This window comes from Triticum aestivum, chromosome 2A (assembly GCF_018294505.1).
Source record: "Triticum aestivum cultivar Chinese Spring chromosome 2A, IWGSC CS RefSeq v2.1, whole genome shotgun sequence".
NCBI lineage: Eukaryota > Viridiplantae > Streptophyta > Magnoliopsida > Poales > Poaceae > Triticum > Triticum aestivum.
Genome location: NC_057797.1, coordinates 420,539,221 through 420,683,399, shown reverse-complemented (window position 1 = coordinate 420,683,399; position 144,179 = coordinate 420,539,221).

The window sequence follows — 144,179 nt, the reverse complement described above, 5'->3', positions numbered from 1 at the left end:
GTTTTCATCATGTTCATATGATTCGCGTTCGGTACTTTGATAATTTCGTATGTGGGTGGACCGGTGCTTGGGTACTGTCCTTACTTGGACAAGCATCCCACTTATGATTAACCTCTATTGCAAGCATCCGCAACTACAACAAAAGTATTAAGGTAAACCTAACCATAGCATGAAACATATGGATCCAAATCAGCCCCTTACGAAGCAACGCATAAACTAGGGTTTAAGCTTCTATCACTGTAGCAACCCATCATCTACTTATTACTTCCCAATGCCTTCCTCTAGGCCCAAATAATGGTGAAGTATCATGTAGTCGACGTTCACATCAGACCACTAGAGGAGAGATAACATACATCTCATCAAAATATCGAACGAATACCAAATTCACATGACTACTAATAGCAAGACTTCTCCCATGTCCTCAGGAACAAACGTAACTACTCACAAAGCATAAACATGATCATAATCAGAGGGGTATTAATATGCATATAGGATCTGAACATATGATCTTCCACCAAATAAACCAACTAGCATCAACTACAAGGAGTAATTAACACTACTAGCAGCCTACTAGCACCAATCCCGGACTTCGAGACAAGAATTGGATACAAGAGATGAACTAGGGTTTTGAGAGGAGATGGTGCTGATGAAGATGTTGATGGAGATTTCCCTCTCCCGATGAGAGGAGCGTTGGTGATGACGATGACGATGATTTCCCCCTCCCGGAGGGAAGTTTCCCCGGCAGAACAGCTCCGCCAGAGCCCTAGATTGGTCCCGCCAAGGTTCCGCCTCGTGGCGGTTGAGTTTTGTCCGAGAAGATGGCTTATGATTTTTTTCTCATCGAAAGACCTCATATAGCAGAAGATGGACATCGGAGGGCCACCAGGGGGCCCATGAGGTAGGGGGGCGCGCCCAGGGGGATAGGGCGCCCCCCCCACCCTCGTGGGCAGTGTGTGGCACCCTGGTGAACTTCTTCCGCTGAGTATTTTTTATATATTCTGAAAACATCTTCCATGAAGTTTCAGGACTTTTGGAGCTGTGCAGAATAGGTCTCTAATATTTGCTCCTTTTCTAGCCCAGAATCCCAGCTGCCGGCATTCTCCCTCTTTATGTAAACCTTGTAAAATAAGAGAGAATAGGCATAAGTATTGTGACATAATGTGTAATAACATCCCATAATGCAATAAATATCGATATAACAGCATGATGCAAAATGGACGTATCAGAATGCCAAGCTGAAAACTGCTGTTGATGAAGTGAAGAAATAAGTCATGTAGCTGAAGGATGAGAAGGTGGCCTTGGCTGACAAAGTTGATGTTCTCAATCGGAAGAGAGACGAGCTAGAAACTTATCTGGGAGGTTTTGCCAAGAAGATGTTCGTCATGCTTGAAGGTATTTCTCTTTATCCGACTGACTGCAAAAAACTTCTTCACCATGCAACTGCCAATTCATTACTTTTCTATGCGTGCAAAATTCTATCAGAACTTCAAGGAAGAAACTGGGCGGATGGAGACAAGTCTGGATCCTTTCAACTCCCCCGTCAAGGATGAAGCTGCGATGAACGTGCTGCGACTGGAATCTCGCCTTGCCAGTGTCTTGGATTACACCGCTCGACTAAAGGTTGCGCTGTCTCGGATCGACAAGTAGTTATGGCCAGAGGATGTGCTCATGAATGATCTCGAGTCACTGATGACTCGACTCAACAGCATCCCAAAGCGAGTGCAGGTGTGGAAGAAGTCAGCTACCCGTTGCGGTGCTGACGTGGCTTTATCACTCATCTGCGTGCATTGCAAGGAAGTCAAAGAAGAGATGCTGGCAGCTATTAAGGTTGCCAACACTAAGAAGCATCAATTCCAATCTTTCATGGAGACCTTCATCGACGCAGCCACTCGCATCACAGATGGCATCGACTTGGATAGTTTTGTCGAGCCAGCAAGTCCTCCTCCTGCCGAGTGAAAAACTTGATAACTTGATTTTATTTGCCTCAGAATGCCGAGTGATTCTATAATTGTTAAACTCTTTCAGGCTTGGTGCTCGAGTACTTCTGCTGGTGATTCCGAACCTTGCCAGATTTATCTGAACTTGGTTGCTTCTTTTGAATGTAGTTGTTTTGCGTTTATTATCTTCAGATTTCTTGACTCGGGCGAATTTAGAATTGCAGTTGAATCTCTGAGTGAGAGGATGGCTCTTCACTTGGAATAGACGTTGTACTTGTGGCGCAGCTCAAAGTGCAACCATATGTTGTACTTGTGGCGCGGCTCAGATTGAAACCATATGCTGTCCTTGTGGCGCAGCTCAGAGTGCAACCAGATGTTGTACTTGTGGCGTAGCTCAGGGTGAAACCATACATTGTACTTGTGGCGCATCTCAGAGTGCATGGCCGAGCCTCCGAGCGTTAGGGTTTCTCTTCACACGGAGTATGTTTTGTAACTTAGGCGAGTGTAGGATCGCAGCTAAGCCCCCCGAGTGAGAGGGTTGCTCTCTGCTCGGAGTATATTTTGTAACATAGGCGAGTGCGGGATCGCAACTAAGCCCTCGAGTGAGAGGGTTGCTCTTCGCTCGGAGTATGCTTTGAAACTTAGGTGAATCAGGGTCGCTGCTAAGCCCTGGAGTGAGAGGGTTGCTCTTCACTCCTTTTTTTGAAACTTAGGAGAGTACGAGATCGCTGCTAAGCCCCTGAGTGAGAGGGTTGCTCTTCACTCGAAGTGTTTTTTTGAAACTTAGGCGAGTACGGGATCGTAGCTAAGCCCCCGAGTTAGAGGGTCGCTCTTCACTAAGAGTGTTTTTTGAAACTTAGGCGAGCACGGGATCGCAGCTAAGCCACCGAGTGAGAGGGTTGCTCTTCACTCAGAGTGTTTTTTGAAACTTAGGCGCGTACGGGATCGCAGCTAAGCCGTTGAGTGAGAGGGTTGCTCTTCACTCAAAGTGTTTTTTGAAACTTAGGCGAGTAAGGGATCGCATTTAAGCCCCCGAGTGAGAGGGTTGCTCTTCACTCGGAGTGTTTTTTTGAAACTTAGGTGAACCGGGTTCACAGCTAAGCTACCCACTGGGGGATTTGAACACACAAGGTTATGCTGAAACAATCATTGATATACTGCAAAAATCATGTCTTTGATAAACAATCTGAAAGACTCTTATTACAACTTGACGATCCGAGTGTTTAAGTATAAAAGTGGCAAAGCAGATCCGCGTTCCACGAGCGTGGATCGTCTTCTTTCTTGGCTACGTTGTAAAGGTGATACGCCCCATTGTGGAGCACCTTGGTGATGATGAAGGGCCCTTCCCAGGCTGGAGCGAGCTTGTGAGATCATTTCTGGTGCACTCGGAGCACAAGGTCTCCTTCCTGAAATGCTCGACCTCTAACATTTCGGGCATGGAATCTACGCAGGTCTTGTTGATAAATGATCGACCGGATCAGAGCCATCTCTCATTCCTCCTCTAGGAGATCAATAGTGTCCTGGCGTGCCTGCTCTGCTTCAGCTTCTGAGAAGAGTTCCACTCGAGGGGCATTGTGCAGCAAATCACTCGAAAGCACAGCTTCAACGCCATATACCATGAAGAAAGGGGTTCGATCAGTCAACCGATTAGGAGTCATTCTCAATCCCCACAAGACAGATGGCAACTCAGTCACCCAAGCTCCAGCTGCATGCTTGAGGTCGCGCATCAATCGGGGTTTCAGCCCTTGTAGGATCAAGCCATTCACTCTTTCAGCCTGTCCATTCGACTGCAGGTGCTCAACGGATACGTAATCGACCTGAGTGTCTTGGGAAGCATAGAATGCTCTGAATTCATCGAAATTGTAACATCCCAAAATTCTAAATTTTGGAATGTTATAATAATTAAAATATATGATTGTTTGATTGATTGATTGATTGAGTAAAATTGATTGGAATTTTAAAACTTTTGAAGCTTTGAATGAGAGGGAATAAAAGGACTTTCCAAAAAAATGTTTCTGTTTGAAAATATTTGAATTTGGAAATATTTCAAACTTCATGCCACTCAATGATCTTCATGATTTCTTCAATGAAAGAGGGTGGGAAGTAAAGAAATATTTCATTTGAATTTGTCATTTAAATTTTGTTTTTAACTCAAAGTGGCATTTGAATTTTATTTAGAAAACACTTTTCTGACAAAGAACACTTAAACAAAAGTGTTGAGAGGGAGTAACATGACACCCCAAAATGTTGGAATATTTTTTTCATAGGGTTTTGAAAGTCATTTGGATTTTTGTTTGAATTTAAAAAATGATTTTTTCAAGAAGTATTTTATTTGCCCCTGGAAATTATCCCATTAAATTACTCCTATATTTTATTTTTTTTAAATGATTTTTATTCGCGGAATCTTTTTAAAAAGGAAAGGTATTTTTTGTTTTGGGCCAAATCCGGCCCGATCGCGCCAGATCATCTCCTTCCTCACGAACGGGATTTCGTTCCCGAGCACAGCCGCGTCGGCCATCGCCGTAGATCGCGGGATTCGTTAAATCCCTTGCCCCCTCCTCCAAACCGACCTCCCCCCTATAAAAAGGCCACCTCCCGCACCCATTCCCGCCCCTAGAGTCTCCTCTCCTTCCCCCACACTACGGCGCCACCTCGCTGGAGTTTGCCGGACCACCGCCACCATTGCCGCCCCGCCCCACCACCTCCGGCCATCCCCGCCTCCCACGGACCCCACCAATCGCTCCGCACCGCTCTGCTGCCCCCGACCGTCCCTTCCCCGACGTCATAGAGCCACCGGAGGACGTCGCTGGAGCTCCACCAGGACCCCATCACCGGAAAAGCTACAGTAAATCCTGACCTACTGTTCATTTTTTCGTTCTGTTTTTAAAACGAAATAGTTTCAATCTTGTAAAATCCATAGTTAATTATCTATGAGGTATTTTTGAGTGATTCCAACTGCCTTGGATCACAGATTTTATGAAGTTTCTGTTAGTTCAATTTTATTTCAAATTTGAGTAGTTTAAATTTGTGTTTGTATGAATTTGCTCAAATCACTAGATTTGAGATATTTTGAGTTAGGAATATTATTTTTGACCGATTCTTTTTGCTCCTGGTCTCTAGGACCTTTGTTTATCCAGTAGTATTTAGTATTTTAGTTCTAGGTTAATTTAAATGAGGTTTTTAGAAAAACAGTACTGTTTTACTTATAGTTCTGTTTTAGCCATTTCTTTATTGTTTTTATTAGTTTTAAATTATTTCTTTTTGTCACTTTTGACAAAATTAGTTGTGTTTCTGTTAGATAACAGGAAAAAAATTATTTTTTATTTCAAAATTTATTTTTCCTTAGTTTTGTATGAAAACTTCTATAGGTCATAGTTAGAGTTTTATAAAAGCTTTTTATTTGTTTCTTTTTGCAAATAAAATTTTATGAAAAATACTTTCTGTTAACTTAGTTGTTTTACTTTTTATTTTCTGTTAAATTATTAGTTTAGTGTTTTAATTGCTGTTATGTTTTTTTACTTAGGGCAAAACTATGTTAGATGCTTGTAGCAAAGTCATAGATTTTTGTTGGTAGTTTCTCTTTCTAGTTTTATTTGAAGCTTCTTTGGAATTTGTTTGAGTTTTTTTATTGAGTTTCTTTGTTGTTTTGATTATTATTTTGAGTGGTAGAATGATTGCTTATGTGAATGCCATGTTTATTATTATAGATTTCATCGGAGAGTTGTGTATAGTCTTATCAAGTTTCTGAGAGCGTTATTATTCTTCATCAACTTACCAGGCACGTTCACTTTGACCATGTTTTCCATACCTATGTTTATTTGCATGTAGTATCACCCTTTTAACAATCTCTCCAGTAGTGTTATTGAATCTTGTAGTTGAGTAGAATGCATGAGGTAGAAACCCATCATCCCTGTTATCAAACGCGGGACGTTATATAGTTTTAATGCTACGCTATAGTAGATGGGGTTTGGTATGAGTGCATGAGAGTGGTGTGAAGAAGGAGGACTTGACGTCAATGGCGACAACTTCATGATGGAACCGGCAAGGACTGCATCTTTAGGACTCCTTAAGATTTTGAGACTCGAGACAAGAATTCAATACACACTACTGGGTGAAGGACGGTTGATGGGCACCCTGGAGAAACCAGTGGTTGGCCGGGATGCATGGAGAAGAGCAATGACATCTTGCGGAAAGCTTCACCCAGACTCAAAGAGACGGAAGGATACTTCATGCCCGGAAGCTTACCTGTACAACCGCGAGTCACTATAGGCTCTGGCTTGGTTGACCTTAGTGGTGACTCTGGCTAGGACGATGCTAGCAGATGTAGAACTACGGTAGGATTGGATGAGCACCGGACAATGGTTAGAGGAACTCTTCGGAAGACCATGTTTCGGTCATCTTGTTCTCAAACACCCTGAAGTGCGGGAACATAAAAGAGGGATCGAATCTTGCGGGTAAAGTGTACAAACCTCTGCAGAGGGTTAAAACCTAATCAATTAGCCGTGTCCCCGGTTACGGACAATTTGAGCCTCTAGACTTGGTTCTATCTCGGAACTCTCAACACCGGACTGATAACTTAATTGTGGGCAACTTATGATGATTTGGGCTATGAGACATCGGTTGGCGGAACCATGTCATGATAACAAACTCCATAGTACAGACTCCGGTTAATTCCTTTGATGTAGGGAAAATAAAACAAGCTTTTATGCAAACAAAACTCAGATACAGAGCCACAAAGCCAAATTGCATATAGTATAGTTTATCATTTGTTTTCTCTTATTGTGATCTTGCCGGTACATTCAATGTACTGACCTACACAGCTGCAACGTATCATGTTGCAGATATTTCTTCGATGAGTATGAGTTACGATACAGGGTTACGGTCTACACTCAACTTGCCGATGGCGTTGATGGGACTCCACACCCGATTGTTTGTTTCCACTGAGACTTATGAGGTATATATCAGTTTTATTACGTTATTTATACATGTGATTGCACTTTGATATATACATTGATGTATTGTGTGTGCCAGCATATCGATCCAGCGATGGCACAGATGCACAGAGGCTTGACCGTCTGAGGTCGGGTCGCTACAGAAATCAAAGTTGGAACCGTTATCCATGATAATGTTGTGAGGGACTCCATATCTGAATATCAGCTCTCTGATGAAACTAATGGCAGTGCTGGAGTCAAGATTCTTGGTAGGCTTGGCCTTGATCCACTTGGTGAACTTGTCGACTGCTATGAGCAAATGAGTGAAGCCGCTTCTGCCAGTCTTGAAAGGTCCAACCATGTCCAACCCCCAAACTACAAATGGCCAGACGAGTGGAATAGTCTTCAAGGCAGATGCAGGCTTGTGAGACATGTTTGAGTAAAACTGGCAGCCTTCGCACTTGTCGACTATATCTTTAGCCATCTCACTCGCTCGTGGACAGTAGAATCTCGCTCGGTATGCTTTGGCCACGATGGTCTGAGAGGACGCGTGGTCCCATAGGTCCCCGAGTGGATCTCATTTAAGATCAGTCACCCTTCTTCTGGGGAGATGCAATGCTGAGCTAGTCCGGTAACACTTTCTTTGTAAAGTTGTCCACTTATCACCGTGAAGGCTTTGGATCTGCGGACGATCTGGCGGGCCTCATCTTCATCCTCTGGGAGCTCCTGCCTTAGCAGATATGCAATATATGGCACGGTCTAGTCGGGCGTGATCACTAAAACTTCCATTATCAAGTCGACTACTACTGGAACTTCAATCTCAGTTAGATTGGTTGAACTTATCGGTTGTGGGGGCTCCTCTGTAAAAGGATTTTCTTGCATTGACGAGGTGTGAAGATGCTCCAAGAACACATTACTGGGGATAGGCTTCTGAGTGGAACTAAACTTCGCCAGATCATTAGCTGCTTGATTCTTGAGTCGAGGTATATGGTGGAGCTCCAACCCTTGAAACTTCTTCTCTAATTTTCTCACTGCATTGCAGTAACCAGTCATGGCAGGGCTCCTAATATCCTATTCCTTCATTACCTGATTGACCACCAAATCTGAGTCGCCATAGATCATCAGACGACGAACACCGAGTGAGATGGCCATATGCAACCCATATAGAAGTTTTCGTATTCAGCTTCATTGTTGGAGGAATCAAAGTGAATATGGAGGACATAACCGAGCTTGTCACCCCTTGAGGATACCAGGACCACTCCAGCACCAGAACCATTCAACATCTTAGACCCATAAAAGAACATAGTCCAATCTTCTGAGTGAACTTCAGTCAGCTACTGTTGCTCAATCCACTCGGCCAAGAAATCTGCAATTTCCTGGGACTTAATTGCCTTTTTTGCTTCAAACTTGATATCAAGAGGGAGAAGTTCAATTTCGCACTTCGCCACTCGACCAGTTGCATCTCGATTGTTCAAAATTTCAGACAATGGAGCATCGCTGACGGCTGAAATTGAGTGGTCTTGGAAGTAATGTGCAACTTTCTTTGGAGTCAAGTAGATTCCATAGACAAGCTTTTGGTAATGTGGGTACCTTTGCTTGGACGGAGTCAAGACTTCAGAAATGTAATACACTAGGCGTTACACTTTGTAGGCCTTGCCTTCTTCTTCTCGCTCGACTGTGAGCACTATGCTGACAACCTGTATAGTGTATGCGATATATAACAATAGAGGCTCTTTGATGACCGGAGCAGCAAGCACCGGCAGGGTGGAAAGCAGGGCTTTAGCTCTACAAACGCTGCTTCAGCTTCGGAAGTCCACTCGAATGTATCAGACTTTTTCATCAGTCGGTAAAGAGGCAATGCCTTTTCACCGAGACGAGAGATGAATCAACTCAATGCAGCCAAACAACCTGTAAGCTTCTAAACATCATGCACACGCACAAGGCGTTTCATTCGGAGAATTGCTCCAATCTTTTTTGGGTTTGCATCGATCCCTCATTCATAAACCAGAAAACCGAGTAACTTTCCTCCCGAGACTCCGAATGTACACTTGGATGGATTGAGTTTGATGTCATATCTTCTTAGATTTGCGAAGGTTTCAATGAGGTTAGTTGGCAGGTCGGAACTTGTAACACCCACAATGCGGCTATATCTCCCACGTGTCGGGGCACGACTTAGAGGCATAGCCGCATGGTAGGTTTGTTGCAAGAGGGGTAATCTTCACACAATCCCATGTACTGAATAAGAAAGGGACAAAGAGTTGGCTTACAATCTCCACTTCACACAATACATGAATAATCCATACATCATTCAAAATACAATCAAGGTCCGACTACGGAACCAAAATAAAAGAAGAAAACCCCAAATGCTAGGTCCCCGATCGTCCCAACCGGGCTCCACTACTGATCAATAGGAAACGAAACAACACAACAAACAAGATCTTCATCGAGCTCCCACTTGAGCTGGATTGCGTCACCTGCACTGGTATCATCGACACCTGCAACTGTTTGGAAGTATCTGTGAGTCACGAGGACACAACAATCTCACACCTGAGAGATCAAGACTATTTAACCTTATGGGTAGGAAAGGGTAGTGAGGTAGAGCTGCAGCAAGCACTAAGCATATATGGTGGTTAACATACGCAAATAAGAGCGAGAAAGAGAAGCAACGCAACGGTCGTGAATTGGAAGTGATCAAGAAGTGATCCTGAAATTACTTACGTTCAAACATAACTCCAAAACCGTGTTCACTTCCCGGACTCCGCCGGAAAGAGAACATCACGGCTACACATGTGGTTGGTTCATTTTAATTAAGTTAAGTGTCAAGTTCTCTACAACCGGATATTAACAAATTCCCATCTGCCCATAACCGCGGGCACGGCTTTCGAAAGTTCAAACCCTGGAGGGGTGTCCCAACTTAGCCCATCACAAGTGCTACCTCTTGAGCACTTGCGTTGGTTTTCCCTTGAAGAGGAAAGGGTGATGCAGCAGAGTAGCGTAAGTATTTCCCTCAGTTTTTGAGAACCAAGGTATCAATCTAGTAGGAGGCCACGCACGAATCCCTCGTACCTACACAAACAAATAAATCCTCGCAACCAACGCGATAAGGGGTTGTCAATCCCTACACGGTCACTTACAAGAGTGAGATCTGATAGATATGATAAGATAATATTTTTGGTATCTTTATGATAAAGATGCAAAGTAAAATAAAAGGCAAAGGAAATAACTAAGTATTGGAAGATTAATATGATGGAAGATAGACCCGGGGGCCATAGGTTTCACTAGTGGCTTCTCTCGAGAGCATAAGTATTCACGACGGGTAAACAAATTACTGTTGAGCAATTGACAGAATTGAGCATAGTTATGAGAATATCTAGGTATGATCATGTATATAGGAATCACGTCCGAAACAAGTAGACCGACTCCTGCCTGCATCTACTACTATTACTCCACACATCGACCGCTATCCAGCATGCATCTAGAGTATTAAGTTCAAGAGAACAGAGTAACACTTTAAGCAAGATGACATGATGTAGAGGGATAAACTCATGCAATATGAAATAAACCCCATCTTGTTATCCTCGATGGCAACAATACAATACGTGCCTTGCTGCCCCTACTGTCACTGGGAAAGGACACCGTAAGATTGAACCCAAAGCTAAGCACTTATACCATTGCAAGAAAGATCAATCTAGTAGGCCAAACCAAACTGATAATTCGAAGAGACTTGCAAAGATAACCAATCATTCATAAAAGAATTCAGAGAAGATTCAAATATTGTTCATAGATAAACTTGATCATAAACCCACAATTCATCGGTCTCAACAAACACACCGCAAAAGAATATTACATCGAATAGATCTCCACAAGAGAGGGGAAGAACTTTGTATTGAGATCCAAAAAGAGAGAAGAAGCCATCTAGCTAATAATTATGGACCCGTAGGTCTGAGGTAAGCTACTCACACTTCATCGGAAGGGCTATGGTGTTGATGTAGAAGCACTCCATGATCGATGCCCCCTTCGGCGGAGCTCTGGAACAGGCCACAAGATGGGATCTCGTGGATACAAAAATTTACGGCAATGGAATTAGGGTTTTGGCTCCATATCTGGTAGTTTGGGGGTACATAGGTATATATAGGAGGAAGGAGTACGTCGGTGGAGCAACAGGGGGCCCACGAGGGTGGAGGGCGCGCCTAGGGGGGTAGGCGCGCCCCCTACCTCGTGGCCTCCTTGTTGATGTCTTGACGTAGGGTCCAAGTCCTCTGGATCATGTTCGTTCCGAAAATCACGTTCCCAAAGGTTTCATTCCGTTTGGACTCCGTTTGATATTCTTTTTCTGCGAGACCCTAAAATAGGCAAAAACAACAATTCTAGGCTGGGCCTCCGGTTAATAGGTTAGTCCCAAAAATAATATAAAAGTGTATAATAAAGCCCAATAATGTCCGAAAAAATATAATATAGCATGGAACAATCAAAAATTATAGATACATTGGAGACGTATCAAGCATCCCCAAGCTTAATTCTTGCTCATCCTCGAGTAGGTAAATGATAAAAACAGAATTTTTGACGTGGAATGCTACTTGGCATAATTTCAATGTAATTCTCTTAATTGTGGTATGAATATTCAGATCCGAAAGATTCAAGACAAAAGTTTAATATTGACATAGAAATAATAATACTTCAAGCATACTAACTAAGCAATTACTTCTCTTCAAAATAACATGGCCAAAGAAATTTATCCCTACAAAATCATATAGTCTGGCTATGCTCCATCTTCACCACACAAAGTATTCAAATCATGTGCAACCCCGATGACAAGCCAAGCAATTGTTTCATACTTTTAATGTTCTCAAACTTTTTCAATCTCCACGCAATACATGAGCGTGAGCCAAGGACTAGAATGGTGGTTGTGGAGGAGACAAAAAGGGAGAAGATAGTCTCACATCAACTAGGCGTATCAACGGGCTATGGAGATGCCCATCAATAGATATCAATGTGAGTGAGTAGGGATTGCCATGTAATGGATGCACTAGAGCTATAAATGTATGAAAGCTCAAAAAGAAACTAAGTGGGTGTGCATCCAACTTGCTTGATCACGAAGACCTAGGGCATTTTGAGGAAGCCCATCATTGGAATATACAAGCCAAGTTCTATAATGAAAAATTCCCACTAGTATATGAAAGTGATAACATAGGAGACTCTCTATTATGAAGATCATGGTGCTACTTTGAAGCACAAGTGTGTAAAAAAGGATAGTAGTATTGCCCTTTTTATTTATAGTTTTTGGGGGCCTTCTTTTTTTCTTTGGCCTTTCTCTTTTTTTGGGACAATACTCTATGAATGATGATAATCACACTTCTTTTTATTTACAACTCAATGATTACAACTCGATACTAGAACAAAGTATGACTTTATATGAATGCCTCCGGCGGTGTACCAGGATAGCAATGATGGAAGGGTGAGAGTGCGTATAATCTATTAGTCATCGAAGCAAAGTACTATGCGCATGCTCCTAGGGGGATAGATTGGTAGGAAAAAACCATCGCTCGTCCCCGACCGCCACTCATAAGGAGGACAATCAATAAATACATCATGCTCCGACTTCTTAACATAACGGTTCACCATACGTGCATGCTACGGGAATCACAAACTTCAACACAAGCATGTCTCAAATTCACAATTACTCAACTAGCACAACTCTAATATCACCATATCCATATCTCAAAACAGTTATCAAGTTTCAAACTTCTCATAGTATTCAACACACTCATAAGAAAATTTTATTTATTTAATCTTGAATGCCTCAAATAATTAAAGCAAATTACCATGCTGATTTGTAGAACTCTCAAAATAATCTAAGTGAAGCATGAGAGAACAATGGTTTCTATAAAACAAATCCACCGATGTGCTCTAAAAGATATAAGTGAAGCACTAGAGCAAAAACTATATAACTCAAAAGATATAAGTGAAGCACATAGAGTATTCTAATAATTTCCGAATCATGTGTGTCTCTCTAAAAAGGGGTGTGCAGCAAGGATGATTGTGGAAAAATAACAAATAAAGACTCAAGTAATACAAGACGCTCCAAGCAAAACACATCTCATGTGGTAAATAAAAATATAGCTCCAAGTAAAGTTACCGATAGAAGTAGACGAAAGAGGGGATGCCTTCCTGGGCATCCCCAAGCTTTGGCTTTTAGGTGCCCTTAGGTTATCTTGGGGGTGCCATGGGCATCCCCAAGCTTAGGCTCTTGCCACTCCTTGTTCCATAATCCATCAAATCTTTACCCAAAACTTGAAAACTTCACAACACAAAACTTAAAGTAGAAAATCTCGCGAGCTCCGTTAGCGAAAGAAAACAAAATACCACTTCAAGGTACTGTAACGAACTCATTCTTTATTTATATTGGTGTTAAACCTACTGTATTCCAACTTCTCTATGGTTTATAAACTATTTTACTAGCCATAGATTCATCAAAATAAGAAAACAACACACGAAAAATAGAATTTGTGAAAAACAGAACAGTCTGTAGTAATCTGTAGCTAACGCAAAATATGGAACCCCAAAAATTCTAAAATAAATTTATGGACGTGATGAAGTTATCTATTAATCATCTTCAAAAAGAATTAACTAAATATCACTTTCCAAATAAAAATGGTAGCAGTTCTCGTGAGCGCTAATGTTTTTGTTTTTTACAGCAAGATTAACAAGACTTTCCCCCAGTCTTCCCAACGGTTCTACTTGGCAAAAACACTAATTAAACACAAAAAACAAAACCAAAACAGAGGCTAGATAAATTATTTATTACTAAACAGGAGCAAAAAGCAAGGAATAAAAATAAAATTGGGTTGCCTCCCAACAAGCGCTGTCGTTTAACGCCCCTAGCTAGGCATAAAAAGCAAGGATAGATCTAGGTGTTGCCATCTTTGGTAGGCAATCCATAAGTGGCTCTCATAATAGATTCATACTAGGGAAGTGTTCCATGCCTTTCCTTAATGGAAATTGGAATCTAATATTCCCATCCTTCATATCAATAATTGCACCAATCGTTCTAAGGAAAGGTCTACCAAGAATAATAGGACATGAAGGATTGCAATCTATGTCAAGAAAAATAAAATCTACGGGCACATAATTCCTATTTTCAACAATAAGAACATCATTAATTCTTCCCATAGGTTTCTTAATAGTGGAATCCGCAAGGTGCAAGTTTAAAGAGCAATCATCAAAATCACGGAAACCTAACAAATCACACAAGGTCTTTGGAATCGTGGAAATGCTAGCACCCAAATCACACAAAGCATACCATTCATGATCTTTAGTTTTAATTTTAATAGTAGGTTCCAATCATCATAAAGTTTTCTAGGGATAGAAACTTTCAACTCAAGTTTTTCTTCATAAGATTGCATCAAAGCATCAACGATATGTTTAGTAAAAGCTTTATTTTGACTACAAGCATGAGGAGAATTTAGCACGGATTGCAACAAGAAAATACAATATATCAAAGAGAAATTATCATAATTAAATTCCTTGAAATCCAAAATAGTGGGTTCATCAATATTTAAAGTTTTGACTTCTTAAATCCTACTTTTAACAATTTTAGCATCAAGATCTAAAGACTCCGAATTTTTGGAATGCCGTCTAGGTAAAGGTGGATCATATTCAGTCACATTATTATCAAGATTCATATTGCAAAACAAATATTTAATAGGGGACACATCAATAACTTTTAGATCTTCATCTTTATTATCATGGAAACTAGAAGAACACGCTTTTATAAAGCAATCTTTCTTAGCACGCATCCTAGCGGTTCTTTCTTTGCACTCATCAATGGAAATTCTCATGGCTTTGAAAGACTCGTTGATATCATGCTTAGGTGGAATAGATCTAAGTTTCAAAGAATCAACATCAAGAGAAATTCTATCAACGTTCCTAGCCAACTCATCAATCTTAAGCAATTTTTCTTCAATCAAAGCATTGAAATTCTTTTGCGAAGTAATAAATTCTTTAATATTAGATTCAAAATCAGAGGGCATCTTATTATAATTTCCATAAGAATTGTTGTAGGAATTACCATAATTACTAGAGGAATTACTAGGATACAGCCTAGGGTTAAAGTTTCCTCTATATGCGTTGTTACCAAAATTGTTCCTACCAACAAAATTCACACCCATAGATTCGTTATTATTCTCAATCAAAGTAGACAAAGGCATATCATTAGGATCAGAAGAAACACTTTTATTAGCAAATAATTTCATAAGTTCATCCATCTTTCCACTCAAAACATTAATTTCTTCTATCACATGCACTTTCTTAATAGTAGATCTTTCAGTGTGCCATTTAGAATAATTAACCATATCTAGGAGTTTAGTAGCTTCTCCTAAAGTGATTTCCATAAAAGTGCCTCCTGCGGCCCAATCTAGAAGATTTCTAGAAGCAAAATTCAGTCCGACATAATTTTTTTGTATAATCATCCATAAATTCAAGCCATGCGTAGGGCAATTACATATCATTAATTTCATCCTCTCCCAAGCCTGTGCAACATGTTCATGATCAAGTTGCTTAAAATTCATAATATCATTTCTAAGAGAGAAGATCTTAACGAGAGGAAAATACTTAGAGATAAAAGCATCTTTGCACTTATTCCACGAATCAATACTATTTTTAGGCAAAGACGAAAACCAAGCTTTAGCACGATCTCTAAGCGAAAAAGGAAATAGCTTCAATTTAACAATATCATTATCCACATCTTTTTTCTTTTTCATATCACACAAATCAACGAAGCTATTTAGATGGGTAGCGGCATCTTCACTAGGAAGGCCGGAAAACGGATCTTTCATGACAAGATTCAGCAAGGCAGCACTAATTTGACAAGATTCAGCATTGGGAAGAGGAGCAATCGGAGTGCTAATAAATCATTGTTGTTGGTATTGGTGAAGTCACACAATTTAGTGTTATCTTGAGCCATCGTGACAAGCAAGCAATCCAACACACAAGCAAACGAGGAATGGGCAAAAAGAGGCAAATAGAGAAAGAGAGGGAGGATAGAGAGAGAGGGCGGATAAAACGGCAAGGGTAAAGTGGGGGAGAGGAAAACGAGAGGCAAATGGCAAATAATGTACTGCAGGAGATAAGGGTTGTGATGGGTACTTGGTATGTTGACTTTTGCGTAGACAAATTACTGTTGAGCAATTGACAGAATTGGGCATAGTTATGAGAATATCTAGGTATGATCATGTACATCATGTCCGAAACAAGTAGACCGACTCCTGCCTGCATCTACTACTATTACTCCACACATCGACCGCTATCCAGCATGCATCTAGAGTATTAAGTTCAAGAGAACAGAGTAACGCTTTAAGCAAGATGACATGATGTAGAGGGATAAATTCATGCAATATGAAACTAAACCCATCTTGTTATCCTCGATGGCAACAATACAATACGTGCCTTGATGCCCCTACTTTCACTGGGAAAGGACACCGCAAGATTGAACCCAAAGCTAAGCACTTATCCCATTGCAAGAAAGATCAATCTAGTAGGACAAACCAAACTGATAATTCGAAGAGACTTGCAAAGATAACCAATCATATATAAAAAAATTCAGAGAAGATTCAAATATTGTTCATAGATAAACCTGATCATAAACCCACAATTCATCGGTATCAACAAACACACCGCAAAAGAAGATTACATCGAATAGATATCCACAAGAGAGGGGGAGAACTTTGTATCGAGATCCAAAAAGACAGAAGAAGCCATCTAGCTAATAACTATGGACCCGTAGGTCTGACAAAAACTACTCCACTTCATCGGAAGGGCTATAGTGTTGATGTAGAAGCCCTCCGTGATCAATGCCCCCTCCGGCGGAGCTCCGGAACAGGCCCCAAGATGGGATCTCGTGGATAAAGAAAGTTACGGTGGTGGAATTAGGGTTTTCGCTCCGTATCTGGTAGTTTGGGGGTACATAGGTATATATGGGAGGAATGAGTACGTCGGTGGAGCAACAGGGGGGCCACGAGGGTGGAGGGCACGCCCAGGGGGGTAGGCGCGCCCCCTACCTCGTGGCCTCCTGGTTGATGTCTTGACGTAGGGTCCGAGTCATCTAGATCATGTTCGTTCCGAAAATCACGTTCCCGAAGGTTTCATTCCGTTTGGACTCCGTTTGATATTCTTTTTTTGTGAAACCCTAAAATAGGCAAAAAAAAAAACAATTCTGGGCTGGGCCTCCGGTTAATTGGTTAGTCCCAAAAATTAAATATAAAAGTGTATAATAAAGCCCAATAATGTCCAAAACAGAATATAATATAGCATGGAACAATAAAAAATTATAGATATGTTGGAGACGTATCAACAAGCTCTCACGGTCAACGAAGGATATTCCTTCTCCCGGGAAGACCCGATCAGACTCGGAATCCCGGTCACAAGATATTTCGACAATGGTAAAACAAGACCAGCAAAGCCGCCCGGATGTGCCGACAAATCCCGATAGGAGCTGCACATATCTCGTTCTCAGGGCACACCGGATGAGCCAGACGTCGGGTTGACATAGACCCTGGTTTCCCAGGGGGCGCCGGACCTCGCTCAGGTTGGATCAACACTTAGAGAAGCACTGGCCCGGGGGGTGGGTTAAAATAAAGATGACCCTCGGGCTCCAGAAACCCAAGGGAAAAAGGCTAGGTGAGGCAAATGTAAAACCAAGGTTGGGCCTTGCTGGAGGAGTTTTATTCAAAGCGAACTGTCAAGGGGTTCCCATAACAACCAACCACGTAAGGAACGCAAAATCAAGGAACATAACACCGGAATGACGGAAACTAGGGCGGCAAGAGTGGAACAAAACACCAGGCATAAGGCCGAGCCTTCCACTCTTTACCAAGTATATAGATACATTAATTAAATAAGAGATATTGTGATATCCCAACATATCCATGTTCCAACATGGAACACACTTCATCTTCACCTGCAACTAGCAACGCTATAAGAGGGGCTGAGCAAAGCGGTAACATAGGCAAACAACGGTTTGCTAGGAAAAGGTGGGTTAGAGGCTTGACATGGCAATATGGGAGGCATGATATAGCAAGTGGTAGGTATCGTGGCATAGAAATAGAGCGAACAACTAGCAAGCAAAGATAGAAGTGATTTCGAGAGTACGGTCATCTTGCCTGAAATTCCGCAAGGAAGAAGAACGAGTCCATGAAGAAGACAAACGGATGTAGTCGAACAGATCCTCACAAACGCGACGTTACCAGAACTAACAAGAAGAAGCAACACCGGAAAGGAGCAAACAACATGGTAAACAACCATCACATAAACATGGCATGATGCACAACCAAGTATGATGCATGTCCGATTTAATGAGGCATGGCATGGCAAAGTGCACAAGCAAAACTACAAGTTAAGTGGAGCTCAATATGCAACGAGTTGCATATTGATGAAACACCACATTTAATTATTTAGTTCTCTCCCGTTTAAACTACTCAACAAAATTAAATGTTGTTTAAACATGGCAAGAGGTGGAGCATAAGTAAACTAAACATTTAGGAAAGTTTAAATGAGGCCAGAAATAACAAACAACAATTCCGGTAAATCCCCATATGCAATTACAATTTGGTGCAACAACAATTTTAATCATTTAAATGTTATTATCATGATGTGAATGACATGTGCAAGTTTTATGCAGTATTTATGAAAATGTTGACCTGATAAGATATGAGGCATTTGTCATCGTGGCGGAAACGAAAGGGGTGCCACGGCAACGAATCTGAAAAAGATGCCACGGCAACATTCCGATGATCTGGTAGCTCACATGGATACCAGTGCAAAAGGAAGTGTGGCAGGAGCATGCAAAAGATGGTGGGGTGATCCCGGTTACCGGGTTCCCACGACTCGATGGCATGGAAGCGATAGACACTATGGACATGGTGCAGACAAAGGGTGCATCTCATACAACACAAGCAATCATTCTCAGACGGTCGTCCTGGCGGTTATACCTTGGAAGCGTGCGTTTTCGAGGCGGTTCGAGTTTATAGTGGAAGTAGACGTTCTCGCGATGTAGTGGAAGTAGTCGTTCACGGTAGTAGAGGTAGTGGTTCACGCGACGGTAGTTGAACTTGACACTTGCGTTACACGGGTCTTTGGCGACGGCGCCGTACATGCTTCGGAGTGGTACTTGCTTCTTCGGACTTACTGGTCCGGTCTAGCGAAGATGTGCATGGCAAACGTAGTGGTACTATGCGTCGGTCGTCGAGGGTCTTGACGAAATCCACAGAGCCGGTGTGATTGTTCGGGCGTCGGTCTTGCCGATGGGGTACTTGGTTACATCCACGGGATCAGTAGTTGTACATGGTCTTCGCATTGTAGTTTGACTTGGCGATTCCAAAACGTTCATCGGTAGTGGAACTTGGCGGTCTCGACGATCGTCGTGGTACTTGACATAATCCACACAAACGGTGCTTGTCCAACCATCGGCCTTGATGAAGGTGTACTTGATGAGTTACCTGAACGCATTAGTCCTTGGACTTGGGCTCCGGAGATGGTGTGGTGGTGGTCTTGCACCAACAGCCTCCGTAAGGGCGTTGGGGGAAGGAGATGGTCGCGACAGAGGACGAAGCCAAGGAGCAGCAGCGCGAGGAGGGCCATGGAGGGCGTCGGAGTTTAACTATGGCTGCTCGCCCACTCTGGCGCGGGTGGAACCAGTAGCGAGGAGGAGAAGGGAGCAGGCGCACGCGATTGGAGGAGGTCGCTGAGGCAAGGCAGCAGCATCAGCGGGCCCGGTGGCACGATCGTCGGGAGAGAGGCCGGCGGCGGCGCCATGGCTGCCGAACAGGGCGTCGGCTCTCCTGGACGAGGAGGAGGCCGTGGAGGAGATTGGGTGTCGGGTCGACCTCTGGTGGCAGCGGAGCTAGGTCTCACCGGATAAGGGGGGTCGCGGGCGCCATGGGGCGGCGCTCGGGGTAGGAGGCGCGGGCACAGGGACTTGGTGTGGTGGCTCCTCAACGCAGGAAGTAGCTGTGATGCAGGCGTTGGTCGTCGACGGTGAAGGAGCATGGAGAGGCGAGGGTAGGGGAGGATCGAGGAGAGGGGCTGCTGCGAGCGAGAAAGAGAGATCAAGGGAGATGGGGCTCGGGTTGCGTGCGAGGGAGATTGTGGCGGCGCTGGGGATTGAGAGGGAGAGGGGTTCGGTAGGTGCACGCTAGGTTTACAGCGGGGAGCGGCTGGGTCTTAAAGGCCGGTAAGCAAGATGGGCCTTGGAGGCCGGCCCAGGGAGAGGGAAGTGGCCAGAGGCCTGCTGGCTGGATGGGCCTCGCCTAAGCCTAGTTCGGCTGGGCTCTCTCTCTCTACTCTCTTCTCTTAACCAAAAAGAGAAAAGAAAAATAGATAGAAGAAGAAAACTAGAAAGAGAGGGTATGGATGGAATTTGGGCATGGGAGTTATATTCCCGGACTCACAAGAATGTGTATGATCCAAGAAAAATGGAGTAGGCATTTTTCAAAGTTTAAATTCAAACTCATTTGATTTAAATTTAAATGGTTCAAATAGGAAGTGAGGGTTAGGAAGGTCCAAAAATGTTCAGATTTTTTGTGGAGCTCCGGAAAATGGAGAAAGGATATATAGCAAAGTTAGAGGCCAAGAGTTGTGATAACAAAGGCATTGGGATTTTTGCAAGTGTGTTAAGGTGAATTCCAAAATAGTGGAATATTTAATATAGCTCCCTAATATTGGGGTATATGTTGTAAAGAGAATCACCATGTGAATTCCCTCGGTTTAAATGGACCGAAGATCCATATGATTTATTTAGTTGAGTTTAAAGAAGAGGTGCAAGAAGACATGATGCAAAAAAAATGATAGCAATGAACCAAACAAATCACATGACAAATCACGGAAAACATGGAAGGTGTCTGAAGCTCCGGTCTTGGGGCGTCACAACACTCCACCACTACGAAAGGATCTCATCCCGAGATCTAGGATGGCACCGGAGAGAAACGGAAGAGGAAGAGAAAAGGTAAAACTAAGTTACTTCTTGGACAAATGAGTGAAACCAAAGAACCTTGCAAGGTTGAACAAATTGAAAGGAAGAATACAACGGAGATGAACAAGGTTGAAAACACTCCGTTAGAAAAGAGAAACATGGGACACAATGAGAACCAAGAAGTTGAGTGACAGATAGATATGGAAACCACTCCGGTTAAAACAATATATAGAAGGAATACAATTTATATAATTTGGGTAGCACTCCGACTGTAAATGGAAGGAATTGAACATGATCTTGACAAAACAAGATGATGGGTCGAAGAGAGCAACATCACAATGCCTCCGGAAGGAAGAATAGAATATATATATATATCATTGGAATCGTAGAATGGAGAAGAAAAAGGCAACTTCTACCACAATTGAACTTGGAAAGCACCCTTCGAAGAAGGTTAAAACGGAGTTGTTGGAAAACCAACAATAAAATGAAAATGCTTGTAGTGTGCTTATGGAAAACATCTCAAAACTGAGGTGAAATTCTGCCACCGAAAGCAATGATTGATTGGGAACAAAGAAGAGATGAAAAACTTCTTCCACCAAGATGATAGAGAGATAACTTGAATCATCCATAAGCACCACAATAGCAACATTCCTTAGGGAAGGCTTTAGGTGAAATATGACACAAGATAACTCCAACATAGAGATTGGTGGATTGAGAAGAGCTCATGCTCGAAGAAATTGATGGTTTTAACTATCTCATTCTTGACAACTGTTGAATCATGACACATGAAGGGAAATTGTCAAGAGTGACATAACACCATCTCAAAAGATAAGGTAGAACGAATTTCGCTTCGGAATCCAAGATGAAGAATGCTTGAACTCCTCAAAGCAAAGCATGTGCTGAGCACCATGTTTATTTTAGAGTATAGCTTGGTGGAACTTAACTTCAAGATAATGCGGAAAACTTGGAACTCCGGGAAGAAAAGATGAAGCATCTCGAACCGAGAAATGTGACATGATGAACAACTCTGGAACGATGAAACTAGATCACTTGGATGGAACAATAATAAGAATTACGTTATGCGTATCCTTCACCAATTAAATTGATGACAAGCAATGGATTTGGCATAATACTAACTCTCATAGAAAGGATTAAGAGAGATATAGCGCAAACTTACGAAAATCTTCAACGAACCACCAGTAGGATTTGGAAAGAACGAATGAATTGATATGATAACCAAGGAAGAGAACTCTTGAACGAACCATTGTAAGAATTGAAAACGGTTGAAAAAAATGAACGATTCACCGGGAGGAATTAGAAAACAACATTGATACTTGAGGGAATTGATACAAGAGAACGAAGAGATCACGAGATGATTAGAGAATACTTGAACGATGCCCCAGTAAGATTTGGAGAATGAGAGCTGAAAGCTGAAAATGAATACTTCTGAGATGATGGGCTCTGGAGAATCAAACTAAAAAGACTCCTGAATTACTCTGGATGGGTAAGAAAAGAATTACTAACAAATGGAAGAATTTGAGAGGATAGCGTGAAGCTAGACCCATGAATCTTCAATAGAACAGAGAAGCTTTAGGAAAAATTCTTCTTCGTTCTCCAAAAGCTGAGAATGACGATGAGAAAAACCACCATGAATTGTTGAGGCACTCCAGAATAGAAATTAGAAAGGTTGAACCAATGATGAAAATAATTTGAAAGATCTTGGAGAAAGACATGTGACTAATGAAAATTCATTCTTACGTGAACTTTGAAAGATTTGAGAATAGCTCCGGTAAAATTAGAAGAGTCAGGTAAGATCCTGGGAAAAGACCTGTGGGTTAGGGCCCACTCAAAAGATACACCATTTAACGATTTAAAAGAGAGATTGTGCTGGTTGAATTAAATGGATTGAATGAGATAACTTCCTCAAAAGAACTTGAACGAATTGAGAATGGAAACTTGAATCCTCTGAGATATCTCAGTACTCCGGAACAAATGAATAGCGAGAGGTGAATGGTTAGGGGGTGCACCGACATGAGAAAACATTTGAAATAAGGAAAAGAATATGATCAACACCGAAAGCTTGAATTGAATCCACCAGAGAAGAAAAAGAATGAAGAATGATGAACTTGAAGCTCCGTTAGAATCTTCCTGCGAATCACCGGATAAGAACATTGAAAGAAAGGAATGGAGAAAATTCACATGAATAAAATGGATACTTGATTTGAATATCTCTAAGTCCTTGAAGAAAAAGGGGTGGGAGGGCGGGAAAACAAAGGCAACTTCGGACGGATTAAACAAATAATGTTGAGAAGACTTTGAGTTGATCTTGCGGATGGGAAAATGATCGGATCCACTTGACGAGAAGCACACTGGTTGGAAATAGAATTGAGATGACAACCTTGATGATCAAAAAGGATTAATACTATCATAGAAATATGAGAGCATCGCTTAAGGAAGGTATGGAATCAACACTTGACTTTGAAGAAACTCGAATACCACAATCAAAACAAAAACAAAAGATTGGCTTGCAAAATAAGCCCGAACAAACATATAATAGACCCCATATCGTATCATGTGCCTGTTGGAAAGAATTCCTACGTGATACTTGAATTCCCACTTATAAACTCCCGAAACTTTCTAGTTATGCAATCAGGTGCTGGGGATACAGGGGAAGCATAATATCTCACCCAAAACTAGCAAATCCTACATCCAGCTGTATTCATCCTTCAACACATAACCAAGAAACCTTCGGAAATCATTTACCTCAACCTTCGAAAAGCATCTGTTATACAAGTTATGGCAATACTCCTGAACTCCTGCCCCAGTACTAGGTGGCATCGAGGTTATCTCACCAACAACTACATAAAAGAGATTTTCGATGTCGGCGAACTCAGGTATTCCAGAACTAGAATGATCAAATTGTGACGACAACACCTCGGAGCTCAACTCCCCGGGACATTGCCACAACCCCTAAATGTCAGGAGGCACCAAGAACAATGTTCTCGTCATAAAACCATCAGAACGATTCCAAGATACCCGCTTGATCCTAATTTTTTTTCGTGAAATTTGAGGATAGAAGAGTCAAAACTCTATGTCAGGAGGCCTCACCAGAGCGACTAGGGGACTGAGGAGTAAAAAGAATCCTACTCTCCGATATATATATAATCCTAAGACTCAAAACATTTTGTTCTAGACTCAACAACGTCAGCGATCGATCAAGCAGGGGGCTCCTAAGTCGGGGAAGGCTCTGATTACCAACTTGTAACACCCACAATGCGGCTATATCTCCCACGTGTCGGGGCATGACTTAGAGGCATAGTCGCATGGTAGGTTTGTCGCAAGAGGGGTGATATTCACACAATCCCATGTAATGAATAAGAAAGGGATAAAGAGTTGGCTTACAATCGCCACTTCACACAATACATGAATAATCCATACATCATCCAAAATACAATCAAGGTCCGACTACGGAACCAAAATAAAAGAAGAAAACCCCAAATGCTAGATCCCCGATCGTCACAACTGGGCCCCACTACTGATCAATAGGAAATGAAACAACACAACGAACAAGATCTTCATCAAGCTCCCACTTGAGCTGGATTGCGTCACCTGCACTGGTATCATCGGCACCTGCAACTGTTTGGAAGTATCTGTGAGTCACAAGGAATTAGGAATCTCACACCCGCGAGATCAGGACTATTTAAGCTTATGAGTAGGAAAGGGTAGTGAGGTGGAGCTGCAGCAAGCACTAAGCATATATGGTGGCTAACATATGCAAATAAGAGCGAGAAGAGAAGCAACGCAATGGTCGTGAACTAGAAGTGATCAAGAAGTGATCCTGAAACTACTTATGTTCAAACATAACTCCAAAACCGTGTTCACTTCCCGGACTCCGCCGGAAAGAGACCATCACAGCTACACATGCGGTTGATTCATTTTAATTAAGTTAAGTGTCAAGTTCTCTACCACCGGATATTAACAAACTCCCATCTGCCCATAACCATGGGCACGGATTTCAAAAGTTCAAACCCTGCAGGGGTGTCCCAACTTAGCCCATCACAAGCTCTCACGGTCAACGGAGGATATTCCTTCTCCCAGGAAGACCCGATCAGACTCGGAATCCCGGTCACAAGACATTTCGACAATGGTAACAAGACCAGCAAAGCCGCCCGGATGTGCCGACAAATCCCGATAGGAGCTGCACATATCTCGTTCTCAGGGCACACTGGATGAGCTAGACATCGGGTTGGCATAGACCCTGGTTGCCCAGGGAGCACCAAACATCGCTCAGGTTGGACCAATACTTAGAGAAGCACTGGACCGGGGGGGATTTAAAATAAAGATGACCCACAGGCTCCGGAAACCCAAGGGAAAAAGTCTAGGTGAGGCAAATGTAAAACCAAGGTTGGGCCTTGCTGGAGGAGTTTTATTCAAAGCAAACTGTCAAGGGGTTCCCGTAACACCCAACCGCGTAAGGAATGCAAAATCAAGGAACATAACACCGGTATGACGGAAACTAGTGCAGCAAGAGTGGAACAAAATACCAGGCATCAGGACGAGCCTTCCACTCTTTACCAAGTATATAGATGCATTAATTAAATAAGAGATATTGTGATATCCCAACATATCCATGTTCCAACATGGAACAAACTTCATCTTCACCTGCAACTAGCAACGCTATAAGAGGGGCTGAGTAAAGCGGTAACATAGCCAAACAACGGTTTGCTAGGCAAAGGTGGGTTAGAGGCTTGACATGGCAATATGGGAGGCATGATATAGCAAGTGGTAGGTATCGCGACATATCAATAGAGCGAACAACTAGCAAGCAAAGATAGAAGTGATTTCGAGGGTATGGTCATCTTGCCTGAAATCCCGAAAGGAAGAAGAACGAGTCCATGAAGAAGAAAAACGGATGTAGTCGAACGGATCCTCACAAACGCGACGTTACCGGAACTAACAAGAAGAAGCAACACCGGAAAGGATCAAACAACATGGTAAACAACCATCACATAAACATGGCATGATGCGCAACCAAGTATGATGCATGTCCGGTTTAATGAGGCATGGCATGGCAAGGCGCACAAGCAAAACTACAAGTTAAGTGGAGCTCAATATGCAACGAGTTGCATATTGAAGAAACACCACATTTAATTATTTAGTTGTCTCCTGTTTAAACTGCTCAACAAAATTAAATTTTGTTTAAACATGGCAAGAGGTGGAGCATAAGTAAACTAAACATTTAGGCAAGTTTAATGAGGCCGGAAATAACAAACAATAATTCCGGTAAGTCCCCATATGCATTTAGCAATTTGGTGCAATAACAATTTTAAACATTTAAATGTTATTATCATGATGCGAATGACATGTGCAAGTTTTATGCAGTATTTATGAAAATGTTGACATGATAAGATATGAGGCATTTGTCATCGTGGCGGAAACGAAAGGGGTGCGATGGCAACGAATCCGAAAAAGATGCCACGGCAACATTCCGATGATCCGGTAGCTCACAGGGATACCGGTGCAAAAGGAAGTGTGGCGGGAGCGTTCAAAAGATGGTGGGGTGATCCCGGTTACCGGGTTCTCACCAGTCGATGGCATGAAAGCGAGAGACACTACGGACACAGTGCAGACAAAGGGTGCATCTCGTACAACACAAGCAATCGTTCTCGGACGGTCGTCCCGGCGGTTATACCTTTGAAGCGTGCGTTTTCGAGGCGGTTCAAGTTCATAGTTGAAGTAGACGTTCTCGCGATGTAGTGGAAGTAGTGGTTCACACGACGGTAGTTGAACTTGACGCTTGCGTTACACGGGTCTTCGGCGACGGTGCCGTACATGGTTCAGAGTGGTACTTGCTTCTTCGTACTTATCAGTCCGGTCTTGCATAGATGTACATGGAAAACATAGTGGTACTATGCGTCGGTCGTCGAGGGTCTTGCCGAAATCCACAGAGCCGGTGTGATTGTTCGGGCGTCGGTCTTGCCGATGGGGTACTTGGTGACATCCACGGGATCTGTAGTTGTACATGGTCTTCATGTTTTTGTTTGACTTGGTGATTTCAAAACATTCATTGGTAGTGGAACTTGGCGGTTGAGGGAGTCCTGGATTAGGGGGTGTCCGGATGGCCGGACTATACCTTCAGCCAGACTCCTGGACTATGAAGATACAAGATTGAAGACTTCGTCCCGTGTCCGGAAGGGACTTTCCTTGGGGTGGAAGGCAAGCTTGGCGATACGAATATGCAGATCTCCTACCATTGTAACCGACTCTATGTAACCCTAACCCTATCCGGTGTCTATATAAACCGGAGGGTTTTAGTTCGTAGGACAACATACACATCAACAATCATATCATAGGCTAGCTTCTAGGGTTTAGCCTCTCCGATCTCGTGGTAGATCTACTCTTGTACTACCCATATCATCAATATTAATCAAGCAGGACGTAGGGTTTTACCTGCATCGAGAGGGCCCGAACCTGGGTAAAACTTCGTGTCCCTTGCGTCCTGTTACCATCCGGCCTAGACGCATAGTTCGGGACCCCCTACCCGAGATCTGCCGGTTTTGACATCGACAGCGGTCTCGACGGTCGTCGTGGTACTTGACGTAATCCGCGCAAACGGTGCTTGTCCAACCATCGGTCTTGACGAAGGTGTACTTGACGAGTTACCCAAATGCGTTAGTCCTCGGACTTGGGCTCCGTAGATGGTGTCGTGGTGGTCTTGCACCAATAGCCTCTGCAAGGGCGTTGGGGAAGGAGATGGTCGTGACAGAGGACGAAGCCAAGGAGCAGCAGCGCGAGGAAGGCCATGGCGGGCGTCGGGGTTGAACTGTGGCTGCTCGCGTACTCCGTCGCGGGTGGAACTAGCAGCAAGGAGGAGAAGGGAGCAGGGGCGCGTGACTGGAGGAGGTCGCTGAGGCAAGGCAGCAGCCTCAGCGAGTCCGGTGGCACGGTCATTGGGAGAGAGGCCTACGGCGGCGCCATGGCTGCCAAACAGGGCGTCGACTCTCCTGGACGAGGAGGAGGCCGTGGAGGAGATTGGGCGTCGGGTCGACCTCTAGTGGCGGCGGAGCTAGGGCTCACCATTGCAAGGGGGCCGCGGGCGCCATGGGGCGGTGCTCGGGGTAGAAGGCACGGCACAGGGACTTGGCGCGGCGGCTCCTCAACGCAGGATGCAGCGGCGATGCAAGCGTTGGTCGTCGACGGTGAAGGAGCAGGGAGAGGCGAGGGTGGGGGAGGATGGAGGAGAGGGGCTGCTGCGAGCGAGAAAGAGAGATCGAGGTATATAGGGATCGAGATGCGTGCGAGGGAGATGGCGGCGGCGCTGGGGATCGAGAGGGAGAGGGTTCGGTAGGTGCACGCTAGGTTTACAGCGGGGAGCGGCTGGGCCTTAAAGGCCGGGAAGCAAGAAGGGCCTTGGAGGCCGGCCCAGGGAGAGGGAAGTGGCCAGAGGCCTGCTGGCTGGATGGGCCTCGCCTGAGCCCAGTTTGGCTGGGCTCTCTCTCTCTACTCTCTTCTCTTAACCAAAAAGAGAAAAGAAAAATAGATAGAAGAAGAAAAATAGAAAGAGAGGGTATGGATAGTACAATATGTTGATGCTGCTTCCACCATCCATAAGTACCTTTGTGAACTTATAGCCGCCCACTTGAGGGGCAACCACCAGGGCCAGATGACCCGGATCATCAACCCGGGGCGGGTGATCCGCTCAGCTCCACGTTATCGTGTGCTCTGACCATCTAAGACACTGAGGCACTGCTGGCTCAACCGTATTGACCGCCCGCTTATGGACCTTCCGATCATGCTTGCACGTGCTCGTGGTGAAAACATGATATTGGCCAATGTTAAACTGCTCGGGATTACTATGGTTCCCCTAGTCCTCATAACCAGAGTTTGAGCCACCACCGAAGCCGGCTCCCTAGAAACCTCCAGAGCCTAACCTGCTAGGCGGCCCATTATTGTTGCTGCGATGCTGAAAAGACTGATTCCTGTACTCTCGCATCATATAACAATCCTTACAAGCATGACTAGACGGCTTGTTAGGATAACTGTGCTTCAGACACGGCCTATTAAGGGCTTCCTCGTAATTCTTGGGCTACCCCATTATAAGGTTGCTTGCCATTACGACACCGATTTTTGAATCCTGCATTAGTGTTAACCACATAATCTGACCTGCCATTGGGGTGTCTGAGCTTTCCACCATTGCCATGGTTATTGTGATTACCATTTTGTGTTGAGGCATTCTGTTGCTGACCCTTGCCACCATTGTTTTTCTTGACTTTACCCGACTTATCCTCATCAGACCCGGGATCCTTCGTACCATCAGAATCAGCATATCTAGTAAGTATGTCCATTAGATTGCCCATATATGTGCACTTATGCTTAAGCCACCCTAACTTCTGCTTAAGGGGCTCAAAGCGATAGTTATTCTCTAGAATCCGGACGGCTAGAGCCGCCCCTATGTTGTCAGAAGAGTGGATGATGGTGCGACCCGATGAGCCCAATGATGGGCCGACTCATCTTCACGTTTCACAAAATGCTCCAAATCCACAATAGTCGACTCTGCATTGATGTGATCTTGCAACTCGGCTATCTGTGTGTTTTTAGTGTCCATATCCTCTCGGGCCTTGGCCATCTGCTCGCGAATCTTTGCAATCTCGACATTACGCTCCACCTGATTTTTTGCAATGACCTCGGTTTCTAGTAAGGTTGTCAGGGTGTTTATCAGCTCAGATAAAACTTGAGTCGGGGGCCTGGCCAAGCCGGATGCTGATGGATCTGTTATCACTATTGCCCTAGCGGTCACAGTGTTGAGAGTCAATGTCATCCCTACCATGAAGATGGGGGCTTGGCTCGGCGGCTTGTGGGGGTCTAGCATAATGTCGCCATCAGAGCGACCCCAAGGCCGCCGTCTTGAAGTTGGTAGATCGACTCCATCTCATTGGACGAGGATTCATCACCTGAGTAGACAAGAGTCTCTCCTCCAGACACGGAATTCTCCACGAGCTCTACGCCCTGTGTGAACCCAACGAATTTTCGGTCGGCTTGGATCCGGGCGGGTTGCGCGCACCGAGCCAGCTCAACAAGGTCACTACAGATATCCAGCTTAGGCTCAGATCTGCCGATCTTGCCGATGAAGACATGGATTCCACCAAAGGGGACCTGGTACCCGTACTCGATTGAGTCGGCCTCAGGGCTCAGCCGGCATCGCCGCTGTAGAGCTTATCGCGGCGACTCTTGGTTATCCTGCCAATGGCGTATCCCTCGATCCCTGGGAAATAACCCTTCAAGAACTCTAAACCATTATGCGACTGTTTGCAGGTTCCCTAATGCAGAGCCCAATAATCCACAATGGTGCGACTGTTTGCAGGTTCCCTAAAAATTTCTGATAAAAGGCTCCTTCAACTCCGCCCAGGTGTTGATGGAATTGGGGGCAGGTTTTTCAACCAAGTGCGAGCTGGCCCCTCCAACATCATAATGAAATACTTGGCTCATACCGCATCACTGATGCCAACATATCCATGGCCAGCCCATAGCTCTCAATCCAAGCCTCTGGAGGGAGATCCGCCATGTAGTTAGGTACCTTGCAAGGACCCATAAAATCCTTGGGCATGCGCTCATTATGTAAAGCAGACACTAGGCACGGTACTCTGATGGTTCTAATACTGGACTCAGCCCCCATCGAGGCTGAAGGAACTACCGGGGGCGACTGATAAGCCCCCTGGTTTACTGCCTCTGCTTTGCGATGGGCCCTCGCACCGTCCATAATTGCCTGGGCATTTGCCCTCGGGTTAAGGGGCTAGTTGTACTGGGCGGATTACAGTGTCGTTAACTGCTTGAAACCTTTGGCGACTCAGCATGCCATCTATAGCTACATCTCAACAGCGGTGTTGAATGCACGCGATGCCAGCTGTAAGAATAGTTAGCCTGCTGGGCGATCATCATTTTCAACAACTCTATGGTGTTCCGGGTCACAACTACGACCGGTGACGCGCCCGTGATAGGAATCACAGTAAGCCGGGTTGCTGCTGCTACCAAGTTATCCACTAGGTTGGAAAAGTGACCTGGTGGTGTCGGAAAGTGTGGTGGTTGTGTCCGAGCAAGATGAGGGTCCGAGACCGGCTCTTCCCTTCGGGCCGGCTCTAACTGGAGTGGCTGAGCCGCCACTCTTCTCCTTGGTGCATTAGGGGTTAATTGGGGTATAACCAGTGCTCCTGGGGTACTTGGGCCTGCCCCTGGCATATTGAACAAACGTGCAACTCATAACTTCTAGGTAGACGACTCCGGTACCTCCGCTGATGACATGCGTTGGAAGCGTTCTGCTCAAGGTTTAGACGCCAAGCCTGCGTCTTCAGACGCTCCGCCTCTGCATTGATGTGATCTTGCAACTCGGCTATCTGTGTGTTTTTAGTGTCCATATCCTCTCGGGCCTTGGCCATCTGCTCGCGAATCTTTGCAATCTCGACATTACGCTCCACCTGATTTTTTGCAATGACCTCGGTTTCTAGTAAGGTTGTCAGGGTGTTTATCAGCTCAGATAAAACTTGAGTCGGGGGCCTGGCCAAGCCGGATGCTGATGGATCTGTTATCGCTATTGCCCTAGCCGTCGCAGTGTTGAGAGTCAACGTCATCCCTACCATGAAGATGGGGGCTTGGCTCGGCGGCTTGTGGGGGTCTAGCATAATGTCGCCATCAGAGCGACCCCAAGGCCGCCGTCTTGAAGTTGGTAGATCGACTCCATCTCATTGGACGAGGATTCATCACCTGAGTAGACAAGAGTCTCTCCTCCAGACACGGAATTCTCCACGAGCTCTACGCCCTGTGTGAACCCAACGAATTTTCGGCCGGCTTGGATCCGGGCGGGTTGCGCGCACCGAGCCAGCTCAACAAGGTCACTACAGATATCCAGCTTAGGCTCAGATCTGCCGATCTTGCCGATGAAGACATGGATTCCACCAAAGGGGACCTGGTACCCGTACTCGATTGAGTCGGCCTCAGGGCTCAGCCGGCATCGCCGCTGTAGAGCTTATCGCGGCGACTCTTGGTTATCCTGCCAATGGCGTATCCCTCGATCCCTGGGAAATAACCCTTCAAGAACTCTAAACCATTATGCGCTCGCCGCATGGTGGGCGCCAATTGTCGTGGTTTTGTCATGGTTTATGTCCTAGTGTGAGGACTTAGACGTGAGGCCATCAAAAAGGGTGATTAGCTTGTTGGGGTTGAGCGGGTCGAGAGACAAGAGTTACCCAGGTTCGGCCCCTCATGGTGGAGGTAAAGACCTACTCCTGCTTTTCTGCTTAGTGCTTCAGTATCGATTACAAGGGAGCGGATTCGCTTGACAATCTATCGATTGATTGTAACATGTCCTATCTGTCTCGAGGACTCGCCTTTATATACAGTTCGAGGCCCCTAGGTTTACAAGAGTCCGGGTCGTGTTATGACCTGTGACTGAGTCCAACTCTAAGTCGCCTTGCTCCTCTAGCAAGTCATCATGCAACGGCTTATGCTTCTGGGCCGTCACCGCCGCCTTCTGGTTCTGGGCCCTATGTTGGCCCATCTTGTGAGCCACCCTTTCAGCCTTGCGTCTTGATCACTCTAGCCATCTGAGGTTTACCTCCAAGAGTCGCTAGTGATATGACCCATCCTTTATACGGCGGTTTATATCGCGGGGTCATATCCCCAACATATTAGTAAAAGGATATTAAAGCTTAGGCAATAAAATGATGATTTGAGGGAGGAAAATTTCATCTTCAAATGAAAGCTAGAGAAGCTTACCGCCACATCATCAACTTCATCATCACCACCTACAAAGAAGGAGACTTGAGTACACGGGTATGGGTGAGGGAGTCCTGGACTAGGGGGTCCTCGGGCTACCAGCCTATCTCTCATGGTCCAGATAGGTGGGCCGCATTGCAACTGCTGGAAGGCCGAACTACGAGGAGACTCCGTATCTGGACAGGAAGTCTTTGATGCCTTGGTGTGTGCTCTAAGTCAAGATAAGAAGAATCGGCATGTTTATCATTTCCTTGTAACCGACCATTTGTAACCCTAGTATCCATGGTGTCTATATAAACCAGAGGGTTTAGTCCATAGAGGCTAGAACAACAACCATCATCCTACTCGCCTAGGGTTTAGTACATCTGATCTTGTGGTAGATCGACTCTGTAATGATCCTATATACTTCAATATAATCAAGCAGGACGTGGGGTTTTATCTCTTTGAGAGGGGCCCAAACCTGGGTAAACATCGTGTCCCTCGTCCCTTGTTCCCCATTGATCCAAGATCCATAGCTCAGGACCCCCACCCGATATCCATCAGTTTTGACACTGACATTGGTGCTTTCATTGAGATTTCCACTATTGGATCGCCAAAGGATTAATGGCTTGCCTAATCATCAGAGATGGCATCAATACCGAGGACATCTTTGTCCCCAGCCAACTTTTCGCGTTCGGCAGCATCGTTTTGCATGCTAACTTACCCGGTCATCTAGGCCAGGTTGACAGCTTCGCCCCTCAGCATCAGATCAGGTTCGGTAACCTAGAATTTGTCGCCGATGCTCGGGGTGATCTGGTGCTCACCGGGTACTCAGCTTTGACTGAGGCGCCCGAAAACCCTGAAACTTTGACTTTGGGCTCTCTTTCCGACCCAATCCCTGGGCCGACCCTTACCTCGAATCTGGCCTCAATCCTGGAGGCGACTTCGACGTCCAAAAATTAGGAGTCAACCCTGGCCGGACTCGCCTCTCTTACGTCGGATCTGACTTGAAGCCTGTATGCGACTCCGACGTCCGATGACCAGGAGCCAACCCTGGCAAGATTTGTCTCCCTCACTCCTCTTACCTCGGATCTGGCTTTGAGCCTGGATACAAATTCGACGTCCAAAGACCAGGGTTCAACCCTAGCTGGACTCACTCTTAACCCTACCATACCAGAGGTTGATGTCATGGGAGTAAGTATGACAGTAAGGATAGAGGGTAGGAAGGAGGAGGCAAGGCCCTAGCTACGGCGAGGTTGTACACATGAGTTTTACATGTTCAGGCCCCTCTCGGAGGAGGTAACATCCCTACATCTTGGTGCCCTGAGGCTTGTGGACTGGAATATGCATGTGAGTTACAGGGGGTTCGAACCCTTGTGCCAGAGGAGGGGGTGGATTATATAGAGTGCGCCAGACCCCTCCAGCCCTCCATTACACGGGGTTCAATGTAAGTTAAGTCGGGGGTGTTACTGGTAACACCTGCTATAAATGACTATTAATGACCCTTAAGACTACGGAGTGAACGCCTGACCGTTTCCATCTTGGGGTGGCTTTAGATCTTCTGTACTCTGAGTGATTCTTCGTATGGTCAAGTGACTGTATCTTGGTCGAGTGGAATTGGGGTATTCGAGTGGATTGCACTCCAAGGTGATTTCAGTCGGTATCTTCTGTTGTACTTTGAATGCCTTTGACTCTAGGGCAGTGTCCTTGGGTAGGGTGTACAGGTCAGGCCTATGACCCTACCCTAGGTACATTTCATCGTCATCATCCCCCGAATGGATTGAGGTCCGAGTGAAGAAGGGTTCAAGTTGGTTTCAATTCGATTCTATGCTTCGGAGGCATTTCATCGGAGTCTGGAAATCATACTGGAACTTTAACCTTGCATACGTCACCTTGATTGATTCCGAGGTTGTCGAGTGAATTATGCTGGTAATCTTCGAGTGAATCGGAGTGTGAATTCTCTGGCTTGATTGATTGTTGTGCAGTTCTCAGATCTCGCGGGATTCGAAATCTTGGAGAAGCGTGCGAGACGAAGCATAGCACAGTAAACGGAACAGATAGACAGGGGCGCCTCGATCTCTGTGCTGCCTTTTTCGCCACGTATGAGGCAAGCTCCTGCTACGAGATGTGATAGGATTTCCAGGGCGCACGGGTCATCCACTCGGCAGCAGGCCCATAAAAGGCGTCGATGCTGATGCAATGTACAGTGTGCCTCATTCGATCCCTTTCCTCTCCGCCTTTCCACCTCGTTTCCCTCTGCTCTTGACGCTTCCGACCGCCCTGCTCGCACTCTGCCGCCATGGGGAAGGAGAAGACCGTGGCCATGGAGTGTGCCAAGAAGGTGGCGACGAAGGGCAAGAAGACGGCTCGGGGCTCTTCATCGTGATCCGGTCTGCCGTCAGCTGGTTGGATCCAGGGGGACTAGATCCGCTCCATCGTCGAGCAGGATGATTTGGAGGGGCTTGCCGCGGACGGAATGATTGTTGCCGGATCTTGGAGGCTGTCAGAGGGGGAATCCGAGCCCCAACCGCGCGAGGGTGAGCGTGTCCTCCTCACCACCCACGTCGACCGAGGTTTTTCCCTTCCCCTGCATCCATTCTTTCGGGGTTTCTTGAACTTTTTTGGTCCTCAGATTCACCATTTCCCCCCAAACATAATCATGTATCTTTCTGCATACATCTCATTGTGCGAAAACTTCCTGGGTTGCCAACCACACTGGGGTATTTTCAAACACATCTTCACTTGCCGTTCTCAAATGGTGAAGAAAGCAAATCCGACTGACGAGAAGACGCATGTGATCCAGATGTGCGGGGGTTTAGGGATTCAAACTAGGGGTAGAAGCACTTTTCCTTCCATGACTCTTCCCGAGTCGGCCAGAGGGTGGCAGTCGACCTGGTTCTACTTCAAAGATGTGCGGCTCCTGGTTAGTCGACCGGCCTCCCTCCTTTCACCATGGAGAGACTCCGCCAACCTTCTTCACTGATTGTGATTCCAAAGGAGAAGGGTGAGGTGTCCCTTTTAGTCGACGCAGTAGTTAACCTAGTCCGTGAGGGTGTGACTGACATGGATCTGCTAGAAGTGTTCCTCAGTCGACGTATCCAACCTCTCCAAGCCCATGATCATCCAATGTGGATTTACTCGGGCCCTAAAGACACTGCTCGAGTCCACCTAGAGGAGGTTGACATGGAGACGATGGCTCAGTGGCTGCGGAGGGGTCCAGGAGGGTTCTGCCATTCGACGCCGACCATGAGTCGGAAGTGGTTAGGCTCTAGTTTCCGAGTGTTTTCTCCGATCAGGGCGCAGCAGCGACGCCAAACACATTAAGGCCCTGTGTAAACCTTTCCCCTATAAAAAATATTTTATAATAAAGTATCTGTAACAGTTGCTTCGACAGTTTGGATTGTACAGATAGACGTCACTAGTTCACCAGAAATAAAGACCACCTTTTACGGTCCTATTGCAGTCATTTATATTGCACATTTTTTCCCGCTCTTCGACACCGCAATAAACTAGTTTGGTACACATTTTCTCTCAGATGCAATCGGCTAATGGACCGGGGGACCGATTATAATACTCGCCCTATGCATCAAGTCTGGCACTTTCTTTTTTCCTATGTGTTCAACGTCTCGGATATTCCATTATATGAATCGGTTCCGAATTATGTCTTGGGTCAATAGTTGGGTTGCCCGACTCCTGTGTTTACCTTCTTACATTCCGCATGTTCAGCTAAGAAGGTAAAGGGAGAACCACTGCAATTGTACTTCTGGCTAGCCCGGTAAAGTACCTAAGTGGAGAAAGCCAAAAACTGGCTGTCATAATAAATGAGAACTGGTCGGTAATCCGTTGACAAGTATCAAAATAAAAATCGATGGAGATTACTCTGTTTTATATGAAGGGTTTTTGTCTTTGCACAAACCACGTGATGAAGGTATATACCTCGGCTCACCCGAATATCACAAAAACACTAGGGGCTAGTCACTAGCCCCCGGCAGTCAAGCTCCTATGGCTAAGTGAAAGCACTAAAGCCGTATAGTCTGATTGCCTGGTTTCCCTCACACACCACCACCTTTGGGCACCGAGACGCTGGCTTAGGGTCACAGTGCAGAGGATAAAACACCACTTGTAGCATCTACATGGGGGTTGAAGCCGACGACTGGCAACTTTAAGATCAAAATAGCCGCACAGGAGTCAAAATAAACAAATAAAGCAGACAACGTATGATAAACCATACAGAGCAACCGCATTATAAAAACAAAAGGATCAACTGTCATATACACAAAATAGTGCACTCACTCAGACATTACATCCTTCAAACACTGGGCCTCTACTGCCCGAGCTCCATCCATCACAGTGTGGAAATACTACTCGGGGCGCCTGTGCTCCTTTCTAGAGGGCAGGGGTCCAGTGGCCATCTCGACTGGCTTGATTTTGGGCCAGTGCACCATGGTCTTCGCGAAGGCCATCCGAGCACCCTCGATGCACACAGAGCGCTTAACAGCATGAACCCGGGATGCGGCGTCGTACAACTTCTGCACCAAGCCGAAGTAGCTGCTTGATATCGGCTCTAACGGCCTCAACCAGACAAAAAGGTGCTTCATGGCCGGTTCCGCCATCTGGTGCAACTCCGTTAGTTGTTTCATCTGATTACTCAGGAGGGGAGGGTGTTCAAGTGCCTGGAACTACACCCAGAATAGCATGTGCTCGGCATCACCCTCCCGAGCTGTGAAGTGCCTTGCCGCATCCGCGACACTATTCAGAAGATCCGCAAACGTGCCTAAGGAACGCCACACTCATGTGAGTAAAGCGAACTGTGACTGCCAAAGACACTTTGCAGTAAGTATGGCTTTTACCATCTGCAATTTGCTTCACTTGGCGGAGCTCTTCTCGGGCGCCCCGCGTCTCCGTCCTTGCCTCCCGGATCTCATGCCTTATCTTAGATAGCTCGGCGGCTTGACCATTATTTTTCTGCTCAAGGTCCTCATATTTAGTGACGACGTCCTTGAGCTCTTGCTGCACTTTGGCCACTCTGGCCTCGTGCTTGTCACTAACGGTTTTCACCATCGATAGCTCGGCGGCCGCTCGCTCGGCGGCCACCTTTGATGACCCACAAGTATAGGGGATCTATCGTAGTCCTTTCGACAAGTAAGAGTGTCGAACCCAACGAGGAGTTGAAGGAAATGATAAGCAGTTTTCAATAAGGTATTCTCTGCAAGCACTGAAATTATTAGTAACAGATAGTTTTATGATAAGATAATTTGTAACGGGTAACAAGTAATAAAAGTAAATAAGGTGCAGCAAGATGTCCCAATCCTTTTTGTAGCAAGGACAAGCCTGGACAAACTCTTATATAAAGGAAAGAGCTCCCGAGGACACATGGGAATTATCGTCAAGCTAGTTTTCATCACGTTCATATGATTCGCGTTCGGTACTTTGATAATTTGATATGTGGGTGGACCAGTGCTCGGGTACTACCCTTCCTTGAACAAGCATCCCACTTATGATTAAGCCCTCTTGCAAGCATCCGCAACTACAAAATAAGTATTAAGATAAACCTAACCATAGCATGAAACATATCGATCCAATTCAGCCCCTTACGAAGCAACTCATAAACTAGGGTTTAAGCTTCTGTCACTCTAGCAACCCATCATCTACTTATTACTTCCCAATGCCTTCCTCTAGGCCCAAACAATGGTGAAGTGTCATGTAGTCGACGTTCACATGACACCACTAGAGGAAAGACAACATACATCTCATCAAAATGTCGAACGAATACCAAATTCACATGACTACTTATAGCAAGACTTCTCCCATGTCCTAAGGAACAAACATAACTACTCACAAATCATATTCATGTTCATAATTAGAGGGGTATTAATATTCATAAAGGATCTTCCACCGAATAAACCAACTAGCATCAACTACAAGGTGTAATCAACACTACTAGCAACCCACAGGTACCAATCTGTGGTTTTAGGACAAAGATTGGATACAAGAGATGAACTAGGGTTTGGGATGAGATGGTGCTGGTGAAGATGTTGATGGAGATTGACCCCCTCCCGATGAGAGGACCGTTGGTGATGACGTTGGTGATGATTTCTCCCTCCCGGAGGGAAGTTTCCCCGGTAGAACAGCTCCGCCGGAGCCCTAGATTGGTTCCGCCAAGGTTACGCCTCGTGGCTGCGGAGTTTCGTCCCATGAGCTTGCTTATGATTATTCTCCGGATGAAAGACCTCATATAGCAGAAGATGGGCACCAGAGGGCTGCCAGGGGGCCCACGAGGCAGGGGGCGCACCCAGGGAGTAGGGCGCACCCCCACCCTCGTGGATGGTGGGTGGCCCCCCTCTGGTGCTTCCTTCGCCCAATATTTTTCATATATTTTGAAAATGACTCCCGTGGAGTTTCAGGACTTTTAGAGCTGTGCAGAATAGGTCTCTAATATTTGCTCCTTTTCCAGCCCAGAATTCTAGCTGCTGGCATTCTCCCTCTTCATTTAAACCTTGTAAAATAAGAGAGAATAGGCGTAAGTATTGTGACATAATGTGTAATAATAGCCCATAATGTAATAAATATCGATATAAAAGCATGATGCAAAATGGACGTATCAACTCCCCCAAGCTTAGACCTCGCTTGTCCTCAAGAGGAAGCCGAAATCAAAAAATATGTCCACATGTTTAGAGATAGAGGTGTCGATAAAATAAAATACGGACATGAGGGCATCATGATCATTCTTTGAACAGCAACATATATATATATATATATATATATATTGTCATATGATTTCTTATGCTAAAGTAACAATTCATTCACAATTTCAAGTATGAATCAGAAACTTCATTGAAAACTAACAAACTATAATCTCAGTCATTGAAGCAATTGCAATTTATCATAACATCAGAAAGATTCAATATAAGAGCTTTTCAGCAAGTCCACATACTCAACTATCATTTAGTCTTTCACAATTGCTAACACTCACGCAAGACTTATGGGTATGAAGTTTTAATCGGACATAGAGAAAGATAGAGGCTTATATTTTTGCCTCCCAACCTTTTTACCTCAAGGGTAATGTCAACAATAATAGTTCATGAAAACTAACATCCAATTAGCTATATTTATCAGGATCTTTCCAACACACAGTGCTTGCCAAGGGATAAAATGTAAAAAAGGAAAGGCGAAGATCACCATGACTCTTGTATGAAGTATAAGACAAGAATAAACGAAGGCCCTTCGTAGAGGGAAGTAGAGGTTGTCATGTGCTTTTATGGTTGGATGCACGAAATCTTAATGCAAAAGAATGTCACTTTATATGTCCATTTGTGATATGGACCTTTATTATGCAGTCCGTCGCTTTTATTTCTTCCACATCAATAGATCGTATAAAGCTTATTTTCTCCACACTAATAAACCATACATATTTAGAGAGCAATTTTTATTTCTTGCAACAATGACAACTTACTTGAAGGATCTTACTCAATCCATAGGTAGATAAGGTGGACTCTCATGGCAAAACTAGGTGTAGCGACCAGACCTCAAACAGTCTGATCTCTGTGCTCTGGTGTCATCCCTGGATCAGTAGTGCTGACAGCACACAGTACTCGGAGGATTTATAACAGAGTAGCAATCACACACTTATTACATCGATGGTCTCCATAGAGAATTTATTACAATAAATATGGCTTAAGGCCATCTAATAACGATAACAGCGGAAGGCTTGGAAGATAAGTGAGTCCATCAACTCCAACGACATCACTGAGTATAGAACCACGACCTAAAAACTCCTTAATCATCGTCTGAAAAGTCTGCAACATTAACGTTGCAGCCCAAAACGGGTCAGCACATGGAATATGCTGGCAAGGTAACACATAGAGAGTAATGGAATGAAACAACTATACTATATGCATATTTGGCTGGTGGATAGACCGTTACACCTACTTTCCCCTACATCTGCTAGTCTACCCTGTAAGAGTTCGCATGAGTTAATCAACTATGCCAGAGCCCATAATGGCTTGTGGCTGCACACGGAAGTTTCTAGTATGAATAATCTCATGATCCCTTTGGGCCTGGGTGGCGGTCCAAAAGAAAACAGGCAAGTCCTGGACTACCCAGGTGCCTCAATCCACCCAGATGTGTGTTTAAGTTGCCACCTTAGATAAACCATTAATTAACAAAACTCACATCTGTCATGGATATCACTCACCCAATCCACGTCTACTAGCATAGCATGGCACAATAAGCAAACATAGAAGTAACTCCCAAAGGTTTGAAAATAAACAGGTAATGGGTACTACCTCAACTACTTCCCATCCCACAATTTAATTAGATCTTAATCATGCAATGTTTGAGGATTGATCTAATGCAATAAAACTGGGTAGTAGAAAAGGTATGATCAAAGTGTTACTTGCCTTGCTGATGATCCGGGAAACCTAGCGATTCGAAGTAACAAGCGGCGCACTCCGGGTATTTTATCGCAGACAAACAAACAAGCATACAATAAGTACTCATCTAATGCACGGGTAAAAGTCAAATAAGAGATCTAACCAGAAAGTTCAACCTAAGAACTCCGGTTGGCAAAAAGAATCAAATCGAACAAAGAAACGAAAATCAAACGGCGAAAGAAAACAACTTCGTTCTACTAATCTGGATCTAAGTCAAATTTTACAGTATCAAAAACTTGTTTAAGTTGGTTAAACGGATAGAGGGTTTCGAGACTAAACTCTAGGCACTTGAATCACCTGATTCCGATAAACGAGCGAAAACTTATACTAAAATGAAAATCGGATCAGGAATCGCAATCAGAAAAATCGCGGATTTAATTCGAGAAAAAGAAAAACGACGAACGTTCGTTAGAACGAACGAACGGACGAACGCTCGCTAATTAAATAAATCGGAAAAACCGATCTATTAAAAAAACCGAATCTAAAAAACCGACGAAAAACCGACGGTTTTTCGAAAAAAAATAAAAAAAACAGCGCGGAAATCGAGGCAACCTCGGGCGGCGTGCAGCGGCGGCTGCGCTGGGGGCTGGGGCGGCTCGGGCTAGGGTTTGGCTCAGCTGGGCCTCCCCCCCGGCTTATAAAGCCTAGCGGGCCGGGAGTCCGGGTCGGACACGGCCCCTAGGTCGGGTTTTTTTAATATTTACGCGCAGAAGAAAAATAAAAAGAAATACTAAACGGGCTCCAAAAATCTCGAAATAAATTTTCCCGGGCTTCTAAAATTAAGCCGCACAAGGTGAACATTTATTTGGGGCCTAAATGAAATTTTGAAAAACGCACATTTTCCTAAATTCAAATAAAATAACGAAAAACTCCGAAATAAAATCTTATTTGATTTTATTATTAAATCCTCAATATTTCTTTATTTTCGGAAAGTCATTTTATTCCCTCTCTCATATTTTTGTAATAGAAATAATTGACGATAAAATAACAAAAATCAAATGATCCTATTCTCAAAATTTGAGAAAACTCAAATATGAAAATAACGAAATCCCCAACTCTCTTCGTGGGTCCTTGAGTTGCGTAGAAATTTCTAGGATCAACCAAAATGCAAAATAAAATATGATATGCATAGATGATCTAATGTATAACATTCCAAATTGAAAATTTGGGATGTTACAAACCTACCCCCCTTAAGATGAATCTCGCCCTCGAGATTCGGGTTGGATAGAAAATAGGTGAGGGTGGTCCTTGAGTATATCTTCCTCTCGTTCCCAGGTGGCTTCATCCTCCATGTGGTGGCTCCATTGAACTTTGCAAAACTTGATAACCTTGCTGCGAGTGACTCAACTTGCATACTCTAGAATCTTAATTGGTTTCTCCTTATAGGCCAAATCGTTATCCAATTGAATTGTTTCCAATGGCACTGTGTCTCTCAAAGGTATGTCAGTCGTCTCCGCGTGGCACTTCTTCAACTGAGAAACATGGAACACATCATGAACTCCTGACAATCCTTCGGGCAATTCCAACTTTTAGGCCACTTCTCCCATACGCTCCAAAACTCGATATGGTCCTACAATTCGTGGCGCTAACTTTCCTTTAACCCCAAAACGCTTTGTTCCCCGAAGTGGTGATACTCGAAGATAAGCTCTATCTCCAACTTCGTAAACAGTCTCCTTGCATTTAGAATCTTCATAACTCTTCTGTCTGGACTGGTCTACCTTGAGCCTATCGCGAATCAATTTCACCTTCTGTTCAGACTCTTTGATCAAATCAGGTCCAATCAACTGGCGGTCTCCAACTTCGTCCCATGACAACGGTGTCCTGCACCTCCTTCCGTACAAGGCTTCGAAAGGGGCCATCTTTAAACTGGTTTGGTAACTGTTGTTGTAAGAGAACTCTACATATGGCAAATTATTGTCCCAACTAGATTCGTAATCTAGCGCACAAGCTCTCAGCATATCCTCCAAAATCTGATTGACTCTCTCGGTCTGTCCATCTGTCTGTGGATGAAAAGCTGTACTGAATTCTAGCCTGGTTCCCAAAGTTTCATGCAACTGCTTCCAGAACTTTGAGGTAAATTGGGTTCCTCTATCTGATACGATACTCCTCGGAACTCCATGCAAACATACGATCCTGGTCATGTATATCTTTGCCAACTTAGCACTGGTGTAAGTGGTCTTTACCGGGATGAAATGAGCTACTTTCGTCAATTGATCAACTACAACCCAAATCGAGTCATAGCCTGAACGAGTCCTAGGTAATCCCATGATAAAATCCATGCCTAACTTATCCCACTTCCATTCGGGTATCGGCAATGGTTGTAGTAATCCCGCTGGCTTCTAATGCTCTGCCTTTACTCTCTGACATACATCACAAACTGCTACGTACTCTACAATATCCTTCTTCATTCCGGTCCACCAGAAAATATCTTTCAAATCCAAATACATCTTGGTATTTCCTGGATGAATCGAATATGGTGAATCGTGTGCCTCTTGTAGTATCAACTTCCTGATCTCTGGGTCATTAGGCACGTAAACACGGTCTTCAAACCATAGGGTGCCATGCTCATCCTCACGAAATCCTTTAGCCTTTCCTTTGCTTAGTTTCTCCTTAATAGAGGAAATCTCCTTGTCAGTCTTCTGAGCTTCTCTGATTCTATCCATCAAAGTTGACTGAATCTCCAATGCTGCTACATAGCCTCTCGGAACTATTTCCAAGCATAGTTCACGAAGATTTTCTGCTAACTCCCTTGGTATTTCTCCCGTCATTAATGTATTGACGTGGCTCTTACGGCTCAATGCGTCAGCTACTACATTAGCCTTTCCGGGATGGTAATGCAATCTCATATCATAATCCTTGATGAGCTCCAACCATCTCCTTTGTCTGAGGTTTAACTCCTTCTGCGTGAAAATGTACTTCAAACTCTTATGATCTGTGTACACCTCACAATGGTTTCCAATGAGGAAATGTCTCCATGTTTTCAATGCATGCACTACAGCTGCTAACTCCAAATCATGCGTAGCATAATTCAACTCATAAGGCTTCAGTTGTCTTGAGGCATATGAAACAACTCTCCCTTCCTGCATAAGCACTGCTCCAAGTCCTCGACGTGAAGCGTCGCAATACACCTCATAGTCCTTGGTCTGATCTGGCAAAATCAACACTGGTGAAGTAACCAAGCGTTTCTTCAACTCCTGGAAACTAGCCTCACATTCCTCAGTCCATTTGAACTTGGTATCCTTGTTTAATAACTCCGTCATAGGCTTCACAATCTTTGAGAAATTCTCAATGAATCTCCGGTAGTATCCTGCGAGTCCAAGAAAACTCTGGATCTCTCCAACTGTGGTTGGTGCTTCCCACTTGGTCACGGTATCAACTTTTGTGGGATCAACTGATATTCCTTCTCCAGATATAACGTGTCCGAGAAATCCTACTTCCTTCAGCCAAAACTCACATTTGCTGAACTTGGCATACAACTGATGTTCTCTGAGCTTTTCAAGTACCAATTGCAAATGTTCCTTATGCTCTTCTTCATTCTTCGAGTAAACCAGGATATCATCAATGAACACTACGAAAAACTTATCCAAGAACTCCATAAATACTTTGTTCATCATGTTCATAAAATAGGCAGGTGCGTTAGTCAGACCAAATGACATAACGGTATACTCGTACAGCCCATACCTGGTGGTAAAAGCTGTCTTAGGAATATCCTGTTCTCGAATCTTCAACTGGTGGTATCCTGATCGCAGATCGAGCTTGGAAAATACCTTAGCTCCTTGCAATTGATCAAACAGATCATTAATCATTGGTAGTGGGTACTTGTTCTTGATCGTTACTTCATTCAATCCTTGATAATCAACAACCATCCTTAACGATCCATCCTTCTTCTCTACTAGAAGTACTGGTGATCCCCAAGGCGAAGAACTTGGGCGAATATATCCTTTATCCAATAACTCCTTAATCTGCTTCTTAATTTCCACCAAATCCTTTCCTGGCATCCTATATGGTCTCTTCGATATTGGCCCGGTGCCTGGCAATAGTTCAATTAAAAACTCAATATCTCTATCCGGTGGCTTGCCTGGCAACTCTTCTGGAAATACTTCAGGGAAATCCCTTACCACTGGTACTTCCTCCTGCACTACTCCTGTTAAACAATTTACTTGAGTCCTCTTGGGCACATGCCGGGATACATACTTGATCCTTCTCCCTTCTGGGGTGGTAAGCAAAATTGTCCTACTGGCGCAATCGATGTTTCCTCCATACATCGACATCCAGTCCATACCCAGAATTACATCCAATCCTTGTGATTCCAAAATGATTAAATCTGAGGGAAACACATGCCTACCTATACTCAATGGCACTTGAAAACATCCTTGACTGGCCATATACTCCGCTCCTGGTGAGCTTACTAGCATAGGTGTTCTAAGAACCTTAGTGGGCAGGTTATACTTATCCACAAATCCCCTTGATATGTATGAATGCGATGCACCAGTATCAAAAGAACGAGTGCAGTAAATGACTTAACCAAAAACTTACCGATGACGGCATCTGGCTGCTCTTCAACCTCCTCCACGTTTACGTGGTTCACCTGTCCCCTGTTGAAAGGGTTCGGCTTCTTCCCAGAGCTTCCATTGCTATTTCCATTTGGTAATTCAGGACATTCATTTGCATAATGTCCTGTCTTCGAACACTTAAAGCAAGTGACTTGGCTCAGGTCCTTCTTGGCTGGGGTTGATGGGTTGGTGCGATTCTGGCCATTGCTTCCTCCATTCCCATTACCATTCCTGGTGCCACTGTGATTGTGCGAGCTACCTCCTCCATTGGTATGATGAAAATGTCCTCCCGGTCTAGGGGTAAAACGTGGCTTCTACTGAGCTCCTGAATTGTACTTCCCTTGTCCATACTTCCTCTTGCGATTCTCAATTTGCTGCTGCTTGCCTTCAATCATAAGAGCACGGTCTACCAACTCCTAGTAGTTGTTGAAGGTTTCTACCATCAACTGCATGCTCAACTCATCATTTAGTCCTTCCAGAAACTTCTCCTGCTTAGCTGCATCCGTAGCAATGTCATCTGGGGCATAACATGCTAACTTACTAAAGTCCTCCACATACTAGCCTACCGGCCGTCCTCCTTGGCGCAAGTTGCGAAACTCATGCTTCTTCACGGCCATAGCTCCTGCTGAAACATGGGCAGTACGAAAGGCCTGCTGAAACTGGTCCCATGTGATAGTGTCGACGGGGAAAGTGGCTGTAAAATTCTCCCACCATGATGTTGCAGGTCCTTCAAGCTGATGTGTGGCAAACTTCACCTTCTCCGCATCCATGCATCCTGCTGTGGTCAACTCTCTAGCTGTCTTGCGGAGCCAATCATCTGCTACTATCGGCTCGGTGCTACTGGAAAACACTGGCGGATTCAGCCTAAGAAATCGGGCTAAGTGATCAACAGGTGGTGGTGGTGGTGGTGGGTTGTTGTTGTTCCCCTGGTTCTGATTCTGGACTAGCAACTGCATTAATGTGTTCTGCTACTGAATTAACTGGGTGAGCTCCGGTGGGAAAGTAAATCCGGGGTCACGTCTTGGAGGCATCTGAGGGTTTAGAAAAGATGAGATGTAAGAATAGAGGGGGTCTAAAGAGAAAACACTACCCATATGCACATGAGGCAAAAGCAAACAATTCACTTCATTCAATCAAACAAGGGCATACAATCGATCTAACTATCGCAAAAGTGCTTGGACTACTATATTTACATGGTGGACTACTACTACTACTGATGAGGTGGTCTACTAGAAATATTCTTCAGTTGCAGACTCCATGATATCTGCTCCAGCTTCATCAACATAGTCAGCATCGCTTTCGACTGGGTCCGAGTTTGTGTCGTCGATGATGATGTAGTCTTCCGGGCTAATCTCCTTGGGTTCTTCGTCTTCATCTACTGGTGTAGGGCCTCCCATAAATATTGCTAGCTTCATAGTTAGGTCGGCATTCTTATCCACCAATACTTCAATTTCCTCTTCAAAATCTTCACGTGTAGCCTTGAGTTCTTCCTCCAGTTCCTTGATTCTTATCCTTGCCTTCTTCAGATCTATCATGTCGGCGCACATCTGGTTCTCCTGTCGTCAAATGTGCTGGTTTAATTCTTGGATAAAAGCTGCAATTGATCTATTCTTCCTGGTGCTAATCATCTCCCAATGCTCATCTCGGCGCCCACAAATCTGGTAGATTGTATCCTTGAGATCATTGCGGTAGACTTCTCCAATGCGTCCCATGGCGATGTGAGCTGCCATGCTCTTTCCTAGACTCCAAGTTGGTGCATCAAAAGAAAACTCTATGGGCTTAGTGACTGGCATGAATGTCCTTCCTGGAACTTGAACTTGAATCATCCAGCGCTCTTCTTCAGGTAAAGTGGCGTTGTAGGTTCCGGTGAAGCTTGGTACTCCTATGTTCAGGTATCTAGTGACTTCCTTCAAGTGACATCCAAAGGGTGTATCTTCATCCGGTTGCGTGAACTTGTTCCTTGCATCCGCCATCCTAAAAGAGTAGAAAAGATGAGAGGTCAGATGAGAAGAGAGTGGATAGTGATCTAGGTCGTTTAGCTTAGTGGTCGTGTCCTACAGTCAGCATGTGCTCTGATACCATCTCTATAGCGACCAGACCTCAAACAGTCTGATCTCTGTGCTCCGGTGTCATCCCTGGATCAGTAATGCTGACACCACACAGTACTCGGAGGATTTATAACAGAGTAGCAATCACACACTTATTACATCAAGGGTCTCCATAGAGAATTTATTACAATAAATATGGCTTAAGGCCATCTAATAATGATAACAGCGGAAGGCTTGGAAGATAAGTGAGTCCATCAACTCCAACGGCATCACTGAGTATAGAACCACGACCTAAAAACTCCTTAATCATCGTCTGAAAAGTCTGCAACATTAACGTTGCAGCCCGAAACGGGTCAGCACATGGAATATGCTGGCAAGGTAACACATAGAGAGTAATGGAATGAAACAACTATACTATATGCATATTTGGCTGGTGGAAAGCTCTATGGTTACAGTTTTGCGTAAAGCCAATTTTTCCCTACTACAAAGGAATAAATTTATTTAACTAACATGGTAGTTGTTAAACATTGAGAATGGTTGATAGCATCCTCAATCCCAATTAAAAATATCATTAACAAAACCCAACATAATTAATTTAGAGTAACATGTTGAGATTCACATGATAATACAGGTACTAGATACTCAAGATGTCCATAACCGGGGACATGGCTAACCATGATTAGTTTATTACACTCTGCAGAGGTTTGTGCACTTTTCCCCACAAGACTCGATCGCCTCCGTTTGGTTTCTCGCACTACACGGTGTTTGAGAAGACGGATGACCGAGACATAGTCTTTCTGAAGCACTAGCACCTTACGATGGATAGACCGTTACACCTACTTTCCCCTACATCTGCTAGTCTACCCTGTAAGAGTTCGCATGACTTAATCAACTATGCCAAAGCCCATAATGGCTTGTGGCTGCACACGGAAGTTTCTAGTATGAATAATCTCATGATCCCTTTGGGCCTGGGTGGCAGTCCAAAAGAAAAGAGGCAAGTCCTGGACTACCCAGGTGCCTCAATACACCCAGATGTGTGTTTAATTTGCCACCTTAGATAAACCATTAATTAACAAAACTCACATATGTCATGGATATCACTCACCCAATCCACGTCTACTAGCATAGCATGGCACAATAAGCAAACATAGAAGTAACTCCCAAAGGTTTGAAAATAAACAGGTAATGGGTACTACCTCAACTACTTCCCATCCCACAATTTAATTCGATCTTAATCATGCAATGTTTGAGGATTGATCTAATGCAATAAAACTGGGTAGTAGAAAGGTATGATCAAAGTGTTACTTGCCTTGCTGATGATCCGGGAAACCAAGCGATTTGAAGTAACAAGCGGCGCACTCCGGGTATTCTATCGCAGACAAACAAACAAGCATACAATAAGTACTCATCTAATGCATGGGTAAAAGTCAAATAAGAGATCTAACCAGAAAGTTCAACTTAAGAACTCCGGTTGGCAAAAAGAATCAAATCGAACAAAGCAATGAAAATCAAACGGCGAAAGAAAACAACTTCGTTCTACTAATCTGGATCTAAGTCAAATTTTATTGTAGCAAAAACTTGTTTAAGTTGGTTAAACGGATAGAGGGTTTCGAGACGAAACTCCAAGCGCTTGAATCGCCTGATTCCGATAAACGAGCGAAAAGTTATACTAAAACGAAAGTCGGATCAGGAATCGCGGTCAGAAAAATCGCGGATTTAATCCGAGAAAAAGAAAAACGGCGAACGTTCGTTAGAACGAACGAACGGACGAACGCTCGCTAATTAAATAAATTGGAAAAACCGATCTATTAAAAAACCGAATCTAAAAAAAATGACGAAAAACCGATGGTTTTTTGAAAAAAACAAAAAAACCAGCGCAGAAATCGAGGCAACCTCGGGAGGCGTGCGGCGGCGAGGCAGCGGCGGCGGGCGGCGGCAGCGGCAGTGCTGGGGGCTGGGGCGGCTCGGGCTAGGGTTTGTCTCAGCTGGGCCTCCCCCCCAGCTTATAAAGCCTAGCGGGCCGGGAGTCCGAGTCGGACACGGCCCCTAGGTCGGTTTTTTTTAATATTTACGCGCAGAAGAAAAATAAAAGAAATAGTAAACGGACTCCAAAAATCCCAAAATAAATTTTCCCGGGCTTCTAAAATCAAGCCGCACAAGGTGAACATTTATGTGGGGCCTAAATGCAATTTTGTAAAACGCACATTTTTCCTAAATTCAAATAAAATAACGAAAAACTCCGAAATAAAATATTATTTCATTTTATTATGAAATCCTCAATATTTCTTTATTTTGGGAAAGTCATTTTATTCCCTCTCTCATATTTTTGTAATAGAAATAATTGACGATAAAATAACAAAAATCAAATGATCCTATTCTCAAAATTTGAGAAAACTCAAATATGAAAATAACGAAATCCCCAACTCTCTACGTGGGTCCTTGAGTTGCGTAGAAATTTCTAAGGTCAACCAAAATGCAAAATAAAATATGATATGGATAGATGATCTAATGTATAACATTCCAAATTGAAAATTTGGGATGTTACACTAGGTTTAAGGATATTTGGAAGCACAAGTAGTATCTCTACTTGGTGCAAAGGATTTGGCTAGCATGAGAGGGAAAGGCAAGCTCAACATGTTGGATGATCCATGACAATATAATTTATTTCGGATGTAAGAAAACATAACCCATTACGTTGTCTTTCTTCTCCAGCGTCAACTCTTTAGCATGTTATATTTTAATCAGTGCTCACAATCATTAAAGATGTCCAAGATAGTATATATTTATATGTGAAAACCTCTCTTTCTTTATTACTTCCTATTAATTGCAACGATGACCAAAACTATGCATGTCAACTCTCAACAATTTTTATTCATCATATTCTTTATATGTGAAGTCATTACTCTCCATAAGATCCATATGATCTCTTTATTTCTTTTTATTCTTTCTCTTTTATTTTTATTCCCTCAGGATCATAGCAAGATAATCAAGCCCTTGACTCAACAATAATCTTTATTATATATAGCTCACGGACTCGATTACATAGAAGGATCATAAAGCAAAACTCAAAACTAGATCATACTAAAACTTTATTCTACTAGATCAAGATATTACCAAAAGGATCGAACTAAGAAAAACGGTAAAGATAAAAGTGTGGTGGTGATACAATACCGGGGCACTCCCCCAATCTTGGCAGTTGCCAAGGGGAGTGCCCATACCCATGTGTTTACATCTCTTTCTTCAGGGGTGGTGATGTGATATTCTTGGCGATGATACCCCTTGGGATACGTTTCTCTTCCTCGAGCTTATAGACTTGCTGCTTGAGGTCCATTATTTCCTTACGGAGCTTGCCCGTGACGGCTAAAGCTCCTTTCACCCAAGGATGTTGCATAGCTGCGGGAGAACAAGTAACACTCTTTTTCATATTTTCATAAGAAATAAATCTAACGTTGGAAGGGATGACCGAGTTTGGAATAGTTGAGCTCTGCAGTTCCCCCATCGTGAATCCGGCTCGGAAACGAGAAGTAACTTCTTGATCCTCCTCCATGGCATCTATACTTTTCAAGTCGGTCTCCATCTCTTCCTCAGTTGATGGACCTATGTGGTCAGCATCGCTGTTTGCTCTTGGCCCAGTATCGGATGAGACACCCGACTCTCCCTGACTGAGTCTTGAGAAGACATCTTGCTCTAAATCTGCAGCAGAAGCAGCTCGAAATAAAAACAGAGGATATTTGCATGGTACGGTGGTCAAAACCTTTGGGAGATTATATAATGAATTTTTACCGACCAAAAGAAGTATCATGCAAGAAAATGGAGTCCGGAGAGCACACGTGGTGCCCACGAGGCAGGGGGCGCGCCCTCCACCCTCGTGGACTCCTCGTGTTCTTCCCAGACTACTTCTTATTTTCCTATTTTCTTAAATATTCCAAAACGGAGAAAAATTTCTATTAGAACTATTTTGAAGTCGGTTTACTTACCGTACCACATACCTCTTTCTTTTCGGAGTCTGAAACATTCTGGAAAGTGTCCATTATGTATTCCTCCGGGGTTACGGTTTCAATAACATTAGTTTCAATATTTATGGGATTGCCTGAGATATAATGTTTTATTCTTTGACCGTTCACCACCCTCGGATTTGTGCCTTTGAAGTTGTTGATTCTTATTGCACCAGAACGATAGACCTCCTCGATAACGCAAGGTCCTTCCCATTTAGAAAGGAGTTTGCCTGCAAAAAGTCTTAAATGAGAGTTGTATAACAATACATAATCACCTACATTAAACTCACGTTTTTGTGTCCTTTTGTCATGCCAACTTTTTGTAAGTGCATCTAGTGCCACCCCTAGTTGGTTTTGGAGTATTGACGACAAACCTAGTTGAGGGACTAATGTGTTTGTGAGAATTGCAGGATAACACAGGTAGAAGTCCCTCATTGATTCGGTTTTCCTACCAGAGATGACCCCTAAAAATGTATGAAGACATTGAAGTCAAAGGTGGTATGTGAAGATATTCACATTGAAGACTATGACATGAGAAGACATTGCGTGAAGACTATGGAGCGCGAAGACTTAGTTCTTTCGTCGTTCTTTTTCTTCTTTGTTGAGTCATAGGAACCACCATACTGTTAAGTGGGGTCCAAGAGAACCAGTCAGAATGACTGAAGTGATGCTTAACCAAAATCCTATGTCTTCGAGTGAAGACTATGAGAGCAAATCTTGTCCAGAGTTGGATAAGTCAGCTTTGCTCGTAGAGCAAGTAAAGTTGCCGTGTGTGTTTGAAATCTGACCGTTGGAACACGTGTCAGTTCCTTAGTGACCCAGGGTCATTTCAGACAAATCAAGTCGGGTTGCCTAGTGGCTATAAATAGCCCACCCCCTACAACCATAAACGATTGGCTGCTCAGAGTTAGAGTACGGCTTTTGTAGTTTGAGAGCAACCCACCTCGAAGCCTTTGAGAGAGAATTCCTTGCGAGGATAAAGCCCTAAACACCCAGAGCCAAAGAGTGTTAGGCATCACTTAAGTCTTCCTGTCTGTGTGATCTGAAGACTTATTACACTTGAGGACTGTGAATCCTCCAGCCGGTTAGGCGTCGCGTTCTGAGCATCCAAGAGTCATTGTGGATCGCCGGTGAACGAAGTCTGTGAAGGTTCGGAAGTCTACCTTGAAGACTTACCAGAGTGATTGGGCGAGGACTTGGTGTCCTTAGCTCAAGGGGAATAAGGTGAAGACGAGGTCTTCTGAGTTGAATCTCAGCCTCCCCAACCAGACGTACAGTTGTCATAGCAACTGGAACTGGTCCAACAAATCATTGTCTTCAACGAGTCACTGGTTTCATCCTTCCCTTCCCTTTTCTTACTATTGGTTCTTATGAAGTCATTGTATGATTGCATTATATTTTGTCTTCACTGAGTGACTACTTGTTCTGATTGGCTTCACAATATCTTCCTACCTGATCTTACTGCCTAGCTGCTATTAGTCATTATGCTTTCACTTCATTGAATACTTGACTATGGTTTGCCTAGTGTAGTCTACCTTCCGCTGCATGGTAATAGGTTTATTTCTATTGTTTGTCTTCGAAACTTCCATGTTTTGAAGACTTTCATAAAAATCGCCTATTCACCCCCCTCTAGTCGATCACTAGCACTTTCAATTGGTATCAGAGCAAGGTACTCCCTTGTTCTGTGTGATTCGGTTTAACCACCTGGAGTTTTAGCTATGTCGACTGCAGGGATAATTAAGGTCTCCGCTGCTTGCCCCGTCTTCGATGGAACTGAATATCCCTACTGGAAGAATAAGATGCGCATGCATCTTGAAGCCATTGATGTTGACCTATGGTATGTCGTCAAGAATGGCGTTCCCAAGGCTGGTGAAGGTGTCACCGCTGCTGATGTCAAGAAGTTCGTTCAATTGGACTCCATTGCCAAGAACATCATCTGTGGTCATCTGACCAAAGGACAGTATGGCCGCATGAGTGCTTTGGAAACATCTAAGCTAGTTTGGGACTGGCTCTCCAAGGTCAATGAAGGCGTCTCAACCCAGAGAGATCAGAGAATCAGTGTCCTTCACAACCTCTTCAACCGCTTCAAGAGAAATGACAATGAGAACGTCCAGCTCATGTTTGATCGACTCACTGACATCACTAATGAGCTTCATGCTCTCGGCGCCACTGAGATCACCAAGCATGAAGTCGTCAAGACACTCCTGAGATCACTTGATAGCTCGTTTGACACCCTAGCCCTAATGATTCAAGAACGTCCTAATTTCAAGACACTCAATCCGTCTGACATACTTGAGAGGCTCAACACACATGAGTTTCAGCTTTCTGAGAAAAGAGACATCTACGGTCCCAACTATGGGCGAACTCGTGCCTTGAAGGCAAAAGCTGTCTCCTCATCTGAAGAAGAATCTGACAGCAGTTCTGATGATCCTGAAGACATTGGAAAGGAGCTTGCTATGCTTGTGAAGAAGTTCCAAAAATTCACCAAGAAGAAAGGCTTCAGAAAGTCTTCACGATCAAGCTCAAGAAATGATGAAGCTTCTGCTCATGACTACAAGAAGAGAACATGCCACAAGTGCAAGAAACCTGGTCACTACATCTCTGAGTGTCCGAAGTGGGACAATGAGAACAACAAGAAGAAGAAGAGCAAGGAATATGACTCTGACGACAAGAAGAAGAAGAAATACTCAAAATCTTCTTCCAAGTCTTCCTCAAAGTCTTCATCACACAAGAAGAGCTCATCTGGCAAGGCACGTGCGTTTGTTGGCAAGGAAATGGATTCAGAGGAGGAGTCCGCTTCTGAGGAGGCGGAGGTGGAGTCTGAGGAGGAGTCCGATTCTGGCGTTGCGAGTCTGGCTACAACATACGTTGCCAAGTCCATCTTCAACACTGAAGACAATGACTTCATCACCGACACCGATGGAAATGACAAGGACTACTCCGCTCCTACCTACTGCTTCATGGCACGCGGTGCCAAGGTAAACACATGCACTGCTCACTATCACACTTCTAGTGAAGATGACTCTGATTGTGGTTCCAAACCCAGCTACAAAACACTTGCTAAAATTGCAACTGAACAACAGAAAGCTATGGAACATATTCAAAAACTGTTAGACAAAAGCGATGATCTGTTAGACGCTGAAATGACTCGATCTCAGTCCTTAATTGAAGACATAAAAAATCTTCACGTTAAGTATGAGGAACTTGAAAGTCGTCATGAAACGCTCTCAACAACTCATGAAAAGCTTTCCTATGATTATCTTCAAAGGAAGCAAGATCTTGAGAAATTGAGAGCGGCTCATGAAGATCTTCAAAAGGAAAACGAGTCACTTCGCGCCGAACAGATCAGTTCCGCTCAGGAAGGATTTGAACCACCATGTCTTAAATGCATTGAGCGTGACAACGCTACTTCTGTTGCTGAGTGTTCTACTGCTGCTACTGTTGCAATATCTTCAACTGTTGATGTGGTAACTAACCCCTCTGCTGAGGATACCACTGCTATTGCTGATGAGAATGCTAGGTTGAAGACATTGCTTGAAACAGGGATGTACAAAAGTCTCAAAGGGCATCAGACACTATGTGATGTCCTCAAAAGGCAGATCCTGAACCGAAACCCTAGGAAAGAGGGTGTTGGGTTCGAAAGGAAAATGAATGCTGATGGCTCTTACTGGAAACCTGAGCAGTACCCCAAAACCACATGGGTTGCTGCAAAGGAACCTTCAGCGGATCCATCCACCCTATCTGGCTTCACTTGTGCTAATCCCATTGTTATTGATGAATCCTTTGATGCAAACTATAAACTGTTTAAGAATCAGAATGGTGAAGTGTTTGCCAGGTATATTGGTACTAACTGCAGGAATGGACCGCCTATGAAGAAGGTCTGGGTGCCGAAAAGGTGTTTGGAGAATCTTCCTGTGAATGTCATCATGACACCACAGGTGAAGAAGACAAACCCCAGACCACAGGCTTCATACGGTCCAAAGGCTTCATACAGACAGAGGACTCACCTGAGTCGCACTAACGCAAATGTTTTGCAGGGAAACCATACTCAGGCCTATGAATATGAGCGTGGTTTCATCAAACCGCCATGTTCATAAGACCAAGAACTATTCTGCTTATTCTTATGAGTACTATTGTCCACCTGCAAGACTTTTTGCTAGGGCTCCAAAGCCAAAGTTCTCAGATGCTGCACTTAGACTCATTGCTTCGAAGCCACCCTTGAAGATGTGGGTGGCTAAGAAAGCTTAACTCTCTTTTGCAGGGAAAGGTCTCCAGCCGAAAACCAAAATCGTCTGACGCTATTGCTGGGGACCTTAAACATCTTGTAGGGCGCAAGATCAAATGCCCAAATGGTCTTATTATGTACTTTGTTCCTGAATCGCTTGCACTTGCCCTATCAGTCCTAATCTCGATCTAAGCTTTCATAATCCACTGGTTCGTCAAATGTTTTTGCTTCACAATTCTCTTCGTGAAGCCTATCCCCCTAACTGCACTGTAGGGTACGACACCAGCTGCTTCAGAATGGATTATTGATAGTGGGTGTACAAATCACATGACTGGCAAGCGAAGCCTTCTCATGGACTCAACCTTACGTCCATCTGACAAAAGTCACATCACATTTGCTGACACTGGTAAAAGCAAGGTATTGGGTCTAGGTAGAGTTGCAATCTCAAAGGATCAACACATGGATAAAGTCATGCTTGTTGAATCCCTTGGTTTCAACTTAATGTCTGTCTCAATGCTTTGCGATTTAAACATGATTGTGATGTTTGGAAAATATCGTTGCCTTGTACTAATGGAATCTGACAAGTCTCTAGTGTTTGAAGGGTATCGGAAAGATGATTTGTACGTGGTAGATTTCTCAGCAGGACCACAACTTGCCGTATGTCTTCTAGCAAAAGCTTCTGAATGCTGGCTCTGGCATCGGAGGCTAGGGCATGCTGGCATGAGGAACCTCCACACCCTTGCAAGGAAGAAGCATGTCATAGGCATCGAGGGCGTCAAGTTCAAGAAGGATCACTTATGCGGTGCCTGTGAAGCAGGAAAGATGACGAGGGCCAAGCATCCCTCGAAGACAATCATGACAACGACTCAACCCTTCGAACTGCTCCACATGGATCTTTTCGGTCCCACTCATTACTCAACTCTTACTACTACTGCTTGTCTCTACGGCTTTGTCATTGTTGATGATTATTCAAGATATACTTGGGTGCATATAATCCTTTACAAGACTGAAGTGCAGGATGTCTTCAGACGCTTCGCCAATCGAGCAATGAACAACTATGGCGCCAAGATAAAGCACATCAGAAGTGACAATGGCACTGAATTCAGGAACACTGGTCTAGATACACATCTTGATACTTTGGGCATCACACATGAATTCTCAGCTCCGTACACGCCATAACAGAATGGCGTCGTCGAACGCAAAAACAGAACACTTATTGAGATGGCTCGGACGATGCTTGATGAATACAAGACTCCAAGAAAATTCTGGCCTGAAGCCATTGACACTGCATGCCATATCATCAATCGTGTTTATCTTCACAAGCTTCTGAACAAGACATCCTATGAGCTCCTTACTGACCAGAAGCCAAATGTCAGTTACTTCAGAGTATTTGGCGCCAGGTGCTGGATCAAGGATCCACATCACACTTCAAAATTTGCACCAAAAGCACATGAGGTTTTTATGCTTGGATATGGAAAGGATCCGCACTCCTACAGAGTTTTCAACCTCTTTCATTATAAAGTGGTTGAAACAGTGGATGTGCGGTTCGATGAGACTAACGGCTCACAAAGAGAGCACCTGCCAAATGTGCTAGATGAAGTTCCATCCAGTGAATCAATCAAACTTATGGGAACTGGAGAAATCATACCTTCTGAAGCTCAACCTAAAGAGGAACTTATCTACTCCGCACCTGATCAACCCAAAGACAATGCTCAGCCTGAAGACAATGCTCAGCCTGAAGACAATCCTTCTAACGATGACAATGATCAGCAAGAGCAAAATCTTCATCCTGTGCATCCTCGTGTCACAAATGAAGTACAGATTGAGAGAATAATTGATAGCATCAATGCACCAGGTCCACTCACTCGTTCAAGGGCAACATAGCTAGCAAATTTCTGTGGGCACTTCGCATTTGTCTCAATATCTAAACCCAAGAAAGTTGAAGAAGCCTTCATGGAACTTGAATGGATTCAAGCTATGCAAGAAGAGCTTCAACAGTTTGAGCTGAATAATGTATGGGAACTGGTTAAGCATCCTGATCCTTGCAAGCACAATATAATAGGCACCAAATGGATATATTGCAACAAGCAAGATGAGCATGGTCAAGTTGTGAGAAACAAAGCTCGTCTCGTTGCTCAAGGGTACACTCAAGTTGAAGGGATTGACTTCGATGAAACATTTGCTCCTGTGGCTAGACTTGAAGCCATACGCATACTGCTGGCCTATGCAAATCATCATAACATTCTTCTGTATCAAAAGGATGTGAAGAGCGCTTTTCTCAATGGCAAGATTGACGAAGAAGTGTATGTTGCACAACTGCCTGGCTTTGAAGATCCAAAACTTCCTGACATGGTGTACAAGCTCAACAAGGCGCTGTATGGCCTCAAACAAGCCCCTCGGGCTTGGTATGACACACTCAAATACTTCCTGAAGAGCAAAGGCTTCAAACCTGGTTCCCTCGACCCCACTCTCTTCATGAAGACATATGATGGTGAACTGTTTGTGTGCCAAATATATGTGGATGACATTATCTTCGGCTGCACCAATCAGAAATACACAGACGAGTTTGGATATATGATGCAAGAGCAATATCAGATGTCCATGATGGGTGAGCTGAAGTTCTTCCTTGGTCTTCAAATACGTCAGCAACGCAACGCATCTTCATATCTCAAGAGAAGTACCTCAAAGATTGCCTGAAGAAATTTGGGATGCAAGACTGCAAAGGCTTCACGACTCCAATGCCAGCCAAACATCATCTGGGTCCCGACGACAATGGTAAAGAGTTCGATCAAAAGGTATACCGCTCCATGATTGGTTCTTTACTTTATCTATGTGCATCTAGGCCAGATATTATGCTTAGTGTTTGCATGTGTGCTCGATTCCAAGCGGCACCAAAGGAATCGCATCACTTAGCTGTGAAGCGAATTCTTCGATATTTGGCTCACACCCCAACATTAGGATTATGGTATCCAAAGGGCTCAGAGTTTGATCTGGTTGGATTCTCGGATGCTGATTATGCTGGTGACAAGGTGGATCGCAAGTCTACATCAGGCACATGTCATTTTCTGGGACGATCACTTGTATGTTGGTCTTCAAAGAAGCAGAACTGTGTATCTCTCTCCACTACTGAATCTGAATACATTGCTGCTGGATCTTGCTGCGCTCAGCTTCTATGGATGAAGCAAACACTCAAAGATTATGGCATTCATCTAAAGCAAGTGCCACTCTACTGCGACAACGAAAGCGCCATCAAGATTGCCAACAACCCAGTTCAGCACTCGAAGACAAAGCACATTGAAATTCGTCATCACTTTCTCAGAGATCATGTTGTGAAGGAAGATATTGATATCATACACGTCAACACTGAAGAGCAATTGGCAAATATCTTCACCAAGTCCTTGGATTAGAAGAGGTTTTGCAAGTTACGGTGTGAGCTAAATATCTTGGAATCCTCAAATGTCCTGTGATCAGGCACACATCCTAACATTTATGCATATTGATGACTTAGATGTGCAACACACGAAGTAACGTATATCTTCAACAATGAAGACTTACATTCTAAGTGTGAATACATTAATGTGGAATTTGACTTCGGAGCGCCACGATAATTGTGCGCCGTGTCTGAGTCTAATACTTCCTATACGGTGGGTAATGCCACCACCAAATTTTTCTGTTTGAAGTGTTTCGCTCATGGCGTTACGTTTGGTATGTCTTCACATTTGGTTTGGCTTCAATCGCAACTTGCCTTCATGATTATCTTCACTATGTTGATTTGATTGTCTGTCTAATCTATATATATATATATATACTAGTGTTCTGTCCTCTACAACATTCACTTATAACTATGTCTTCTTGTTGAATTTTTTGAACTAAGTGAATGTGATCGGACCCTAACCTCTCTATGATTTCTATCTCAAACTCTATCTCCCCAAATCATATGCATTCTATTGAAACTGTCGAATATCTTCTCTGCGTCCTTGTCAGCAGAAGATACAGAGACAAACATTAAGTCCGTGTTCAATGCTAATTCCTTCACTTGAAACCCGGAGAAGTGGGAATGACCACCCGACAATCCAGGCGTGCGTGGGAACGTGGAACAACCTCCGATATGTTGCATGATGGCCACGTGTCCTTCAGATGTGAAACGCCAGGGGCACCTGTGTAATAACACTGTGCCGTCCCTGTCTCTATAAATACATGCCTCACCACAGTCATTATCCTTTCTTCCACTCTCGCACAAACCCTAGCGCCACCGCTCGCCCTCGACGACGCCGGCGACGAAGCACTTAGTTGTCGCGACCTCACCAACGCTGTCTTCACGCCGGCCGCGGACATCGTCTTCTCCGCCGTCGCAGTAGGTGTCCTTCGTCGCCAAGTTAGGGCACGGACGATCGATCTACTCGGCCTCCTCTCCCACTCCGTCTAGCAGTTCTTCGTGTGGTAAATAATACTTACTTTTTACGGCCCCTTTGATTCTATAGATCCATCACTTTCTACCACAAGCAGTTTCTGTTCACACAAGTTGGATCTATTTCATACTGCATCTCATAATATGCCTAGTATGTTCACTTATGCTTCACAAAGTAGTTAGATTCCTCACTTGTACTTATTCGTGGATTCGTACAAATCTGGAACCAACTCTCTATCTATGAGTGAATGTCTTCGCACTATGAGGTCAATGTCTTCTAAATTGATTTATCTTCAAAATCTTCTGAGAATGCATATGACCTCTTCCCCTTCCTTCGCACCTTAATGCTGTCACAGGTACATGTCCGTGGGAGAATCCCTTGGTTCTCATAGTCTGCATTCATTTGCAGAATTCTTACAGCATCATATAAATTCTTCCGAAGCCAGTTCCTGTTTGACCAGCAAGCGGAAGCCTTTGAAACCTTTGAACATGTTGAAACCATTCAGTTTGAAGCTCATGGCTATAGAGAAATCAGCAAGGAAGGGTGGCCGACAGCGTCGAGGGGGAACATCAAGAGATCTGCCTGATGACCTCTCAGAGCTATACAAGACAGACCCAGAAGAGGGTTACAATCAGCGCAAGACACAAATCCAATGGATTCGAAGGTACTGCGCTGAGCAATGGTTCAAGTACAGGTTTGTGACCCAGGAATATGCAGAGAAGAATGCCATCAAGCGACCATGGGGAGACATCCTATACATAAATCTTCAACCCAGGTCCAGAGATGAAGCCATTGAACAAGGCTTGTATCCCTGCATGGTCCGTGGACCACAACCTGCAGATGCTGACCCATCGTCATTGCTATGGTGTCGTGACGACAATCTGTTCAAGCGCAACTTCCAGTTTGCCAAGAATTCGGCTAAGGAGAACAAGAAGTCATTGGGACTAGACTTCAACCCTGGTCCTTCTGCTCCCCGTGCCGATGGCACCCGCGAAGCTGAACCCAATCTTGTTGGGCCCTTCTACAACCTGGAAGGTCTCATCACTCATATCATGGTTCAAGGGATAGCCGTGGATGAGCCTGCAAATGACGCTGAATCTGATGAAGCGCCTGCACTGCCGAAGCCAAAGAAACTGAAGAAGCCTAAAGCTTCAAAGCCTGCTCCTGCACCAAAGGTCTTACATGCGAAGCCACTGGCTACTGCACCTCCTGAAGACAGTGTGTAGTCTGAAGATCTATCACGTATCTCCAAGAAGACTGAGATGAGAAAAAATACTAATCAGGCACTAACTGCTGCTGCTATTCTACGCAATGACGCCATTGATCTATCCAGTGATGAAGATCTTGCAGATGACGCTCTTGAGCAACTGATCAAGAGCAAGGAAGAAGCAGAGATCTTCAATGATCTGCCTCTCTTTGATGTGGCAATCCTCCATAACTTCATTGATGAGTGGTTTGACACGCCCAACCTCAGCTTTGAAGATCTGCAACTTCCAATTGGCCTCAGCGTCGTCTTCCATGGCGCCATTGCTTCTGAGCTATCTCTAGCTTAGCGCATCGTTGAACTGAAGCAAAAGATCGACTATGAGAAAGCTCAGTTCAAGAAGCACATCGCTAAGCTCAGCGTGCAAGATGTCAAAAACTTCAAGATCATGCTGCACGAGCTCAAAGAAGCCTTTCTCAAGAAGTGTGAAGAAGCTCAAGGTTCTCGTGAGCGCATGCAGAGCCTGGCTGACAAGTGTGTGCAAGCCTACAATGAGGCTGAGAAGCGCAAGGCTCTTGGTCGTCCTGGCATCGACCCAAGAATGGCTGCAAAGAAGAAGAAGCCCTCAACTGACCAATCTGCACCTTCGAGGCAGGAAGAACCTCGCATAGTCTTTCCAAGCAGCATGACTGGCTCGAAGCCAAAGGTTAGGTCAACCGCTTCAGAACTGAAGAAGACGAGGACTGCCGAGGCTTAAGCTAGAAAAAGGAAAAATCCTGAAGCTTCTGATGTCGCTCCCTCTAAGAAGAAGCGCAAGACCAAGAAGGATCGGGCTGATCCCACAGAGCCCTTAGTTGTTGAACCCATCTCAATGGTTCGCCCTACATCTGAACACCACGAGCGCCAACTGGTTGTTCATGAGCCTGCTTCCACAAAGGCTCATGACGCTGAAGACATTCCAGCAGTTGATCCCACCGCTGCTGAAGACATTGGTCACCATGACAATGTTGAAGATGATGAAGTCCTTCCTCAGATCGAGCACCAACTGGTATCATCGCCCGTGCTCACGCACAACAAACTCATCAGCATTGGCCGTCCTCTGACGCCAACTGCTCAGGATGCATCGTGGGCTGATCACCCACAGAGACCAGACACTCCAAGCTCTCCCCAACCGCAAGCAACCCCATCAATGCAAGAAGAAGATAACTTTGAGGCCCAGCCAACTCCATCTCCACAGGCGTCGCCAGCGCTATGCAGGCTTCGCAAAGGACCAAGGCCTCAAGTCCCTCTTTCGAGCATTCCAGAAGGAGAAGTGCCCTACCAATCTGTTGCACGTCAAGTGTTTCCAGATGCCACTCCTACTGTGAATGTCTCTGAGTCTGAGGCTAAAGCTGCTGAAGACATTCCGGCTGCATCAGCCGACGACAAACAAGAAGAACGTGTCCCTACTCCCCCCATTACTGAAGAAGCTGTTCTCGAGGAGAACGTGTCTGTGCCCGACCCTCCAGCTCATCAAGTGGAGGTTGAGAATCTTGAGGCTGCCACCACCAACACAAATGAAGCCAATGACGTAGTCATGGCTGAAGCAAATGTGGAGCCTGCACCAACCGATGTGCCAGAAACCAATGAAGCCAATAATGCAACTGCTCCTGAAGCCTCTATTGTACAGCCTAACGCCTCTTTTAATGCCACTGCGCCTGTTCCGCCACCTCGGCCACACACTATCGAGCAAGCATTCAACTATGGCCAACTTGTCACTGTCAAATGGCCTTTTCTGACTCCTCCACCTGCTGCTGGTCCTCAGTTTGACTATCACGTTGAGGACAGGCCTCAGGTTCAGAAGCCAATACCAAGGTTGCCCAGGTTTCCAGTCACTGCATCTGCACCCGGATCGTTCAATATCAATGGCTTCAAGGCACACAACACCTTCTTTGATAGCACCAAGAACCCCTACACCAAGGCAAGAATATCTTCTGATCGGTTCTGGAGTTATCAGCAGCGCAGTTATTACTCCTGCATTTTGTACAATCAAGGTCGCATTTTCCCACATATGCGTCTTGACACTGAAGCCATAACTGGTCTACCCTGTTTGGAAGAAGCTCTGGATTGCTTCAGAGAGTCTGGCTTGCTGCAGTTCGTCACTGATAAGGAGCACTGGAATGAAGAACTGCTGCTCCAATTCTATGTCACTCTTCATATCCGTGGCTACAACAGGGTTCCGAAGACTTGGGTCCTTGAGTGGATGACAGGCAATGTTCATCATGAAGCCAAAGCCTTTGATATCATTGAGCTTACTGGCCAGCCCACTCCAGGAGATCTGTATGAACCTGGTTGTTAGCTTCATAGTGCTGCTATGGAAAGCATCTTCCACAAGCCTGAGCCCAATATGAGTCAGATGCTCAGCATGATGAAGCCTTTGCCTCCAGATGCTGAATATCCTAAGGAGTTCTTTGTTGAAGACCTTGAGTATCTGCCACGTACTATCTATCACATCATAAGGCAAACTCTCTGGCCCATCAAAGGACATTCTCCACATGCCAAGCTAGAAGGCGCAACGAAGACTTTGGTCTTTCATATTCTTCATGGCAAAAGCTTCAATGCACAAGATTTCTTCATTCGCCAGCTTGCTGCATCAGGATCTGACATTTTTGGCTTGAAATTTTACGCTCCATGGATTATGCGGCTGATCAAACTACACTCAGCTGTCACCTATCAGCCCTCTGCTCGCAATCATCGGATCTTTCTGCCTGACGTCGATATGTCAGTTGAAGCCATCTATCCAGAGCCTGCCAAGGAGCCCCTTAGTCTTCAAAATGCTGAGAATCAAAGCTTCTCTCAAAAGATTGAAGGAGTTCAAGCAGTATCTCGTGTTTATCCTCTGGCTGGCACTACACGTGCACCTAACCGTGCCCTCACTGAAGCTACTGACAGCACCATTGCCCAACGGCCCAAGAAGCGATCCCGTGTTCTCAATGATCGAGAGCTTCTGGTTGCCCTTCATCAGAAACATGATAGGCATCATGACTGGCTGAAGCGCCAAATGTAAAGCCTCTTGGTGGACGTAAATAGGATTCACAATCTTGCCACCAAGAATGCCTTTGTTGCCCATGCAACCTGTCGGCGTACATGGAAAGGGCTGACACTTATGTGCTCAGAGGATGATCTTCAAGAGGATGGCTTCTCTGAACACTTCAAGTTTGACTCCACACCTCCAAGAAGGACTGTGCTGCGACGAACTCCGTCTCTTGAAGACTCTGAGTTCTCTTCCTCTGCTACAACTGTGAATGCCAGACTAATCGATGATGAAGACGATGCTACTTCACCGCCCCCTACTTCTACACGCATCGACACTGCCCCAAGTTCGTCTGCACCGCCTATCAACACCGACGACCATGCTGCTTCACCTACTCCTCATGAGAACGAGTAGATGCTCTATGTCTTCAAACCTTTTTGGTCCTTACTAACAAAAGGGGGAGAAGCATATGAGTTTGATAGTCTTCAAGTGGGTCCATATGGGCGGTGGTTTTATATTTTGCCTAGTGTTTACAACTCTTGCCTTTTGATACATTTGGTTCTTTGAGTTGTAACACTCAAACTCAATGGTCGTCTTCTACTTATTTGCTTTACTGTGATGCGATGATAAATTCCGCATGTACGACGATTAATGCCGCACTTAGATCATTTTGCAGACGTCCATCTTTCATTATGCATGTAATTATCTTAACATACTTTTCATGCATGACGAATTGTCATCATAAGTTGAAGAGGATCTCCACAAGTACAACCTGCCATGTGCATTTGCATACCAAAAGCAAATTACTTATATGCACATCTTCAGGGGGAGCCTTTTCCACTTATGAAGACAATAACCTATCCTTTAAAATTTCACATATTTTATTCCTCGTTGAAAACTTCAACTAGTTTGTCATCAATCGCCAAAAAGGGGGAGATTGTAAGTGCATCTAGTGCCACCCCTAGTTGGTTTTGGAGTATTGACGACAAACCTAGTTAAGGGAGTAATGTGTTTGTGAGAATTGCAGGATAACACGGGTAGAAGTCCCTCATTGATTCGGTTTTCCTACCAGAGATGACCCCTAAAAATGTATGAAGACATTGAAGTCAAAGGTGGTATGTGAAGGCATTCACATTGAAGACTATGACATGAGAAGACATTGCGTGAAGACTATGGAGCGCGAAGACTTAGTTCTTTCGTCGTTCTTTTTCTTCTTTGTTGAGTCATAGGAACCACCGTACTGTTAAGTGGGGTCCAAGAGAACCAGTCAGAATGACTGAAGTGATGCTTAACCAAAATGCTATGTCTTCGAGTGAAGACTATGAGAGCAAATCTTGTCCAGAGTTGGATAAGTCAGCTTTGCTTGTAGCCCAAGTAAAGTTGCCGTGTGTGTTTGAAATCTGACCGTTGGAACACATGTCAGTTCCTTAGTGACCCAGGATCATTTCGGACAAATCAGGTCGGGTTGCCTAGTGGCTATAAATAGCCCACCCCCTACAACCATAAATGGTTGGTTGCTCAGAGTTAGAGTACGGCTTTTGTCGTTTGAGAGCAACCCACCTCGAAGCCTTTGAGAGAGAATTCCTTGAGAGGATAAAGCCCTAAACACCCAGAGCCAAAGAGTGTTAGGCATCACTTAAGTCTTCCTGTCTGTGTGATCTAAAGACTTATTACACTTGAGGACTGTGAATCCTCCAGCCGGTTAGGCGTCGCGTTCTGAGCACCCAAGAGTCATTGTGGATCACCGGTGAACAAAGTCTGTGAAGGTTTGGAAGTCTACCTTGAAGACTTACCAGAGTGATTGGGCGAGGACTGGGTGTCCTTAGCTCAAGGGGAATAAGGTGAAGATGAGGTCTTCTGAGTTGAATCTCAGCCTCCCCAACCAGACGTACAGTTGTCACAGCAACTGGAACTGGTCCAACAAATCATTGTCTTCAACGAGTCACTGGTTTCATCCTTCCCTTCCCTTTGCTTACTATTGGTCCTTGTGAAGTCATTGTATGATTGCATTATCTTTTGTCTTCACTGAGTGACTACTTGTTCTGATTGGCTTCACAATATCTTCCTACCTGATCTTACTGCCTAGCTGCTATTACTCATTATGCTTTCACTTCATTGAATACTTGACAATGGTTTGCCTAGTGTAGTCTACCTTCCGCTGCATGGTAATAGGTTTATTTCTATCGTTTGTCTTCGAAACTTCCATGTTTTGAAGACTTACATAAAAATCGCCTATTCACCCCCCCTCTAGTCGATCACTAGCACTTTCACTTTTAACTTTTTCTTTAAATAGTTTGGCATTCTCATAGGCCTGGGTTCTCCATTCATCAAGTGAGCTTGTAACATCCGAAATTTCCAATTTGGAATGTTATGCATTAGATCATCATTGCATATCATATTTTATTGCATTTTGGTTTGATCCTAGAAATTCTACACAACTCAAGGACCCACGAAGAGAGTTGGGGATTTCGTTATTTTCATATTTGAGTTTCCTCAAATTTTGAAAAGAGGGTCGTTTGATTTTAATTATTTTCTCTTTGAATATTTCTTTTATGAAAAATAAAAGAGAGGGGATAAAATGACTTTCCAAAAATAAAGAAATATTGGAGATTTAATATTAAAATCAAATAAGATTTTATTCGGAGTTTTTATCGCTATTTTATTTGAATTAGAAAAAATATGCGTTTTTCAAAATTGCATTAGAGGCCCAAATAAATGTTCACCTTGTTCGCTAGCATTTTAGAGGATGGGAAAAACTATTTCAGTATTTTTGGAGTCCGTTAAGTATTTCTTTTCTTTGTTTTTTCCGAGGAGAATTTTTTTAAACAGTCAACCGACCTAATCGGGCCGTGTCCGACCTGGACACTAGTCCGGCCGGCCCTTTTATAGCCGCGGAGGCCCGAGCCAGCGCCGCCCACCCGAAACCCTAGCCGCGCCGTTCCGCGCCGTCGCCGCACCACCCGCGCCGCCGCTGCCGGTTCCCCTCGCCGCTGACGCCGTTAGCCACCGCCGACCCGCCGGACCTCGCCGAGGTAGTTCAACGCCGTCGCTGGTTTCACTAGGAAAACCAATCGGTATATTTTTTTCGAAACCCTAGTTTTTTATTTAGATCGGTTTTATTTTCCAGGTTTAACGAACGGTTTTCAACTGTTAAACCGCAGACAATGAACGTTTGTTCGTTAACCTGTTCGTCAGTTTTCTTTTTCCAGGGTTTTTCCGCGATTATTTTCGATCGCGATTTGTGCCTTAATCTTTGTTCTAGTTTAACTTTTCGCTCGTTTATCGGAATCAGGCAATTCAAGCGCCTAGATCTTTGTCTTGAAGCCCTCTTTCTGTTTAACCAACTTGAACAAGTTTTTGCTACTGTAAAATTTGACTTTAGTTCAGATTAGTAAACGGATCTTGTTTCTTTCGCAGCTTGAGTTTGTTGCTTCGTTTGATTTGATTCTTTTTGCAAACCGTAGTTCTTAAGTTGAACTTTCTGGTTAGATCTCTTATTTGAGTTTTACCCGTGCTTCTAGTTGAGTGCTTATTGTACGCTTGTTTGTTTGCGATAGAGTACCCGGAGTGCGAAGCGTGCTACTACGAGTCTCTAGGTTTCACGAAACATCAGCAAGGGAAGTAACACTTTGATCATACCTCTTTACTACTCAGTTTTATTGCATTAGATCAATCCTCAAACAATTGCATGATTAGGATCTGATTAAATTGTGGGTTTTGGGAAGTAGTTGAGGTAGTACCTATTCACCTGTTTATTTTCAAATCCTGGGAGTTACTTCTCGTTGCTTATCTTGCTATGCTGTGCTTGTAGACGTGGATTGGGTTTGAGAGTATTCATGACAGATGTGAGTTTGTTAATTAATGGTTCAACTTAAGGTGGCAACTTGAATACACATCTGGGTGGATTGCTTGTGGGCACCTGGAGAACCCAGTGTTGTCCTAGGATATCCCGGAGGACCCGTGTGATCATCCTACGGCCCGCCACCCAGGCTCAAAGGGATCATAATATTATTCATGCTAGAAACTTCCGTGTGCAGCCACAAGCTATTATGGGCTCTAGCATAGTTGAGTAAGTTGCGTGAAGCTCTTGAAGAGGTAGACTAGCAAATGTAGTGGGTTGTAGGTGGTATATTCTACCCAGAGTAGAGAGTTAATGCTTCAGAAAGCCTATGTCTGAAATCTCCGACCATGGATGTATTCGAGTCTTGTGGGGAAAAGTGCGCAAACCTCTACAGAGTGTATAAACTAATCATGGTTAGCCGTGTCCCCGGTTATGGACATCTTGAGTATCTAGTTCTTGGATTATCATGATTGATCTCATCACTCTAAATATAATTTGATTGGGTTTAATGATGATGTTTAATTGGGATTGAGTTGGAGGAACCTTCTCAAAGTTTGACAACTACCATGATAGTTAAATAAATTTATTCCTTTGTTGTAGGGAAAATTGGCTTTTCGCAAAAACATATTACCATAGAGCCTCCACCAGCCAAATATGCATGTAGTGATAGCAATTATTTCTGTTCATTGTTTCTCTTGTGTTACTTTGCCAGCATATTCCTTGTGCTGACCCGTTTCGGCCTGCAACGTTCATGTTGCAGACTTTTCAGACGACGAGTAAGGAGCCATAGGTCGTTGTCTTTCACTCAGTGATACCATTGGAGTTGATGGACTCAGTTTATCTTCCAAGACTTCCGTTGTTATCGATTTAGATGGCCTTAGGCCATATTTAATGTTTTAAGTTCTCTTTTTGAGACATTCAATGTAATAAGTGCGTGATTACTACTCTGTTATAAATCCTCAAGTACTGTGCGTGTCAGCATACCGATCCGGGGATGACAGTGATGCACAGAGATCGGACTGTTTGAGGTCTGGTTGCTACAAGATGGTATCAGAGCCCACACTAACTGTAGGACGGGACCACTAAGCTAAAACCCTAGATCACTACTCTCTTCTCATTTCTGACTCCTCTCCCTTTTTCTACTCTTTAGGATGGCGGGCATGAGGAACAAGTTTGCACAACCGGATGAAGACACACCCTTTGGACGACACTTGAAGGAAGTGACTAAGTACCTGAACATCGGAATACCAAGCTTCACCGGGACCTACAACACAACCTTACTAGAAGAGGAGCACTGGATGATCCAAGTTCAAGTTCCAGGAAGGATGTTCATGCCAGTCGCTGAGCCCATAGAGTTTTCCTTTGATGCACCCACCTAGGGTCTAGGCAAGAGCATGGTAGCCCACATCACCATGTGACGCATTGGATAAGTTTACCACAAGGATCTCAAGGATACTATCTACCAGATTTGTGGGTGCCGAGATGATCAATGGGAGATGATCAGCACCAGGAAGGATAGATCTATTGCAGCTTTCATCCAGGAGTTAAACCAGCACATTCGTCGCCACGAGAACCAGATGTGCGCAGGCATGATAGATCTGAAGAAGGCAATGACCAGGATCACCAAGATTTAAGAGGAACTCAAGGCTACATGCGACGACTACGAGGAGGAAATTATCTTGCTAGTGGATAAGAATGATGATCTGACAAGGAAGCTAGGTGTATTTATGGGAGACCCCGTGCCAGGAGGAGAAGATGACGATTCCACTTGCCCAGAGAACTATATCATCATCGACGACACCGACTCGGACCCTGACGATAGCGATGATGATTTTGTTGATGAAACTGCAGCATGTATTATGGAGTCTTCCACCGATCAATATTTCTAGTCGACCACCATATCAGTAGTAGAATTCCCCCATGTAAATAGTATAGTCCGAGCACTTTTGTAACGATAGTTAGACTGATTGTATGACCTTGTTTGAATTGATTGAAGTGATATGATTGTGCTTATCTCATGTGCATATGGGTAGTGTTTTCCCCTAGACCCCATTCTACTCTATTTTCTCATCTTTTCTAAACCCATCAGATGCCTCCGAGACGCGACAATGGATTTGCTTTCCCACCGGAGCTCACCCAGTTGATCCAGTAGCAGAATGCATTGATGCAGATACTAGTCCAGAATCAGAATCAAGGGAACAACAACAACAACAACCCACCACCACCACCTGTTGATCACTTAGCCCGTTTTCTAAGGCTGAATCCGTCGGTGTTCTCCAGTAGCACCGAGCCGATAGTTGCAGATGATTGGCTCCGCAAGATTGGAAGGGAGTTGACCACTGTAGGATGCACTGATGCGGAAAGAGTTCGTTTTGCCTCACATCAGCTTGATGGACCCGTAGCAGCAAGGTGGGAGAATTACACTGTCACCTATCCCATCGACACTATTACATGGGACTAGTTTCAGCAGGCCTTTTGCACTGCCCATGTATCAGCAGGAGCTATGGCCATGAAGAAGCGCGAGTTTCTGAACTTACGCCAAGGAGGACGCACTGTTGGCTAGTATGTGGATGACTTTAGTAAGCTAGCACGTTATGCCCCAGATGACGTTGCTACGGATGCAGCTAAACATGAGAAGTTTCTGGAAGGACTGAATGATGAGCTGAGCATGCAGTTGATGGTAGAAACTTTTAATAACTACCAATAGTTGGTAGATAGACCTCTCATGATTGAAGGGAAGCAGCAGCAGATTGACAACCGTAAGAGAAAGTATGGACACGGGAAGTATAATTCTGGAGCTTAGCAGAGACCCTGTTTTACCCCAAACTCGGGGGGACCCCTTCAACATAACCATGGAGGTCACAACCACAATGGAGGGATTTCGCACAACCATAGTGGCCCCAGGAATGGAAATGGTAATGGAGGAAGCAACGGCCAAAACCGTACTAACCCAGCAACGCCCGAGAAGGATCTAAGTCACATTACTTGTTTCAAGTGCGGGAAGAATGGATATTATGCCACAGAATGTTCTGAAGCAAACAATGGAAATGGCAATGTAAGCTCTGGGAAGAAGCCCAACCCTTTCAATAGGGGACAAGTGAACCACGTTAGCGTGGAGGAGACTGAAGCGCAACCCGATGCAGTAATAGGTAAGTTTATGATTAAGTCATTTACTGCAATCGTTCTTTTTGATACTGGTGCATCGCATTCATACATATCAAGGGGATTTGTGGATAAGTTTAAACTGCCAACCCAAACCCTTAGGACACCCATGTTAGTAACCTCGCCAGGAGCAGAGTATATGGCAAGCCTTTGGTGTGATCAGTTACCATTAAGGATTAGTAACTACCTGTTTCCCTCAAACCTAATAGTATTGGAGTCACAAGGACTGGATGTGATATTAGGCATGGATTGGTTATCGAAGTATGGAGGGAACATTGACTGCGCCAGTAAGTCGAATTGCTTACCACCCCAGAAGGAAGAAGGATCAAGTATGTATCCAAGCATGTGTCGAATAGGACTCAAGTGAATTCCTTATCAGGAGTTCTACATGAGGAAGTACCAGTGCTGAAGGATTTCCCGGATGTATTTCCAGAAGAGTTGCCAGGCATGCCACTGATACGTCTCCAACATATCAATAATTTTTGATTGCTCCATGCTATATTATCTACTGTTTTGGACTATATTGGGCTTTATTTTTCACTTTTATATTATTTTTGGGACTAACCTATTAACCGGAGGCCCAGCCCAGAATTGCTGTTTTTTTGCCTATTTCAGTGTCTTGAAGAAACGAAATATCAAATGGAGTCCAAACGGAATGAAACCTTTGGGAACGTGATTTTCTCACCGAACATGATCCAGGAGACTTGGACCCTACGCCAAGGCATCAGAGAGGCGGTCACGAGGGTGGGGGCGCCCCCCTGCCTCGTGGGCCCCTCGGTGCTCCACCGACGTACTCCTTCCTCGTATATATACCTACGTACCCCCAAACGATCACAACAGGAGCCAAAAACCTAATTCCACCGCTGCAACTTTTTGTATCCACGAGATCCCATCTTGGGGCCTGTTCCGGAGCTCTGCCGGAGAGGGCCGTCATCACGGAGGGCTTCTACATCATCATAGACTCTTCGATGAAGTGTGAGTAGTTTACCTCAGACCTTCGGGTCCATAGTTAGTAGCTAGATGGCTTCTTCTCTCTTTTTGGATCTCAATACAAAGTTCTCCCCCTCTCTTGTGGAGATCTATTCGATGTAATCTTCTTTTTGCGGTGTGTTTGTTGAGACCGATGAATTGTGGGTTTATGATCAAGTCTATCTATGAATAATATTTGAATCTTCTCTGAATTCTTTTATGTATGATTGGTTATCTTTGCAAGTCTCTTCGAATTATCCATTTGGTTTGGCCAACTAGATTGGTAGTTCTTGCCATGGGAGAAGTGCTTAGCTTTGGGTTCGATCTTGCGGTGTCCTTTCCCAGTGACAGAAGGGGCAGCAAGGCACGTATTGCATCGTTGCCATCGAGGATAACAAGATGGGGTTTATTTCATATTGCATGAATTTATCTCTCTACATCATGTCATCTTGCTTAAAGCGTTACTCTGTTTTTAACTTAATACTCTAGATGCATGCTGGATAGCGGTCGATGAGTGGAGTAATAGTAGTAGATGCAGAATCGTTTCGGTCTGCTTTTCACGGACGTGATGCCTATATACATGATCATGCCTAGATATTCTCATAACTATGATCAATTCTGTCAATTTCTCAACAGTAATTTGTTCACCCACCGTAGAATACTTATGCTCTTGAGAGAAGCCACTAATGAGACCTATGGCCCCCGGGTCTATTCTCATCATATCAATCTCCATCACTTTAATCTTGCTTTGCTTTTTTACTTAGTCTTTTACTTTTCACTTTGCATCTCTATACCAAAAATACCAAAAATATTATATCTATCAGATCTCACTCTCGTAAGTGACCGCGAAGGGATTGACAACCCCTAATCGCGTTGGTTGCGAGTAGCTATCATTTTGTGCAGGTACGAGGGACTTGAGCGTGGCCTCCTACTGGATTGATACCTTGGTTCTCAAAAACTGAGGGAAATACTTACGCTACTCTGCTGCATCATCCCTTCCTCTTCGGGGAAATCCAACGCAAGCTCAAGAGGTAGCAAGAAGGATTTCTGGTGCTGTTGCCGGGGAGTCTACGCAAAAAGTCAACATACCAAGTACCCATCACAATGCCCATCTCTCGCATTACATTATTTGCCATTTGCCTCTCGTTTTCCTCTCCCCCACTTCACCCTTGCCGTTTTATTCGCCCTCTCTCTCTATCCTCCCTCTCTATTTGCCTCTTTTTGTCCGCTTGCCTTTTGTTTGCTCGTGTGTTAGATTGCTTGTTTGTCGCGATGGCTCAAGATACTACCAAAGTGTGTGACTTCACCAATACCAATGATAATGATTTCCTTAGCACTCCAATTGCTCCTCTTGCCAATACTGAATCTTGTGAAATCAATACTGCTTTGTTGAATCTTGTTATGAAAGATCAATTCGCCGGCCTTCCTAGTGAAGATGCCGCTACTCATCTGAATAGCTTTGTTGATTTATGTGATATGCAAAAGAAAAAAGATGTCGATAATGATGTCATTAAATTGAAGCTATTTCCTTTTTCGCTTAGAAATCGTGCTAAAGCTTGGTTTTCGTATTTGCCTAAAAATAGTATTAATTCTTGGAACAAGTGCAAAGATGCTTTTATCTCTAAGTATTTCCCTCCCGCTAGGATCATCTCTCTTAGAAACGATATTATGAACTTTAAGCAACTTGATCATGAACATGTTGCACAAGCTTGGGAGAGAATCAAATTAATGATACATAATTGCCCTACTCATGGTTTGAATTTGTGGATGATTATACAAAAAATTTATGCCGGATTGAATTTTGCTTCTAGAAATCTTTTAGATTCGGCCGTGGGAGGCACTTTTATGGAAATCACTTTAGGAGATGCTACTAAACTCCTAGATAATATTATGGTTAATTATTCTCAATGGCACACTGAAAGATCTTCTAATAAAAAAGTACATGCGATAGAAGAAATCAATGTTTTGAGTGGAAAGATGGATGAACCTATTAAATTATTTGCTACTAAGAGTGTTTCTTCTGATCCTAATGATATGCCTTTGTCTACTTTGATTGAGAATAACAATGAATCTATGGATGTGAATTTTGTTGGTAGGAATAATTTTGGTAACAACGCTTATAGAGGGAATTTTAATCCTAGGCCATATCCTAGTAATCCTTCTAATAATTATGGGAATTCCTACAACAACTCTTATGGAAATTATAATAAGATGCCCTCTGAATTTGAGAATAGTGTTAAAGAGTTTATGAATTCACAAAAGAATTTTAATGCTTTGCTTGAAGAGAAATTGCTTAAAGTTGATGATTTGGCTAGGAACGTTGATAGAATTTCTCTTGAGGTTGATTCTTTAAAGCTTAGATCTATTCCTCCTAAGCATTATATCAATGAGTCTCTCAAAGCCATGAGAATTTCCATTGATGAGTGCAAGGAAAGAACCGCTAGGATGCGTGCTTCCAAAGATGCCTTTATTAAAACGTGTTCTTCCAATTCCTATGAAAATCAAGATGAAGATCTAAAAGTTATTGATGTGTCTCCTATTAAATCTTTGTTTTGCCATATGAATCTTGATGAAACTGAATATTATCTTCCTTTACCTAGAAGGCATTCTAAAAATTCTGAGTATTTAGATCTTTATGATGGAAGTGGGTTTGAAATAAATAAAAATCTACATGTTGCTAAACCCACTATATTGGATTTCAAGGAATTTAATTATTAAAGTTGCTCTTTAATTTATTGTATTTCCTTGTTGCAATCCGTGCTAAATTCTCCACATGCTTATAGTCAAAAGAAAGCCTTCACCGAACATATTGTTGATGCCTTGATGCAATCTTATGAAGAAAAACTTGAGTAGAAAGTTTCTATCCCTAGAAAAATCGATGATGAGTGGGAACCAACTATTAAAATTAAAATTAAAGATCATGAGTTTTATGCTTTGTGTGATTTGGGTGCTAGTGTTTCCACTATCTCCAAAACTTTGTGTGATTTGCTAGATTTCTGCAATTTTGATGATTGCTCTCTAAACTTGCATCTTGCGGATTCTACTATTAAGAAACCTATGTGAAGGATTAATGATGTTCTTATTGTTACAAATAGGAATTATGTGCTCGTAGATTTCATTGTTCTTGATATATATTGCAATCCTTCTTGCCCTATTATTCTTGGTAGACCTTTCCTTAGAACGGTTTGTGCGATTATTGATATGAAGGAAGGGAATATTAGATTTCAATTTCCATTAAAAAATGGCATGGAACACTTTCCAAGAAAGAAAATAAAATTGCCATATGAAACTATCATGAGAGCCACTTATGGATTGCCTACCAAAGATGGCAATACCTAGATCTATCCTTGCTTTTATGCCTAGCTAGGGGCGTTAAACGATAGCGCTCGTTGGGAGTGTCACGCCCTCGATGCGGCTATATCTCCCACATGTCGAAGCACGACTTAGAGGCATAACCGCATTGAAAGCAATGTTGCAAGTGAGGTAATCTTCACACAACCCATGTAATACATAAGGGAAAGAGATACATAGCTGGCTTACACTCGCCACTTCACACAATTACATGAATAAAACATTACATCAACCAGTTACAAACAAGGTCCGGCTACGGAACCAAAATAAAAGAAGACTACCCCAAATGCTACACATATCCCCGATCGACCCCAACTGGGCCCCACTACTGAACAACAAGAACGAAACAACACAAAGGACAAGATCTTCATCGAGGCTCCTCCTTGAGCTTGGTTGCGTCATCTGCACGGTTCAACGGCACCTGCAAACTGGTTTTGGAAGTATCTGTGAGTCACGGGGACTCAGCAATCTCACACCCTCACGATCAAGACCATTTAAGCTTATAGGTAAGGTAAAAGGTATGAAGTGGAGCTGCAGCAAGCGACTAGCATATATGGTGGCTAACATACGCAAATGAGAGCGAGAAGAGAAGGCAAAGCACGTTCGAGAAACTATGATCAAGAAGTGATCCTAGAACAACCTACGTCAAGCATAACTCCAACAACCGTGTTCACTTCCCGGACTCCACCGGAAAGAGACCATCACGGTTACACACGCGGTTGATGTATTTTAGTTAAGATCAACTTCAGGTTTTCTACAACCGGACATTAAAAAATTCCCATCTGCCCATAACCGCGGGCACGGCTTTCGGAAGTTCAAAACCCTGCAGGCCAACTTAGCCCATCACAAGCTCTCACGGTCAACGAAGGATATTCCTTCTCCCAAGACATTCCAATCAGACTCGGCATCCAGGTTACAAGACATTTCGACAATGGTAAAACAAGTCAAGCAACACCGCCCGAATGTGCCGACAAATCCCGATAGGAGCTGCACATATCTCATTCTCAGGACACACTCAGATGAGCAATCCGTACAACTAAAACCAGCCCTCGAGTTTCCCCGAGGTGGCGCTGCAAGGGGCTCTAGTTTGGACCAACACTCAGAGGAGCACTGGCCCGGGGGGGTTAAAATAAAGATGACCCTTGAGTCTGCAGAACCCAAGGGAAAGAAAAGGCTAGGTGGCGAATGGTAAAACCAAGGTTGGGCATTGCTGGAGGAGTTATATTCAAGGCGAACTGTCAAGGGGTTCCCATTATAACCCAACCGTGTAAGGAACGCAAAATCTGGGAACATAACAAAGATATGACAGAAACTAGGGCGGCAAGAGTGGAACAAAACACCAGGCATAAGGCCGAGCCTTCCAGCCTTTACCAAGTATATAGGTGCATTAATTAAATAAGAGATATTGTGATGTCCCAACAAAATATCCATGTTCCAACAAGGAACAAACTCCAATCTTCACCTGCAACTAACAACGCTATGAGAGGGGCTGAGCATAGTGGTAACATAGCCAAACAATGGTTTGCTAGGACAAGGTGGGTTAGAGGTTTGGTTCAACAATATGGGAGACATGATAAGCAAGTGGTAGGTATCGCAGCATAGGCATAGCAAAAGAGCGAGCAACTAGCAAGCAAAGATAGAAGCGATTTCGAGGGTACGGTCATCTTGCCTGAGATCCCGCAAGGAAGAAGAACGAGTCCATGAAGAAGACAAACAGACGTAGTCGAACGGGTCCTCACAAATGCGACGTTATCTGAACCAACCCGAAGGAGCAACACCGGAAATAGGCAAACAACATAGTAAACAACCATCACATAAACATGGCATGATGCACAACCAAGTATGATGCATGTCCGGTTTAATGATACATGGCATGGCAAAGTGCACAAACAATCCTACAAATTAAGTGGAGCTCAATATGCATCGGGGTGCATATTGCCAAAACACCACATAACGTATTTAGTTCGATGTTGTTTATGTACCCAACAATATGAAATGTTGTTTAACATGGCAAGAGGGTGAAGCAAAAGCAAAACTTCCTATCTAGTCAAGTTTAAATGAGGCCGGGAACAACAAACAACAAATCCAGAAACTCCTCATAAGCATATTTTGGTTATGGTACTATTCTGCCCTAAACCATATTTTGTAGTTGTAAAACATGCAAAATGATTCCACCATGTTAAACTAGGAATTTTTCCACCCCATTTACATATAAAGTTTATTAAATACCGAGTTACAGTTATTTAGTTATGGAATAAACCATTTTAGCAAGTTAATTAAGCAAGTTTAAACAAACAGCATCTTAAGCATTTTAAACATAGATGAAAGTTGGATATTATTAAACTAGATGAAATTCTAAGCAAGTTTCATATATAAAACATTTTAATAAGATGCACGGTTGATGAGTTATTAATTGCATGAACTCCAGGGACTTCTCTATAAAACTGGCCAACTCAGGATAAAATGATAAAATCGTTGTACTGAAAAAACACAAACAGGCTGGATCTGTTGGACCAACAATGCACAAGGGGGGTTTCTTACCCAGTGGGCTTGGCCCAGATCGGTAGAGAGGTAGGCCGAAAAGGGGGGTGTTGGGCCTTGGGCCTTGGAGAGGCTGGAAGGGAGGCAGCCCCGGCGCGGCGCGGTTAACGAGCGGGCGAGCGGGCACGCCCGATCCTGAACCGCTGCTCACAGCAGGGGAAGGAGAGTCCGGCGCTGGCCTTGGCACGGGTGGGACAGGAAGCAGGGCGAGGCAGCGCTGCTTGAAGGGAGGTTCGACGAGACGGGCCTGCAGGCGGCTTACGGCGGCGGGGACCCACCGGATCTGACGAGGGAAGCCGGTTCCCGATGGTTGGAGTCGAACAAGACGACGATGGCTTGGCTCCTGCATAGAAATACAGAGAGCAAGTAGGTTCAGAGAGGAGATACAGGGAGAAGAAACAGGAAGAAAAAGAGGGCGCGAGGTGGGAGTCCGGCCTGGTAGGTGGTCGTCGGAGAGCGAGGTCGCCGGTAGCAGGAAGATCCGGTGAAGGAGAAGAAGACTGCAGGGGCGGAGGACTTGGGCAGATGGGAGGAGCAGGCGGCGGGACTTGGGCTCCATGGCCACGGCGAGGTTCCTACGGATGGAGGTCAGCGCGGCTAGGCGCTACACTTGCCGACGCGGATGGCAGAAACACGGCGGCGCTGGCATCGAATTCATGGCGCGGCTGGGCAGCGACGGGTCTTGGCACTGGAGTGGTCATGGAGCTCGAGGACAACGACGTCCGGGTGCCATGGCGATCTTCCTGTCCAGAACGAGAGAGAGAGAGAGATGAGAGAAACGGGAGAGGAAACGAGGAGCCGAGGAGGAGCGGCGACAGGGTTGGCCTACGGTGGATGCTGCTGTGATTTGGGCGGCGCTGAAAAACAGGGAGGGGTCGGAGAGGATTTGGATCGGGAGGAGTGCGGCTCTGGTTGGCTGGGTGATGGGATCGAGCGAGATTGTGTGGGGGGATCCCGAGAGGATTAGTGGCGGCGGCCAAGAGGGGTGGATGGGACAACTCCCCTAGAATTAGGGTTGACTGTTTATATAGGTAGGTTGGTTAGGTTAGGGGCTACTCGGTCCATCCGATCGTAATCGGACGATCCCCGATAAAATAGCTAGGGAGTCCAAATAAGAAAACAGTGATGTTTTGTAGACGTTTGGGGATGATCCGGACCCAACAGTGACGACTGCCCAGGTCGGGTCTGGGACAATTTCGGACGCGCACGTGAGGGATTCGATGCACTGTGCAGAGAGGGTTTCGGACCGTGCGGTCACATCGGACAACTCCGGAAGCAAAGAGGGGAAGGAGGATGGACTAGGTGGGCTGTGGTGAGACTGCGAGGGGGAGAAGAGAGAGAGAGGGCCCGTCATCTATTTCCGGAGACCGAAAACGTCCGACGTTAGACCGACTATAATGTCGCTATAGTTATCCGTTGGGCTATCAAATGAACTCCGAATGCGATGAAACTTGGCAGGCGACCTACCTACAACATAAAAATACCACATGCCAACTTTCAACCCATTCCAAGAACATTTTCCAGCCACTTATAAAATACTATTTCGGACATGCTGCGGGCGCGTGCAAGTGTGTCTGGGCTCAGAACGGACAACAGACGGAACTGGGGGAACCCGGACTAATGCAAGTTTCGAAAACATGATGATGCAATGCACATGATGACATGACAAGATGCAACACGCAAGAAAAAGACAAGGAAACAACAGCGAATAACTGGAGGACACCTGGCACAGCGGTCTCGGGGCGTTACACAACACTCCACCACTATGAGAGGATCTCATCCCGAGATCTAGAATGGCACCGAGAGGACAACGGAAGAGAAGGAGAAGAGGTCAAACTAAGTTGCTTCTTTGACCAATGAGTGAAACCAAAGAACCTTGAAAATGTTAAGTCATTTAGAGAAAAGAATACAACGGAGATGACGAAGTTGAAAACACTCCGTTTTAAAAGAGGAACAAGGGAGAACAACTTCGGGCAGCACTCCGATTGAAAAGAAAAGGGATTGAATAAGAACTTGATAAGATGAGAAGATACTTGATTGAAAACACAACACTCTGGTTGAAAAAGGATTAGCAAAGGAAAGAATATGGTCTTGACAAACCAAGATGAGGGGTGAAAAGAGCAACATCGCTAGACCTCCGGGAGAAAGAATAGAAGTTGGATCGTCGGAACAAAAGAACGAAGAGGAAGAACAACATCTTCTACCTTAAATGAGCTTGCAAAAGCATCTTCAGGAGAATGGTCGAACGAAGTTGTTTGAAAACCAACAACGAAAAGAATAAGCTTGATGTGGGCTTATGGAAGACATCCCAAAATTATGAGGTGAAATTCTGCCACCAACGAAACAATAAATTGGCTTGATATCAAGAAGGAGACGAGAGACTAATTCACCGGGAGGATAAAAGAAGAACTTGGATTATTTAAGAGCACCATAATAGCAACAATCCTTAGGGAAGGCTTTAGGTGAAATATAACCCAAGATAACTCTAATGACGATACTGATGGATTTAAAATACCTCATTCTTAACAACATGTGAATCATGACACATGAACTCAAATTATCAAGAATGACATAATACCACTTCCAATGATACGGTTGGAAGAATTGCACTCCGGATTACAAGATGAAGAATGCTTGAGCTCCTGTGAAAAGAATCTTGATGAACGCTTCGAGAAGGGGAAAAAATCCTTGATGAACCATCATGTAGAGTCTCCATGAAGAACTCCGGTAAACAAAAGGATGGCGAAAAGAAAAGGAAGTTGAAAACACAAGGTGAATCCTTGTACCGATTTAGATGAATCTCCATGGTGAAATAGTTGGAAAAAATTGGAACTCCGGGAAAAATAGAGGATGAACAATTGAAATCAGGAATTTAATCATCATGAACAAACTCCGGAAGAAAACATTAACATATGGATGAAACAAGAATAAGAATTACATTATGCTTATCCTTCACCAATTTAGATTGATGACAATTGACGGATTTGGCATACTACTTATTCTCGTAGAAAAAAATTAAGAGAGATATAACATAAACTTGAGAATGTCTTCCACGAACCACCGGTAGGAATTTGGAAGAACGAATAAATTGATAAAGAAGACAAATCTTGACCGGACCACCGTAAGAATTAAAAATGAACGAAGAGAAGATAAAGAAAACACCGGAAAGAATTAGCAAATGAATGAAGATGCTTGAGAGAATTTATATATGAGAGAACAAAGAGATCATGCACTGATTAGAGGATATTTGATCGATGCACTCGTAAGATTTAGAAAATTAGAGCTGGAAGCTGAGGATGAATAATTATGAGATGATGGGATCCGAAGAATCAAACTAAAAAGACTCCTGAATTGCTCCGGATGGGTGAAAAGAATTATCACGAACGAAAACAATTATGAGAGGAGGGCATAAGGCTAGCACCATGAATCTTGAAGATAATGGAGCAAGATTAAAGAGAAACTCTTCTTCGGTCTTCAAAATTCCGAGAATGACAACGAGAAACACCACCATGAATTATTTAGACACTCCGGAAGAATCAAAACGAAGAGGTTGAGCCAACAATGAAAAGAATTCGACAGATCTTGGAGAAAAACATGAGACTAATGATAATTCATTCTTACGTCAAACTTGGAAAAGAATTTGAGAGTAACACTGGGAAAATTTGAAGAGTCGGGTAAGATCCTGGAAAAGACCTGTGGGTTAGGGCCCACTAAAAAGATACGCCATTGAAAAGGTTTTGAAGAGAGATTGCACCGGTTGAATTAGATGGATTGAATGAGATAACAACCTCAAAATAACTTGGATGGATCGAGAATGTTACCATGAGTCTTCTGAGATATCTCCAGCACTCCGGAACAATTGAATAGCGAGAAGTGGATGATTATGAGGTGCATCGGCATGAGAAGGTATTAGAAAGGAGAAAAAGGATATGATCCACAAAGCTTGAATTGCATCCACTGGAGAGGATAAAAGAAACAAACAATGATAAACTTGAGGCTCCGTTAGAATCTTCATGAGCATCACCGGGTAAGAACATTGACGGAAAAGGAATGGAGAGAATTCACATGAATAAGATGGCCACTTGATCAAGAAATCTTAATCCTTGAAGAAAAAGGGAGGGTGGGAGGGAAAAACAAAGGCAACTTGAGACGGATGAAACAAACACCGTTGAGAAAAACCGAGAGGTGATCTTGTGATGTTAAAATGATCGGATCCACTTGAATAGAAGTACACCGGTTGAAAAAGGATTGACATGACAATCTCGATTATCATGAAGGATTTGTATTCACATCGGAGTATGAGAAACCGTTTAGGAAAGGTATGGAATCAACACTTGGCATTGAAGCAACTCGAATACCACAACTCAAAAGCAAAACGAAGGATTGGCTTGCAGAATAAGCCAGAACCAACATATGATAGAGATTTTGTCCGAAGTTTTTATGGTGGGGCCTACACGGGCTCGATCGTATAGCACCATCATGTACAAGGTAGTGCACATGACATACGAAGCGTCCCCGAGTCAGCATAGCTAAGGACTCTTTAAGACACAACGAGACCACTGTAAAACCGACCGTGAATAGGCGGACCACTAGACGTCGAACCCCAATCTCATATCATACATCCATCGGAAAGATATCCTAAGAGCTACTTGAATTCCCACTTATAAACTCCTAAATTTTTTTGGTTATGCAATCAGGTGTTGGGGATACAGGGGAAGCATAATATCTCACCCAAAACTAGCAAATCCTACATCCAGCTGTATCCATCCTTCAACACATAACCAACAAACCTTCAGAAATCGTTTACCTCAACCTTCGAAAAGCATCCGTTATACAAGTTATGGCAATACTCCCGAACTCCCGCCCCAGTACTGGGTGGCGTCGAGGTTATCTCACCAACAACTGCATAAAAGAGATTTTGGATGTCGGCGAAACTAAACTCAGGTATTCCAGAACTACAACGATAAAATTGTGACGACAACACCTCGGAGCTCAACTCCACGGGACACTGCCACAACCCCTAAATAACAGGAGGCATCAAGAACAATGTTCTCGTCACAAAACCATCGGAACGATTCCAAGATACCCGCGTGACCCTAAAAAAATTTAGTGAAATTTGAGAAGAGAAGAGTCAAAACTCTACGTCAGGATGCCTCACCAGAGCGACGAAGGGACTGGGGAGTAAAAAGAAGTCCTAACTCTCCGATATATATAATTCCTAAATGACTCAAACATTTTTTCTAGACTCAACAACACCAGCTATTCGATCAAGCAGGGGGCTCCTAAGGTTGGGGAAGGCTCTGATACCAACATGTCACGCCCTCGATGCGGCTATATCTCCCACGTGTCGAAGTACGACTTAGAGGCATAACCGCATTGAAAGCAATGTCGCAAGTGAGGTAATCTTCACACAACCCATGTAATACATAAGGGAAAGAGATACATAGCTGGCTTGCACTCGCCACTTCACACAATTACATGAATAAAACATTACATCAACCAGTTACAAACAAGGTCCGGCTACGGAACCAAAATAAAAGAAGACTACCCCAAATGCTACACAGATCCCCGATCAACCCCAACTGGGCCCCACTACTGAACAACAAGAACGAAACAACACAAAGGACAAGATCTTCATCGAGGCTCCTCCTTGAGCTTGGTTGCGTCATCTGCACGGTTCAACGGCACCTGCAAACTGGTTTTGGAAGTATCTGTGAGTCACGGGGACTCAACAATCTCACACCCTCGCGATCAAGACTATTTAAGCTTATAGGTAAGGTAAAAGGTATGAAGTGGAGCTGCAGCAAGCGACTAGCATATATGGTGGCTAACATACGCAAATGAGAGCGAGAAGAGAGGGCAAAGCACGTTCGAGAAACTATGATCAAGAAGTGATCCTAGAACAACCTACGTCAAGCATAACTCCAACAAACGTGTTCACTTCCCGGACTCCACCGGAAAGAGACCATCACGGTTACACACGCGGTTGATGTATTTTAATTAAGATCAACTTCAGGTTTTCTACAACCGGACATTAACAAATTCCCATCTGCCCATAACCGCGGGCACAACTTTCGGAAGTTCAAAACCCTGCAGGGGTGTCCCAACTTAGCCCATCACAAGCTCTCACGGTCAACGAAGGATATTCCTTCTCCCAAGACATTCCGATCAGACTCGGCATCCAGGTTACAAGACATTTCGACAATGGTAAAACAAGTCCAGCAACACCGCCCGAATGTGCCGACAAATCCCGATAGGAGCTGCACATATCTCATTCTCAGGGCACACTCAGATGAGCAATCCGTACAACTAAAACCAGCCCTCGAGTTTCCACGAGGTGGCGCTGCAAGGGGCTCTAGTTTGGACCAACACTCAGAGGAGCACTGGCCTGGGGGGGTTAAAATAAAGATGACCCTTGAGTCTGCAGAACCCAAGGGAAATAAAAGGCTAGGTGGCGAATGGTAAACCCAAGGTTGGGCATTGCTGGAGGAGTTTTATTCAAGGCGAACTGTCAAGGGGTTCCCATTATAACCCAACCGCGTAAGGAACGCAAAATCCGGGAACATAACACTGATATGACGGAAACTAGGGCGGCAAGAGTGGAACAAAACACCAGGCATAAGGCCGAGCCTTCCACCCTTTACCAAGTATAAAGATGCATTAATTAAATAAGAGATATTGTGATATCCCAACAAAATATCCATGTTCCAACAAGGAACAAACTCCAATCTTCACCTGCAACTAACAACGCTATGAGTGGGGCTGAGCATAGCGGTAACATAGCCAAACAATGGTTTGCTAGGACAAGGTGGGTTAGAGGCTTGGTTCAACAATATGGGAGGCATGATAAGCAAGTGGTAGGTATCGCAGCATAGGCATAGCAAAAGAGCGAGCAACTAGCAAGCAAAGATAGAAGCGATTTCGAGGGTACGGTCATCTTGCCTGAGATCCCGCAAGGAAGAAGAACGAGTCCATGAATAAGACAAACGGACGTAGTCGAACGGGTCCTCACAAACGCGACATTATCAGAACCAACCCGAAGGAGCAACACCGGAAAGAGGTAAACAACATAGTAAACAACCATCACATAAACATGGCATGATGCACAACCAAGTATGATGCATGTCCGATTTAATGATACATGGCATGGCAAAGTGCACAAACAATCCTACAAATTAAGTGGAGCTCAATATGCATCTGTGTGCATATTGCCAAAACACCACATAACGTATTTAGTTCGATCTTGTTTATATACCCAACAATATTAAATGTTGATTAACATGGCAAGAGGGTGAAGCAAAAGCAAAACTACCTATCTAGTCAAGTTTAAATGAGGCCGGGAACAACAAATAACAAATCTGGAAACTCCTCATGAGCATATTTTGGTTATGGTACTGTTCTGCCCTAAACCATATTTTATAGTTGTTAAACATGCAAAACGATGCCACCATGTTAAACTAGGCATTTTTCCACCCCATTTACATATAAAGTTTATTAAATACCGAGTTACGGTTATTTAGTTATGGAATAAACCATTTTAGCAAGTTAATTAAGCAAGTTTAAACATAGATGAAAGTTGGATATTATTTAACTAGATGAAATTCTAAGCAAGTTTCATATATAAAACATTTTAATAAGATGCACGGTTGATGAGTTATTAATTGCATGAACTCTAGGGACTTCTCTATAAAACTGGCACACTCTGGATAAAATGATAAAATCGTTTACTGAAAAAAAACACAAACGGGATGGATCTGTTGGACCAACAATGCACAAGGGGGGTTTCTCACCCAGTGGGCCTGGCCCAGATCGGTAGAGAGGTAGGCCGAAAAGGGGGGTGCTGGGCCTTGGGCCTTGGAGAGGCTGGAAGGGAGGCAGCCCAGGCGCGGCGCGGTCAACGAGCGGGTGAGCGGGCACGCCCGATCCTGAACCGCTGCTCACAGCAGGGGAAGGAGATGCCGGCGCTGGCCTTGGCACGGGCGTGACAGGAAGCAGGGCGAGGCGGCGCTGCTTGAAGGGAGGTTCGATGAGACGGGCCTGCAGGCGGCTTACAGCGGCGGGGACCCACCGGATCTGACGAGGGAAGCCGGTTCCCGATGGTTGGAGTCGAACAAGACGACGATGGCTTGGCTCCTGCGCAGAAATACAGAGAGCAAGTAGGTTCAGAGAGGAGAGACAGGGAGAAGAAACGGGAAGAAAAAGAGGGCGCGAGGTGGGAGTCCGGCCTGGTAGGTGGTCGTCGAAGAGCGAGGTCGCCGGTAGCAGGAAGGTCCGATGAAGGAGAAGAAGACTGCAAGGGTGGAGGACTTGGGCAGACGGGTGGAGCAGGCGGCGGGACTTGGGCTCCATGGCCACGGTGAGGTTCCTGCGGATGGAGGTCAGCACGGCTAGGCGCTACACTTGCCGACGCGGATGGCAGAAACACGGCGGCGCTGGCATCGAATTCATGGCGCGGCTGGGCAGCGATGGGTCTTGGCGCTGGAGTGGTCGTGGAGCTCGAGGACGACGACGTCCGGGTGCCATGGCGGTCTTCCTGTCCAGAACGGGAGAGAGAGATGAGAGAAACGGGAGAGGAAACGAGGAGCAGAGGAGGATCGGCGACGGGGTTGGCCTGTGGTGGATGCTGCTATGATTTGGGCGGCGCTGAAAAACAGGGAAGGGTCGGAGAGGATTTGGATCGGGAGGAGTGCGGCTCTGGTTGGCTGGGCGATGGGATCGAGGGAGATTGTGTGAGGGGATCCCGAGAGGATTAGTGGCGGCGGCCGAGAGGGATGGATGGGACAACTCCCCTAGAAATTAGGGTTGACTGTTTATATAGGTAGGTTGGTTAGGTTAGGGGCTACTCGGTCCATCCGATCGTAATCGGACGATCCCTGATAAAATAGCTAGGGAGTCCAAATAAGAAAACAGTGATGTTTTGTAGACGTTTGGGGATGATCCGGACCCAACGGTGACGACTGCCCGGGTCGGGTCTGGGACAATTTCGGACGCGCACGTGAGGGATTCGATGCACTGTGCAAAGAGGGTTTCGGACCGTGCGGTCGCATCGGACAACTCCGAAAGAGAAGAGGGGAAGGAGGATGGACTAGGTGGGCTGTGGCAAGACTGCGAGGGGGAGAAGAGAGAGAGAGGGCCCGGCATCTGTTTCCAGAGACCGAAAGCGTCCGACGTTAGACCGACTATAATGTTGCTATAGTTATCCGTTGGGCTATCAAACGAACTCCGAATGCGATGAAACTTGGCAGGCGGCCTACCTACAACATAACAATACCACATGCCAACTTTCAACCCATTCCGAGAACATTTTCCAGCCACTTATAAAATACTATTTCGGACATGCCGCGGGCGCGTGCAAGTGTGTCTGGGCTCAGAACAGACAACGGACGGAACTGGGGGAACCCGGACTAATGTAAGTTTCGAAACCATGATGATGCAATGCACATGATAAGATGCAACACGCAAGCAAAAGACAAGGCAACAACAGCGAATAACTGGAGGACACCTGGCACAACGGTGTCGGGGCGTTACAGGGAGACAACCCAATTTTATTTTTATTCCTTGATTTTTGCTCCTGTTTATAATAAATAAATTATTTAGCCTCTGTTTTGGTTGTGTTTTTTTGTTTAATTAGTGTTTGTGCCAAGTAGAACCGTTGGGAAGACTTGGGGAAAGTCATGTTGAAGTTGCTGTAAAAAACAGAAACTTTAGCGCTCACGAGAACTGCTGTCATTTTTATTTGAAGAGTGCTATTTAGTTAATTCTTTTTGAAGATGATTAATAGATAAATTCCTCACGTCCATAAACGTATTTTAGAATTTTTGGGGTTCCAGATCTTGCGCTAGCTACAGATTACTACAGACTGTTCTGTTTTTGACAGATTCTGTTTTTCGTGTGTTGTTTGCTTATTTTGATGAATCTATGGTTAGTAAAATAGTTTATAATCCATAGAGAAGTTGGAATACAGTAGGTTTAACACCAATATAAATAAAGAATGAGTTCATTACAGTACCTTGAAGTGGTTTTTTGTTTTCTTTCGCTAACGGAGCTCACGAGTTTTCTACTTTAAGTTTTGTGTTGTGAAGTTTTCAAGTTTTGGGTGAATTCTTGTGATGGATTATGGAACAAGGAGTGGCAAGAGCCTAATCTTGGGAATGCCCATGGCACCCACAAGATAATCCAAGGACACCAAAAAGTCAAAGCTTGGGGATGCCCCGGAAGGCATCCCCTCTTTCGTCCACTTCCATCGGTAATTTACTTGGAGCTATATTTTTATTCACCAACATGATATGTGTTTTGCTTGGAGTGTCTTGTTTTTTTTTGTGTCTTTGTGTTTTAGTATGCCACAATCATCCTTTCTGTACACACCTTTTGAGAGAGCCATACATGAATTAAAATTTGATAGAATACTCTATGTGCTTCACTTATATCTTTTGAGCATTATAATTTTGCTCTATGTGCTTCACTTATATTTTTTGAGCTATGTAGTTTTGCTCTATGTGCTTCACTTATATCTTTTGAGCATTATAATTTTGCTCTATGTGCTTCACTTATATCTTTTGAGCGCTATAATTTTGCTCTATGTGCTTCACTTAGATCTTTTAGAGCACAGTGGTGGATTTGTTTTAAAAGAAACTATTGATCTCTCATGCTTCACTTAAATTATTTTCAGAGTCTCTTAATAGCATGGTAATTTGCTTAATAATAATATGCTTGGTATTCAAGATTTGTGAAACTTTCTTTTGAGTGTGTTGAATACTAAGAAAAGATTGAAGCATGAAAATTCTTTTGAGATATGGAGGTGATAATATTAAAGTCATGCTAGTTGAGTAGTTGTGAATTTAAAGAATACTTGTGTTAAAGTTTGTGATTCCCGTAGCATGCACGTATGCCCAGGAAGTTTGATTCCTTGGACATGTTATATCAGGAGAATATAGTAGTAGACCCTACTAAGGTTTAGTCAGTCACTAAGTGGTTGGTACCCACTTCAGTTGGAGAGATCCACAGTTTTCTGGGACTCGTAGGATATTATAGGAGATTCATTGACAATTTCTCAAAGATTGCAAAGCCCATGACATAGCGTTGAAAAAGGACACCAAGTTCAAATGGATAGATGAATGTGAGGCATGTTTTCAGGAGTTGAAGAAACGTTTGACTAGAGCCCCAGTGCTGATTCTGCCAGATATACGCAAGGATTTCCAAGTGTATTGCGACGTGTCTCGCTTAGGACTTGGAGGTGTACTTATGCAAGACAGAAGAGTTGTTTCGTATGCCTCATGTCAACTTCGACCGCATGAGTTGAATTATGCCACGCATGATTTGGAGTTAGCAGCCGTAGTACATGCACTCAAGACCTGGAGACATTTTCTTATTGGAAACTGTTGTGATGTGTATACGGATCATAAGAGTGTGAAGTACATTATTACGCAGAAGGAGCTAAATCTCAGGTAGAGGAGATGGTTGGATCTCATAAAGGATTACGATATGAAGTTGCACTATCATCCAGGCAAGGCCAATGTCGTAGCAGACGCTTTGAGCCGGAAGAGTTATGTTAATACTCTCTTAACGGGAGGATTACCAGAGGAGTTAGACGAGGATCTCCAGGAACTTCGTTTGGAGATAGTTCCTAGAGATTTTGTTGCAGCAATGGAGATTCAGTCAACATTATTGGGAAAGATTCGAGAAGCTCAGAAGAATGACAAAGAAATTGCCGAGAGAAAGGAGAAAATGAGCTAGGGAAAGGCCAAAGGTTTTCGTGAGGATGAGCATGACACCTTGTGGTTTGAGGACCGTGTTTATGTACCCAATAATGCAGAGATCAGGAAGTTGATGCTTCAGGAGGCTCATGACTCGCCATACACGAAACACCCAGGAAACACCAAGATGTATTTGGATTTGAAGGAGCGTTTCTGGTGGACTGGTATGAAGAAGGATATTGCCGAGTATGTAGCCGTATGTGATGTATGTCAGAGAGTGAAGGTAGAACATCAGAAGCCAGCAGGATTACTGCAGCCTATGCCGATACCTGAATGGAAGTGGGTTAAGCTTGGCATAGATTTTATCAACAGATTACCCAGGACTCGATCGGGATATGACTCTATCTGGGTAGTAGTTGATCGGTTGACCAAAGTGGCTCACTTTATCCCAGTGAAAACCACCTATACAAGTGCGAAGTTGGCCAAGATATATATGACCAGGATCGTATGTCTGAATGGAGTTCCGAGGACTATCATATCATATAGGGGGACACAATTTACTTCAAAGTTTTGGCACCAGCTGTATCAGACTTTGGGAACCAGGCTATAGTTTAGTACGGCCTTTCATCCGCAGACAGATGGACAGACTAAGAGAGTCAATCAGATTCTGGAAGACATGTTGAGAGCTTGTGCGCTCGCACAATTTGCCTTACACGGAGTTCTCATACAACAATAGCTACGAGGCCAGTGTGAAGATGGCACCTTTCGAAGCTTTGTATGGAAGGAGGTGCAGGACACCGTTGAAGTGGGATGAAGTTGGAGACGGTTAGTTGTTTGGACTAGATTTAATTAAAGAGTCAGAAGATAAGGTTAAGCTGATTCGAGACAGACTGAAGGTAGCTCAGTCCAGGCAGAAAAGTTATGCAGACTCAAAATGCAAGGAGGTAGTTTACGAAATCGGAGATAGAGCATATCTTCGTGTGTCACCTCTGGTCAGTGAAGATAGCTGTGAAGGAAGTACCATTTTGGTAAATCCAATTGTTATGAAATTTTTACAGCTTCTCACTATGACCAAATCATAATGCCTTGCCATATTTGAGCTCACGTAGCCTCACCATGTGAGTGCTTCTTCCTGTTTTTGCTTCTGGACCAGTTTATGTGGTTGTAAAGTAACTATATGAAATCTTGGTCTTAATCTTCTCAAAGTTACCAGGATGAAAGTCCTTCTTACCCTAAACCTCGCAGACAACTCCATTGCTCCCAATCTCCATCCTGTTGATAAGCAGTTCACGACCAAGTTTACTGCAGTAAACTTCAGAGTTAGATTACCATCTAACCAGAGCACTTTTCACTGATCTACCACCTCAGTTGAAACCTCCCCTGGAAGGACTTACCACTAGACAGCATGTTCGAGCCCATCTCCCCCGCTACATGCTAGTGTACGCGATGACCGCGTTAATGGCATCACAGTGCACGCGCTCTGTGTGCAGTGGCCACGTCCAGTAGTCGTTTGTGCTTCGGCACCTCCTCCTCTCGCCGCCTTCGCGTGCGTGACCGTGTCCAACGTCTTCACCTCATCGTCTCCACCCCCTGGACAGCTCACCCCCCCTCCATCCGTTTCCTCACCGACGCTCGCCGCCGAACGCCCACGGGAGCACAGTGCGTCGACCATTGTCTTCCTCCTCATCTCTTCCTCCCTGCGCTCCTTTGTCCTCCTCCTCCTAGTGAGCTCTCCCTCCTGTTCACTCTCGTCGCCTAACCCCAAGTACATGCGCAAGCACACGCATCCGCGGCGCCGGACACGTGTCCGCGGCGACGCCAGCTCGGCCATGCCCTCCCCGTGGCTATTTAAGTAGCCCTGAGGCCTCCCGACCGCGCCAAGCTCTTCTCCTCTCTCCCAGTACCATGCCCAGCCTCTCCAACGAGCTCGGGAAGCTCTCCTGCCCTCCCTGTGTCACCATGGCCGCCGCCTCGGTCCTCCTAAATTGGAGCAAACCCGAGCCCCTCCATCGCTCCTACCACCACCAGTAGACTGCCACCACTCCGGCGGCCATCCCCAGGTCCTCTCCCCTTCGTCAGGGCCACTATGGCCGGAACCCCATCTCCACCCGGAGCCCTCCTCCGCCACAACCCGCGCCGCCGTTGTTTTGGTCCCTCTCGGGGCTCGTGCACCCCGGGAATGGATGCTCCTCTCTTCCCCGAGCTCGCCGGTGTGCCAAGCGCCGCGAGAGGTGGCCGGAGCCGGCCGGACGGCCGCCCGCAGTGCGCGCCTCCCCTCTGTGCAGCGGGCGAGCAGGAGGAAGAAGAAGTTAACCCGGCCAGGAAGGCCGCACAACAGCGCGGGCCCGTGCGTCAGCCTCTGGGGCGTTGACCCGGCAGCCCATGTGGATAAGTGACGGGCCCCACCCCTATGGGACCCGCACGTCAGTGACTCCAAGCCCCGACCCCACTTCTGCCTAGCTGGATAAGTGGAAACGCATCTGCTGGAATACGTTTTCATTTAAGGAAAGCATACTTTGGTCCTAGTTTAGTTGGGAATGTGCTTTCCCTTGCGGGAAAGCGTATTTTCACTTAACTACGGCTGGAAGTACATTTTCTCTGCTGTGAAGGCGTATTCAAGTAAACGTGCTTTCTATTTTTCAGCTCAGGGGCCTGTTTGTAAAAATCTTTTACAGCTTGGACCCTGGACTTCGTCAGGCTATAACTTTTTGCTCGTAACTTCGTTTAAGGTGAATCCAAAGCCCATTTCTTCGTCTCGTCGAGCCCATTCTATTGGTCACACTTTCACCATGTGTTAATATTCTGGAAATGACCTTTTTGCCTTGCACATAAACAGCCCCTCCGAGAGAGAACTGTTTCCTGCAAATCTTTCCGCGGCTTCACCGCACTTCTCCCCGGTGATTTCTCCCACCCCAGGCAAGCCACAACCACCATTTGCATGATAGCCATGCAGTAGTATTGGTTTTCAACTTGAATCTTTAATAATTGTATGATTGTTTTGCTACTGCTGTTGTTATTTCGGTCATGCTTGTGGATCGGTGGTTACCATCATGCTATTCTTTCTTGCAACTTGTTATCATCAAATACTTATTAGTATTACTTTCATATTGCCATGCTTGATAGTAGTACATGTTGGGTTGGTCATGTTCTTCGGTGCATGACTGACGTCGGTTACCGAGTACTGTTGATATGCATTGTTCCTTTGCTGCTAGTAGATTAAGTGTTTGCTTGGTAACATTATTGATGTGTTCTTGCATGGTATTTATGGTTGATGCCAGTGGTCATGTTATGCTACGAGTAGTGTTGTAGTTGTAATATTCATGCTCGTCGGTATGCAATGCTCTGTTGTAGATGATTCATTGTTGATATGGTAGATAGTTATGTTGCACCCCGTGCTTATGTTGATATCATGCTCATGCATTGTAATTGCATCATCTTATTTTATCATGGCTCAGCATATTGCATTCAAGTTTAACCGGATTAAATTGAACTTGAACAACTGTTGGCTGAGTCATGGTGTCACCATATCGAACTGACCAGTGCAACCACACTTACCTTTATGGGAAGGTCCTAACTAGGTCTAGTTTCGCACCTCTCGCTGGTGCCTCCAACGAGGGAAGGTTATGGGCGCGTGCTACCCTGATCAGGTAGGCGCACATTAGCCTTGTGTGCCCGTTGTTGTTGTATGGATCCTTGTCCCCGTTTGGGACCGTTTTGCCACGATGGTGGCCGTTTTTCCACGACGGTGGTCATTGGTGTCTTTGGTAGGCACGGGGCCACCTAGGACTTAGCCCAAAGGGCAGTTGGTCGGAGTGACCGGGAGAGTCATGGCAGTAGATCGGTTTTGTCGGAACGCCGTTGGTCCACCTAAATGGGAGTGCGAGGCCATGGGTTCCGTAGTGTGGGTACAGTGTACTAACCTCTACAGAGTGTATATTAAATCTATCGATAGTCATGCCCGCGAATAAGGGCCCAGTTCGTGTCGGTCACACTATGAGTCAACAGGAAGAATAATAATGTGTTTAATAACAACCCCGGTTCGCTAAGGAGATAAGTTAGTTGTGATCGCCGGAAAGATCACCGTTTGGGACCAAGTGTTGGTCATGGTTGTGATCGCCGGAATGATCACCGTTTGAGACCAAGTGTTGGTCATGGTTGTGATCGCCGGAATGATCACCGTTTGGTTACGAGGTAACCCGTTGAAGCAAGAGTGGTTCCGTTCGTGATCATGAGATGATCACCGTGGTATCGAGGATACCGAGTTGTTGGATATTCGTGATGTCGTGCGAGAATCATGGGTAAAGATCAAGCTCCCACTACCAAATATACACTTCCGTGATGACACGTGTTTGTCACAGTAGGTCGCTTTTTTGTCATGCATGTACACCCATGAAAAATTTATGACAGAATCAAGATAGTCATACATGTGCTGTCGTAGAAGTGTTCCATGACATTACCAAAATTATCATCACGGAAGTGCCCACTTCCATGACTATAAATCGCGCGTCACAGAAGTGCTTTCGTCAAGGGTGACCGACACATGGCATCCACCGTAACGGAACGCCGTTAAGCTATCAGGTCGGGTTTTGGATCCGATAACCCGTTAACAGCCCGACCAATGGGGATTTTTCCACGTGTAAAATCATCATTGGCTAGAGGAAACACGTGTCGGCTCATCGTCGGGACAGATGTCATCCACTCACTGGACAGAAGGCACCTATGATACGTCGACACGTGGCACGGTCCAACAAGTTTAAATGGGTCGGCCCAACTAAAGGCCCACAAGATTTTGGGGACCATAATGGACCGGCCCAGCTAAAGGCCCATGAAATTTTGCGGACCATAATGGGCTGGCCCAGCTAAAGGCCCACAAGATTTTGCGGGCCATAATGGGCCGGCCCAGGTAAAGGCCCACAAGATTTTTTGTGCCATAATGGGCCGGCCCAGGTAAAGGCCCACAAGATTCTTGCGGGTCATAATGGGCCGGCCCAGCTAAAGGCCCACGAGATTTCGCCGACATTAATGGGCCGGCCCAGCTGTAGGCCCACAAGATTTTGAGGACCCTAATAGGCCGACCCATTAACTGGCTGCCATGTTTTGGGCCAAATGTCGGCCCATATTTGATCTGGTCCATTAATGGCCTGCCACGCTCCGGGCCTAATAGTGGTCCATATGAGATCCGGTCCGTTAAAAGCCTACCACGTTCTGGGCCAAATTACGGCCCAGATCAGGTCCGGCCCTTTAAGAGGCTTTGGGCTCAATTATGGCCCATATCAGATTAGGCCCCTCAATTGGACACTATGCTTTTGGGCCCACTTGCTAAAGTCCCACTTAGTAATTCGGCCTGATATTAGTTTTGGCCTGTTAAGAGCCCGTTTAACATTTCGGCCCTATATTAATTTCGGCCTGTTAAAAGCCCGTCATATAGTTGGGCCTAACTACGACCCGGTTTGCATCCGGCCTGCTCGCAGCCGATATATGATTGGGCCAAACAAGGACCCAGACAATTTTGGCATGTTAAAAGCCCGTGATTTGATTCGCACAATCATGGGCCGGTGTTCATTTCGGGCTGCTGCCGGCCCGTGAGCTGATCGGCATGTTTCAGGCCCAACCTACATCATGATTGCATGACGGCCCGATTATGTACCGTAATTTTACGGTTTGGCCAGTTTACTGCGAAGACAGGATATATATACAGTAAAATAACTGCAGCATCGTGAATAATAAAAAACCTATACTATACAATAAAGAAATTATGGCATAATACATCCACTGGGCATCAAAGTTCGCCACTATGGTAATAAAGCACAAGCAGACAACAGATTACATACACTGGGCATTAAAGATCGCCACCAGTGCAAATAAACACGCCGACAAAATAATATACAAAACCGACAGCACTTCAATAGAGTCAAGAAAGGTTAGCCCTGCTGGGGAGCTGCAGCGCAAGCAGCTGAGCAAGACGATGAGACTGCGCTTGTTCAACACTTATATCTTCCTCACTCTGAAAGATAAACAAGCAGACATATGACAGGTTTTGCACATAAAAGTATCAGTGCTGACAATTCATCACATTTCTTACTAACGAATAAAGTGACACAGTTTAAATTTGCATTAACACAATATGGTATTGTTCAGGTCAAGACATGGCAGGAAATGACATTGTGAAGGAGTTGGCAGCTTCACGACACCACTGGATTACAGATCAAGAACTCATAAGTATCAATGGTTAGTGTGTGTCAATTTATACCATTTCAGATTGGCAAATAAAGAGATGGTTTAAATAATAGTAGAATGATATGACATTTTTCATAGTTAAGACATTGCAGAATATGACATTGTGCTGTAGTGGGTAGGTTCACCACACCACTGGATTACAGATGAAGAACAGAAGCATACATGCAGTGCAAAAGAAGATCACTTGCTCTGTATAGTTTAATTTACATGGTATGAAGAAGGAACTTGGTTGTACAACTGAAAACTTAAATTGAGAAAGGACGAACTTTCGTTTAGGAACTACATATAAGAAACTTTAAACAAGCAATTTGATGCAAACACCAAAAATAAACACCTGTTGCAGTCATGCCTAACCAAATATATACAACAAAGTTTGAAGGCTTGAGATGGACAAACTTACATTATTGGTGAAGACAGGCTCTATAAAGGCCTTGTCCATGCTGATGGGGGGGGGCAATTCAAGAAGTTTACGACATAATCTTCTTCAAAAGCATTGCCTTTATTCTACATTTTGTTAACAGTAAATATAGATGTGATAATATACGAAAAAATGGAGAATATTTAAGATAAGATGAAGAGTGATGCTACATAACCAAGTAGCTATAAATGTAAGTGCAGCGATACAGGCAAAAGGTACAGCCAAGAGCAATGCACAACTAAACTTCTTCAGTACCAACCTTATGGTAAGAGTAAATATAGATCTGATGTGTAGAAAATGGAGGGCAAAGGAAAATAAGCTGCAGAGTGATGGTACATGAACAACTACCTGTCATTATAAGTACACTGATAAAGGACAGCATGTACTTACAAGAACAATGCAGAGCTAAAAAAACATTGGCATTGGATATATTCTACACTAATGTAACCATTCATACAGATCAGATAATTTGGAGCGAACAATTGATAAGCAAGCTATCATGCATACTGCTGTCACATAATGAACCAGGTATGTATGCAAGTACAGTGATACAGGACAACAGGTACTAACAAGAGCAAAGCAGCGGGCAGCATATTTGAGATATCCTGTCGTTCTTGTCAAACCGGAATTCTTCTTCGAGCAGATTTCCTGCAAAAAAGATCCGTAAGGCACATGCGGAAAAGTAGAAGTTCAAATTGTCATGTGATTTCATAGACAGTACCTCATCCTGGGAACGAGACCAGTGCATAACAAGGTTTTTCCATTCAATGTCTTCTAAATTTAGCACAGGAGACTTCACCAGAAATTCGTTTATAGACTTGCCATCAAAGTGTGATTTCCTCAGGTAACACCGATACTGCTGCAATGCTTCCTTGAAAAGCACAAGCAAGCTTTGCTCGTCATGACTATCCAGATTGACCCTCGCCTAGTTACAACAATGTAATGTAAATCATTGATGTGTTCAATCAGCAGAAAACAGGAAAATAATAGCCATGAATAATAGCACTTACACGTAAGTTGGACAGGAAGATGTGAAAATGGTGTTTGTCTTCACAATAATCTTCCCATGATGGGAATATATGCACGTAGTCCCTAACAACATTGAAAGCATTGTCTTTTAAACTGGGAATAAATGGAATGGGGTTCCAATCTGCAGGAATTGGCCGTCTCTGCAGTTGGGATAGGTCTTCGGCCGGTGGACTTGCTGTACTTTTTGCTGGAGTGGGATTTTTCTGTGGTACAGCTGGTGCTATGGCAAATGAAATCGGTATACCTTTTGCTGGAGTGCAGGTCCTGTGTGGTGGGGCTAGTGGTGTGGCCAGTGAAGTATGGGTACAGTCTGCTGGAGTCGGTCCTACGTTTTGTGTCACTGGTTGTACAGCCAATATAAGTGGGGTGCTGTCTGATTTCTCCGGCACCACCACGTTTTTCAAGGACTTTGCTGGTGCTCCTTCAGGTTCGGCAATCACCCTCTTCCTTTTTGATGTCTGATGCACAAGAACAACATTTGAGTGGAAAAACATGGTATGATGACAGATGGAATATGTATTGATAATGGATGGGCATGGCATCTCGACATATATGATGAGTAAACTAAGCAGATGGCGGTGCAACAAAGTAGAAGAAATGCAAGACAACATATGCAAGATACCCGCAATCAATAAAACATTGCCAAATTAGAACAGGCACCTTGATGGGTGAACAGGACAGGCCATCTGCCTTTGACTCCTCGAGGTTAGAATAGTCATTAGGATGATATTCTGAACAAGAATCAACAGGTGGGGAGCGTATGAGTTTCATTGCATCCAGAATGGCACTCAATGCCTTGGTGCCAATTTTGTAAGTCATTGCAGTGTTTAGCTTCAAGAGTGGACTGCTGCTAGTGCGACACAAAGCAGCTACACAGATCATAGTGTAGATATAACGGGAAAACCTTAAGCATCAGAGTAAAATCAGCAAAGTGGAACTTGCTGGAATATATGTGCTAGTATTGCCGGTACGGCTAGAAAGGCTTCGGATACCAGCTCTCTTCAAGTGAAGGTGCGGTACTGTTAATATCAATGTAACTCTCAAAGGCGACACAGCTCCCCGCATTTCCTTGCTATTCTTATAGGATTCAAGTGGGCAGGCCACTACAAATCCTATTCCTATGTTTACAAGATCCTACGAATCAAAGAGGCTCAAAGTGTCCATCACAACCGACCGTATAGACCTCTACACTGCAAATGTCCCTGCTCATCTTCAGTACAAGGAACATACTGTACTACTATCATACTCCCTCCGTTCCAAAATATAAGTCTTGGTAGAGATTTCCACTATGGATCACATACAGATGTATCCAGGTACATTTTAGAGTGTAGATTCACTCATTTTGCTCCATATGTAGTCCATGGTGGAATCTATACAAAGACTTGTATTTAGGAACGGAGAGAGTACATATTAAAGAAGAACGGAAGAGGAACATGGTAAAGAAGAGCAAGCAGATTTTGGATAATAAAATGTTGGTTGCGCAGTGCCCACACATGATGAACCAGAGCGCATTAAGAATGCAACTCCTAGCTGTCTCTCGACCATTTCAGGCGGTTGGATGAAGATCCTACGTCTCCTAACCCTTCTTCTTCCTCGTCTCTGATTCTTCCCATACAGAACACCGCACGGGCCGCCGGCCGGACCACCGGCCCCCACCGCCTGTGTTCCTCCGCCACCCCACCCCCACCCCCAACCCCCACCCGCGTCGAGTTTTCTTCGTTCGGCGAGGCCCCACAACCACCCGAGCCCCTTCGATCGCACCGGCGAACTCCGGCGAGCTCTGAAAAATCGACTGACCCAATTTTGAAATTTAGTCTACTGTGATTTAACTAGTGTGGAATATAAAAGGGGAAAACCATAAGCATTGCGAGTATGGTGTTGAGCGTGCCATGGCGGATCTGAAGGTGCAAACCGGACAAAGGCAACTTCGCAACCAAGACAAGAAATCAGAGTAAAGCAGTGGCGATCTATTTTCTTGCTGCGATAAATAAGTTGAGCAGATACGAAAGAGTACCGCCTCTGGTGCGGCGCCGTGTAGGCATCTGCTGAGAATTTGACGGTGCTGCGGTAGCGATGGCTGTCGGCGGCGTGGAAGCAGATCTAGGAGGGTAGACGGTGGCGGCGGGGCGCGGTGGACGAGACGGTCGTAGGAGCGGCGCCGGCAAGGTGGACGACGGCGGGGATGAAGCGAGAGGACGGGATGCAAGGATCCCGGTCCGAAGCCGTGGATGAGAGAGGTCGATCTCTTGTAATGGATGGCGGCGTCGGGGTATCAGCTCCGGCATGGTGGAGGAGGACAGCGGTGGATGGGGTGGCGGACGGCGGCGGACGGAGGAGGGTGGGGTGGAGAGGGTGTTTTGGCGCCCACGGAGTACGAATGGGGAAAAGGGAGGTAGAGAGGAAGGGGGAACCATGTATTCAGGGCGCGCTTGTCTCAAATGCGAGGAAATTTACAAACTTAGCCCCCATTTCAAATTTCTACTACATCGCAACAACACTAGTCGGTCGGAGATAGGACGGTAATCTCGCATACACCGAATATTTGCCAACGAGAGTTTGTTATTGGCGCCCACCGTGTATGAATATGAATCGGGGAGGGAGTTGATTTCGGCCAAGGACACACTGTGTTTTGGTTCCCACCATGTATGAATCCGGGTGAGAGGCGGTTACGTCACGTTTGGGTGAAATTACAAACCTACCCCTATCGAAACCTATAGAAATCCAGCATATAGGCTTTGCGTGGCAGGGATAGGCAGCAGTGATTTCCATCTCGCAGATTTTGGTTCCCGGCGGTTACTGTGACTTTCCCCACTTCATTCAAATTTTGCAGAGTGCACGTTTACTGTGCCAACTCAATTCGAATCCCGTTTGTATTCTATTTTTTTAGGCGGGATCCATTTTCAATTGGAATTACATTCTATATACATCATTTTTTATATATACTTTCAAAAGCACAACACCATTTATACATAAATATGGTTTACAAATGGCATGATCTCAGATTCATAAGGTTGTATCCATCAATTTGGATTTTCAAATACTTGAAACCACTTTATGTTGAAATCCAATGTATGCATTCCTCGCTAACTGTCTCCAATTAATGTGTGTTTCATGTGGTTTTTTTTACTTCTCAAACATGTATAATGTATTTCACACACGCAACATATAGTGTAATCCCGTTTAGACATTAATTGCATATAAACCATGCATTGTTTGTAATTGAAGAATCTATGGATCACCAATATTGATAAACTATATAACATTACACGTGTGCCCAAATTCAAATGAATATGCATGTTTGATACACCAATTTGCGTTATGATATTATCGATGTCGTGATCTCCAGTTTAAATATTTGAATCCCCTTTAATCCAGATATTCGTCTCATATAGCTATCACTCATGCTTATATAGGACTATCTCTCTGGACCTATACGCGTTCATCGTCTCTCAGGTATCTCTCGTGCTACCTGTATGTCGACAATGATCTTTTATCTTCGTAACACACTGACGGTACTCTCTCCCTCGACCTTCATCACTCTATCTCTCTCTAAGTATATCTCGCTCCCTGCTATGTGTCTCTAACTATGATTCTCCATGTGGAATCTCTTTCTCTCACACAAACACAAAACTTTGTCTCCCGGGGTCTCATTTCTCTCTACTATTCCCATGTGTGCCACTCGCACACCCCTCATACAGAGATGTCTTTCGCTCCTTAGATATGAGAACCTACGACTCTTCCTCATCAATATCTCTTTCTCACACACAAACACAAACTCTGTCTCCCAGGGTCTCATATTTCTCCATTGTTCTCTTGTATGTCGCTCACACACACCCTCTCTCCCTAGAGATATCTTGCGTTCCCTCGTATGTCTCTCTAGCTATCACTCTCATTGTGAAATATCTTTCTCTCTCGCAGACACAAAACTCCGTCTCTCTGGATCTCATTTCTCTCTGATATCTGTTTGTATGTGACTCACACGCACCCTCTCTCTATCTCTCTCACACCCACACACATAACCCAGCCTTCTGATCCACTCGACTCCTATCTCTAACGCACACTAGCTAGCATCTTTATCTTTCTATTTATCTGTTTCTCCATCAACCTTCTTTCTCGCCCTCACTCTTGATTCCTATCACGCACACTACATATGTTTCTCTCTACATGCAGTCAAGTGCCCTCTCACACACATATATAACTTCACCCTTTGAACCACCCGACGGTCATCTCCAACACCCAAACTAGCGGATGTCCCTCTAGCTAGCATCTCCATCTCTGTATCTATCTGTAGTTTCTCCGTCAACATTTCTTTCTCGCACGGAGTCTTGCTTCCTATCACCCACACTATATATGTCTCTCCATACATATGCATTTATAGGTTGGTCTCTTTTGCACAATCGTTGCGCCTCACTCCCTCTGCTCGCCATAGATGCATGCTCCAGCCCACGCCACTATCTCTTAAAGACAAAAACACATGCTCAATTGTCGGGACTTCTTCCATGCATTCTCACATGCATGCATATTGTCATACCGATCCGTCTCTCCCATGTCGTTGATCTTATGACTTATGTCTTCTTTCTTTTATCTCGATCATGCGCGCGCGCACACACACACATCCCACGTATACATGTATACCTCTCACACATGCACGTTCAAGGTCTCTATGTCTCCATACGTAGTTAATTACCCTCAATCCTAACGCCACATCGAATCGTTCTCCTCTTTTGTGCACATAACTTCCGCCAGGATGGGTAAAACACACACTCACACTTAAAAATCTCCTTCTAGCTACCCCCCGCCTCTCACTCTTCCCCTATATCCCCGAAACCAATAAGACCATCCCTTAGTTTAATTCCCGCCTACATGCACCATCGATATATAGTAGTCTTCCTCGGTGTCTCTCGAACAAACACGTTCTCTCGAAGTCGACTCCTCTCACGCGCACACACCTTCTCTCCCCTCTCTACGGGCATTTTCTCTCTCTCGCACCCCATCGTTGGTGGCCTCTGCCATACACATCACCTCTCTATGATGAAATCCATGCACACTTAAATTATATCCGCCACAGAGGACCCCGCGACACACACACACACGCACGCACCCCCCAACACACACACACTAAGACTCCATCTCTCTCTCTCTCACACACACACACAAACACACACACACACACACACGCAAGCACGCACGCCCCCCCACACACACTAAGACTCCATCTCTCTCCCTCTCTCTCACACACACAAACTAAAACTCCATCTCTCTCTCTCCTCTCTCTCTCTCTCTCACACACACACACACTAAGACTCCATCTCACACACACATGCTCTAGGCGGAGCATTTGTTCCTACCACCCTTCATCCACCCTTACCCGTATGATAAACAATCACCTTTATTTCCTTGCATAACATGGACAAATTCCACTTTACTTTAGTAGTCAGCAAACTTATCATCTGTACCCTTATAAAAAAACGAGTTGGTGGTGATGGTGTGCCTGCCATCTTGTAATACAGACCGTATGATCTATATCTGAGGATAGAAAGCAAACTATGATAATTTTACAAAAGATACCGGCACCTCTATCCACATCATTATCTCTTGCAACCTCATTGCTCAACAATTAAAAAAGGAATAAGTCTCTAGAACAATCTAGCATGCATGGTGGCCGCTGCCGCCTGCCAGCACTGTCCATCCCCATGCCTCCACCCATTCCGACCACCAGTCACCACCACGCTCCACTCCTCCTCGCCTTATCTCTCATCTCTCATTTTTTCGATGACATTCTCGAGATACCAGTTTTCCGATAAAATTCTTGAGATATCACTAGTTTTTACACATGGGATTACTCCTGCATGGGTCAATCACAACAGGTGTTCTGTAAAAAAATGCATATTGATGTTCCGTGCAATGCACGAGAATCTTGCTTGTAATTATATAACGCAAATCATGAGGAGGAAGTGACATTTTTTTGACACAACCACGTTAACATGGCCACGTAAATCACTAGCTAAAGTAAATACCATTATACTTATATCCCGATGCAAAAGGTTGAGTACATGTCCGAAGAGTAGAGTCGCACACACGCACTCTGTCTCTCAGAATCTCTCTCACACACACACCAGTTACGTGACGCCCACTTAAGCAGACACGTATGTTACAATTTGTGCACCCGCGGGTACACGTGATGCTGCACATTTATTTAAGCCGGAAGGCGAACCCAAACAGTAGCTGCATTCATTCCCCTCCCGCCGCCTCTTCTCTGGTCGCCGTCGCCCGGTAGCCATGGGCCGGCCGAAGGTAACAACATACGCCATACTCCCGCCGGAGCGGCGCTTTAATATGGAAATTTTAGTGGTCATGCATGCATCTTTTTGTGCTAGCACTCCTATACTCCCTCCGGTCCTTTTTAGTTCGCATATAAGATTTGACTGAAGTCAAGCCTCGTAAAGTTTGACCAACTTTATAGAAAAAAGTATCAACATTCACAATCTGAAATCAATACCAATAGATGTGTGATGACTTAAAGTTTCATATTGTATAACTTTAGCATGACAGATATTGATATTTTTTCATATAAATACGGTCAAACTTTGTGAAGTTTGACTTCAGAGAATTCTAACATGCAGAGTAAAAAGGACCGGAGGGAGTATAAGGGTTGACCGGTCGCTTCCCGCGGACGTGCGCGGGCGGTGGAAGAGGAAGGAGAAGGGAAGCGGGCTGTGGAGTAACGTTTTTTACCACAATTTCTTAGGAAACTGAGTGCAATAATTGAGTAGTTTTGCAAACTACCAGTACTACACCTGAAACGGTTCAAAACCTATACTCCCTTGCCAGCGCGCGCTTCCCGCGTGAAACGGTCAGCGTCCCCCTGGAGCGTCAGTGCCGCATTAATGCCCGGCCAGAGCGGAGGCGACCTCTCACTGGCGCCGGCTTTGAAGTGGCGCGACGGCCGAGAGAGCGCCGCTTCCCGGTGCACGCGACTGCTCCGCGTCGAGACTGGCCATAGGCCCTGTTTGGATCCATGGGTTAGAGTTAGTTTGAGCTAGTTGGGGCTCAAATAGCCCTAAACTATCCAAGCATGAGGGTTTAAATTGGAGCAAGTTGCACCGAACCCACCAAAAAAACTATCCCACCCAAGAGGTGCTAACTGGAGATAGTTCTCATTGGGACCACTGAAAAATCACTTTTCTCTCTCCATGAAGTGCATTTATTGTCAATCTAACCCTGTCACCCAAACACCTCTTTGGCTACAGTTAGTTCAGGGTTAGTCATGAGTTAGTCTAACCTCTAGCTAAGTTAGAGTATCAAACAGGAGCAGTATAGGACATGCAAGTTGCTCAAAGCATACAGGCAAATTCGTACGTGAAAGGATTTTTTCTTTTTGAAAACGGAACGTGAAAGGAATTTTTTTAGAATGCTCTTGGCATGTCGCTAACATGTGATAGTTAACCGACCTCAATAGACGGCAGAAACGCCAGCCCGCCGCACTTTGATAGAGACGAGGAGGGAGAAGCGATACAGGCTGCTGGATTACTAGAGATAGGTGTCGCACGGAAGCCAAGAAATATGGTGATAGCGTGGGTTAGCCATGTACTAGTATGATACTACACTGGGCTGCCGTGTTTCGTACTCTTCCAGTCCACTGTGGAGATGATTGGTTAATTTTATATCGCTGAATAATATTAAATATTATGAGTGCAGACGCTCCACCACGAGGTTCCTTGCTCCTTCTCGGTCGTCCGGAATCTATGTTCTTCCACTCTATTTTTTTACGTGAGCTTTGTTCATCCTTTTGCCAACACGCGAGACATCTAGCATCAAGGTGCACGTGTTATGCAAGGATAGTTCCATCTATATGAAGAACACGTGGGACTGGAACTACGAGACGAACATGTACCCAGGAGTGGACGTACGAACCTGAGTAATGTAGCGCAGTAAGTGAAGTAGAAAGGCACAAATGGTATGAACATGCGTGGCATATAGGGTGTGTTTGGTTGCGTTCTCGTCTCAGCATAGTTGTTCCCTCTTCATGCATGCTCAACTCAACACCCCTCTTCATGCATGCTTCTAGTGTATTTGTGCTAAACTAGTGTGGACTCATGCACCCTCCATACACTCTACCAAACACCCAAAAGTAGGTCGAGAAGGGAACTCTTGGGCGGCATTTGTCTCTTACTACGTACTACCACTAAATGTTGTACGTGCAATGCACGGTGATGTTATGGAGTACGTGCCTAAGTACTCTACTACTACTATATTAGTTGGAGGCACATATTAACTTTTATATTTGTTTATGTGTATGCCTCGAGACCTTCCAACTAGACGTGTCTTTGTCTTCAGGTCGCACTTTGTATCGTTCATACCACTAAGTACTACTACGTGTGGTCTCCGACCCAGAAGTGGAAGAAGTGGAGACGCTCTACCACGCTGTTTTTTACGCTGGGCTCTACCACGCTGTTCATGTCCCACTCCTTTCGCTGACATGTGGGACATCCAGCACGTGCCGTGTTTGGCACCCTTCGTCGTAAGAGTTGAAACGCTAGCATTCATCAGAAATAAAAAATAATTATAAATCGGCAGTGATACTATTTTTTTGTGAACCAATTAGGAGTGATACTATACCACGCGGTTTCCTTGCTCCTCGATATCGGAAAGAATACTTCCGTTCGCCAACATGTGGGACGTCGACCATCCTGGTCCACTTGCCATGCACGCAGAACTCCAAGGGAGTCACCCAGGTTGTCGCGCCGCAGTAACAATGACTAATGAGCCGTCAAATCACAGGCCCACTTCCCACTTTGAAGTTGCTTGGACGAAGGAACCATCATGACTTCGTTGAATTCCGCTTCTTGAAGAAAACTACTGTACCAGCAGTACTGCTAGCTACAGTAGTTACTCCAACAGAGGCCTCCTTTCGTTCATAGGATAGGAATATGAAAATCATAGGAAGTGAGATGACATGCATCTCAATTCCTATAGAGAAAGAGATGCCATTTGATGCTTAGGATAGGAATTTTTCCATTTAGTCTAGGCCAATGTACTAGTAATTTGCTCTAAAAACTACAGTAGTAACTAGTAGTACTGGTACATGCTCGTACTCAGACACACACACACACACACACTAACTACTAGTACTACTACTTCTCACATGCTGGCCAGACGCCGTCGTTCTCCTTCCCGGCTTTGTCGGCGACACCCCACCGTGCTTGGATCTCCGCCGACCTCTCCGCAGCAGCGCGTGCGTCCTTTTCTTTCTTGCGGCGGCGGGCCTCTCTTTTCTTGAGTGCTTTCTGACTTTTCCGCTCCCTCTGTGCGGCTTTGGCCGCCTCTTGCTCTACCGCCCATTCGGCCTTGGCATCTTCAAATTCCTCCCACATAGTTGTGAGGTCGCGAGCGGCGATGAACTCGGCACGGCGGGATGCCATCGCTTCCCTACCATTTTGTGTGCGGTCGTGGGCGGCGAGGAACTCGGCGCGGCGGGATGCCATCGCTGCCTTACCGGTTAGTGTGCGGCGCGGTGGCATGAACGACGCTTGGTGAGAGCTCTGGGGTGGAGTGGCCGGACAACCGTATAGTGCATTGGTTTGTCAAGAGCTCAAGGACAGAAGACGAAGCAAATTTGGATTCCCCTTCAATCCTGGTCATTTATTACCGAGTAAAATGCATTGGCGGTCATCGAACTTGTCTTGATAGCTCACTTTGATCATTGTATACGAGATATGGTGATTATACGGTCACTGGCTCAGCGTATAGCTCCGTATTTGTCTGGTTGACCAGTCAAACAGTCCGCATGCGCCTCATCAGCTCGTGTTCTTTATCTATCTACGCGGGCCTACCTGTCAATGGAGAAAGAAATACTGTAAAAACCAAAATTATGCTAGAGTCCGGACCGCTTCCGGAGCCCGCTCTCACCGCCCTGGCCCCTCAAGACGCCAGCTGCCCGCCGCATGCATGCATAGCAAGTAGTACTCCTTATGTGGAGGAGAGAGAGGCATTGACAAAGTCAAGGAGTGGGCTCTGCAAGAGCCCGTCTCTACACGTGCTCCTAGGTATAAAAAAATAATTCTAAAAAAGGCATAAAAACAATTGTGTCTTAAAAAAGAAAGGTAAAAAACATTTGAGAGGAAATAGATAGAGAGAAAGTGAGAAAAAGCTGTAACCTGGGCATTACATGAGGAAGGAGGGAGTGGTGCACATGCCAAGTTCACTGGGCTGCCGTGTTTCACACTCCTCCGTCGTAACAGTGGAGACAATAGCTTTCATCAAAAATAAACAATGAATACTCGTTGCTCGTCCACTATATCGGAAAGAATACTTTCATTCGCCGACATGTGGGACGTCGACCATCCTGGTCCACCTGCCATGCACAAAATTATCCTGGTCTACCCCGGTCGTATCGCAGGCCCAACCTTTCCCACTGTAAGTTGTTCGGACGAAGGAACCATCATGACTTCGTTGAATTCCGCTTCTTCAAGAAAACTTACTGTACCCGCAATACTGCTACCACACGCGAAGACTGGACGGCACTGTACCACGTCATATCACTGAAACCCACTAGGGCAAACTAGCCCGCCTAGGTCATCTATTTTGGAACGGAGGGAGTACGTCTCTGCACTGCTATGATTTTGTGTTGCACGTCATATCACTGAAACCCACTAGGTCATCGATCGCTAAGCCTACAATTTTAGGAGCTAGGGCTATTGGTCGATCGACGAGGGATAAGTATAAGTGTACCACGAGCTCATCAGCCCCAACGTTTCTCTTCGGTGAGTGTTTTGCAAGTACTATAGCTCGCACAGTAGCTAGCCTACTAACACCAAGAATCATCAAACAAGCCCTGCTGATATGATAAACAGTTCAAACTTACATCTAATCATGCCATATATTACATCAAAAGCTGGTGAGGATACATCTGTTTCCATAACTCGGAGAGGGTTCGCATGATTCATCGCATGATTCACTATCAAACAAAAGTAGCAAGATCCGCCCACACAAGACAGTGCACTAGCCCTAAGATGGTTTGATAACACGCATCGTTCTGGTAATTAAACACAGGGCAATGCAAACTACCCTGAAGGATTAGCCCGACCAACTATTTCTTGTCATCGATCTCTCGGGCAATGACCACAGCACGGACAACGGCATGGGAATCGATTTCTGGGGCGATGTCCGCAGGACTGACCGCGACATCGGAATCGATCTCTGGGGCGATGTCCACAGGATGGACAGCGGCATCGGAATCGATCTCCGGGGCGATGCCAACAGGACGGGCCACGACATCGGAATCATCAAGGACGTCCACCGGCACCTGCACAACCCTAACATATTAGCAAGCACATTGCAAATAATCAAAAACCACAACTATGGTAATAAGCCATTATTTTTTACCTTGTGCAGCTCACCGGGGGATCTCATCCCTCCGGGGGCCATCTCCTCGTCCTCGATGGGGGCCATCACCTTGCCAGGGGAATACTGCTTCTCAACGGCGACTATCTCCTCAAACTCGGTCTTGAGCCTCACATAGGTGGCAATCAGAGTTCCCGGGGTAGGCACGGTGGGGCCCTTGCCGTTCTTCCAACTTCCTTTGAGGAGTTCGTCCGCCAACATCCTCAACTCTTTGGCCAATGCTTGTTTCTTGGAGTTCTTCGTCTCCATGGGTTGGCCCGCCAACATGGTCAACTCGTTGGTCGGTGCTCGCTTCCTGGAGATCGCTGTCTCCAGTGGGTTGTCCGCCGGCAACTCTTTGCCTAGTGCTCCAGGATCCATCAATGAACTGACAAACAAAAAGCAATCGAAAGGAAACCACAATCGCAATGAAAACGGGAAAAGAATAGGATGTGAGAATCGGTCGGTGCTTCGCAAAAAGAAGATTCTTGGAATGAAAATATAGCAGCATAACTGATTCGCCCACCTTTCCTTCGTCGGTACAGAAGAAAAATGGCAGAAGTGAGTAGCCTGGAGTGAGGTTTTCTTCAAGAAAGGGAAGAAAGGGCTTGAACGAGCGTTCCAGTGAAATGATGGTTGCTTCGTCCAGTCCAACTTGGAGGCCACCTTACCACTGCTGGTAAAGGTGTGGGTTTTGTGATATGACGGGTCATGACGGCCACACCGGGGTTACAGGTGAGTCTCGACTGTAGCACCTCGCTGTGATTTGGTGGATGGCACGCGGGCCCGGATGCTTTGAAATGTCCCGCATGTAGATAGAGCGGCTAGTCATATAGGAGTGCTCAATATTGTGCACCGCGACCAAGGCGGAGAGGAAAACGAGAGAACTACGTAATTAATGCATGAGTTTAATTAGGGTAGTTTTGTAAAGTACGAGATACATTCCTCCAATCGCAAAATGCCTTGGTTCATGAGATTTGAGATTTGAGCCCTATAAACCGGAAGGGAGGGAGTACTGCACACGGTGTAGTCTAGTCACTTGTTGAAATCTCTAGAAAGGCAAATACTCCTTTCCGGTTTACAGGGCTATACTACTCCCTCCGTCTAGGTGTTTAAGTCATCTTAGGCTAGCCATAGTGGGAGTAACTTAGCTAGTAACATAGCGCACTCCAAGAATTTTTTGCTTATGTGGCAAGTAATTAATGAGAGGTGGTAACATAATATGTTACTGTAACATAGCGCTTTTCAAGATAAGATGAGTCTACAAGCTAATAAATGAAGCCATCTAAAATACTACTATTATGTTACTTTGCATTATGAAGGTAGTAATTTAGGCTAGTGTCATATGCATGACACTAGTCTAAGTTACTCCCCACTATGACCAGCCTTACGAAAACCAAATAGTCCCAAAACACTTAGGCGCGGTGCATTAACTTCTACCTTGTTTCTTGTTTCTTGACATATCAACCAATAAGAGATGAGAGGTGTGCATGCTTTTAATGACTTGCAATGGCTAGTTCATTGCATGCAATGCTATTAATTAGCAAATAAACATTGGTGACCCCAGGAGGAAACGGTGCTAAGCGCGTGGACCTATGCAGAATGAGTATCAACCAATGGATAATGGAGTTTAATTGTTAAACAATAGCAATTTTGTCTCATGCAAGAGCCTGGCTAGTACTCCAAGGAACCGCACCACGCGAGCGTTCGCAACTGCCACGTTCGGGTTGCGCTTGGCTCTTCGCCTCTTCGAGAAGACGAACAATAATGATTACTCCTACTTCTACAGTATCGAATGCACTGCTGCATGTCCGTCCACCTCGTGCGGGAGGGATAGCGAAAGCTTCAACTTACTGCTCCTGCCTTTGCGTCCATGACAGGTGGGCCCAACAGGTGGTTGGCCCTCCTGTCATGCAGCCAAAGGCAGGTGCAGTTAAGGCACCGGAGCTCAGTCCGCGAGGGAGAGGGCGTTGTAGTAATGAAATTTCTCGGTCTTGTACGAGTTGACGAAGATAGGGGTTGCTTGCTTGCTAGGGTTGCTCACTACGTATATATAGGCCGGAGCCTCCGCGCTTGCTTGCTAGGGTTGCTCTATTCACACACTCTCATCCTCTCCAGATTTAAACAAGATAGGGGTAGTAACACCGTCTTTCTCCCTTCAAAAAACACTGGCTTTCTATCCTCACCGCTGGTTACAGATCCGGACGTATCCCCCTCCGCCGGTGAAGGGGAGGAGGGGCAGCGTTTAGGCCGTCGTCGACAGCGAGGGAGGAGACCCACTGCCGGCCGCACCGTTATCTCTGGCCGAGCGCCGAGCGGGAGGTCCTCCGATCCCTTCGTCGTTGCCTGTGGGCGGATCCGGCCTCCCGCCGCCCACCTATCCACATCCCGACGACCTTCAGGTATATCTTCGTTCGAAACCGCCTTAGCTCTACTTCCCCAGCTCGCTACGTCGCTGCATGTGCATCATTTTCTACCTCTCAGCCCCTCTCGATCGGATGGTCCAACGTCACATATTTTTTCTTCTATTGTTAGAGGTAAAGCTACTTCATGGAGTCGAATCTTGTACTCCCTCCGTCCGAAAATACTTGTCATTGAAATGGATGTATCTAGATGTATTTTAGTTCTAGACACATCCATTTTGATGACAAGTAATTCCGGACGGAGGGAGTACTTGGTTCAAACAAGAAATAAAGTGGGGGTGGGGGAATTTAGTATGTACATCCAGTGGCGGAGCTAGCACAGGATCATTGGGAGGGGCAATGGCAAAATATGGCTTTATGAAGGGGTAAAAGTCCCTATTTTTCTCAATCTATGCCATCTTAAAAAAATCTTCACAAAAGCTACCAGGTTTGGGGGGGCCACAGCCCCCTCAGCCATACACATAGCTCCGCCTGTGTGTACATCGGACTTGGTACAAACAGGAAGGAAAGGGGGTGAAAGTAGTACAGACTGGTCATCCAACCGGTCTCTTGGTCGAAAAGGGAAATATAGGGGTAACGCTGTACACAGTGGTATGACCAGGACTAGATTTGCTATCCACACATAGGAGTAGGTGGCTAGAGTGAACAAAAATGGGACCAACCCAGATATGTTTCTTGGATGTTTGTTTCTCGGGGCAACAAACTATGAATCACCACTTTATGCCCCTGTTTACGTACATGGTGCTGGACTGCTGGTGCACCCACTGTTATAAGCCATGACAAGTTTAGCCAAATGTTTTTGCCTGTAATTGTTTGAGACTCTGACTGTTTCCTCTGTGCCTTTTTGTGCAAACAGGGATATCCAATTCACCTGGTTGCTGTTGTGACCTTTTGGTGCACTGCACAAAACTCTTCTTAAAAGAAGTGACTTTTGTGTTGTTTAACTGGAATGTCAGAATGGAACAGTTGGTTCATTTTGGTGGAACTGCACAAAGGGAGATCTGTGTTCCAATCCTCATCATCCATATTGGCGCCATAACCTTCCTTTAGGTAAGAATGATATTTAATGCATGTGTTCATCTCTATTTTCCGACTGCCATGAGAAAATAATGCTGTTTTTTACTAGTACACTTGTACTCCCTCACTGACAAAACCAATTCTGAATTAGAAGGCCAATCATGTACTTGGTTTCACCAACTGGTGAGGAGAAAGAGAAACAGAGCATGAAGAGGAGAAGAAGAAGAATAAACAGTGCCAAGGCGATCTTGCTGAAGCCAGAGGCCTCAGTCGAGGCCATTCAAGGGCTCCGGCAACGACTACCTTACATGTGAGACGATCCTCCAGGGAGCCCTTCCACTTCTGCTGTCTCACTTAATTAATTAGGAGTACTTAAGTACCACTAATTTATTACTGCCTAATTTTCCTGTTGGAGTTAAACAAATCTTTAGTAGGACCCTATGCTGAATCATGTACGTGTGTATGTTTGTCTATGGAGGTGAATCATGTGGTGGAGCAGGGAGGGAATATTATTAGTGTCATGACATAATAGTGCTATTGTTTTGCATGTCAATTTATTGCCATTGGTTCAATGAGGCAATGTTTTGCGTATTGTCCATCATGAATTTGATGCTACTGGTTGAGTAATATGCTAATGTCTTCCTATCCTTTCTCACTAAGCTAATGAAGGTTTCACCTTGTTCCTACTTGTGCAAACAGGGATCATGTTGTGCCAATCATACATTAAATGGAACTACACAAGACAATACAATGAACTGTATCCCAGCCAGTGCTTTAACTCTGCTGGAAGTTCTTGATAATCTTTCGATATAATCTCAGCACTGGTAAACAAGAGTGATTTCAACCATACATTTGAAGTGCACAAAAATATATACTATTGTGTGATTCCAGTGAGTGCTTTATCATCTCTTATGGGACTACATGAATAAGCTTTTTTTCTCAGGTTGGTACGGGCCTAAGGCCTTCATCCATATTAGTTTGCTGTCATCTCTATTTGTATCGTGCTACTGTCATGAGAAACTCCTTTATCTTTGCACGTTAAAGTTTTGCAACCTATGATAAATGGCAATGCTTTGAGTGTTGAGTTGAGCTAATTGGCACTGATTAAATAAACTAATACCTCTCTTTAAGCAAGACTACTATGTTGCTAACTTTACCCATTAAGATAATGAGGGTGCTTCTATTTGTTAGTGTATGTTTCATAAACTAGTCCCACTATTACAGTAATCTCACTCTCTCAATATATGTGCCAACAGGGATGCTCGATTTTGGTGGAACTGCACAAAAACTTTGGGTGCTTCATTGCCTCGACAGCTTCCGTCCTTTCCTGTCAGTTGCTAAACTCCGCATGCTTTCTTCCTTTGCTGTCAGTCGCTTGGCTTATCTCGGCTTCCAGTCAAAGGAAATAGTAATTGATATGCTACCTCACACAGGTTGGTACTGGTCTTTATCCTGATTATTGTGCCTGTCATATGTATTGGTAATTTGGTATTGTGCTACTGTTTGCCGATTTCATAAAGGAGTAATTTGGAGCCTGAACTCGCAGGCAAATCATTACATCGGGTGATTTCAGTAGAACTGCACAAAATGATCAGATGGACAGGTACTTATGCTGCTGCTATGTACTCCAAAGTTCACTCAGACAAGCATCGATGTTGACAAGAAGTGCCTATATTCATTCGAGTATCAACCGGCGTCAACCAATTGTCAAACTCCAAGTGTTAGGAGAGTGAACGCCAAAAATATTGCTTGGTGCATAGCCCAGAAAAACGCAGTCCAGTCTTTGGTCCCAACTTGTGCCTTTTGGTTATCGGCACATATGGTAGCGAACTATATGGCATGGAGTCTAAAGATTCCAGACAAGTTGGTTGACGCGTATATTCATCTGGCACTTAATCAGTCTGCACGCCAAGGATGCTCCATTTCAGTTGAACTGCACAAAAAATTTGGGTGGTTCATTTTCTCAACCGCCTCCTTTCTCGTCTTCAATGTAGAATTTTGGCGAGATACAGGACCAAGATAACCCAGTAAACTGGTTGGATGAAAGTAGTGGCCAAGTTGCTCAAACCTCCCTGGGCACGAGGCCACTATTTGAGGATAAACCTACAAGCAAAGTTCAGATTGTCTGTGCTGCCTCTTATGTACTCGAAAGTTTACTCGTACAAGAACTAATTTTAGCAAGAAGTACCTCCGATTGAACACCATTTACCAGTCTGTACCCTAGGTAATTAAAGTTCGTCCATGGATCATATTGGCTGTGATCTCAATCATTTGGATGCATAAACATACTGAACATGCGTATATCTGAATCTTTTTGTAAATTATGTATGAATATTGTCGTGTGATCTATCAATCATTTGGATGCATAGATATGCTGAGCTTGTGTATATATGAATCTTTTGAGTTGTTGATTGTGAATGTTGGCTATGGATATGAACGTGTCCTGTGAACCTGAGTTTGATATGAATGTTTACCTTTTCTGTTGTATTTGTGTGTGAACTTGTTAGTATGCCTACTGTGGGGTATAAAACGCAGGTCTCTTATAAAAGTAATGTCGTGTCCAATTTATGTTTTCCCTTCTAACCACCGCGGCTGTGCTGCCGCGCACCCGAACCAGTGAAGTTTCCCACTCCTCTCCATCTGCGACTCCACTGCAGCTTAATAAATAGTAACGTCTTCGGTTTTAGCCCGGTTTTCCGTAGATTAACCAGGCAATTCTCTTCTTCTTAATTAATCGACGAGGCAATTCTTTTGCCTCCGTTTCGAAAAAAATTAGTAACGTCTAACTGAGCCAGTTAGTTAGATGCGTACACTTGGTGTAGTAGGATCTTTATTTAGTTTGATGCATACACTTGTTCTTTTTTGGTAGCCCTTTTGTAATGATGGCTGATGTTTGGTTTGGAAGAGAGAGCTGCGTCTTCACTCTTCTGGCCTGCTTACTGCTTCTGTTGCACCCCCAGCCCTGGTTGCTGCTGCTGCTGTTTTCAATGTACAATCAGTAGTATATTTCGTCTGTTGGTTGAATAAATGTGTTGTTAGAACGACAAACACAATGTTTTGGAAGTCGTTGCACGGTTCGATCCTTTAGTGCCCCGTACCGTACGTAGCGCATACTATTTATCGTACGGAACACATTTTTTTGAAACTCGGAACACATTTTCCACTTGTTGATAACATGCAGCCCACTGATGAAGGCCCAATAGAGAAGCCCATAATTAACTGGAAGGGAGGCTCTCACATGAATCCGGCCCAGGTACATGCTCATGGTCCCCTAAACATAAATAAGTAAATAAATAAATAAATAAAGCTAAATGCTCATGCACCAGTTCTTTGGGAAAATAGGTAGCCCAGTATTTCTTTTTGAAGAATACCCAAGCTAGGCCTATTTGTTTTCTCCGAATTACTGGGCTGCAAATCTTTCAAGACGAGGAGGGATGCATTCCGGCCTGGCTTAAGAGTATGGTCAATGTCTGTTAAAAGTAATATCAAAAGGGGTTGAAAATTCCAAAAAAATTATAGCAAATGGGATATAAGTTTCTTTTTTTGTTTTTGTTCTTCACTGATATCTTATACGTATTTCATTGGATTTAACATGACATAGTACTAATTTATTTTTAAATTTGTTTTAGTATGGCTATTAATTTTTGGATTAAGAATATTTCGTTCCCCAGCAAAAATTTGCGAATTTTCAAAATTTCCCACATATTTAGTTAATTTTTTGACCCTGGTACTGACCAGAAAATGGCCAGCAATTCTAAAAATGGAAAACGGGCTGCAATAAATTCCATATGAATTAGAAAATGAGTAAAAATTATAAAAATAATAGCAAATGGGCTGTACACGCCACAGATTTCGAGGCTGACTTGTTTACGCAAGGCTTTGTCAGTGAACACACGATTCTAGCAGCAGTTAGTGTTGGATGTCCATCCAACGGCCGACGTGCTTCTTCAATCTCTGATCTTCCTGCTCCAGCCGCCTAAACTAGCGCCGGCGGGACTGCCTGCTCCCTCCTCTTGTGGCCCGCTGTGATGCCGCGCAGGCTTCCCCGGCCCACCCTACTCCCTCCGCTGGCCTGGCCGCACGCAATCAACTGCCTCCTTATTACACGAAAAAAATGATTCCTCCCACTGACATCTGGGGCGCACCGGTTGGGAGGCTGACCTGTGGGCCTACTAAGTTGACGCGTACGCAGGGCTTGTCAACTTAGTCAACAAACGATTCTAGCAGCAGTAACCGTTGGATTTGAATCGAACGGTCCTGCTGCTTCTTCAATCGCTGCTCTTCTTGCACCAGCCGCCCAAACCAGCGCCGGGGAGACCGCCTGCTCCTGCCTCCAGTGGCCGGCTGTGCTGCCGATGAGGCCTCATCGCCCCCTACTACTCCCACCGCTAGCCAGGCCCTGCGGCGACGGCAGCCTCACACCGCAGCCGAACCAGTGAACCCTCGTACTCCTCTCCGCGTGGGCATCCACTGCCGCGTCTTCCCCGGCTCCGCGTCGTCCCCTTCCTAGGCCTCGCCGTCGTCCACCGCCTTGGTGCTCTCGGCGCGGCGTGGTCAACGTGGTCAACGACATTCCATCGGAAGAGTACTGTACGTGGAGAGGCTGACAGCTGGGTCCACGGCCACAACCCAGTTTTTTTGTGATTTGCCAAGTAAGTCGCTTTGTCAGGCCTGTTGGGCTGCAAATCTTTCAAGACGAGGAGAGCTTTCATTCGGCTGGCCGAGAAAATGGCCCATCAGTAATGAGAAATGGGCTGTACATTTTTAAAACACATCAAACCGGCAATTAGTTTCAAATATCTTTTCTTCATTTCGAGATTTGAAATTACATTAATTTTTATGCGTGGAGAATTTGTTGGATTTTATATTGATATACATTTATTTTTAAAATCAGTTTGAATGTGAGTCGAAATTTCGGGATTAAAAACAGTTCGGACCGCACCGAAATATGCAAAATTTCGTATAATTTTTTAACCGTGGCCACAATATGGGCTGTAATGCTAACAAAAAGAATATGGGCTCCAAAAAAACCTTAATAATTAGCAAATGGGCTGTAAATTATTAGAAATAATGGCAGATGGGTTGTATGCTGTTTTCCACAGATTTGAGGCTTTCCTAAAAAAAGGTTGACGCACAAGCAGTGACTGTTGGATGGCCATCCAACGGCCGTCGTGCTTCTTCAATCTCTGCTCTTCCTGCTCCAGCCGCTCAAACAGGCGCCGGCGGGACTGCCTGCTCCCTCCTCCCCGCGGCCGGCTCTGCTGCCGCGCAGGCCTCACCGCCCCACCGTACTCCCATCGCTGGCCTAGCCATCCCTCTACTCACCCACACCTGCTGTTATTCTCCGGCGACGGCAGACGAACCAGTAAACCCTCGTACAGTCGTACTCCCCTCCGCGTGGGAAACAACTGCCGAGTCTTCCCTGCCTCCATGTCGTTCCCTTCCTAGGCCTCGCCGTCGTCCACCGCCCTGGTGCTCTCGGCGCGGCCTGGTCAACATGGTCAACGACCGACATGCATCTGAAGTGGACTGTACGTGGAGAGGCCGACAGCTGGGTCCACGGCCGCACGCAAGGAAATGCCTCCTTATTACGCGCAAAATAATGATTCCTCCACCTGACATCAGGGACCCACCGAAAGGGCCTCTGTATTTCGCGAAAGAAACGTTACCGCCGCTGACAGCTCTGACCCACCAGCTATATCTTCGCACGCAAGGAAGTGCCTCCTTATTACGCTCAAAAAATGAATACCCCCTGCTAGCTGGGACCCACCTTGGTGGGAGGCTGACTTGTGGGCCTACTAAGTTGACGGGGACGGAGGGCTTTGTCAACTTAGTCAATATGCACGATTCTAGCTCCAGTGACCGTACGATGTCCATCCAACGGCCGTAGTGCTTCTTCAACCTCTGGTCTTCTTGCTCCAGCCGCCCAAACCAGCGCCGGTCGTGCCTCGTGCTCCTGCCTCCCGTGGCCGGCTGCGATGCGGCGGAGGCCTCACCGCCCCCTACTACTCCAACCGCTGGCCAGGCCATCCCTCTACTCACCCACACCCCCTGTTATTCTGCGGCGACGGCAGCCTCACACCGCAGCGAACCAGTGAACCCTCGTACTCCTCTACGCGTGGGCATCCACTGCCGCGTCTTCCCCGGCTCCGCGTCGTCCCCTTCCAAGGCCTGGCCGTCGTCCACCGCCCTGGTGCTCTCGGCGCGGCGTGGTCAACGTGGTCAAGGAACGGCTTCCATCGGACGTGGACTGTACGTGGAGAGGCTGACAGCTGGGTCCACGGCCGCAGCAAGGAAGTGCCTCCTTATTACGTGCAAAATAATTATTCCTCCACCTGACAGCGGGACCCACCGGACGGGCCACCGTATTTCGCGAAAAAAACGTTTCCCCCTGACTGCTGGGACCCACCAGCTACATCTTCGCACGCAAGGAAGTGCGTCCGGGCAAAAAAAACGATTCGCCCCTGACTGCTGGGACCGACCAGCTACATCTTCGCAGGCAAGGAAGTGCCTGACAGTCGGGACCCACCTGGTCGAAGCGTACGTAGCGTTGTCATTCTGGTCGCGAACGTGTACGTACATACTGGTCGATGTAGAGGCGCGCACGTGTCGTAGTAGAGGGCGCACGTGTCGTAGTAGAGGCGCGCACGTAGCATTTACACGTACGTACAGCGGCCAGGGTGCAAGAAAGAAAATACGGCCACGTATGTGTACATACGGGCGGGGTCTCGAACGCCTACTCGCGCATACGTACGGCCAGGGCTCGTGTACATGGCTGGGTCGGAACGGAGAAACATCGTCATTGTCGTGTTCATGGGGAGGCAACGGAATGCGTCGTGTTCATGGGGAGGCAACGGAATGCGTCGTGTTCATCGGGAGGGCTTGGACGGAACAGGCGATGGAAACGAGGCCTGGCGTACCGCAGAACGGAGGAAACGGCCTTGTGTTCGACCGGCCACGTTCGAAACGGGATCCTGTTCATCGGGAGGGGTCTGGCGTACCGCAAAACGGAGGAAACGGACCTCCTACGGTCGAAACGGGGGTCCTGTTGATCGGGAGGGGTGTGGCGTACCGCAAAACGGACGAAACGGACTTGTGTTGGAGCGCTACGGTCGAAACGGGGGTCCTGTTCATCGGGAGGGGTGTGGCGTACCGCAAAACGGGACTCCACGGGATACTGTTCATCTCCACCGTCGACCCCCTCCAGCCTCCACGAGCTACTGTTCATCCACCGTCGACCTCCTCCAGCCTCCACCTGCGACTGTTCATCCACGGGCTCCTGTTCATCCAGCCTCCACCGCGCGCTACTCCACCGGCTACTGTTCAACCAGCCCTCTCCACGGGCTCCTGTTCAACCACCCTCCACGGGCTACTGTTCATCCTGCCCTCCACCGTCTACTGTTCATCCTGCCCTCCACGGGGTGGTCCTGTTCATCCAGCCCTCCACGGGGTCCTGTTCATCCAGCCCCAACCGGCTCGATCGATCGGGGTCCTGTTCATCCAGAGGCAACACCACGGGGTCCTGTTCATCCACCCCCACGGGAACTGTTCATCCAACCCCCCTGCAACGCTCACTGTTCATCCAGAGGCAGCATCGATCGGCTTCAGTTAGCAGCAGTAGCGAAGGAATCGCTCGATCAGGTTCAGTTAACAGCCATCGATCGATCGCTCGGGTTCAGTAACGCGTAGCCTGCAGTGCAATCGCTCGGGTTCAGTTAGAGCCCAACGCCTCGCTCGGGTTCAGTTAGAGCCAACGCCTCGCACACACGCGCGTACGTGTACGAGAGAAACGCGCATCGCTCGCCCCCCGACCTCCCACCGTAACCAGGAACTCCCTGAAATTTTCCTCCCCCTCGCTTCTACCACGGTTTTTTTTCCGTCATGGATGGCCCAAAGAATGTCATGCAGCTGCGTCTACGGCCCGCCCAGGATGAAAAGCCCATTTTCTCTCATGATTTTTTGTCATAGAAGTAGGAGCCCACCACATCTATGATGATACCGGGTTTTGTCACAATTATCGTCATAGAAGTGTCATATGTATGACAGAAAAAAATTTCATTCGGCCCAAAATGTCACGGATGTGTCTTTTTTTGTAGTGTCCTTGTGGTCATTTAATGATTACTACGGTATTGTTTATACCAAGCTTGATTTGATCCTGAGATGATCGTGTGATGTCCGAGGTTGGTATGTGATGCCTGTTATGGTTACGAGGTAACCCGAGCAGAATAAATGGTTCATATAGTGTCATTATGTTGCATGCTAGTATCGTCAGATTTATATGTTCATGACATGCTCATATTGTTCTAGCTGTACCATGTTCATGTTGTTCATGCCATGTTATCCTGATGATCTCATGATAATTCATGCTTAACCTGTAATTGCCATGCTATTGTTTGTCTTGAATGCTTCTGGTTATTGTGAGCTTGCAAGTACATTCAATGTACTGACCTGGCATGTCATGCCAGTTTGAAGGTCATGCCGTGATTCCTTGATTGCTTATCGTGGTTTCCGTTCGTGTGAGCTAGGATAAGAATTCCAGCCAGAGTCCCTGTGGAGTGGAGTTCACCACCTTCATCGTTGTTCCGCTGCTAGAAGTTTTTCCGCTGCTTCGAGTTGTTCTGCTTCTTGCATAGAACAACTGAGGATGGCGTAGTGTCACCGTGCCGATGTTATTCATTGTAATATCGGAGACCTTGTATTCATATTCGTGTAATAATAGAAAGCTGGTTTGTTCTATGCTAAGGAGTGCCTTATTTCAGAAGACTTCTCCTTGATCCCTGGGCTAGAATATGAGGCGTTCCGGTTTCTCTGAGCCGAGGTGCCACAATATCATTTCTACAATTTATATTGAGAAATATAAGCCATAGAAACTAGAAAACAAGCAAACTATGCAATGAAAACAGAATCTTTCAGAAACAGAACAGTCTGTAATGATCTGAACACCAACCATACTTCTGCTACTCCAAAAATTATGAAATAAATTGGTGGACGTGAGGAATTTGTCTATTAATCTTCTGAAAAAATAATCAACTCAATTACACTCTTCTATAAAAAATGATAGCTAATCTCATGAGCTCAACGTTTCTGTTTTTTACAGAAAGATCACATTAACTTTCACCCAAGTCTTCCCAAAGGTCTTACTTGGCACTTTATCGAAACAAAATCTATAATACATGATTAATACAGTAGCTTAATCATGAGAACACACAAAAACAGTAAGGGTAAATATCGGGTTGTCTCCCAACAAACGCTTTTATTTAATGCCTTTTAGCTAGGCATGATGATTTCAATGATGCTCACATAAAAGATAAGAATTGAAACATAAAGAGAGCATCATGAAGAATATGACTAGCACATTTAAATCTAACCCACTCCCTATGCCTAGGGATTTTGTGAGCACACAATTTATGGGAACAAGAATCAACTATCATAGGAAGGTAAAACAAGTATAACTTCAAAACTTTAAGCATATAGAGAGGAAACTTGATATTATTGCAACTCCTACGAACATGTATTCCTCCCTCATAATAATTTTTAGTAGCATCATGAATGAGTTCAACAATATAACCATTACATAAAGCATTCTTTTCATGATCTACAAGCATAGAAATTTTACTACTCTCCACATAAGAAAAATTCTCCTCATTCGGAATAGTGGGAGAAAACCTCTTCTAAATCCACTTTAGATGATAGTATTATTCATACTCCAAAATATATAAGTGAAGTTCATGGAGCATTCTACAATTAATATAGACTAACCAATATCCAAGCTCAAAATATATAAGTGAAGCACACGAAGCATTCTATAAAACCATACTCAAAAGATTTAAGTGAAGCACAAAGAGCAATTCTATAAGATCATACTTAAAAGATATAAGTGAAGCACATGAAGTATTCTATAAATCAATAAAGGGCTATCTCATACTAACATGGTTCTTAAAGGAAAAACAAAAACACAAAGGACACAAATTATATGAACAAAACAAAAACTGAGGTATACCGATAATTGTTGAAGAAGAAGGATGGGATGCCAACCAGGGCATCCCCAAGCTTAGATGCTTGAGTATCCTTGAAATATTTACTTGGGGTGCCTTGGGCATCCCCAAGATTGAGATCTTGCCTCTCTTTATTCTTCCCATATTGAGAGCTCCTCGATCTTCAAACACTTCATCCACACAAAACTTTAACAAAAAACTTTGTGAGATCCGTTAGTGTAATAAAGAAAACTTATTCCAATTTCATATTAGAACTATATCTACTGTATTCTAACTTCACCATGGTTCATACCCCCCGATACTACCCATAGGTTCATCAAAATAAGCGAACAACTCATAGAAAACAGAATCTGTCAAAAACAGGACAATCTGTAGTAATCTGGAAGTTTAGTAAACTTCTGTAACTCCAAACAATTCTAAACAAATATGAAAATTTAAAAAATTTGTACATAAGTAATGTGCAAAAAGTTTCATACCCATTTGACTCTCCAGTAAAAAATGTAAAATCACGCGCTACAGCCAAAGTTTCTGTTTTTGTACTGCACAAAGTAAACAAGCAATCTAATCATCCTAAAACCAAGGCTTGGCACATTATTTTTATAATACAATGGATATATACAAGGGGATAATTATTTTCAGAGAAGCTTCCATGAATTTTTTTACATTGTTTCCATGAGCATGAACACAAGTGCTCAAGGTCGACCCTCATTTCTTCAATGCATAATCTTCCAATCACTTCTCTTATTGAAAAACTTTTTTGGCATGAGAGGCAAGTAATTTTTTGTATTTTCATTCTTTAAAAAAAATTGTATGTTTCACCCACAACTAAACATAAACAAAAAGGAAAAACAAAATCTACTTAGTGAATAAAGTAAACAAACACACACGAGAATATCAACCCCACGCCATTGCTCCCCGGCAACGGCGCCAGAAAAGAGCTTGATAATCCCCAAGTGCAGGGAATCATCATAGCAATTCCCAATGGTGGAAGTGATAAGTATGGAGTGTCGAACCCACAAGGAGCTAAAGGTAAGATAAATATTCTCTCAAGTCCTATTTGCCACTGATACGACTCTACGTACGCTGAACATTTGCTTCAAACTAGAAACGAGAAATAAAACTACATTGTGGGTATGAAGAGGATAACTTTGCATGATATCGGAGAGCTAAAACATAAAAGTAGGTGATGTTATCATAAAGTTAGAATATATTACTAAATATTATAAATAGCGAGTGTGGAATAATGGTGGATCGGTGTGCGGAATTGTCTTAGGCAATTGTTAGTCGTCATTGCAATTTCATATGAGGGAGAGGCATAAGCTAACATACTTTCTCTTCTTGGATCATATGCACTTATGATTGGAACTCTAGCAAGCATCCGCAACTACTAAAGATCATTAAGGTAAAACCCAACCATAGAATTAAAGCATCAAGTCCCCTTTATCCCATACGCAACAACCCCCTTACTCGGGTTTATGCTTCTGTCACTCAAGCAACCCACTATAAGAGAATCATGAATGTATTGCAACACCCTACAACGGGAATCCCTCACACTTGCACGACACGGAGGGAAAAATAGGACAGCACTAAAATAAAACATATAACTCATACCAATCTAGATCATCAATCAACCCAAAGACAAAGGATATCTACTCAGAACATCATAGGATGGCAACACATCATTGGATCATAATATGTGGCATAAAGCACCATGTTCAAGTAGGGATTACAGCGGGGTGTGGGAGAGTGGACCGCGTAAAAGAGATGAGGATGGTGATGATGATGGTATGTTGATGAAGACGATCACCACGGCGATGATTCCCCTCCCGATGGCACTCCGACACCACCGAGAGAGAGAGGAGGAGAGGTTCTCCCCCTTGTGCTTCCTCCTCCATGGCCTCCCCTGGATGGGGAGAGGTTCTCACTCCGGTCCTTGGCCTTCATGGTGATGATGGCCCCTCCGGGATCCTCCTCCATGCCCTCCAGTGATGATGGCCCCCTCCGGCAACGTGCCATACAGGGCCTAGATTGATTTCTCGTGGCTACAGAGGCTTGCGGCGGCGGAACTTCCGATCTAGGTTAACTTCTGGAGCTTTGGGTATTTATAGGAGAGGTTGGCGTCGAGAACAAGTCAGGGGGCCCCACAGGTAGTCCACGAGGCATATGGGCGCGCCACCACCCTCGTGGGGCCCACGAGACTCCCCTCCGATAGATTTTTGTTCCAGTATTTTTTATATTTTCCAGAAAAATTCTCCGTTGATTTTCATCGCATTCGGAGAACTTTTATTTCTGCACAAAAACAACACCACAGTAGTTCTGCTGAAAACAACGTCAGTCTGGGTTAGTTCTAATCAAATCATACCAAAATCATATAAAACTATTGTAAACATGGCATGAATACTTCATAAATTATAGATATGTTGGAGACGTATCACGTGCCGATGGCGATCACATCGACTTTGGAACCATTTCCCACACGCATCATCACCTCGTCCTTAGCCAATCTCCGCTTAATCCGTAGCCCTTGTTTCGAGTCGCAAATATTAGCAACATAACCAGTATCAAATACCCAGGCGCTACTGCGAGCATTAGTAAGGTACACATCAATAACATGTATATAAAATATACCTTTCACTTTGCCATCCTTCTTCTCCGCCAAATACTTGGGGCAGTTCCGCTTCCAGTGACCAGACCCTTTGCAGTAGAAGCACCCAGTCTCAGGCTTAGGCCCAGACTTGGGTTTCTTCACTTCAGCAGCAACTGTCTTGATGTTCTTCTTGAAGTTCCCCTTCTTCCCTTTACCCTTTTTCTTGAAAATGGTGGTCTTGTTGACCGTCAACACTTGATGCTCCTTCTTGATTTCTACCTCCGCATCCTTTAGCATTGCGAAGAGCTCGGGAATCATCTTATCCATCCCTTGCATATTATAGTTCATCACGAAGCTCTTGTAGCTTGGTGGCAGTGATTGAAGAACTCTGTTAATGACACTATCATCAGGAAGATTAACTCCCAGCTGAGTCAAGTGGTTGTGGTACCCAAACATTCTAAGTATATGTTCACTGACAGAACTATTCTCCTCCATTTTGCAGCTGTAGAACTTATTGGAGACTTCATATCTTTCAATCCGGGCATTTTCTTGCAACTCCTGGAACATCTCATATGCTCCATGACGTTCAAAACGTCGTTGAAGTCCCGGTTCTAAGCCGTAAAGCATGGCACACTGAACTATCGAGTAGTCATCAGCTTTGCTCTGCCAGGTGTTCATAACATCTGGCGTTGCTCCTGCAGCGGGTTTGTCACCTAGCGGTGCTTCCAGAATGTAATTCTTCTATGCAGCAATGAGGATAATCCTCTAGTTACGGACCCAATCCGTGTAATTGCTACCATCATCTTTCAACTTAGCTTTCTCTAGGAATGCATTAAAATTCACCGGAACAACAACACGGGCCATCTATCTACAAGAACAAAGACATGCAAAATGCTATCAGGTACTAAGTTCATGATAAATTAAAGTTCAATTAATCAAACTACTTAAGAACTCCCACTTAGATAGACATCCCTCTAATCATCTAAGTGATCACGTGATCCATATCAACTAAACCATGTCCGATCATCACGTGAGATGGAGTAGTTTTCAATGGTGAACATTACTATGTTGATCATATCTACTATATGATTCACGCTCCACCTTTCGGTCTCAGTGTTCCGAGGCCATATCTGCATATGCTAGGCTCGTCAAGTTTAACCCGAGTATTCCGCGTGTGCAAACCCGGCTTGCACCCGTTGTACGTGAACGTAGAGCTTATCACACCCGATCATCACGTGGTGTCTCGGCACGATGAACTATAGCAACAGTGCATACTCAGGGAGAACACTTATAACTTGAATTTTAGTGAGAGATCATCTTATAATGCTACCGCTGAACTAAGCAAAATAAGATGCATAAAGGATAAACATCACATGCAATCAATATAAGTGATATGATATGGCCATCATCATATTGTGCCTTTGATCTCCGTCTCCAAAGCACCGTCACGATCACCATCATCACCGGCTTGACACCTTGATCTCCATCGAAGCATCATTGTCGTCTCGCTAAATATTACTGCTACGACTATCGCTACCGCTTAGTGATAAAGTAAAGCAATTACATGGAAATTGCATTTCATATAATAAAGCGACAACCATATGGCTCCTGCCAGTTGCCGATAACTCCGTTAGAAAACAAGATCATGTCATACAATAGAATTTAGCATCATGTCTTGACCATATCACATCACAACATGCCCTGCAAAAACAAGTTAGACGTCCTCTAATTTGTTGTTGCAAGTTATACGTGGCTGCTACGGGCTGAGCAAGAACCGTTTTTACCTACGCATCAAAAACCACAATGGGGTATAGTGATTTCTTTTTGATCTTCAGAAAGAACCCTTGTCATTGAATCTGATTAAACTAAAGTTGGAGAAACTGACACCGACCAGCCACCTATGTGCGAAGCACGTCGGTAGAACCAGTCTCGCGTAAGCGTACGTGTAATGTCGGTCTGGGCCGCTTCATCCAACAATACCGCTGAATCAAGAATCAATTAGTGATGGCAAGAAATATGTATATACCCATGCCCACAACTCCTTTGTGTTCTACTCGTGCATATAACATCTACACATAGACCAGGCTCGGATGCCACTGTTGGGGAACGCAGTAATTTCAAATAATTTCCTACGCACACGCAAGATCTGTCATGGTGATGCATAGCAACGAGAGGGGAAGAGTGTTGTCCATCTACCCTCGTAGACTTCGAGCAGAAGCGTTATGACAACACGGTTGATGTAGTCGAATGTCTTCATGATCCGATCGATCCTAGCACCGAAGGTACGGTAGCTCCGTGATCTGCACACGTTCATCTCGGTGATGTCCCGTGAACTCTAGATCCAGCTGAGTGTCCAGGGAGAGTTTTGTCAGCACGACAGCGTGATGACGGTGATGATGAAGGTACCATAAGACGGCTTCGCCTAAGCACTGCAACGATATGACCGAGGTGGATTATGATGGAGGGGGGCATCGCACACGGCTAAACAATGTCAACTTTTGTGTTCTAGGGTGCCCCTGCCCCCGTATATAAAGGAGCAAGGGGGGAGGCCGGCCGGCCCTAGGGCGCGCCAAGGAGGGGAGGAATCCTCCTCCTAGTAGGAGTAGGATTGCACCTTTCCTAGTCCTACTAGGAGGGGGAAGGAAGGAGTGGGCGAGAGGAAGGAAAGGCGGGGGCGCCACCCCCCTCCTAGTCCAATTCGGACCTAAGGAGGAGGGGGCGCGCGGCCTGCCCTGGCAACCTCTCTCTCTCCACTAAGGCCCATCTAGGCCCACTAGTTCCTCGGGGGGGGGGGGGGGCTCCGGTAACCCTCGGGCACTCCGGTTTTCTCCGAAATCACCCGGAACACTTTTGGTGTCCGAATATAGCCGTCCAATATATCAATCTTTATGTATAGACCATTTCGAGACTCCTCGTCATGTCCGTGATCATACCCGGGACTCCGAACTACCTTCGGTACATCAAAACACATAAACTCATAATACCGATCATCACCGAACGTAAGCGTGCGGACCCTACGGGTTCAAGAACTATTTAGACATGACCGAGACTCATCTCTGGTCAATAACCAATAGCGGAACCTGGATGCTCATATTGGTTCCTACATATTCTACGAAGATCTTTATCGGTCAAACCGCATAACAACATACGTTGTTCCCTTTGTCATCGGTATGTTACTTGCCCGAGATTCGATCGTTGGTATCTCAATACCTAGTTCAATCTCGTTACCAACAAGTCTGTTTACTCGTTTCGTAATGCAACATCCCGTAACTAACTCATTAGTCACATTGCTTGCAAGGCTTATAGTGATGTGCATTACCGAGAGGGCCCAATGATATCTCTCCGATACACGGTGTGACAAATCCTAATTTCGATCTATGCCAACTCAACAAACACCATCGAAGACACCCGTAGAGCATCTTTATAGTCACCGAGTTACGTTGTGATGTTTGATAGCACACTAAGTGTTCCTCCGGTACTCGGGAGTTGCATAATCTCATAGTCATAGGAACATGTATAAGTTATGGAGAAAGCAATAGCAGTAAACTAAACGATCATCGTGCTAAGCTAACGGTTGGGTCAAGTCAATCACATCATTCTCTAATGATGTGATCTCGTTAATCAAATGACAACTCATGTCTATGGTTAGGAAACATAACCATCTTTGATTAACGAGCTAGTATAGTAGAGGCATACTAGTGACACTCTGTTTGTCTATGTATTCATACATGTACTAAGTTTCCGGTTAATACAATTCTAGCATGAATAATAAACATTTATCATGATATAAGGAAATATAAATAACAACTTTATTATTGCCTCTAGGGCATATTTCCTTCAAATGATTCAAAGCAATAGTCTATAATTTGCCATAAAGACATAAATACAGAGGCATCCCAACAAACAATCGTGTCTTCCAAAATATCAACGCTAAAGAAAGCTATCCCTACAAAATCATATAGTCTTTTCATGCTCTGTCTTCTTAGCACAAAGTATTTATCATGCACAACCCCGATGACAAGCCAAGCAATTGGTTCATACTTTTTTTAATGTGCTTTAGCTTTTTCAACCCTCATGAAATACATGAGCATGGGCATGGATATAGCACTATGGGTGGAATAGAGTATGATATTAGGGGTAAATATAGAGAAGACAGAAAAGTAAGAAACTCTCACATCGACGCGGCTAAAAAACGGGCTATGGGGATGCCCATCAATTGATATCAATGTGAGGAGTAGGGATTGCCGTGCAACGAATTCACTAAGAGCTATAAGTGTATGAAAGCTCAAAATGAAAACTAAGTGGGTGTGCATCTAATCCTATAATGAAAAATTCCCGCTAGTATATGAAAGTGACAACATAGGAGACTCTCTATGTGAAAAACATGGTGCTACTTTGAAGCACAAGTGTGGAATTAGCATGCCCCTTCTCTCTTTGCTTTTTCCTTCTTTTTTTTGACTTTTTTCTTTCTTTGTCCGGAGTCTCATCCCGACTTGTGGGGGAATCATTGTCTCCATCATCCTTTCCTCACTGGGGCAATGCTCTAAAAATGAATAATGATGATCATTGCTACCTCTTGAGCACTGCATTGGTTCTCCCTTGAAGAGGAAAGGGTGATGCAGCAAAGTAGCGTAAGTATTTCCCTCAGTTTTTGAGAACCAAGGTATCAATCCAGTAGGAGGCCACACGCAAGTCCCTCGTACCTACACAAACAAATAAGAACCTCACAACCAACACGATAAAGGGGTTGTCAATCCCTTCACGCTCACTCATGAGAGTGAGATCTGATAGAGATAATAATGATAAGATACATATTTTTGGTATTTTTATGATATAGATTGAAAGTAAAGATTGCAAAGTAAAATAGATTGGAAACTTATATGATGGAAAATAGACCCAGGGGCCATAGGTTTCACTAGTGGCTTCTCTCAAGATAGCATAAGTATTACGGTGGGTGAACGAATTATTGTCAAGCAATTGATAGAAAAGCGAATAATTATGAGAATATCTAGGCATGATCATGTATATAGGCATCACGTCTGTGACAAGTAGACCAACTCCTGCCTGCATCTACTACTATTACTCCACACATCGACCGCTATCCAGCATGCATCTAGAGTATTAAGTTCATAAGAACAGAGTAGCGCATTAGGTAGGATGAAATGATTTAGAGGGATAAACTCAAGCAATATGATATAAACCCAATCTTTTTATCCTCGATGGCAACAATACAATACATGTCGTTTCCCTTCCTGTCACTGGGATCGAGCACCGCAAGATTGAACCCAAAGCTAAGCACTTCTCCCGTTGCAAGAAAGATCAATCTAGTAGGCCAAACCAAACTGATAATTCGAACAGACATGCAAAGTTAACCAATCATGCATAAAATATTTCAGAGAAGAATCAAATATTGTTCATAGATAGACTTGATCATAAACCCACAATTCATTGGATCTCGACAAACACACCGCAAAAAGAGTTACATCGAATAGATCTCCAAGAAGATCAAGGAGAATTTTGTATTGAGATCCAAAGAGAGAGAAGAAGCCATCTAGCTAACAACTATGGACCCGAAGGTCTGAAGTAAACTACTCACACATCATTGGAGGGGCCATGGAGTTGATGTAGAGGCCCTCCGTGATCGATGCCCCCTCCGGCGGAGCTCCGGAAAAGGCCCCAAGATGGGATCTCTTGGGTACAGAAGGTTGTGGCGGTGGAAATAGGGTTTCGTGGTGCTCCTGGATGTTTTCGGGGTATGTGAACATATATAGGAGGAAGAAGTAGGTCGGTTGAGCCCCGAGGGGCCCATGAGGGGGATGGCGCGCCCAGGGGGTAGGCGCGCCCCCTGCCTCATGGACACCTCGTTCGTTTCTTGACGTCCACTCCAAGTCATCTGGATCACATTTGTTCCAAAAATCATGCTCCCGAAGGTTTTATTCCGTTTGGACTCCGTTTGATATTCCTTTTCTGCGAAACACTAAAATAGGCAAAAAAAACAACAATTTGCACTGGGCCTTGGGTTAATAGGTTAGTCCCAAAAATAATATAAAAGTGTAAAATAAAGCCTATTAACACCCAAAACAGATAATATAATAGCATGGAACAATCAAAAAATATAGATACATTGGAGACGTAGCAATAATCACACTTCTATTTACTTATAACTCAAAAGAAATAAAAATTACAACTCGATACTAGGATGTGCAATGATCTAGCATAAAAACGATATAAAAAATGGACAAGCCATGGAAATATCATGCTAGCTATCTTACGATCATGCAAAGCAATATGGCAATGAATGCTCAAGTCATCAAAACGGAAGCGGTGGAAGTTGCATGGCAATATATCTCAGAATGGCTATGGAAAGGCCATAATAGGTAGGTATGGTGGTTGTTTTGAGGAAAATATAATAAGGCTTATGTGTGATGGAGCGTATCATATCACGGGGTTTGGATGCACCAGCGAAGTTTGCACCACATCTCGAGCTGACAATGGGCAATGCATGGTACCGTAGAGGCTAGCAAATTGCGGAAAGGTAAGAGTGCGCATAATCCATGGACTCACATTAGTCATAAAGAACTCACATACTTATTGCAAAAGTTTATTAGCCCTTGAAGCAAAGTACTACTACGCATGCCCCTAGGGTGTAGATTAGTAGGAAAAGACCATCGCTCGTCCCCGACCGCCACTCATAAGGAAGACAATCAATAATAAATCATGCTCCAACTTCATAATGAGAGACTATGCGTGCATGTTTCAGGAATCACAAACCTTAAGACCAATATTCTTACTAACCACAACCGTTTACTAGTACCTCCCACATATTCCATCTCTATATCGCAAAACTATTGCAAGGAATCAAACATATCATATTTAGTGACCCGTGAGTTTTATGTAGGATTTTATGACTAACCATGCAAATGACCAATTCCTGTTGACTCTCTAAATAGATATAAGTGAAGCATGAGAGTTTAATACTTTCTACAAAGGATCATGTTCTAATAAACATAAGTGAAGCAAAAGAGCATTTTATGAATAAATATTTTCTATGTGAAGAGAAACATGCAATCCAAACTTCAAATGATATAAGTGAAGCACATCAAGCATTCTACGAAGCCATACTCAAAAGATATAGGTGAAGTGCAATGAGGATTATATAAATCAACCATGGACTATCTCATACCAGCATGGTGCATAAAAAATTGAAAACTAAACACAAAAGACGCTCCAAGATTTGCACATATCACATGAAAGAAACGAGAACAAAAACATACCGATACTTGTTGAAGAAAGATGGGATGCCTTCCAGGGCATCCCCAAGCTTAGACGCTTGATTCTCCTTGGATATTTACTTGGGGTGCCTTGGGCGTACCCAAGCTTTAACTCTTGCCTCTCCTCCTTCTTCTTATATCGAGACCTCCTCGATCTTTGATCACTTCATCCACACAAAACTCAACAGAAATTTTGGTAAGATCCTTAGTATAATAAAGCAAATCACTACTTTAAGTGTTGCTGAAAACCAATTCACATTTTTTTGCATTGTAGCTATCGTATTATAACTTTTCCATGGCTTATACCACAGATAGAATCGATAGTTTCATCAAAACAAGCAAAACAACACATCAAAAACATAATTTGTCTTAAACAGGATAGTCTGTAGCAATCTAAACATCTACCATACTTCTGTAATTCCAAGAATTCTGAATAATTAGGAAAAATAAAAAAATTGTATAGCAACACTGTGCAAAAAATTTCAAAAAACTTTTTATATTCCAGTAAAAATGTAAAATCACGCACTACAGCCAAAGTTTTTGTTTTTACACCGCGCATACTAACAAGCAATCTAATCATCCTAAAGGTAAATCTTGGCACATTATTTTTATAATACAATGGATTTTTACAAGGGGATACTTATTTTTGTTGAAAAGTTTCTGTAATTGAGATTCACAAAGTTTCCATGGGCATGAACAAAGTTCAAGGCTAGCTCCCAGTTTCACGGTGCTCGTCTTTCTCACTTTCACTTTTCTTTTCGTGAAGTTTTTGGTTCCCGTCTATATTTTTTCTTTTTAAACTTTATAAAAGAACACAACAAAATACAATAACTCTCTAAAACTTCCAGGTTGTCACCCTGGCAGTGCTTTCTTTAAAGAGATTAAGCTAGGCATAAAGTGCTCAAGCAATGGATCCACCCGGATCCCAAGGTATATCAAAAGCCAATTTTAATTAACAATGATTTGTAATTATGCAGTTAGCACAAAGAAATATATATCATGCAATGACGAAATCTAACTCTGTTCCTATGCATCGACATGTCATACAAGAACAATTCATGCACATCAAGTAAAGGCCAATACATACCATAAGTAGTTTCTTGCAATTTTCTCGTGTTGGAAACATAGAGAGGCAGAGATATAGTTCCTCTCTCATAATAATTTCAAGTAGGAGCTGCAAGCACATGCATATTATATTCATAAAAATCATCATTTGCAACGGTAAAAGGCAACCCATCAATGTAATCCATAATAAGTGCAAATCTCTCCGATATAGTGTAGTTTGGAGAATTCAAAAAGATAATAGGACTATCATGTGTGGGTGAAATAGCACCAATTTCATTCTTAACATAAGGAACTATAGCAAGTTCATCTCCATAAGCATAATTCATATTGGCATCATGGCCACAAGCATAGCAAGCATCAATTTCATCAAAAAGGAATATTTCAAATGAATCAACGGGATCATATCAATTCTCATAGCATTCATCCTTCAGTAAGAACAAAGGGACATTAAACAATGTATGAGTTGGAGGGTTAATCTCATTAGAAGGTGGGCACGGGTAGCTAATCCGCTCCTCCTCCTTTTGTTCTTCGCTCTCCTTGTCATCTTTTTCATCCAATGAGCTCACAGTTTCATCAATTCCTTCTTCCATAGACTCCCGCAAAATATTAGTCTCTTCTTGGACAGCGGAGACTTTCTCAATAAATGCATCAATATCGGAATTGTATTTATAATTTTCATAGCAATATTTAAAGATGGCAAAATTTCCAGGTCTTTAAACAGAATCATCATAATCTTCATACTTTCAAACAAAGATTCAATTTCATAAGCACCCTTAAAAGCAACAAATTCTTCTATTCGTTCCACATCATAGTAATCATATCTACCATTAGCATAAGAAGATAAGGTTTAATTATCACTAAATTCACATGAAAAGGGAAGGTGTTGAGCCTTCATCCTAGAGCAACAAGTATAATCATATCTCGAGCATAATCACAAGCATACCATTGCAAAATTTCAATTTGATCCCATTAAAGTTTTCCCTTTTTGAGTCAAGTGATAATACCTAAAGTATTCACATTGACCCAACGTTACTCCCATTATCAAGTTGAATGGGGTTTTCTTAGGATTATCAAAGTAGTGCATAATATTTTTTCACATGACGAGCATCGAGGGTTTTAGGAGGTTCCCATCTCCATGAGTAGCAAGTACAACTAATTTTTTTGGTATTTCGTGTTCCATATCCATAGCTAAAGATGGAGAACAACTTAAAACAGAAAATAAAAACTACTTGGTGATAAAGCAAACAAGCACACCCGGGAATATTCACCCCACTCTATTGTTCCCCGGCAACGGCGCCAGAAAAAGGTCTTGATAACCCACAAGTATAGGGGATCATTTGTAGCCTTCTTAGATAAATAAGAGTATCGAACCCAACGAGGAGCTAAAGGTGGAACAAATATACCCTCAAGTTTCGTCGACCACCGCTACAACTCTACGCACGCTTAGCGTTTGCTTTACCTAGAACAAGGAAAAAACTAGAAGTACTTTGTAGGTGTGGATAGGTTTGCAAGATAATAAAGAACATGAAAATAAATTTTAGGTGATGTTTAGATAAAGAAACAATTAAATTTAGTAAAACGAGTGTGGATTAGTGGTGGTAGGATTTGCGAAATTGTCCCTTAGCAATTGACTATGTTGCTAGACCGATAGCAAGTTTTTATGTGGGAGAGGCCATTGCTAGCATGCCATGCCTTACTTGGAATTCTATGCACTTATGATTGTAACTATTAGCAAGCATCTGCAACTACTAACGTTCATTAAGGTAAAACACCCAACCATATCATTAAGATATATATTGGCCCCCTTTCGATCCGGTACGTATCAATTTCTATGTTCAGGCTGAAGCTACTATCAACCTTGCCCTCCAATGCATAGTCCTATCAACATACAACTAACCCTATGGTGTGATCCACACGCGCGCTCATATGATGAAGGAAAGCAACATAACCACAACCAAATTAAACAAACCATAGCAATTCACCAATTACCGATATGACAACAAAAACCTACTCAGACATCATCAGATGGCAACCTAGCATTGGATAATAGTATCAAGCATAAAGAGCCATTGTCGGTGTCAAAACCGGTGGATCTCGGGTAGGGGGTCCCGAACTGTGCGTCTAGGCCGGATGGTAACAGGAGGCAAGGGACACGAAGTTTTACCCAGGTTCGGGCCCTCTTGATGGAGGTAAAACCCTACGTCCTGCTTGATTAATATTGAAGATATGGGTGTTACAAGAGTAGATCTACCATGAGATTAGAGAGGCTAAACCCTAGAAGCTAGCCTATGGTATGATTGTATGTTGTGATTGTTTTCCTACGGACTAAAACCCTCCGGTTTATATAGACACCGGAGAGGGTTAGGGTTACACAAGGTCGGTTACAAAGGAGGAGATATCCATATACGTATTTCCTATCTTGCCTTCCACGCCAAGTAGAGTCCCATCCGGACACGAGACGAAGTCTTCAATCTTGTATCTTCATAGTCTAACAGTCCGGCCAATGGAGATAGTCCGGCTATCTGAAGACCCCCTAATCCAGGACTCCCTCAGTAGCCCCTGAACCAGGCTTCAATGACGATGAATCTGGCGCGTAGTTGTCTTCGGCATTGCAAGTCGGGTTCCTTCTCCGAATACCTCACAGAAGAATTTGAATACGAGGATAGTGTCCAACCCTGCAAAATAAGTTCCACATTTCCCTGTAGAGAGAATAATGTTTTCGCAGATCTAATCTGCTATGACGTTACGTCATGGCCCGGTGATTATTCGAACCATTTCTTTAACCAGCTCCGCTCATAACGCGAGGCAGTTTTTCGACACGTCTTGTCAAAACAGAGATCGTGTCCCCTTATTACGGGATTCTCATCAATATGGGCGTGGGTAACCCAACCGCGCCATCAATCATGGTGCTTGGGGGATAAGCGAGTTTTACCAGGCAAGTGGGGACGTTCAATTTTGTCTGCCCGTATAAAGGGATAAGGATTCACCTTTTTATCCACGCCTTCTTCCTCCTGTGCTCATCCGCTCCCGCACACTCGAGCTCTAGCGCCCAAGTCCTCACTTCCATCTCAACCTTCTCCAACCATGTCCGTAGCGGGAGGCAAGTGGATGGTCTCCTCCGTCACGGAGGGAGACGTGAAGAAACTGAGGAGAGCCGGATACCTGCCCAACGATCGCGCACCGGCTCCCAGATGAGGGACAGCTCATCCCCACCCCCGAGCCCCATGAGAGGGTGGTATTCCTCACCTATTTCCTCCGCGGATTGGGATTCCCTCTCCATCCCTTCGTCCGGGGGATCATGTTTTATTACGGCCTGGATTTCCATGACCTGGCCCCGAACTTCATCCTCAACATCTCAGCGTTCATCATCGTGTGTGAGGCCTTCCTTTGCATCAAGCCCCACTTCGGCTTATGGCTGAAGACCTTCAATGTCAAGCCGAAGGAAGTGAGTGGCCGCCAGGCGGAGTGCGGAGGCGCCATGGTGGGCAAGATGCCCAACATCACATGGCTCGAGGGCACCTTCGTGGACACCATAAAGGGGTGGCAATCGGGGTGGTTCTATATCACCGAGCCACGCGACCCTGCATGGGTAGCGGCCCCCGAGTTCCGATCTGGCATCCCCATGCGGCTCACCTCCTGGAAAGAGAAGGGCCTGTCCTGGGGTAATTCAAAAGAGCTGACCAGACTCCAGTCATGTATTCAGTACATGGTGGATAAGAAGCTCAAGCTTGTCAACATAGTCTAGGTTATGCTCGTTCGCCGGATACTCCCGTGCCAACAACGGGAGTTTACCTTGTGGGAGTTCAATCCGGTGTAGCACCGAACTCTGAACAGGCTCTTCGACACGACTCATGAAGATGCCTGGAGGGTGCTATTCAAGGGTGCCGCGGTCCCTCCCCCCATTATCGAGGATCGCGGATTCAACGCGAAGCGCCATGCTAGTGCGGTAAGTTGTTTTACCTTTCACAAGATACTTGTTTTCTATATAGATTGATTCTATGCGGGATCTAAACTCCCGTGCCGTTAACAGGACTGGCAGAAGATGGCCGGACAAATCGACTATCCGGCTGCCTTGCCCGAAGGCCCTACAGACGCCCTTCTGGCGAAGATGTTGACTCCGGCCCCTTATAAGGTGTCGCAGAAGACCCAGAAGGCCAAGGGAGCTCGAAAGAGTTCCCGATGCCAGGCGTCGTCGGACTCACCGTCCGATGAGTTTGCGGCGCACTCTTCCCCCGAAGACAAGGAAGAGGAAGAAGAGGCTCCCCCACCGACTGGGGGAGACAAGAAAAAGAAGGCCGCCCCAACTGGGGAGGCCGGAGGGTCCAAGAAGGGAAGGACGCTCCTTCCGGACAGCTCTACCGCCGCCGACGAAAGTGAAGACGAGTGGTTGCCCAGGGCCAAGCCCCAGGGGAGATCGTAAGTATTTGGATACAAAAGTAACCCATAGGATTCCTTTGTCGCATTGCTTTCCCTAACGCCGAACTCAATTGTGCAGGCCGCCCCGAGCCAATATCGAGGTATCCTCGAACGGCTCCCTGGGCTCGTCGGACATGGATAGCGATCAAGTCCCGACCGCCATATCCCCTCATCTAGCGGACGATGCCGAGGTGTTGTCTCAAGAGGCACCGGATCGAGGGGGGACAGTCCCGGAGGCACCTCAAGGCGACCTTTCGGACTCCGGGAGCCGAGGGGACGGGGTCCCCGAGAGCTCCGAGTTTGGCCCTCAGCCGAACACCACGCCGGACCCTCCAACGGCTCCGAGCTCGGGCAGGTGGTCCCCTTCTAAGGGGGGGTGAAACGCCTGTGCCGGTGAACTCTATCCATCCAGAGGCGCCGGACAATATGTTGGAAGCGCTTTGCAGCGCTTCCATCGAGGAGGAGCACCGCACTATCATGAGTGCGGTGATCCAGAAGGTTCAGTCCGCCAAGAGCGGATTGACTGAAGCCTATACTAGCCTTCTAACAGGCTTCGAGGTAAGTGTTTTAAAATGTAGTAGAAATATTACCGCATAGATAGTAGCCCCTGATGCTTTGTTCGGTTTTCACAAAGAAAAGCCGAATAGAGGATCAAATAATATCGCAGGAGTCTAATATAAGTATGTCAATATGCATATGCAGGCTTCACTTCTAGCGTCCGCCGCACTAACTGCGGAGGTCACCGTACTGAAGGTGGCCCTCGAGGGGTCCCAGAAAGAGCTCGGCCTTGCTAAGAGGCAGCACGAGGAGAACAAGGGTAAGTAATACCCCGTCTATAGATGAGAAAAAGGACGCGATTGCTAAATGACAGGATCATTGTATGTTTGCCAGGGGCCACGACCGAGGTGGCGACCCTGAAGCAAGCGATGTCCCAGGCCGAAGAGAAGGCGGCCCAGGAGCGCACCGAGCGAGAGAGGCACGAGGCTCGGATGGGCGAGGTGCAGCAAGAGCTCCAGGTTCTCATGACGAAGCACGAGGCGTTGGAGCTTGACTTGAAGACGCGACAGTCTGAGCTTGCCGCGGCTTGTGAGAGCACGAAGAGTGCCAAGGCCGAGGCCCAGAAGGCCCTTTAGGAGATCGGCACGATAAAGAAGATAGCGGCGGGTAAGGCTTTCTATATGCAAAGCAAGCATGTAAAAGTAAATTATCGATTACTTACCCGGATCCGGAACTCTTCAGGAGCATTCGCAGATTTGCCCCGCAGTGTATCCGATGCCTCACAATTTTACCAGGCCAAGGATGGAAGCTCGACAGAGAAGCTGTTTTGGTCTCACTATGCTGAGGCCGAACATCCGGTGCCAATGAGCGACCAACTGAAGCAGATGGTCGAGCTACATAAGGCGGCCGATCAGGCCATGAAGGGCCTCATAGTCCGGCTGTGGCCTGGTGACGCCCTTCCGAACAGCTTCTTCGGCCTGGTGAGGTGGCTTGCGGATGCCTGCCCACGGCTGGAGGTCGTTAAGCGATCCGTCTACATTGAAGGAGCACGCCGGGCTTTCGCCCGTGTCAAAACGCAGTGGGTCAAGCTAGACACCGTGAAGCTGATCAAGGAGGGGCCGCCGGAGGGCAAGGAGCACCGCCACCCCTTCTGCCGGGCGCCCGTCTTATCGCGGATGAGTGTTCACAAAATGTAATATTTGAATGAGACTTGCTCGTTATTTATCCTATGTGATGAAAACTTGTTTCATATGCGCTATGCAACGCTTGTGTGAATTTAAAATATTACCTTCTGTTTGGCTGTTTATCCAATCTGAGAGATGGCTAGTCCTCGGCTTCTGCCCCCATACCGCGAGTGCTGGGGTGTTCGGGATAAACCTGAGCTCTCCTGTTCCCATGTTTGGGTCCTTCGAGGGAGGTTCTCAGCACAACGAACAAGGCAACCAGACTAATAATGCTTTATCACTCTCACTTAGCCATAGAATTCTATAATTTTAAATTTCGGCGAAGCCCCTAGTATTCGGAAGTCCGAATTCAGTGCGCGATACACACCTATAAGCCGGACGGAGCCGGCCCTCGCCCTAAGCGGCATAAGTCTTTAGGGACTCGAAAAACCTCGCCGAACAGTGACCAGTCTCTCGCCTTATCATGACAGTCAGTTTTAGATTTCTCTACTGAGGTGCTCGGCCCGGCAGAACCGGGGCACAATCGCAGTAGTTCTCCTAGCACTACCTTAGCTGATAGAGCGGAACATAAGGTACCAAAACATAGGAGCCGGGCAAACCCAACATTTGACCAAAGACATGATTCGGAGCTGATGCATATAATGCTATAAGTTCGGGGTGCCGCACTTGTGAAAGTGTTCAGACTTTTCACACCATATTGTGGGTACGTAAGCCCCTGGTGCATCGGCCGTACCAGAGTGTACGGTTGCAAGGCATCATTAATGAACACATAGGTATATATATAACGAAAACTCAATAATAGTCGTAGTGTCATGCATTGTATATTGAAAAATTGCATTGAAGCAGAGTGATACAGATAGTGCAATAAGCAAAAGAGCAGGACTATGTCCCTTCCAAGGGTGAGCTGAGGAATGATATGAAATCTATAATCCACCTGGGAATTCCGTAGTTGTCTGCCTCCTTGGTTGCTGTATCATGTGTTCGGCAGTGGAGCGACCGGACAATGTTACCAGAGATTAAAGTCCTGAAAAAAGAAGAAAAATAACCAAACGGGAAGCCCCTAGTGCAGTTTAGGCCGCGTTTTGGGGCGTGACGCAGTTGTGCCCCCCTCCCCACCTGTGCCCATGGTATTTTTAATGCGTAATTATGTACGCGTGGCATGAATATCGCTGTTGGGCTGGGATTGGGGTGGCCGCCATATTGCTACGCGAGCTCAGATCGCGCCAGGCGGTCTGTTTGCCGATTGCCCCGAGCGCACTTGAGGGTGTCCGGGCTTTGAAACGCCGAACTCGTAGATTGCCTTGAGAGGCTGCTTTGCGCTTTTGCTGCAAGGGCCGCGGTGTGCTCCTCTGTTCGAAGAGAGCGCTCTGTGTTTCCATTGACTGTAATAGCTCCGCGAGGTCCTGGCATCTTGAGCTTGAGGTATGCATAATGTGGTACCGCATTGAATCTAGCAAATGCGGTTCGTCCAAGCAGCGCGTGATAACCACTGCGGAACGGGACTATGTTGAAGATTAACTCTTCGCTTCGGAAGTTATCCGGAGATCCGAAGACCACTTCTAGTGTAATTGAGCCCGTGCAGTGGGCCTCTACGCCTAGAATGACGCCCTTAAAGGTCATTTTTGTGGGTTTGATCCTTGAGGGGTCTATACCCATTTTGCGCATTGTGTCCTGATAAAGCAAGTTCAGGCTGCTGCCGCCATCCATAAGGACTCGAGTGAGGTGAAATCCGTCGATGATTGGGTCTAAAACCAGTGCGGCGAATCCGCCATGACGGATACTAGTGGGGTGGTCCCTGCGATCGAAGGTGATCGGACAAGAGGACCAAGGGTTGAACTTTGGGGCGACTGGCTCTAATGCATATACGTCCCTGAGCGCACGCTTCCGCTCCCTCTTGGGGATGTGGGTTGCTTATATCATGTTCACCGTCCGCACTTGCGAGGGAAACCTCTTCTATCCTCCAGTGTGCGGCTGCCGGGGTTCTTCCTCGTCATTGCTATGCGGCCCCTTGTCCTTGTTTTCGGCAATTAACTTGCCGGCCTGCTTGAACACCCAACAATCCCTGTTGGTGTGATTGGCTGGCTTGTCTGGTGTGCCGTGTATTTGACACGAGTGATCGAGTATACGGTCCAAGCTGGACGGACCCGGCGTACTTTATTTGAATGGCTTTTTCCGCTGACCAGGTTTAGAGCCTTTGAATCCGGCATTGACTGCCGTATCCTCAGTACTTTCGCCGTTAATGTGGCGCTTATGCTTGTTGCGACGTGACCTGCTGTTGCCGTCCTTGGTATATGAGGTACCATGGTTCTTTGATATGTTGTTACTGCGAGCCAAGCAGCTGTCTTCTCCCGCACAAAAGCGGGTCATGAGCGTCGTGAGGGCTGCCATAGATTTCGGCTTTTCCTGACCAAGGTGCCGGGCTAGCCACTCGTCTCGGATGTTGTGCTTGAAAGCCGCTAAGGCCTCCGCATCCAGGCAGTCGACGATTTGATTTTTCTTTGTAAGGAACTGAGTCCAGAATTGCCTGGCCGACTCTTCTGGCTGCTGAATGATGTGGCTCAAGTCATCGATGTCTGGTGGTCGCACATAAGTGCCCTGAAAGTTGTCAAGGAATGCGGCTTCTAGATCTTCCCAACAACTAATGGAATCCGCTGGCAAGCTATTAAGCCAATGCCGTGCTAGTCCTTTGAGTTTTAGTGGGAGGTATTTGATGGCATGTAAGTCATCACCGCGGGCCATGTGGATGTGGAGGAGGAAGTCCTCAATCCATACTGCGGGATCTGTTGTGCCGTCATATGATTCAATGTTTACAGGTTTGAAACCTTCTGGGAATTGATGTTCGATTACTTCGTCTGTGAAGCATAAGGGGTGTGCGGTGCCTCTGTATTGGGCTATATCGTGACGCAGCTCGTATGGGTCCTGCCCGCTGTGTTCGGCCCAGCCGGATTTGCTTTTACTGTATCCGGCGTGACGTTTACCGTCTCGTAGAGTGGTGGGGCCTCGTGATCTATAGATCGATCTTGAATGCTTTGCTTTGTCCTCCAATATATCTCGTAGGTCTGGCGTATCTCCCCATGCCTTTTTATTTGGATGGCGTTGGGGTGGAGGCTAAGATTTTGGCTGGAATGCCTCTCTATCGCGGCCACGAGGTGGCCGATCAGCCGTATCATACGCTGCTTCATCCAGTCGGGGTAGTAACCTGCGCCTTGGGTAACTCTTGGAGGAACGCTCGAGTTTATATTCCTTGGCCGCGAGGACTTCAGTCCATTTGTCAGCTAGCAGATCTTGATCAGCTTGAAGTTGCTGCTGTTTTTTCTTCAGGCTATTTGTCGTGGCCATAAGCCTGCGCTTGAAGCGCTCTTGTTCGACGGGATCCTCTGGAACGGCGAATTCATCATCGTCGAGGCTAGCCTCGTCTTCGGAGGGGGGCATGTAATTGTCATCTTCCTCCTCTCTGCCAGCCGCTCTCTCAGGAGAGCTGGCTCCTTCATCCTCCTGCTCTAAATCTTGCCGGAGGGGATTGTTGTTGTCTTCGACGCTATCCGGAGTGTTATTATCTCCTGTGCTGGTATCACCACTTTTGCTTTGGCGGGACTTAGAGTGGTGCCGCTGACGTCGGCGCTTGGGTTGCTTCTTGGAGGGGTCATCCTCTGTTATCTCATCGCAATTACCTTCATTGGGTGTATCCACCACGTATATGTCATACGACAAGGTGGCTTTCCAGTGCCCTATAGGTGCTGGTTCATGTTCGTCTCCTATATCGTCCTCCATACCGTCGATGTCTTCGGAGTCGAAGTCAAGCATGTCGGTTAAATCATCGACAGTGGCTACAAAGTGGGTGGTGGGTGGGCGTCGAATTTCTTCGTCGTCCGCATCCCAATCCTGTTGGCCATAATCCGGCCAGGGCTCTCCTAACAAAGAGAGAGACCTTAGTGAATTCAGGATGTCGCCGAAGGGCGACTTCTGAAAGATATCCGCGGCGGTGAACTCCATGATCGGCGCCCAATCGGATTCGACTGGCAAGGGCGCGGATGGTTCAGGGTCTGGAAGAGAGTCCGGCACCTTGGAGTCACAGGCTGTGCAGAGGATTATGCTGGTATTTGGCTCGATCGCCCTCGAGACTGCAGCACCTGAGGCGGTGTCTAGCCACCCGTCCTCGATTGGCGCAGTTGGCTCCGAGCTAAGGGTCAGAGCTGATGCGGGTGCGGCCTTTGGGGTACCGTCCGGTGGCAGAGCTAGGTCATACCCATCGCGACAGTGCGGCACGCCCGGCTGTGGCTCGAATCCGTCGAAGATCAAGTCCCCACGGATATTGGCCGTGTAATTCAAACTTCCAAATCTGACCTGATGGCCAGGGGCGTAGCTTTCAATCTGCTCCAGATGGCCAAGCGAATTAGCCCGCAGTGCAAAGCCGCCGAATACGAAGATCTGTCCGGGGAGAAAAGTCTCACCCTGGACCGCATCGCTATCGATGAGAGTAGGAGCCATCAAGCCTAACAGTGACGACACAAAGGAACTCTCAATGAAAGCACCAATGTCGGTGTCAAAACCGGCGGATCTCGGGTAGGGGGTCCCGAACTGTGCGTCTAGGCCGGATGGTAACAGGAGGCAAGGGACATGATGTTTTACCCAGGTTCAGGCCCTC